This window comes from Neoarthrinium moseri (assembly GCF_022829205.1).
Source record: "Neoarthrinium moseri strain CBS 164.80 chromosome Unknown scaffold15_Wmoseri_CBS_16480, whole genome shotgun sequence".
NCBI classification, from domain to species: domain Eukaryota; kingdom Fungi; phylum Ascomycota; class Sordariomycetes; order Amphisphaeriales; family Apiosporaceae; genus Neoarthrinium; species Neoarthrinium moseri.
In genome coordinates this window covers 201,936-336,690 of record NW_026055129.1, presented here as the reverse complement: position 1 = coordinate 336,690, position 134,755 = coordinate 201,936, and the positions used below count along the sequence as shown (strand labels likewise).

Here is a 134,755-nt window from a genome sequence, read left to right as displayed (position 1 = left end):
ACGTCGAAACGATAGACGGCTTCTCAGAGGCTTTCCAGTCATACCCAGAACCGACCGGGGCTCCTCGGTCCCACCCATTGTGATGCAGTCCTTCTTCCCCGATCCAGGACCGAGGGTCGCCCCCCGACGAAGACCGCAGAATCAGCCAGCCACGATCATAAGACTCACTCCACTGGGTCAAACACATTACGGCTCGGTCCCTGTTAATAGGCCGCCACGTGCGGTGCAAAGAACGACAGCGCCAACTGGTGGGCAAACAGGCCCATTGCAGCAAGGCACTCCCGCAGCGTCGCAGTGGACAACAGTTGGAAGAGGTGGGAGAGGCGGAAGAGGCGGAAGAGGTGGCAGGGGTGGTAGAGGTGGCAGAGGTGGAAGAGGTGGAAGAGGTAGAGGTGGAAATCGTCCCACAGCCAGGAAGGCCATCGTCTTCACTCCTGACTCTATCGAGTCTGAAGATGCGGATATATATGGTGGCGTTGACAGAGGTTCCGACAATCTTTGGGAAACCAACCACGCAGGTATCGAGTCAGAAGATTGTTTTGGGGAAAGAAGCCCTCCAAGGACACTGAAGCGTAAAGCTGAGGTGGAAGGCGAGGTCCAAGGAGGTGGAGCGCCCGCTGGGAAGCGTAGAGTCATATTGGCTCCCAAGGATCCTCGGAAGTGAAGTAGGCTCTTGAAACATGGTACATGGTTGTTCTCTTCCTGTGTGCGGCGATTAACAGAGAACCATCCATCAAGGCCAAGTCTTGTGATTGTAGTGTAGAAGGTACGAACATGTGTTAAAATTGTTTTTTGTGTGTTGTTTGCTTGACCTAGTGAGACCGGTCAGCGGTGTCCTCAAGAAACGGAGAAGTATGAGGACGATCATCGGTATCCAAATAACTACGCCCTCTAGTGAACTGCTCGGCACGATCATGTGGTATGTCCTGGTGATAGACGATCGTATGATCTCTGAAGGGAGGCCGAAAGCCAAGCTTATCATTTTCGAGTTGGTGTGGCTTGAAGTCAAGAATCGCCAGATGGATGAGTTGCCGAGGCGCGGAAACACTTTCGTGCGAGTGACCGGCAAGGATCGCGTATCGTCCCATCGAACATAAGCATGGCGTTTTTCTAGAGACAATATTGAAGCGGGCTTCGCCTAATTTTGGATTTCAACCTTCGTCGCCAAGACTCTCGTCATCTGACAGTGCACTGGTGTCGGATTCTAAAAGGACAGCAGTATTCCACATCAGATACAGTACTACGGCCGAATGTTTATCATTCTGGGCCTGAGCTGAGGGGGATTCAAATGTCGTGGAAAGTTGAATTCCATCGTGCCAGAGCATGACTCATGACATCAAAACATTTTGCCGGTTACTGGGTGGAACAAACGTGAAGCGTGCAGGTAGTTCACGTTGTTTCCCACCGTGTCTGTGGTGTGTCAAGGGGTGCGCTTCAACTTTCTATCGATGCGAATTAAGACCTGCCCCCTCCCCTCGAGGGGCTTTCCGCTTTCCTTCGGGAAAAGCACACTAATATCCACGTCGCTGGTGTTACCTTGCATGAGGCGGTCGAAACGGGTAAGTTGTAGACCCTCTAAACCAAATTATTATTCCCGCTCAAGTCAACCAGCTTCGAATAGTAAGTGGATGCTTTCTCATCATAGATCGACACGCAGCGCATTCTTTTCCGACGTACTGTAGTGCAGGAGTAGGTGATAGCAATCGCAGACGTGCGCCTAATGAAAAGGTCAAAAGTCACGTTTTAGTTAGGGGTCAAGCAATCGGCCGCCTTTTAGGGCTGAAGGATGGGCGGCACCACGGTGCGACAATGAAACCCCCTCCCAAGTTCGCGGAATGCTGCTGATTTACAGGACTAAAACTGTAAAGCCAGCGAATGATGTGACCGAGAGCTTCGCTAATATCTTGAAATATGAGGATTGGCAATACTGGCCTAGGACGCTTCACTCCAAAGGTAATTGAACGATTAAAGGAAACCCCCCCTCCCCCCCCAAAGTATCGCTTGAAGGATTCAAAACTTTTGGTAATTTATGCGTTCACTGTATGTTACTAATCTTGGGGCCGTGGGAGCTCGGGCAGCTGAAGATCCCAATCGTCGCAGTACCCTGGCAAGATAGTAAAGTGCCTTGCATGAATGCATTGTAGGACTTGAGGAAACCACACAGCTTGCTTGGGCCCGTTGGGAAGCCAGACAGGCCGTATACAAGAACACTATCAGTGAGTGACCCAGCATCGCCCAAAAGTGATCACGATCAAGTCCAAGGAAGCAGGAAGCGTCATATGCTGTCCCGGCTATAGCGATTGACCACGACTGGTGTGCCCACATTTCATGATAACTATAGTAATCTGACCACTAAAGCTCTGTCTGAGAGCAGTGCCACCCGGAGCCTCAGCTGCTTTGCACATAGTGTACATGATGAGGCATGGTTCACCGTTCCGGCATTCTAGCAACCAGATGTGAGGAAGCAAACAAAGCTTCGCACACGGCCGGCAGAGGGAACCTAGCTCGGCTTTTCGTCCAATCATGTTAGCCTCGCTGGACAGATTTCGGGCTCAGCGAAGGAGATCCGGATGAGGAAGTGCCTGGACTGGGGCTAGTTGGGGCTTTGCTAGGGTGCTCTGGCGTTGCTTACGGCATGCGCACTGCAGCGTCACGGCACAGTCATCCGGTACAACCAGGTAGTTGTCCTATCTTCAAATTGCAGGTCAGCACGTTGCAGGAACATAGTGTCAGTATCCACAGCAACTTAGAGATGACTTGCGGAAGGATTCAGGCTGCATAATAGACAGGGACCTTTTCCATCGTGGCGCAGGCACTTGAAGATGTTGTAGAATGGGTAGTCAGATAGCGCGACCGCCGCCAGCTCCGATATCCGCCTACATTTCAAGCAGAAAAGATGTTGTCTGACGTCGAAATTGAAGTCCCAGACCTGTAAAATCTATCGTTCATACAGGCCTCGGTATACCACAGCCCACTTCAAATCACGCTACAGCATCGCTTAGCCCCCACTATTGGAACCCTCCGCAGCTTTCAATGAATGAAGTCATTCAGGCTACTCCTTACAAAGGGGCTCCTGATCTCATCGATCAATCAAGATGAGGACCGACATCCCGATCATAGTTCGCCCCTCGAAGTTGAGAAAAATTGACATAAGCATTCAGCTGAAGCACATGCCTGTCATTGGACCACCGTTAGCCAACGAGAAGCGTCGGTCAAGGAACCAGCCCAAGATGGCGACTCGCTTGAAAACTGATCGTCACCTCACTCTCCCAATGCGCGATGATAGTACTTCAGCCCGCAGTCGCAGCGTCAGTGATCGTAGCGACCGAAGTGATGACTCTTCAGACCACCCAGAAACCAGCGGTACCAGCACCCGTGAGCCCAGCAGTAGGCTTACACGAAGGCGTGCAAGTAAGCCCAAAGTGCGCACCGGTATGTTACTGTCCCAATCTGCCGCACAGCGGCGAACGACCGAGCGTCACTCTTATCAATGTAGGCTGCATATCATGCAAGAGAAGGCACGTCAAATGTGACGAGCGTAAACCAGGCTGCAAGAAGTGTGAGAACCTCGGTGCCATATGCGAAGGATACGCTCCGCCGAAGACAGCAAGGCAGATATCACGAGCGGAGCGGCCGCTTCTGCCACGCCCACAATTGGCATCCCTCGCCGTCCAGAGTGCAGACAGTCCTCTTCAGCCTCTAAGAAATCAACCACCACTTCTTATATCACCAGGTTGTGGCTTTGAATTGGCCGAGGATGACGCGTGGTACTTTTCTCTCTTCCGCAACCAGGTCGCTTATGATCTTTCCCAACAACACCAGCAGAACAACTTCTGGACGAGATCATGCCTGCGCGATGCAGTAACTATGAAGACAATTAGGCACTCAATCTTGAGCATAGGTGCCTATGCAAGAGCCTTGATGGATTTGAAAAACGACTGGCCGTTGCTCCAGGACGCAGATCGTCCCTGGTGGCCAGCCTCTGTCTTCAACCGCCATCGCGAAGCTGCGTTCAGTCATCATGATCAAGCACTGTCGTGCCTTCGCGAGGAGATCCAGACCCATGGAATTGACCACCGCAGCACCATGGCGGCAACCTTACTCTTCATTGTCTTCGAGAATATGACTGGTAATTATCATGCATCTGGAAACTTGGTGAGGTCTGGCATCAAGGTCCTGAACAACATGGGCCGCACTCAGTCAAGGAGTTTCGTTTGGCGAACCTACTGCGAGACCTTCGAAGCGCCCGATGAGATTGACGAAATGGCACATATGTTTTCCAGACATTCGATCGCTTCTGTGTTGATGCCCTTCCCACACGGGAAATCAGCGTATCACATGCTCCTCGACGACGATGACGCACTCTCCGACAATGAAGAGAATCTAATAACCGACTACTCTACGAGATCGACTGTACTGCACAGCCTCGAACATGCCCAAGCCGTCTGGGAGACTATCCTCCCAGCCTTGGGCCGCTTCTATGCGAAGGCACTTTGGAGGAACTTGAACCCAAATTATGAAGTCGACACCGATGCGATTGATGAACAAATAAGTTTTCTTGCTCGCTTGCAGGAATTTGGAGCAGGAATCGCTGTGTTAGACGCGGTTGGGCACGATGAGACCAAAGTGCGCCAGTTGAATTTTCTGGCAATGCATCACCTAGTTGCCACTGTTCTTGTCTCATGCTGCTTGGACCGCACCGAACTCTCGTATGACGATTTTACTCCTCAATTCCAGGAGGTGATCGCAAAGATTAGGCTCTACATCAGCCTGGAATCGCACACCAACAAGACCGGCTTCAGCAACGAGGTGGGAGTGTTACCACTCGTTACATTTATCGCAGCAAAGTGCCGTGTGCGTAGCATCAGACTGGAGGCTCTGGGAATTATGCGGAGTCTGCGTTCGCGTGAGGGCCCCTGGGATGGGATCAGCTTGGCAAACGCCATGGCTCATCTAATGCAGCTGGAAGGGCAGGGTGACTCCCAGGACGGGTCGGGATTAATGCCTCCACTGGAGGCAAGATATGTGTGGACCAACATGTTTTGGGATTTCGAAAACAGACGAATGTGCATGCAATATACGAAGGTGTGGTCGAATGGGTCTGGCGACTTAGAGAAGATAAACAGAGTAGTAAGTGGCTAACTGGCGGGGTTGATGCCTTATCTGTAGCACGAGGACGAGTAGAGCATTTACTTCAGGAATTCATAAGAGCTGGGACCTCTTGGAAGTTTGAGGCCTTAATGACAGCGGCTTGGCCGGGTAGCTTCCGTTCATGTAGAATACCTGCCATATATAGGCAAAGAAGACTGCGTTTGCGCCGCAAAACAGCTCGGAAGGCAGCAGCTTTAAAGTTCCTTCTATTGGTCATCGAGCATTTGCCCCTAGACCAGATAATGAAGTCGGAGCATAGCCCCCTTCGTCAGCCTCAGCTGGGGCAACATACGGGCAGGCGGCCGCCTTTGCCTCATTTCTCTGCGAATTGGTTAATGATAATGCGAACATCACATGCATGTCTCGCATAATCTATTTTTCGCCGACACAGCGTCTCGTATCTTAGAGTCCCTATGGCCAGGCTTAGCTTGCTCTGTCTTTTTAGCAGTAGACGAAGTATCAATGGACAGGGCGTGGTGGTATATTTCCTGAAAGCCACCGGAACTGACTGTCTCTTCCTGGCAATTGTAGACAGCCCCTTTAGGTTGACTGAATAACATTTTTCTTCTGATGAATACGGTATTTATCTATTTTTGGCATATCCATATTTACCAATTACATTACAGTTTCATTAGAGGGCGGCAGATACCATGTAAACCACCACGTCTTATTCACAACAGTGATCGTTTCTAACCTGGCTGCTTTTCAGAGCATGTATTGAGAGGCTGATACTTTTTTCTCGTATGCCTAACGCTTGGTTCGTTTGGAAGCTCCGTATCTCGGATTGAGCAGGAAGTACTGTGACACGACCATGCTGCATCTCCTATTCAAATAAGAATAAAGTGGTCTAAAGGCCATCACATTGAATCAGAAGCTGACTCTTACTTCGCTAGGAGTGATGATCATGATTTGATTCTCGAAGTTCTATGACTCGTTGAATCAGGAACGTTTTCATATATACTCTACTAAGAGACCAGAAATATCCCTCGTAGCCGATACATATTTGCCCCATTCATGCTCCACATTGCCATGTAGTGTTGAGCTCTATACGCTATGGAGGGAATGAGCAGCCCTGCTGCACTTCTAGCGTCAACGTGTGCACGATATCCGTGGGCCGTGAGCTTGTCGCCACCAAGATGTTATGCTTCCCACTCTCCACCCTCCAGCAGTAGCCGCCTTGTTCACTAGGGCGTTCGTCCCAGTATGCTGCAGCATCCGCGCTAAACTGCATTTCTATTGACCTTTCTTCGCCGGGACGAAGATGTACCTTGTCAAATGCCACCAACGACTTCGGAGGTCTCACAATGTCAGATCCGGTTGATGGAGGAGCCAAGTAAACCTGAATGGTTTCAGCGCCCTGCTTGGTTCCCGTGTTTCTAACTACGGCTGAAATGGTCACTGTGCTATTCTCTGGCCCTTCAATCTGTCCTTGCATGTTGACCTCTTCGATCTTAAATGTTGTGTAACTTAGACCAAAACCAAATGGGAAGCGTACCTCCTTCTCTGTTCCGTAATGGCGATCAAAGTGACGGTAGCCGACGGAAATGCCCTCAACATATTCGACTTGGCGGGAATCATATGAATCGAGCCCAAAATTTCCATAGCATGCTGTGTGCTCATACTTCTTTGGCCATGACATGGGGAGTTTTCCACTGGGTGTGGTGTCGCCAAGCAAAACATCAAGGATGGAATTGCCGCTCTCTTGGCCGGCATACCACCCCTGAAGCAAAGCGGCGACGTCATGAATCCACGGGACTTCGACAGGTACCCCACTAGTCAGGACAACAATGGTCTTAGGATTTGCTTGGGCAACACCCGAAACGAGTCGATCTTGAGAGCCGTCTGTGGGAAGCGACATCGTCTCGAGATCTTGCCCCTCAGTTTCCCACTGGGTGGTGTTGCCAACGAAGCAAATTGCTAGATCAGCCTCCTTTGCAAGCTTAATTGCCTCTTGGTACAGGTCTGCTTCCATTTCCTCTTGGTAGACTAGGCCCAGATGCGCAGATATCTGGCCTTCAAAGAGGGACAATTCCGAGTTGTTGACCTGGGATGGTATTGTCTCAATGACAACTTTGTACGGTCTATTCGGCAAGAATTCGTATTGGAAGCGGTGTTCCTCTTGAACGCCCAGGAAGAATCCCATACTATCCCGAGTCTCCTTTTCCTGATGATATATAAGCTTCCCATCAATAAAGAGCTTGGCCGGACCCATGCCGGAGAAACTGAGGTAATGTTTCCCGCATACTGATGGCGTAAAAGTAGTCGCGAAACGAGCTGATAGCGGTTTGACGACGTTGTTATTCATCATCGAAGTGAAGAAACCACGGGCATAGTGTTCAGTCCAGACCGGGTCACCCGAGAGATCTGGACTACTGTAGAAATCTGCAGTGAATCCAACATTTCCCGCACGGTTTTTGGATCCTTCAATAAGGTCTGGATATACCCTAAATATGTGAGTACCTGAACGCAATTAGTACTATTACCAATCGAAATGGACTAAGTGATAGTTATACCTTTTGAATATGTCAGCTCCACATCATCACCAAGTCTCTGTTGAAAGGCATCCCATGGTGACACCTTGTAATGACAATTCAGCGAAGCGCTGCCTCCGCCGTGAGCAGCGGCGTATTTGGCTAGAGGACCCAGTAAAGCCACCTTTTTGGCCTTTTGGGGGTCAAACGGAAGAATACCATCCCGGTTCTTCAACAGGACAATACCTTCGGCCCCGGCATCTCTAATAAGCTTCTGGTGTTCTGGCAGGTTTACTGACATTTCCGATGGAGTGTCCTGGCGGTCATCGAGCTTTCCGGTCCTCTTGAGTAGCATGAGCAGAGTGCTAGAACATCTATCAAGTTCTTCTAGCGATATATCGCCTGACTTGATAGCTTTACTGACTGTCTCGAATGTTCTGTGCTGAGGGGGGCCAGGCATTTCAAGACCAAGTCTTCGACTGTCAACAGCAATTCTCTACTCCAGATTGCGCGTAGCCAATTTAGAGGCAGGGGCAGACCTACCCAAACTTGACACTCTCTACACCATTTGTCACTGCACCCCAGTCACTCATCAAGAGCCCACCATATCCCCACTCGTTCCGGAGGATGTCTTGTAGGAAGGTAGGCTGAGCGTCCACATGCTTCCCGTTGACTTTTGGATAGCTTGACATGAAGCACCAAGGGTCAGAGTGCTTGAGTACGATCTCAAAAGCGCGGAGATATATTTCTCTTCTTTGAATCAGTGGCCAGTCGGCTGAATGTAGTGGATAAAACATACCGCAAGGCCCTATCAGATATAGTCTCATTAACTGAGAACCGGCGGGTATCTTGCTCGTTGGCAAGGAAATGCTTCACTGTGGCTGCGACTCTCTCGCCCTGCATGCCGTTCACATATTCTGCTGCTAGGATACCCGAGAGTAGAGGATCTTCTGAGAAAGCTTCGAAGTTGCGTCCTCCCAATGGCGATCGATGCGTACACACCGTGGGGCCAAGAACAGCGTAGGCTCCCTTTGTCTGTGCTTCTTGACCCAGTGCCTTGCCGATTTGCCTAGATAGGTTACGGTTAAAGGTTGCAGCGAGGGAGACACTTGCTGGGAAGCATGCTGCTGTCTTTCCATCAAAGAACTCTGCACCACGTGCACCATTTGGCCCGTCCGTCACCTGTATCCCGTTTAGTTTATGTCTGCACTTTGCGGGCAAATCTGTTGAACCTTCAGGGATGGGATGTTTAGACGCTCAATGGGAACAGTCTCCCATGTGCTTTTCCCCCCGAGTAAGCTAATTTTCTCTTCAAGGGTAAGACGTGATACCAAGTCTTGCACTTCAGCATCAAGCCCGACGTCCATATTGACCATTGTGAGATAAGCCAGCCAAACACGCTTCGCCGTCAAGCTTACAAATAGGCTATTATTGAAACGATTATATGCCCAACTACGGCTGTTTTAAGAGAGAAAAGGTGCTACAAAACATAACAGCAAGCACGGCCTCACATAAAGTACTATTGTATTAAAGTGACTACGGATGCATGTTTGACCACGACCTCGTGTCTCCGGATTCGGTCATTGCCTTCGGGACCTGCCCGGTAGCCTAAACAGCAAGCCTAAGGAACCCAGAGATGAAAGATGGAGAACTTGTGGGGTTGTGATCATTCCGCGTGACTTCGATTCAGCAAGCACGGAAGACATTCGAGTGCGTCGGGAAGTTGTCATCCGTCGGTCGACGAATCCGACCAGGGAACAAGTGCCAAAGATCCCCCAGAGATCTCCCACAGATATCCCAGAGATTTCCCGTGCACTTTTGGGCCCGCTTGGCATCAATTTTCGCGAATCAGGTGTCAATGAGGCGGATGGCGCTACGGCTTCGTCGCTGAACTATTACAAAAGTCTCACCTGGGCAGCCTGGGCGACAATTTTATGGGTTGCTGTTTACTTTCGAAGCGGATCTAAAGCAGTCCCGACAGGATGGAGATGACATTCTACTTATTTTATTGAAAGCACACGTGCGGCCATTGCGGGCGCACCAGTGGCAAGACTGTGCCAGATAGCCAGACAGTTGCCTTCAGGGGCGACACTTGCTGGGGCCGCTGCTGCTGGTCCATACAGCTTAAGCACACCATGCGAATACTCAAACTTGATCACGCAGAGTCCCGGATATGGGTTACCGGGCTGTTCGAATGCATGCCACTAACTTGCCTAAAGCGGGTGCTAAGTCTGGGGTTATAGTACTAGCGTCCATCCCCACCATGACTCCAGATTCATCTCCAGTCCCCACCCCCAGAGTGTTCCACGTTGTCGGAGTCGGGGTCTTGGAAGTTAGGCTTGCTCCGTATACTGTTGTGCAGCATGCCAATCAATTATTTAAGTGGCCCGCCTGCGCCGTTAGCAATTTTGGTGATCCTCTGTGATCTGCAGCTTCCAAGTCGTTCTTCCCCATCTTCACCAGTATAAGTAGCTCCTGCCATGACGGACATCAAAGAGGCAAGCAAGGTTGACGCGCATCATGAGGAGGGCGCACTCGAAGTATTAGAGGCTTCTTCGCGGGCTGCCCAGTTTGAGGCAGCGCAGCATTCATTGAACCGGGTTGACGCCATAAAGGCCAATATCAAACCGCTAGCATGGTGTAAGTCACATAATCTCCATATAGAGGTCAGGAAGCATTCGCAAGACGTTCGGGGGATTGCCCATTCGTATAACTGATATCAACCTCTATAGGCATGTATATGTTCTTTATCTGCATTACATGGGGTTTTGACGGCTTGGCCGGAGGTGTTGTGACCTCCATTGCAGAATTTCGGAAGGACTTTGGATTTCCATATGCTGGCGACTATGTAGTGGATGCCAATTGGCAGCTGGGCTGGCTGGGTGCAACATTGTTTGGTCTCATATTCGGTGGTTTGGCCACAGGTATCGCTGTCAATCGCTTCGGAAGGCAGCCATGCATTGCAACAGGTTTTATCCTCAGCATCGCTGGCACGTTTGTTCAAGTCTTCGCTGCCACACCAGCCCAATTCTTCGGAGGCAAACTGTTGACAGGTCTTCCACTGGGCTGTTTCACAACTGTCGCGCCAACCTACGCGTCGGAGATGGCACCTCTACCCATTCGAGGTGCAATTACTGCTGGTATGAACTTTGCCATTGTTCTGGGCCAGCTCATAGGCTATGGTGTAATGCGCGAGGCAAGTTTCTACCAAGGCAGTCTGACCTACAAAATCTTGTTTTCGACCCAGTGGGGCTTCGCTGCAGTTGGACTGCTTGTGCTGCCCTTCTTTCCCGAGTAAGTAAACCCGTCCCATCGATCTTGAGATACATGTTGTCTAACTAGAACGAGATCCCCGTATTGGCTTGTTGCCCACGGCCGACACGAAAAAGCGAGAGCCAACTTGGTCAAATTGCACGACGATTCTTACGATATTGATGGGAACATGGCAGAAATCCACGAGTCTCTTGCCAGGTTGAACCAGGAGAATGAGTCACAAGGGTCGATAGCAGAGTGTTTCAACCGAGACAATTGGAAGAGAACACTGGTTGCTACGAGCGTGTTCTTTATACAAAATGCATGCGGCAACAGTTGGGTCATAGGCTACATGAGCTACTTCATGCAGCTTGGTGGAATGAGCGCAGCCAAGTCTTTCGACACAACTGTTGGCCTCTGTGGGCTGATGGTGGTAGGGAACATGTGCGGTTGGGTTTTCGTTGAGAAATTCGGTCGGCGAGGTACAGCCCTTTGGGGAACCGTCACTCTCTGCATCGTTTTATTCCTCATCGGCATACTTGCTTCAGTTCCCACTGACAATGCAATATGGGGTCAAGTTGCTTGCATGGCGCTGTGGTCATTCGTCTATCAGGCTACCATCGGCTCAGCAGCTTGGCCAATCACAGCAGAGAACGCGACATCCCGTCTGAGGGCTCCGACCCAGAGTTTGGCCACAATGATGAACGGGCTGTCGTCCTGCATTTGGAGCTTTGCCCTCCCTTACGCCATAAATCCGGATCAAGGAAACCTTGGAGGAAAGATAGCATTTGTATTTGGCGCTGTTCTTATCTTTGCCTCCGTGTTTATCTTTTTCATGTACCCAGAAACTAAAGGGAGGACATACATTGAAATTGATCAGCTCTGGAGCCGAGGCATTTCTCCACGTCATTTCTCAAGGACAGAGCTTGTCACTGTTTCTAATGAGAATGTCAAAGAGATCTGAGAAGAGATAGGAAGAGGAAGAGTGAGGAATCGTTAAAGGTGATTTCCCCTCAACTCAGCATACAGGAGTTCAATATTGGTACTGGTACAATCAAACGGTTGAACCCTTAATGTGTCCATTAAAAAACCGCCTGACACCTTATCTAGTTATTGCAGTCCAACCCACTCCAGTCCACCGCTAGGCGGTTACCCCATCCTCCTGTGTTACTTGGGTAAACATGGCTGTCGACTCTTCTTTAAACGCGGGTTACCAGCGCGCTTTAAGCATTGCTATTGACCTTTTCTTAGACACAGTAGCTGGTACTTCATTGAATTTTTTTGGGTTCCCCAGCTTCAACTTGTCCGAAGTAGGTACGATGTTGTGTCAGTGAGGCCAAGCCGTCTTTGACGTGAGGAATAATTTATTAATGTGTGATGGCGTGGGTAGCGAAGCTAGTATGGCTGATTAAAAGAGCACGAGAAATTAGATTGTGCGTGCCCTGGCGTTATTTAATATTCAATTCGGTCTAGTAATATTTGTTTGAGCTCAAACAAAAGATCCAGAGATACCCTCGGGCATCGTTCCATTGCCCGATCGTTTCCTACATAAGTAGAAAAGTTGAGTACTAAGGGATTTGGGAAAGGAAAGCTTTTCTCATCACTGTTGCGGTCATTATGATTTGGTGAATCGAGGGCAAACCTTGTCCAAGGGTCAACGAGAATATCGTTGGAGCATGGCATGAGGGACTGCGTGGAAGGGGGTAGCACCCTTATTTCGGCTTGGAAAGCGATGAATTGACTCCAGAACTGCATTTATTCTTTTGTGCTTTATACCATCGACAAAGTCACCCATTATGCGTCATAAGTGGCGTCAAATGAGAATGCGGTATCACTTCCAGCAGAACTGGATCTGCTTTCAAGACTTTGGATCTGGCAGGGCCGAAATTTGCCCAACAGTACCTTCGTCACGTGGGGCGGAGATCGACCAAGTACATTGTGCTGCCTGTCGACCTGAACCTGACAAGCCCAAAGCCCAGCGTTGCCCTGTCCGGAAATGTAGACAAAACCGATAAGACGCTTTCATATCAGCTTTCCCAGCTTTTGGCAACCCCAGTGAAGCCCCCAGATTAGTAGCGATATTGAAAATACACTGGAAAAACAAGGGTCTCAATCGGCGCTTTCTGCTTGCGGCATGGGACACGCAATGCCTAATGCGACTGACTATACGATGGGCTATCCGAAAGCCAGTTACAAGGACGGTCATGACGTCTGGCAGAGTTGGCACTACGGACGAGTCTACGTCGGATAAGAGTGTAAAAGGGGTTTCATCTTGGTAGATAACCGAAGGATGGCGGGAAGGGATTCAATGATGTTTGTCCACTATAAAGCGGCACAGTCAGCATGTCAAGCATGCATCTGCATACACTGGCTGCTGGAGCAAGTAACAGTGTCATGTAAAAGATTATCCCAGCCACAAGATAGCTGTTTCTACTGATCGACAATTTGGTGTCTAACATTTTGGGGTGGTATGATTCATTGCAAATGAGGCATGGTGCAAACGCGCTTGACAGGCATGGCTTACAGGTACGCAGCTCGACCCAGGTTTTATACTCAAGGTATTTTTTCTTTGGGGACACAAATATATCAATACTCCCGGGATTTATGTATTCAGATATGAGCGCCTACCTCTCCTGCGCCCCAGCAAGCCGACGCGAGAGTCGCGCAAAGCCCCGCCACAGGGGGCGTATTATTGCAGTGCACGAGCCGATCGCGACGTCATCGTTACGGCCCCTAGATGCTTAATGACGAACATACCTCGCAGCCCCAAACATGTCGAAGTCTTGGACAGCCATTGTACACCATCATGCTTCATAACCGCTACTAACGATAGATTACCCAGCTGACACCTTGCGTCGTATCTGATATCCATCCTCGTATTGCTTGACTGAAATCATGGCTACATTCTCGAACACCAATACTGGCAGCAAGTCTGCAGAGCCTATCAAGGATAAGAATATCGATCGCGATGTTCCTCTCAAGGAGAAAATCGAGGCACTCAGCGAGTTCATTACATCGCGAAAGTTTGCTATGATGACAACTCGAGATACATCAAGTGGCCAGCTTGTTTCTCGGGCCATGGCACTGGCCGGAAAGGTAACCCCAACTTCTCTACCTGCGGTTGCTTCCCTTCTAACTCAGTAGCAGGAGTCCGGTGACATAGACCTAGTCTTCACCACCAATACCGAGTCCCACAAGACCGATGAGCTGAAAGCAGACCCACACGTCAATATTTCCTTCCTTGATGGGTCTGGACAGTGGGCTTCGTTCTGGGACGCATCAATTGAGACGGATCGCGAAATCGTCAAGAAGTACTACAGCTCGTCACTCAAGGCGTGGCTGGGCGACCTGGGCGATGGAAAGCATGACGGCTCAAAAAATGACCCCCGCATTGGGATCATTCAGGTCAAAACTCGTTCCGTCACTTACGCGCTGACGACCAAGTCTGCCATGGGGGTTGCGGCCGAGGTTGCCAAGGGTACTTTGACGGGAAACCCTCCCTCAATAAGCAAGCTCAGAGAGATCAGCGAGAGCGAAATAACGCAATGGAGATCCATCGCTACCTAACCTACTAGGAACAATGCTAAAGGGCGGCTTTTCAGTTATTTCATCCATCATTCATTGCTAGTTGTAAATTTAAATCGATTTGTCCTGAGGTAAATTCCTCAAAAGAAGAAAAGATAATTTACTAGTTTACCATAGTGTAGAGACGAGATGGGACGCTTACATGTCAAAGACAGGAAAATATCCAACCCTCGAGACATGCATCAAGATAGAAGGGTCAGATGAAAATGATAGCTAACATATCAGGACATATAGACAGAACTATCCTATGTTAGAACATTCTCCCACCAAAAATCCGCCAAATGTATTTATTCACACACTAGCCGAGTAAAATTTGTCGCACGAGGTCCTACAGATTGGCAAACAAAGCCGCTCCACCGAAGAGTGCAGCAGCTCCAACCGCTCCGGTTTTCATCGGCATACCAGGGTTACTAGTGCTGCTCGTAGCTGCACCACCGCCAGATGTAGCAGCTGGAACAGTCGTAGTAGGCGTAGAAATACCGCTTGTAAATGGAACCCCAGCAGTACCGCTTGAGGCACCGCTGAATGCTGGTGGAGCACTTGTAGCGGTTGCATCAGGGGTCTCAGTTGAGTTGGCAGGGTTGAGAACCCTACAAGTATTATGAGAACGGACTGGAAGGTGAAGAATCAGACAAGATATGCTTACTGGTTGATGACGTGAACAACTCCGTTGCTGACCAACAGATCTGGGATAGTCACACGAGCAGCATTGACGAATACCGCTCCATCTTCGACTGTGATGCGAAGCTCTTGGCCACTTGATGAAGTGACAGTTTGGTTCCGAAGATCGGTGCTATAGGCAACAGTGCCGTTGATGACGTGGTAGCCGAGAATCTTTGCGAGGTCGTCGGTCGACATGTTCGCAGCGAGGTTTCCAATGGCGTTGAAAGCATCATTGTTCGGAGCAAAGATAGTAACGTCTCGAAGATCTCCAAGCACTTTTTCCAAGTTTGCAGTTCGAATAGCACCGGCAGCAGCAGTGAGGTTCGACTTCGAAAGGGTATCAGTGACGTTCATGGGGATTGTAAGGACGCTATCGATAATGTGAATAGTACCCCCAGTGAAGTTCACGTTCTAAGAAGAGTCAGACGAGTCCAATACGTAAAGCCGGGCTACTAACAGGGGTAACCACAGTAGCGTTCTCCTTGTATGCGCTGAAGAAAACCACACTCCCATCCGAGGCTCTGGCTTCCACTCGTTGTCCCCCGGTGACATTGGCATATGACTCGTTCGTAAGATGCGTCGCTGCAAACACTGATGAGTTTCCGAAGCTATCGGCATAGAACGTGCCATTGATAACATGGTAGTTCAAGAGGGCAGTCAACGCTCCTGTGTCGCTGAGGGTTGCGGCGGCATCAGTGTTGTTCAGCAGCGCGCTCAATGCGTCGTTGTTAGGAGCTAGGAGTGTGACGTTTTTCAAATTGTTGAGCGCCGGGCCGAGGCCTGTACTCTGCAACAGACCTGATATGAATTAGTAAGATCCATATAGCCTTTGCTGGTGCAAACTTGATATACTATTCAGGGTGGACAAGCTCGAGTTCTGTCCATTCAGAGCATCAGTCAAACTCTGAGTAGACTGGGACGAGACAATGCCGGCCAATGCCAGAAAGAGACTGTGATAGAGATGCATGCTGATTCCGACTGTCGAATGCCAAACTTTTCTGCTATTGACAACCCTTATAGTGCATATACAAGCCAGGAAGCCACGAGCAATGGGCAGAAGTAGGATCTTAAGAACTCGCGGTCTGCACGCTTACTGCAGAGTGCCAAACTTATGCCGTATCACCGAGCTTCGTCACGAGCGTAAGACAACATAAAGTCATTGACGTCGATAGACAGGGCCAAGCACATCGGATTGCCCTGGCCGGACAAGGAAAGCCAATGAGGGATGACATTGCTGGCCACAACCAGCCTCTAGACACTCTAGAAAACCTGATGCAACATAGGCGAAAGTCAAATCGCGGAGCACTAAGTCGATCCCAAGTCCGTCCTATCCGTTGGCTCTGTCTCGTTAATCTTGCTAAATGTGGACAGTATTAATCAAGTTGGACTGCCTCAGATCAAAGCCAATTACTTCGACTCAGCTGTCAAGCTTGTGTCCTGTATCATGCTCAAGCATGCTGTCATATTTTCTCGCGGTCTTTCTGTCCTGGGCCCATTGCTACGCCCACCATTCTGCTCAATAAACCGATACCAGCGATGCAACTTACACGAAAGGATACTTTTGCGTAATGGGAATTAGGATCGAAAAATCGATGTCGTCAGGCAAGACAGGACAAGGGGCTTGGAGCGCCACGACCCCTAGCTTCCCCAACTTTAGCCAAGCCCAACGATTCCCCGCGATTGGAAAACCGGATGTGTTTGGGTTCTAATCGGGAAACAAGCTCGCATAGAAGCCCATTGCGGCTACAGACCGTGCCAGCAGCTCATGACTGTTTCTCATTGGACAGCAATAGACTCCAGATGCCGTGCTCGGAAGAGTCGGCCGGTGGTGGCTGCGCTTCAGGATTGGATTGTTTCGTAGCATCCAGGCTAGCGTTGTGGCTATGCCGGGGACTCGTCCCATTGGTAACTTGCAGTAGAGTTCCATGTTATGGCAACAAAAAAACTTGAGGACGGTTGATCTCGTCACGAGACTCCAGGGCTGACGTGGCCGTCGGAAGGGTTTATGGCTAGCTTCTTCCCCTCGAGTTGCGCAACAGCATTGTGTCCTCCCGCACGTGGCCCGTTAGGCGAGGTCACAGCAGAAATGCTATTTGAACCTGCCGATCACTGCCGTGGCAAATTGCGAATGTATATTGTAATCACATCGTTCATCGGCAGAAGCCTTTTCATCTTTTCGTAGAGATCGTGGAATACAGAGATGTCTCTTGGTTTGACAGGACAATGATTATCCTGCCTTCTTGCCGTTTGAGGTGTTGTTCGTAGTACGGAACAGTATTTGCTCCAGACTCGAGTCGCAACAAACCTAACTTAGATACTGATCCTTGCCGTGGAGGATATACGTAGACCTCTATGCGACGGGCTTCACTATGCTCAAATGTTTCAAAACGCTGAGGAGACGGAAACCTAGTTACTTTTATCACTCTACTTTGCGACATCATTGCTACCTCCCTTGATATTTTAATCTTGGATAATTTCAGCTGCTATATCATATAAAGCCATTCGATTAGCCCTGTTCTTAATGTTCTGGCATGATCGTCGTTTTGGCACACCGTTAGGAACACAGACATACGTGTGGATGAGTGCATACTCCACACAAGGCTTGGTATAAATCTTGAAATATCCGTGAATGGCGATTCGTGCGTTGTCATCATTCTTTCAATTATGAACACCCCTTTGCAAACGACGTTTTCCTTATGTACCACATTACAATCGTGCACCTAAATCAAATGCCATGTGTCTACTTTACCCTTTGCATCTTGTCAGAGCGCGCTTCAACTGGAAGGGAGGCAGCGGAACTCATTTTTCGAGATGTGAGGTCGGGGTTACACTATAGCCCTTTTACTCGTTACTAGAAGTGGGATAATATCTGTTACTTATGCTCCATAGCCTGAGCTTGAGGATTCCTGATGATTTGCGCGTTACGTGACCTGGACTTGCCATAAATACTGAAACTTCCGCTTTTCCAAATATGGAATGCAGGTTGGAAACGATACTGTAGTAGATGGTATTTCAAAGCTGTGTAAGATGTATAAACTTCGTAAGGGGTATCACATGCCCAACTCCTAACAAGATGCTGATAATATCAAATATAAATTTCGCCCTTCTCACCAAACTCATCGGACTCGCTGTCCTTGGCAAATATCCGCTCATCTCTCAAATCCATCCATGCCGATATCAGAAGAACGAAGGAAAACGTGAATATGAGGAGGCACAATACTTGTGAAGTAACGCCGGCCCGATTCTGGTGTAGCCAGCTGCTCCACGCCTGAGAGGCCGCGTCGAGGTCGATAGGAGCTCCCCAGTTCGCTGCCGTCCCGTTGGCCGGTCCCTTTTTCAAAACTTGTTGACATTGGTGCCAGATGATTTGGTTGACAGACACGAATAAGAAGCTGCCAAAGGAGAATAGGGTATTGAGGATGAGTATGGAGATCAGTATCCGTCGAAGCCATTTTTTTGTCTGAAGAAGTCAGTCTAGTGCCACTCGCACGACGACATCCGTGAACGCTTACTCTTGCCGAGGTCTTCCTCATGTAAAATAACACCACCTCAATGATTACTGAAATCACCAAGCTTGAAGCAGCCATCAATATCAATAGCTGCTCCGTCATTGAAAATTCACCGCTCCTTGCATTCGAATACGTCTTGATTCCTTCCGCTTGTGTGTGGTGCCTGACCGCCGCCATGTCGTCCCTTCGAGATAGCACACCTCCTGCCTAGAGATGTGCACAGTTGTTGTCACGGCTGCCCAGGGGTCACGTAGTATACTGTGCCTCGGTGAGTGACGTTGTGGTTTTGAGGGCGATGAGGGGCGCGGCGGATGTGTCCAGTTGTTGCAGTTCAAGTTGCGTGAGACGGGCATCAACCACGGAGGGCTGGAGGTGTTTATGAATCTTCCGCATGCGCCGTACCCATGCGCAGCATTGCTGAAGACTCAGCCCGAGATGATTGAGGATTGCCAAGACTTAGTCGAGCTGTACAAATTTAGTACGCAAGCGGCCCTTTGGATCCCTGTCACTGGCCCTGCACGGCCATTCAGTGCCAAATCTGGGGTAAGAACGAACTGCGCCAGTTTGAAGGATTTTAGGTGGGCTGACGGGAGCGAGGATTGACGAACAATGTGACGTGATTGTCTGATAATCCAATCATTAGTTCGAGGGACCTCTCCATCACTGAAGCGGAGTTCCGTGGTAAACGGAGTAAGGGCTCCTGTGGTTCTTGAATCCCCCGTAAAGCTTCATTCGAGGGTCCGGCCCACCAACCGAACCCCCAGGACATGACCCAGGTGGTCCAACACGAGACCAATTTAACCTACCGACAGCTCGCGACGTGCCAGTGGAATTGCACTACCTGCACTTCGGCTGGGACCGGCGATGGGTGCATGCAGCTGCGCATGCTTGGAATGTAAGCATACATTCTCGAATGCCTTGTGTTGTGTCACCTTCCGCCCCAACGCGCTGGATGTTCTCATGGCTTGGTTGGTGGTTTAGGGGCCCTCAAGGAGGGCTGTCTGTGGTGTGGTCGCTTCCAGGCAGACAAAAGTGCACCCGGGTGCTGGGCTTAGCCAGACTTGGCGGGCTGGCGAGGTTCATGCTGCGCCTCTGGCGAAGAGGGGCCAGCAGTGGATCACTGCATTGGTTCAACTGGCACGGCCCTGCACCAAAATAAAACCATACGAGAACTGCAGCATGGCATGGCACAGATTGGTTCAGACCTTGCCAGGCTTCGCACTCGGTGCTTGATCTTATTTGGGTGCACGAAGGAGTATGCACCTCCCGTATATTCCCGTCAGCTATTTACAACGTCTTCCAGTCGAATGACTTCTCCCATGCCGCCGCAACCTTGAGGCAATCCACATCATGATATTTGCGGCCGACGATTTGCAGGCCAGTTGGCAGCCTCACCGATGCATCTTCCACCGCAGGGACGAAGCCGACCGGAAGTGACAGGGCTGGGTGACCAGAATCTGGAAGGGTTTATATCAGCCAAAGGTTAACTTCTTGATAGGAGGTCGAACGTACTGTCAAATGGCGCTGTGTTGGAGATCATTCCTGGCGTGCGAGAAAGGAATTTCAATGGTGTCTCAGATTCCCCCAACGCTCCTGGATCTGGCAGCCGTGGTGGAGGAGATGGGAGAGTTGGCATAACGAGGACGTCACACTCCTCTAAAGCCTTGTCATAGGCATCCTGTTTTGAGGGTGAGTAACGCTGCTATTCTTCTCCATAGCTGGAGCTCAGAACTCTTACACTTATTGCCTTCATCAAGTTCATGCATTTCCCGTGTAGCTTTGCGCCGTATTTCTCCTGGACCCATAAGGATCCTAAGTAAAAGTTGCTGGCTCCGGGGCCAAGCTTGTCGAACTGGGCCTGCGTGAGTTGACTACCCACCAATTCAGCCCTGTCTGTGAAGTGAAGTTGCTTCCGTCCCTGGAGATCCCCAAGAATTCCTTGCCTTGTACCTGCGAGTTGCACCGCGCACATCCATACCGTCGGCGCCTCCTTATGGAGTGGTACGGACACTTCAGAGACGGTGGCACCAAGGCTGGCGAACTTTTCAATTGCCGACTTTACGGACCTCTCCACATTTGGGTCCATTCCTGCGATGTCGAATCCTTCTTTCAGGATCCCAATCTTCATCCCTTCTAACATCTTCGAGGTCTCTCTTGCGGCGACAATACCGACAGGTTCCACGAATTTGAGTCTCTCTCCCTCGAGGCCGAAGGGCGGTTGTCGGTCGTCCCAGCCATCTGGGCCTGCGATGGCTTCGAGGAGTAATGCACAATCTCGGACATTCTTGGTCATCGGGCCTACATGATCTAGGTGTGCATCCAAGCTGAGGATACCGGTATAAGGCACCTTTACGGCAAACAGAGGTCAGCACTTACAGTTGGCGACGTATACCTCTTGAGACAGCATAAAAAACAGACCAAGGTGGATAGCTGGAACTCTGGGGGTTACATACCAAGCCACAGGTAGGCTTGAGTCCTACGATGCCGCAAGATGATGCGGGAATCCGGATGCTCCCACCTTGGTCACAGCCAATGGCAAGATCAACGGAGCCGATTGCTACCAGGCGACCCGAGCCGCTGCTTGACCCACCGGCATTATAGCCATCAGCATATGGGTTATGGACCTGGCCGGTAATGGCCGTGGCTGACATCCCCTCGCAGCAGGAATTCTCGCAAGCTGGTCAAAGTTCAGTATGAAGATATAGTTCCAACACTCGTACTAACCTGCTTTCCCCAAGATGATACCTCCGGCATCCATGATCCTCGTAGCAACGGTTGCATCGATTTCCGGTACCCACTCAACCATATCCGTCCCATTGGTGCACGGTACACCAGCGAAAGCCATGTTGTCTTTCAGAGCTACTGTGCGACCTTGCAAGAGGTCATTTTTGGGGGTTGTGCATTTGGCTGTAACCTTTAGTTATGTCAACCTTTGTCTTATACAGGAATATCGATAGCAGACAGAATGAAGCTCACTTTTATCGCCCATCCACCTCCCTCAGTGTCCTTGGGCACGTGAATGTCCGTACGAGGGTATTTCTCCAGGTCTGGGCAAGGTATACCAGGCTTGTCGTCAGGTAGAGAAGCGATCGCTGCATCGAGGCCGCTGAGTAATTTACTGTAGTCTTCCAGCAGAGGAGGTGACAGCGAAAGGCCAGCCTGGGACAAGATAGGTTTCAAGTCCTCAGGCGCCACCCTAAGTGTCCCTGATCCCACTCGCAGCACTGACATAGTTATAACAATAGTTTCCTGGTTGAGGATTTCAAACCAGAGGAGCGGTTGTAGAATATCAGAGGTGGACCAGAGTCACTTGCTGCCTTGGACTACATCCACATCCTGCCCCGCATGGCTTGGCAGCTCCGACAGACTCATTCCTTATCAGGGCTTCATTATGCTAATTGGGTCCTGGATGCCCTATCATTGGGTCAGCTTCGCAGTGAGCTTACTCTGATCGTGATTCGTTGATCTTTAGACAGACCATGTCCCTCACCCCCGGCTCCTCCGACATGTATGGGTCCCTTCCGTGCCGTTCGGAGGTGACCGATCCCGAAACCGGGCTTCAATAGCGGGGAGACGCTGCCGCGATCGAAACTGCCTAAGTGTATCTTCAAATTGTCGATGAAAAAGAGTCAGGGGTATTTCGATAGGAGCCAGAGTACAGAGTACTTCAAGATTGAATATCTGCGACTTGTGGTAGATACAGTAAGCAGGAGATAGCTCAATATTTTCCAGCTTTGTTAAGAGTCAGCTTGCAGACTCTTGGGTACAGGAGTTCCAATAAGGTTTCATTTTTTGTTTTCTTTCTCTTGAAGAGAGCTATAGGCAGTGCAGTCGTGAATATATACAATGAAAGGATGAGGCTCGCGTCCCTTAACGTCTGCCATATGGCGAAAGAGGAGTTATGGTGAAACAACGCGGCATTCGAAGCAAGCACTTTCTAGCAGGTAAATACCTTTGGGCCGGGTACGGTGTATGTCTGAGCCTTGTAAGCATCGTAAGTGATCCCAGGGTCAGAGCCGGCGTAGGCTCCAGGGAAAGCCACAAGACCAGATGGATTAGTTGATCCGCCTCCCGTGACCTGCAATTGGTGGCATCCGGGGTAAAATTGGGCCCCAGGGTATGAGTAGGACGCGTGCAAGGCAATTATCTCGTGGCGAACGAGGTAGTAACCCGCCGAAATGCAGGACGGAATGGTGTAGGTGTAGCCGGCATTGCCTGACTTCATCAGGGATGTGTCACCCCAGGTGTCGCTCGTCCCAGTGCGGCCGCTCTCGGCGATCTTGAACCAGACCTTGTCCTTTCCGGGCATGTAGCCAGTGCAACCTATTACACTAGTGAGCTGGTCCCTCGTTCATTGCGCTGAGATCGTCTTACCAGAGCTTGGGCACTTGGCCATATAAGTGACAACAGGCCCAACATGGCTATCAGGCCAAAGGGTCCAGTGTAGAGTCACCTTAGAGCCTGCGGCGGCAGGAGCATGTAGAGCGGCCGGCGATGAACCAACAATACCCCCGTCAGTATAGCCACCGCATTGCAGATCATCGTAGGTCACGTCGGTCACCGGGCCGTTTCCTTGAATCGGTCGAGAGATTCTGCTAGGCTATGGTGACAATACATAAGTTTATATTCATCCAGTGAAATAGAGAACAATGCATACCGTAGGTGAAGTATAGGGGTCAGTGTATGGCTGATAGAACTGATAGAAATTCCCGCCGATAGTCGCGTTATCTACGTATCCATGACCTGCGACCAAGGCAGCGCTGCCAAGCCCGAGGAGAGTAATTGTCAGCTTCATATCGGCAAATTTCGGGCTCAAACACTTCAATGCTGAGTGATGATCAATAATAGCGCCAGCTTAGCAAGTAGGGAATATGAGCTACTCTGCTACACTGGGTGGATGGGAGGTATAACGAAGAAAACAGATCGACAGCACCACGCCACCTTTTCTTTTATATAGGATCTCTCTCGTCTCTCCATTGCTGGATTATCTTTGATTTGAATGCCTTACCCTCTTGCCGTCACTCATGCTCGTTAGATGTTAATTGCCCCAAGTTGTGATCACTGGGTTCATTCTCCCCCAGCTTTATTGGCCAGTTCCACTATCACAGGGGAAGACTATGGTCCTAGCTTGTTTACGTGGTGGAGAAATTGATAGTCTGCACCCCAGAACCATGTCTCACTCACAGGTCCAATCAGGGAGTTTCTCGTCCAATAAGTTGTCGTTACAAGTTAGGCGCACCACCATTTTCGGCAAACGGAAGGGAAGGCAAGGGTCATTTACCAAGCCAGAGCGCAAAATGTGCAAGGGTTTTCTGCTGTTTAACGGCCTTCACCATCCGCATTCGTGGTGGTTGGCGGAATTTTTAGCCCCTGCCAAACAAGAGATGGCCCCATATGCTTGGCGAATGACATCGCTTACTGTTAACTTGAGACGGACTAAACTAGTATTTGCTTCCCAGTTCAGTGGTTGAGATATATCAGTTCTCCGAGTTCCTCTATCATGTCCAAGGTTTGCTTTATACACACTGTCTCCGACATATCTCTGGTATCGTCTCCAAAGTCATTTGGTGGAATTTCAAATGACCATATCTCCAGCTCATGTCCAACTTTACCATCACTACTCTGGGTTCGCATCATGAGAGTTCTTCACGCCTTTGTTGACTCAGCCCGATACCCAGTAGCGACGTTGCAATACTCTAAAACACTCGTCGATATTGAACTTCGTCTGTCGCTCGTTTCGGTTATTACTTCATACTTCTCACTGATGAATGATCCACCCCAACTGCCCATTTGATATCGCCTGGATCGCAAGACCCATGATACTTTCTAGCCCACGTGGTAATTCTTATGTGGCTCCTACAATAAAGTCAATATAGAGGTGCAGTCCGAATTGTCATCATAGCCATTGAAGTGTTACGTCGCAAGCGAGCAGGAGACTGAAATGCCTGCTACCAAAGCAGGTGGCCATCTCAAGCGCTTGCCTCTCATAGCGTACAGGTCACTTTAAATACATGAGAGCGCCTCTGAGCGGCCATTTGTTCGATAGGTCTTGAATGACTTTCCACTGTTTATCAAAGTCTGGTATCATGGCTTATCGGCGTGTCCAACGCACGTTCGAATGAACGAGGTACTGGCGGTTGGTAGAGATCAACTAAATCTATTGATATGGCATGAAAGCAAGATATAATCACAAGTAAGTTTCACACGCGATTTGATAGTAATGACTACCTTAGATTGGCAGCTCGTCATAAGATTAAATCACTAATACCCGAATCAGTAATATCTCCAATCACTTAATAAGAAGGATAAACGGCAGCGCCATCAGAAGTATCCTGTGTGTAACAATGGCCAATACGCCACCTTTAAGGTAGTACTTCGACAAGCACGAACTGTGCAGCTATATGAATGAGAAAGAAAGATTGCGCTCTTTTCCATATAGGGTTAGTTATAGAGCGCTATAAGGCTTGACGATTGGGATTCCGTCACTTCAGTAATTGCGCGACGACTGCTTCAGCCATTCGGATACCTCTATATAGTCACGCTTGTTTGGGGAAATTACCAGTCCCAAACAGGGAGGTTTTTAGTCGAACTCCATGCAGTTCCCCGAAGACCAATACAAAGTTTGTATTATGATGATTAAATGCTATTTGACAGGATAAGGACATCAGCCCACGCGACAGGTGAGCCTAGCACGGAGGAATTATTGCCACCTGTAGAACTTTGTCATATTTAACGATGCAAGTGCAGGGCATCTCCAGCAGGACTTGGACTAGGCTTGGGGCTAGTGCTTGGATATAGAAGATATCTCAGAGTTTGATGATAAGTTTAACGAGGGTTTCCATTTTTCCTGTTAAGATGGTCGCGAGCGTTCTGTTCGGAAAGACTAATACGATGCAGTATTGATTTTCAATGTTTGTAACAGAAAAGTACTTTGGCCACATCAGCTTCACATACGACGACGAGCCGCCCAGTCGACACCTAAACGACGCTGCTCAGCGAATACAAGGCAATATATCGCAACGCTAGGGTAGTGGGTGAGAATTGTCGATACCTTCCGGAAACTTGCATGTCGAAGTGAGCCTGCAAAGTCGAGTCCTGCCGACCATTTGTCTTTATAGGTAGGCTTAATCGCTTCTCGAGTTGTGACCAACTCCAGGAACTCCAAGTGTAGTCAGACAGGAGTTCTTCGGCAACCTCAAGATGTCAATTCTACATCTGCGGCACCCTCGGACTACTTCGAAACTCCTTGTCCTTGTATTATGAGACTACGTTGCGCAGTTATTATGGTGCGAGAGTTTTGTTTTAATGCTTTGTTCTACTTGAAGAGAAATTGACGGTAAGAGAGTAATACTATTGAGATCTTGGAATAGTATAGTTCTGATGCTCTCTCGCAGAGTCCAGAGTATGAAGGCAACTGGCAATTATGGGGAAACCCTCATGTATGGAATTAGTCAGAGTTTGTTCATTTCGTACTCTCTCATCTGCGTCGCTAAAATCACGAAACGGAAAGGTCAAGACCATATGTTCAGCTATTGGAACGACGTGCTGTTGCCTTTGCGCCTGAGACTATGAGTTACTCCTAGTAAGTTGCTCGTTAGTGTATACCGAATTATAGCGAACAAGACTACACACCAGGATGTCAGTATGCTCGCTAAGAATACCACACTCAGTAGATGTCGACATGCTCGCAATCTTCACTTATTCGGTAGGGACATAGAGTTCGCGCCTGTAACCTCGGCCGAGTAATTTCTGTACAACGTTACTTCTGTTTCTTATTCAGTCTGCATCAATCTCAAAACAGCGCGCTTTGCGCGGTAATAGGCGGGAAGCTGTCTGGTGATCAACGACAGGGGTGTGTCCTGCTTCGCCACAAAGCCACTAAGTCCCAGGTGAGACACATTCTTCACCGAGTGAGACACCACAGCAAAATCGCAAGGTACGAGATCCCTGGCTTCTTTCTCCCACGAGGCAGCCACGATCGCGATCCTTCGTGCGCCGAACCAGCCAGGGGAAATCAACGACGAGTCTTACTGGTCGTGGGTGGCTCCCACCTCTGAAAATCTTGGAGGAGGGGCCGTCGGCACTCCTGCGGCGCGGAAAATAGAGCATCCTTCTGCAAAGGCAGGCCAGCACGGCCAATCGCGTCAGTACCAGAAGCGAGGCAAGGAAGATGCAGTTCGTGTCTGTCCCCTCCCCTGCAAGACCTTAGGCAGATAGTGGTTGACTGGCTGGCTAGCACCTTAAGCCACCTCGTGGTGGGCTTGTTCGGGGGGTAGCAAGGGGCTGAAAAGGTGTTCAATTCATTTACCCGCCCTATAGCGTGTCGTTCCAGATGGTCCACGCCGCACCTTTGGACGAGGTCGGCGATTTTCAAATAATCAACGAGGTGCGTCGTGCTGTACAGCCTCTCCTACCAGACGTAGACGACTACAATTTCCTATGCATTTCAATGTTTCAAACTTGTACCAAGGATCTACTGTCTCCGCGGCCATCTTAAACTCACTTTTGCATGCTGATAGATTTCATCTTGCCTTTATCCAAACTGCCGTATACAGCATAAGGCAGGAATCTCTCCCTTTTCGGACAATATTTCACACTTGCCACATTGAATCCTGCTGGTTCCGATTGAGGACAGGACCGGCCGCTCATGACCCCACTAGCTTACAGGAGACCTGTGCCGCGTCACTGGAGCGAGCGGGAACGGCATGTTTCCTGCAGGAGCCCCCCTGCTCAAGCCCCATCACAGCCTATCCGACATGACCGGTCGAGGTTGCATAGGGCGAAAAGCTGGCTTGGCGATTGCTGATTGCAGTTGCGATCGCCATGGCCAAGCCTATAGCTTGGCACGGGTTACTACACGGGTCTGCACGGGCCTGTGCGAGTATGTGAAAGCTTGAACGCTTTCGCGACGCTTCTAGGTACCTCATCTCCCTAGAACTAGGACACTATCGAGGTTGCGCTCTGTCTTTCGAAATTGGCTTTGGCCGTATGAAAATCCTAGGCTCGGCAGCTGCGGAGCCAACAAGGCAGTATCGAACCCGGTGGCGTTGACTCTTACAGTCTCATCTCCGAGGTGTCTTTGCTGCGGGTGGCTGCCAGAAAGCCTCGTGCGAGCCGCTCGGGGCACAGTCAGGCACCAAACATGAGCCGAATGGCCTGGTCACTACTTATCGAGGCAACTATGGGAGTGCCGCGCGTCTGCTGAGGTTGCAATTTACTTCAAGGTGTGATGGAGCACCTCCGAGCTGGGACGCATCCGGTATATCGACTGTTGTGAGGTAGCCTCCCACGACTCGACGCCTGTGCCGCAATACTTGGCAAGTTGGTCAACATAGTCCCGTGACAATATCTGTATCTCAAGCCGTTGGGTTCTGGACCTGTCAGGTCATCTTTGTTAAGCAAGTTGCACAAGTTAGACCATCAATGACCATGGACGTCCTTGCTTTGCATTCTGGAGGTGTAGGGATGGTGTCTCATGAATCGTCTCATCAACCACCATGACGATACGATGTTTCTGAGCGGCTTCTTGACCATGTATGTTGTACTGTATGCTGTGTACAGTTAAGGTTCGATGTACTAAGAGCCCCTTAATCTAGCCCACGTGTCATGACAAATTGGGAATTGAAAGGCCTGCCAAGCGCGAGGTAGCGATGCTTCACGGGGAACGATTGCGTTTGGCCTGCCAATCAGCTTGCTAGCGAAGGGGGAACCAAGTGCTTACACCGTGTGATTCGGCCTAGACCCTGAGGATGAAAGCATGGGAACCAATAATGACCATACCAAATGCCTTGGCAGGACACAATTCGCCGTCCGGAGCCGGAGCCAGCACCATGTGAACATCTGCACTGTATTCTACAGTCATGCGAGAATGTGGCACGGATAGTCTTGATCAACGTACTCTCGTGGGTTTTCCGGCCGCGCTTCGAAGTGTTGGTTGTAATCGTTGAAGCCTTTATGGTGTCTCTACGACTATATACACTAGTCTACTGTACAGCATGCTCGTCCTGAGGGGGCTAAACCTATTATTCTGACGCCTCTAAGCATGACCGGGTATCGTTGCTCCATCGCTGTGATCGTGTCCATTTTGATCGTTACCAATGACTCCATCCTGCGCCGTGAATTCCAAAAGAGGTCTACCAAGGGTCCACCCTTAACAGAGTAAGCCAACCAAAAACCCAACGCCGATCGCTATGCATATTCCAATGATTTGTGTACTTCCATGCGGTCGGAAAAAAGAACCCGCATCATTTGACGTCTCTGTTGCTGCGGGTAACGCAGACGTTCCCCTCGGCAGGATTACTGTACTCGTTGCGTAAGGTTGCGCAAAGGTATACGATGCCGATCCCACTCCACTTGGCCCGATTGTCAACGTCTGCCCATCGATCACGGTGGTTATTGCAGTCGTTGCCCAAGTGCCGATGGCAAACGTTGTGCCATCAATAACCACTGCCGACCCCCCAATCTCCGTGATGGTAGCACCGCCTACGATTTCATAAGTCGTCGCTGTTGGGGCTGCTGTTGGACCGCCTAGAGTCACCCCGTGCACGGAAACGCCGGTGGGGCCAATGAGAATAGTGTCGCCATCTACAACCTTGGTGGTGACACCGGAGCCTGGGCCGTAGGTAAAGGTGGTGCCCTCCACTACAACTAACGAATTACCGATGGCAGTGAGTAGTTCCCCACCCAACACAGCTGCTTCTGTTACGCCGGCGGCCTTGATGATAGGAATGGTTGCGCTAGGGAAGGCGATGCCTCCGGGACCAAGCGTAATAACTTGGCCCTGAACCACCGCTGTTGAGGGCGTACTGCCCACCGTGAAGACTGTACCATCGATCGTTGCTACAGTGGCACCGTAGACAACCTGCAATCCCCCAATGGTGGTCGTTGTAGAGGTTGGTATGAAAATTGCTCCACTTGCCGGCCTCGTCACCGTTGCACCAGCACCAATAACTTGGCTTGGATCAATGACAAATGTATCGGTCCCGACAACGACTGTCGATGTCTTGCTTTGAGGGCTATCGGTGAAAGTTTCTCCATTGATGATGACTTGCGTCGTTTGGATGATGACGGTAACAGCCGTTGACGATGTAGGACTTTGTTTGACAGCTTCAGGTGTACTTGTTGTGACGGGCGGCGGCCTGGGTGACGAGAGTCGGCCATATTCTGGAATTCCTGTAGGGTTATCATCACCATCTGGTGTGTTATGGTCCTGAACCATGGTTGTCCCTCCACTACCGTAATTCGGAGGCTTTTCAGATGAAAACACGACGACAGGATTTTTGTCTGTCGTGTAGAAGGTGATCGTTGAAGGTGCTCCTCGTACTTTAGTCGAGGTCGCAGCAATGGTCGATGTCACTTCAGTCGCTGTGGGCGGTGGCCTGCGATTGCCATCTCCATCTCCGGTTGAGGGGTAAGTGTACTGTGAGCAAGTCTCGCCGGACCCACCACATACCGAGACAGACAGTCGACCGGTTGTCTGAGAGCATACGGGCGGTGTGGTAGGGGCTGGGAATGGGGCCGTGTAATCACTAGGAGGTCCGGTCCACGTAGTAGTCCAAGTGTGAATGGTAGACCATATCGTAGAAGCGCCGGGATTGGTTGCGACACAGCTTTGAGGGTTGTCTGTGGTTATGCCATCATCCCTGTTTTGTGTACTATCGTCTTGCGGCGTAACCACTGGTGACTGTGGCTTGTAGGTCACAATAGTAATGTTGTAGACAGGACTAACTGTAGAGTTTGGTACAAGGCTGCTTCCCGTGCCATTGACCGGATAAGGTATCGATGAAGTAGTCAACGGGTTCACAGCCGCGATTGTGCTGGTGAAAAGCGTTGGCGAAGATAACATTGATGATACCAGACTTGATGCAGAAACCTCTAGTTGCGATTCGGATATGAGGCTACTTTGCCATGTTGGGGAAGTAGTAGGACTGGATCCAGCTATTAGAGTTACAGGTGCACTTGGTCTTGGCAATGCTGTAATCGACCCGAGTCCCTCAAGAGTAAACAGTTGGTTTGTCGATGTGGATATTGTCGTAGCCACGCTACTCAATACAGAATTGGATTGCGGTATCGACAGCGATGTCGACGGTGAAACTGCCTCGGTTGGATTACTTGAGGTAGCAGTGGCCGGGATTGTCTGGTTATCCGATAGCATGCGACGTGCAAAACGACCCCAGTGAGGCTCTAGATGGACGTTAGTATTGCAGACTCAAGTACGGTGAAAATGCCTCCACTGACCTGCTGTAACTGGTTGCAGGCCATGAACCAAGAGGGCTACGACAAAAAGCAACGCGCGGTCCATGAGCAACATGGCCTCAACTTTTCGAGCCTATTTTGAAGGCCGAATCCTTGAAGTTAAGACCAGACCACACGCGCGAGAAGTGTCCGAGACGTTTTCAAGATGCCGCCAAGTATGCGAGCATTCGAGGATGGAGTCGCAGGTGTCTGGTCATAGGGCAGACATAGTGGCACGCGAGCTGGCAGTGGACGAGTGAAGAAAAGCCCAAGACTATGGCAGTCGTGAGGGAAACGAATGACAACCGCGGTATAGGCAATCTACGTAGGTCATTGTGGGTAGGATTAGGACGTGGAGGGGGATAAATGGCAGATGTCGCGAAGCGAATGGCTTCTAGCTTATCCCAAGCCCTCGTATCAACGGCATTTGCTTGCAATATCAGAGAGATTGGCACTTGTGTGGGTCGACTCATTTGAGATGCTGACCTGGCCCAGGGCCGGCCAGGGGAAACAGCCGGGGTGGACTGGGTTGTCTCGGTCCTCAGCAGGGTCATGACGGGGCCACTTGAGAACGGAGCGCAGCCACACACCCGCCGTCTGGTAGCTACCAGTAAGCTTATCACCCTAGTTAGTCTTGGAGCAACCGGGGGCTCTTCAGCGCAATGCATGGTGTGCATACTTGGGCTGAGATCGCAGATCAGCTCCAAGTTCCAGGCGGAGGGACACCGTCGAAGACTTTGGAGGCAGGGAGGGTTCCGCAAGTTGCGATGAGCACGACGCCGTAGGGTCTGTTCTCCGAAGAGGTCGGGGAGTCTGGTAGGTGTCATCGCTTGCAAATTAAGATGGAAAGTCCTTTGCATGAAAACGACGGCAAGCCGTTTTGGGTCAGCTCCGCGTATTTCGTGCATACGGCCATCTGACCAGAAGACAACCTGCTCCGTGTGGTATGGCACTTTAAGCGGCCAGACGGCTTGTCGGGACATCAGGGTCTCTTGAGGTACGCGGGTACTTTGGGGAGAGAAGACACGGAAGGTCGGTGCCGGATCTTCGCTCCAATCAGACGTTCAATTGGGGGCCAAGATAACTCAGCACGGGTGGTCTCTGGCTGCTGACACTGGTGACCCTAGCCCTCACTGACTCTGGTTCAAGCCAGCTTCATGGGCTCCAATAAGGCCATAGGAATTACCTGATGGAGATTTACAATAGAGGGGAAAACAGCGACAGATGACACGACACCAGAGTGAAAGGCATTCATCAGGATTCACCAGCAGTACGTTGAAGCGAGGTAACGAGGCACTCGTTCTCTCGGCCCGGTTAGCCTCGTGGTGGCGATATGCTTCAAGCCTTCGGGAAAACGCTAAAGGGCTTCTAGTAGGTCAAAAGCAAATCATAACACAGCGCTGGGCCCAGCCAGAACAGCAAAGAAGAATGATAGGATCAAATAGCCAATGCCGAACAGGTGGTTTCGAGGCGCATCCAGTGGCTGAAGCCTTCCGGAGAACCGCTGCTGGCTTGAGTCTGGTCTTCCTCAAGCCACTATGTTGATTAGTTATATTGTATCAAGACGCTGTGGTCCATCCTGGTTGCAAACACCTATGCCGTATGAGCTGACGAGCCTCCGAAAGGGAATTTCTCTCCATCGAGAGTGTCTTGGTTCACAACTTCGCCATACTGGGTATACATTAACGTCAAGGGTTCGCATAGCAACCATCGGGTTTGGAATCAAGGGTCATCAAATTACCCAGGCGGCCTACTTTCGCCTGGGGATTCTCCAAGATTTCTGCTCGCGATCCCAGTGCCATGGTTACAGTACCTAGGCTATCGCCTGTTCGAGCCTTAAAGTCCCCAAGATTCGCAGGGATCAGTGGCTTCAAAAGGCCATCCATTGGTCTTCAAGGCAGGGGTTTCTTCAAGAAATGCTAGTCGGAAAGCGCTAGAGAACGGGAATGGCGTACCCACACACCGGCACCGGTAGCGTGGACGTGTCCTCTTATGAATCCCAAGAAGACAATTACCGAAGCATGCCAAACAAACTATCGAAAGAGACGCGCACGCTTCTCTGCAAGCTGGCGGAGAACAGCAGATCACGCGAGGCGGCACACGCTCAGGACTATGCAATGGGGGGCCGGGAGAAAAACTTGCATTTGGACGTATCGAGGCCGAAGAGGCGAGCGAAAAAGCTTTACGGCCATAGCGTCTGGATACCCAAGTGCTGCCTTCCCAATGGATGAGTCTCGCCTATTTACACCTCAGCCTAGAACGGCTTTGGCGGACTCTACAGGTATGCCATGGGCATTTTGCACGTAACCCTGACTGGTGGACTGGTGCACTCGGTGCCTTGCTGGTTGTAGGGTCGGACAACGGCCGCATTGGACGGTAGCCTTACCAAATACCAAACCATGAGTACCTTAGCTATGCCGATCATGGAAGGTGACCAGGGCAACATACGCCGGCTGGACGCACCCCCGAGACTACATAGCATCCCCAGGTGCACAACAGCACCGCTGCTACTCGCCTTCTTGCTCACTTCCTTACATGACAGAAGACAGGGCGAGCCTCCACTTGTTCTTAGCTAGTTTGAAGACTTAAAAACACCATGCTGATCGTTGTCCAAACGCATAGCAATCGCAGCAAGCACCAGTCATGACGGCATGACGTTTGGTTTGACTGATAGCCCTGAACATGTAAGTCTCGCCGTGAACTAAAGTCTGGCTTGTCGGCTATTGAACATGCATCTTTGCGACTAGCATGTCGAAATGAATGCCGACACTCTTTACAAACAATCTTCTTCAAACACAGTATTATGCAAGCTCAGGCGGGTCCTTCCTCTGACTCGAGACACAGACATTCGTCAAAAGTCAATAGTCTCCGGCCGGATTTTGCAATTTGTACTATTGGGACGTCGTGAGTTAAACGGGACTGCAAAGTTAACCTCTTCAGTCGTGACATAGACAGGCTGCAGCCGAATCCAAGTGAGATAGGATTTTCATAGCAGATATCACCATCGATGTACTCTATACTCACTATAAACTACGGAAAGAGTGCTCCGTAGCAAGATTACCATACCATTACGAATACGTACCATTGGCAGCACTGCGACATACGTATGATGTTTAGAATACTTCTTTACTTTATCAAGCTCACGCCATTTCTTGAAAGGATGTATTTATGAAACGTGCGCTGAACTCCGCGGCGAAAGCATGAGACTGCCCAGCACGGCTGTGGTACTTGCGTCAGACCATCAGAATATGCCCTGCCCAGCACGAGAACACATCCCATCCGCCAGTACAACACTCGATTCATGCAGTGTCGTCCTTATCCCAAGGAAACGCAAAGTATCTTTGTATCCTTTTGCGGAGAAGCTATCATTCGACATGTCGGCAAAAAGGGAGTTACTCTCATTTAACCAGATGTACAATGTGTACAAGGAATTGCCGTGGGCGACAATCTTCAGCTTCTTGCTACCTACCGGCAAGGGTCCGCATTGATTGGCCCTGAAATTGAAGGTCAATGTCGAACCCATCCTCTGCGACCGTTGAAACGGGCGGACCAATCGGTCGCTTGCTTCAAGGCCCACAGGCTTCCAGCCGTCTTCAAGCATACAGACTTTGTGCGTATGGGTGTGTATGCTGACACGGCTTGCACGGAATGTCCATGCAAGAGACAATCAATCGACGAGTGGCCAGCAATCCACGCAGCAACGTTTTGAGGGGTTGTCGCGAGCCATCGGCTCATTCTGCTGCCCCCGACCACCGTTCCCTTGCCAGACCTTGCTTGCCCCATGGCGATGCCGCCCGCCCACGGGAAGCAGCCAGGTTGTCTGCAAAATCGGCTAGACTAGTACGCACCCGAGCTGATCTGAGCAGACAGTATCTGATTCTTTGGATCGGCAGTGCTCAGTTTTGCAAGGTTAACATGCCATGGTGGACGGCAATCTGAACCTTGGCCAGATACGACAGCGAGATGAGAGATGACAGGCCCCCTGAAGCTTCCTTCCTCAGAGCTCATTGATGACAGCATCAGAGCTGACAGTGTGATTGAGTCGGCCTCGCCAATGAACGTCCTGTTTCGCCTGGCCCTGACAACGCGCTCCACGCGCTCCACAGGCCGTATGTCCTGTTCTCAAAGCTCAATGGTGACATTCCGAGAGATTCCCAGCTGGAGGAACCCCAGTGCCGCAGATTTATGACAACAATGATGAGATCATAAGGGGAAGGCGTTCTCAGTTACAGCCAGAGTCTGTCGCCAGTCGACGAGATATGCCATCCTACATAAGTAACTAGTGTATGTAAGCGCCTCAATCGCGTGTCACGGAATAGAACGCTACAGATCCGCGAGGCCGGGTGTTCGTACCATAATAGAGGCTAGCTCTGCGTCGACTTTGCTTTTGCAGCTCACCGGCCGGGTGTCGGTTGGTGCTCTTCTTAGCAAAACGGGCTTGTCTGGCGGGCTCCAGTCAGATGGCTTCAGGGCCCGGCGATGCTAGAGATTTAGCGTGAGCCACGCAGCCATGGGGGCGTACCGTGGATCTTGCGATCCCTGATATTTTCCTCAACTGTCCCTTTAGCCACCGACGCCCCCTGTTCATCACGCGATGTGCTGGCTGGTGCTCATGCTGGTCGTCTGAAGTGCGGCACCGTCTGCCACTGGATAGGATCCCGGCCGGCTACCCTGGCCAGGAACCCACCTGCAGAATTTAGAGGGTGCCCTGTACTTTACTGCCGGAATTGCAGGCTGCCCGCCCGTCTGGGTTTCGTTATCGTTTCTCTCCCTCTCCATGCGCGCCAGTGACGGGAACTCAGAGACGACACGATTGGGAACGTTGAGCATCACGAGGGCCGATCTGGTGGATTTGCGACTGCGAATAGCCTCGTGCTACGCACCTTCTGGGCTTGATGGACTCTAGCATTTCAAACTCCCATTAGCCCCGAATGCGTTCCTCGGAAGCGCATCCGTAACCTCACGCGAGTGTGCGTACGGCCGCCACCGGGAGTCACCACGACTCGCGACAATGTTCCCGACACATTCCACGGCTCGCATACTAGGGGCCCTACTTTCTATATCTCGTTTGGTCCAAGCAGATGTTGAGGCGTTATGGCTGGAACCGTCCTTGAAATGGTACGGCGTTGACGGCAATTGGTCTTCCATGGGCCTATTTGTTGGCGAGCCAGCGCAACAAGTCGACGTCACGGTTAGCACCTGTCTGTCCGAGATCTGGGTAGTAGAGACTACAGGCTGCGGGTCAAGTAAGGGAACATCAACGCGGCTGAGCATGAATATGAACTAATTAGGGGGCTAGGTGTCCTCTGCGAAACCGCTCGTGGGGGCCTATTCGACAGAAGGGCATCCAACAGCTGGACATCCCTTGGCCCATGGCAACTTGGCCTGGATTACCTAGGACAGGGCGGCAACGGAGATTATGCAATGGAAACAGTCGTCGTCTACGACAGCGTATCCCGATGGCAAACGACTCTCCAAAAACAGGTTGTTGCCGGCATCAATGACACCGACTATTACACGGGGTTCTTCGGCTTAGGCATTACTCCAGGTCGTTTCGGAGACACAGTGGCGCCGAGTCCTATATCTGCCTTGGTCGAGCGCGATGGTACCATTCCGAGTCATAGTTATGGGTACACAGCCGGTGCGTATTATGGCGGCCCGTACGGAACACCATTGTCGTTGACACTTGGTGGCTACGATGAGAACCGGTTTGTCTCTCACGGTACAAATTTCAGCTTGAATCCGAGGACAAGATTGCCGGAGGTGCTTGTCAGAGGGGCCACTGCAACAATCGGCAGCATTGAGAAAGCCCCAACTGCGTGGACATCAACTTCGGTGCCACTGATGTCGTTCAACGAATCGGTTACAGCAATCATCGATAGCTCGACCCCGTATCTTTGGCTTCCAACTGTAGTGTGTGACCGGTTTGCGCAAGCGCTCAATCTAACGTGGAATGACACATTGGATCTCTACACATTCACCGACAACGCAGTATTCGAGAGCTTCTCAGACACAGACCTCTCCTTCACGTTCTCCCTTTCCAGCGCTGACAACCAGGACAATTTTGGCCGCCCCTTCGACGTGCCTGGAGTTGTGAACATCACAATTTCGGCCAACGCGTTTGCTCAAACTCTTCGTTACCCCTTTATGGATGTGTTCCAGTATGGCGATCGCGCGGTTCCTTATTTCCCGCTTCGAAGAACCGATTTTGGGAATCAGATGATTATAGGGAGATCATTCCTACAAGAAGCTTACTTGAAGGTGAACTATGAGGCTAGCACGTTCTCAGTTCACCAGGCACTGTTCCCCGACAATCCGGCACGCAATAAATCTATTGTAACAGTGAAGTCTTCGGAGAACAGTCCCTATCCAGGCCCGGCGACGGCCTCGGATAATTCGGAAGGACTGAGCAAGTCTGCAACTGTAGGGATTATCATTGGTGCATGCTTGATTGTATTATCAATATCCTTCACCGTCTGGTGGCTGCGACGAAGGAAGCGGAAGCAGAAGAAAGCGGTGAACACGGAGGTGGATATCAAGGACACAGACTCATCGGTCGAGCCCGAAACACCACGGACGCCGGTCGCCCGGATGTTCTCGCGGATTACAAGGAGGCTACCGGGAAGAAGGAGCCGGAGAGGTGTTGCGCACGAGATGTCTGGAGATAACACTCAACCGGTCGAAGTGGGAGGGGCCGAACGGTATGAGCTGGCGGTCCCACTGGAGCCGGTGGAGTTGGATGCGACTGATGCTCATTCGATCAACGGCACCACGGAACTGGGGACAGAGGAGACGCATGAAATTAGTTCCTATGAACTGGCACGCCGGAAAATGGAACGGCAGCTACAGGGACCAGTGCCGGAGTACACCCCCGGTCCATCCCCGCTAGAATCGCCGATTGAGGGAGCAGAAAAGAGCTTTCAGGACATCAGTCGTGTGCCGCACTATCGACCCTCGAATCGTTCGCTCCGTTCGGACAGCACAAGTCTATCCCCAGCATCTACTCCTACACACGACAATTACTCGTACTCAATACCCTCTCCAATGACACCTTATGGGGAGTGGCCTACAAGTCGGATGCCGGACTTTCCATCACCCGCTTTCAATCCGCCGAGTTCATTCTCTCGGTCGCTCTCCCATTCAGGCTCAACGTATAGCCCGCCGTCCCCGGGCACACTCGATCATCGGCCCCTGAGCCGGTCTGCATCCTCAAGCGGATCACCTCCCTCTACCAACGCCTCACTCATGCCACCGGTGCCCACATTTCAACGGGCACCAATTGACCCCTCCAAGGTGGTGTGCCTAGGTCCCTTGCCTAACAACATTCGCCCGCCGCATCCGACATCGATGCCACGCCTATTGAACCCGGCTGGCCACGCCTTCACTCTCCCGACGATTCCTTCAGCGGCGGAGTCGCGGCGGGAGTCGACAGCCGACACGCTCGGGAGCAACTTCACGGTAGACGAGGAAGCTCATATTCGAGATGAGATTGAGCGAAATGGGACTTTTGGAGAGCCAGTGGCGGAGGAGGAACCAGAACTCCACTCTGCCCGTTCATTCGGCACACTCGACGGGACCGATCTGGTGCATATACCGCAGCCGACGACTCCGATTACTGCAACACCGAACACGGGACGACTAGAGACAAGAGTCGATCTTGTCCACGTGCCGACACCGGTAGATCCTACTGTGGTCTCCAGCTCTGCCGCTCAGCGCCTCAATGGTTTCGACTTGGTCCATGTGCCGCAGCCAGCAGAGAAGCGGTATAGTTGGGAGCAGTGAGTCCGCGACAACGGACAACCTCTATTTACAAGCAGATCGGCGGATCCCCCTGTCTGCAAAGCTTGACGCACATCTTTTCTTTCTTATATATTTGAATCTGCATACAGTCTAAATAGCGACGGAGTTCACGGCTGGCTTTTCTTTTGGGTAATCGCGAAAATGAGGGAAATGATACTACCGCGGCCCAGTTCCCCGCTCACGAGTCGGAACTGATGGGATAATCTTGGTTAGGGCTATACCACATATACTAAAGGTGTTCTGGGAAAAGGAGTTCACCATCGAGGCAGATAAAGGCTGGTTTCATGCACCCGACCTCTGGTCTCCAAGCTTGATCAGCAGTAGTGTTCCCCAATGGGGTTGGGCAGATACTTCGCCAAACTAGTGAATAAGTTGTATATAACATGCAAAACATATATAGCGCAGCGCGAAATCCAGACAAAGATTGAAGACAAATGCCTGTACCCCCCTGTGACAGGATCGTGCCCAAGCGATCATAAACGTATGTTAAACGCCAGTAGGACAAGGCGTCGTCGTTTAAGGTCGCTATGGTTTAGTGTCTTCAGAGCGTCTTCTTACTGGGCAGATCATGTAGTAGGTAATGGAGTGGTGCCGTGGAAGCGATTTCACATGTCCATCTGCATCCCACTAAACGGCTCGGGATGCACGTCGGTAGTCTACGAATATTTGATGCGAGTCCCCGTCTCAATATTCAATATCGCCATGACTCAAGCAATTTTTCTATGCAACCTGGTATGCGTGGTATGAACTTAGAATCATTGCCAAGTAAGAAGGCCGTTCCCGCCCCCTCCAGTTCCTCGAGATCAGCCGCTTCCAAGAACAGCAAGCGCCGGCAAACAGACCGCTTCCGTCACTGCCGTATCTGAGTAGGTGATCAGGCGCTGCTCGCAGGTGACCAATACGAGCCTGTGCCAAAATCGGAAAAAAGAACCGAGTTCGATGCTGCAGAATTCCTGCACGATTGGATGGGTAGTAGGGTACGACCGCGTGGCTTGCAGGATGCCACCTATACCTCGGAAGGAGATGTTGCATCTGGGCATTCGGCCGAAACGAGGCCGGACATTTGAGTTGTGCAATACTGAGCGGCTGTGCATCGCGTACGTAACGTAAGACATCCGCAGTGCAGTCTATAATGACAAGAACAGACGAGGATCATAGGTTATGCAAAATGCCAGTCGCTACCGTAATCAAACTCGATAATTAAAACTAGGGTCTGTCAAAAACTTGTCTAAAGCGTTCCGAGAGCAGAAAGGAACCACTGCGCTGAATGAACACAGGGTACGAAGAGAATCAAACAACACAGGATATCTCGAAGTGAAACCATGAACAAGCACCACGCGACCGCACCAATGTTCAGAACGCTCTCTCTTTGCCCTTCCCCTTTCCGACCGGAGCCAGTGCCGGGAAGTCGTTACCACCGACACTGGCGCTGGCCTGGCTCAGTTTGCGACTCTCTTCCTCAGCAAGACTCAGTTCCAGTGCTAGCCGTAGATCATCGTCCATGTCGTGACCCTCTGCAGCTGCGCCAGACGAGCCAGCACGCTGAACTACAGGCGTTTGACTTGAAGACGGGGTTGATGGTGATCGTTTCCCTCGCTTCTCCTTATACATAACTGGGAACTCATAGCTCTCTGAGCTATGTTCGCGGGGAGATTGGCCGGCATCGTTGACGCCTTCAAGTAGAGAAAGCCGCAGAGCTTGTTGGATTTGGAGTTCGTAGTCGATCTCATCGTCCGGTGCGTGGGCAGCGGCACTAGTACTTGCCGCGGGCGGAGTTACGCCACTTACGCTGGGGTCAGGAGTGACAGTATCTAAGCTCCTGCCACTTGTCGATGTGGTGTCGAAGGCCGAGCCTGTATCGCTCGCGCTAGTCCGGCGCTGCTCATCCAGCAAGAAGGACTCTTGAGAGACCATCTCTGCGTAACGGAGAGCCTCCTCTTCGGTGAGGTCAGCGAGACCAACACCGAAGCGGGCACGAAGCCGTGTCTGCTCTCGTGCTTTATGTTCCTGCTCTAAGCGCAGCTCCTCCGTTTCTGCGGCAATGTATCCTTTGACACCGCCCCCAAACCGCCGTCCCTCAGAGCGGTTGTGTACATCAGAGTGTCTAAGACGGCGCTTCCTGCCTGCCGGTTGCCCTGTAGAACTATAGGCCCAGTACCGCACAAAAGCGCCAAAGCACACTATCCCTCTCAGGACGGTGGGATCAGGGTCCAAGTATAGGGCTCCGGCGGCAGCAAAATTGCTGCTTTGCAAGGCGGGATTTACATTGAGCATATGCCGAGGAACACGCCCAGTAGAACGTGCGTTGAGGGTGCGGATCGGGTCGGAGACAGATGCCAAAGGATCCCAGGCTTGCACAAGTCCGTCGCTCCCACCGTGCACCAGATACAGGGCAGAGATAGCCAAGGAGGATATCTCAGGCGATTCTGTCTGGATGATACGGACAGGTTGTAGGCCATCGGTCAGATGTCCTTCCCTCATATTCCACAGAAGCACAGACCCAAGGCTAGTCCCAACACCAAAGAACCTCGCACGACGGCCAGGGATATCCGAAGGAGCCTGTGCAGTCGGCGTCGCTGGTATATCCGATATGCTAGCAGCAGATGCCAAGGGGTCTTCAGAAGTGATCATTAGGCCGTACAGGGACATGTCGATGCTCGTGGCGGTAATCTTGGCATTCTTGTTTGGCAACAAGAGCTTGGTTTCACGCCAATCATCAAGGCCATGTGTAACGGGTAGCACAGGAGATTGAGTACCAGAAGATGTCAACACTTGCTTCAGAAGTGGCGATCCAGATGTAGTTGGGGATGCCGTTCTGACTGGGCCACCACCAAACAAGGATGGTGTAGGGTGAGGTTCGACAGGGGTCTCAGCGCCTTCTGTGGGACAGCCCTCCTGGTCGGCACGATCGGGAACAACTCGAGTAAAGCGGGTAACAGCCGATCTGTGGTCCTCCTCAAGTCCGCATTCAATAACGAAGATGCCTTCCCCGAAGCCGTGACCGTCGTCAGCGGCGAAGTCCACCTCAAGTCTCCGGCGCATATCCCAACCATTACACACTTTGCGGAAGTGATTAGGCTTATAACGCAGGAACTTCTCGATTTCCCGAGCTTCGGCGACCATCTGGTCCTTCTTCAAGTTCATTCCATTAGAAGGAGACCGTGGGGAGTAAGCACCCCGAAGAGCATTCCGCCCAGATTCGTCGGGACGCGCTTGGCGGCGAGTGGCATCGACCAACTGCCAATAAGTAGAGCGTCCGGCGTGCCAGGCACACTTGGTGGCGTCTTCGGCTTTGGACTTGGACGCGAGCGGTGTTGGCGGTTGTGTCAAGTAGTACACTTCACCCAATGCGTTCAGAGCAACTGCCCACACACGGCCAGCTACTTTTCGCTTCTGGCTATAGCCATCATCAACCACAATTGAGATGATGGGCACGCCGGGACTCAGCACCCAACGTGCCGTGATTGCCCCGTTGGCGTAATGTGATGCAGAGGATTCGGTCCCGAGTGAAAAGGCAGTGACAATGCCAAGCGTAGAACCAGTCAAGATGCCTACCATCGATTGCGTGACTGACGGGACAGCATTTGACTTGGCAATCCAGACAGAAGAGATGGCTTCAGAAAGCTCTGGGATCTTGGGGATATCTGGATGAGCGTCTACAATGCTCGGCTCTTGGCCCAGATACTTGCCTCGGAAGACACCAGTCGGACGGAAGAACACCCTGCCTCCCGGGAAACCTTCACCGCCGACAACTCCGAAAGGCTGGCTAACATCCATAACATTTGGCACGGCAGCGGGACCTTCTCCAACGCCGTATGGCAAGAGCTGAGGAACGACCTCATCAAGCTGAGCGAATGCAAACGGATCGTCGAGTCCCCATTTCTCCACTTTCCCGCTTGTGGGATCGCTAGCGCTGCATACATTCAAGTCTGCTGCGCCATGCACTACTCGAGGTGGCTTCTTGGAACTGGAGGCGAAGGTGGCATGGGCATTGGTGACCATCGAGGGCAACTTCGAGTTGTAGGTCAAGACCGCACTTAACTTCTTGCCAGATTGGCTGCTCCGAGCAGAAGATCCAATGCCGCCAGACGTTGAGCCAGGCTTGCCTCTTGCAAGACTCCTCAAGAGCTTGGTGCGTAGTAGATACTCGCTTCGCCAAGAGGCATGAACCGTGAGACGTGTAAAGTGGCGCACCTCTGATCGTATGAACTCAGAATCGTCCTGGTCCAAGAGAGGCTTTGGCTTGCCAGCCAGCAGCAGCGCATCTTGGCCCGGGAAGAAACGCTGGAACGCCATGCGCCACGCATGTGGAGTTGTCACGAGCGTATAGAATCTCCGCGAGACCAGAGCGACGGCAGAGTGCGAATCGGGATGCAGGTGAGATAGGATATGCGTCAAGATCTCTGCAGGAGGTCAGTCAGCTCGGTTGCGCTTCGAAACGGGAAGCAACTCCACATACCATTGGGGAAATCGGCAAGCTGCGGGCCATCATGCTGAGGGTTGGCGCGCCTGATGACCTTGAAGCCTAGAGCCTGTCGGGGCGTCGATGGGGTTAAGGCATTTTCGTACTCAGATATTCGGTGGCCCGGAGCTTGAAGGGTGTCCTCAAGGCTCAGTCTGCGCAACCTCTTCTCGAGCTGGCCAGCGTTGACACCGTCGGCAGACGCGCTTGCCCCGTCGCACCCAGCAGCGAGGAGCGAGGCAGGCTGTGGCGACGTGCTCCGAGAGCGTTGCTGCAGCTGGCCGGGGTTGGTGCCATCGTGTTGGAGCTCGTGAAAGCCATCTTGGTGGGACGTTTTCGGGGAGACTGGGCTGCTTGTTTCTTGAGCGCGTTTGGAAGACTCAGGAAACTCTAGTTGCATAAAGTACGGTGGCGGAAGCGTAGGGGAAGTTTGATTCGACTGTGCAATATCTAACGGCACAGTCGGAGAGTCGGTGAGTGAATCAGGGTTGCAAGAATTCGGGCGCGGTCGGGATTGTGGTGCGGTGTTGCTGAGCTTCCTGGGTCGGTTGCGATGTGAATCATAAGGGGAAAAAGGTTGAACGACGTTTCCTGCCCACGTCACGGTTCGATGGGACATGGGGGAAAGATTGCGATTGCGGCCCGTGCGAAAATGCCGCCCGAATCCACCCGCTTACATAAGTGGACCGCCCGTCTTATACGCCAGCAGCACAAGCTCCCTTGCCCATGATCTACTTCTCACGATCAGCGGATCTGCTGCAACGAGGTAGAAGAATAAGCAAGGGCCCAGGTGACCTGATACATGTGGAAAATTATTCAGTCACTGAAACGCCCCAATCATATGCTGATGCATATCACTCATCGTAGCCGAGTCTCCGGCTGGTGTCGCTGTCACGAGCAGGTCTGGCTGAAACGGGGAATATCCCGCCACAGCGCAAGTCTTGCTGTTCCACCGCCCGTCGGCTCTCATCCATATGAGACCTTCTAAGGAATCCCAGATAGTTACTATTGGTTTAGTTCCTTCAAATCTGGGGGTTCATATGCACGCAGCGGTATCGCAGATTCGAGTCAGAAACCTGTTGCGATATGAGTTCTATTCTGGGAGAATGCTTTCCGTCAAGTCGAGATAATGCGGCCTATCTTCTCGACCCATGGACATGCTTGTTCACGACTCGCTCCGCTCCCATGCAAGTGAACTCAAGCCGTACACTCCTTGCTCACAATCTCCTGTGCGATGATTTCAGCCGCCCACACAACACTCTCTTCAACCGAGGACAAGCGAGCCGGACGGATATGGACGCCGTGACTTGGATTAGCCACGCGATGGCAGTCATCTTGGGGACTTAGCAGGTAAGCATGGTAGCGTGTGTATCGGTCCCTATATGATCATCAGGGTCAGCCATACTAGTATTCCCAGGTTTGAGAGGTGGTAGTTCCCGATAGGAACCCCAGGAAAGGGATTTGAAGTGAAGTTAGTATACCGAGATGCTAGACTTCAAGATGAGAAGGGGTACGAGCAACAGTTCCGTGACTACACTACAGGCAAAGCACCAAGGGATCAAACGATCAAACCTACCAAGCGTGCTCAAAGTACCACTCATACCGCCAGTGGTGCTTGGGGAGCCGTCCGTGGGGATTTGCTGCTGAGCGTTCCCTGTACTCGGCCCTGGCAAAGCGACGCTGGTACGCTGTATCTCGGGGTACAGGGAGGAATAATGCCAGGTCCAGGGACTCTCTGAGCGCGTGTTGTGCCAGACGCTGCTGGGAGACAAAGTCCATGATGGCCTCCTCGTCGCCCGACGGGAGCTTGAGCAGGTCCTCCTGGGACGGTTGCGCCAGAATCACACTGCCCTCGACAATGGTGAGGCAGGAGCACAGGGTTGGGAGGCCGGTCGCGGAACTGAGTCTGAGTAACTGCCCGTCGTTGGTGTTGTGGGCCTTGCGGTAGTTGTATGCCCGGACCAAGGCGGCCTTGATCATGGTCGTTGCCACGTCAACGGCCTGTTGAACAGGGCTGTTGGGGAGACGGATGATGATCGAGGCGTCTCCACCTCCAGCTCGAGGATTGTTGACATCGTGAAGGAGTCCGGTGAAGTCGACTGCCTCTATACAGTCTCTATCGACGCCATCCTTGGACTGCGCGGTGGTCGCTCTGGTTGGGTAATGGATAGCGGGTATCAAGACCAAAGGCCACTTCTGCTCAGATGATTTAATGAAGTGAAAATCCTGGTTTACAACCCTCGGGCCAGTGGTCGATTTGTCCAGGAACTTGCTGTTGTTTACCTCCTTGGAAGCGACGGATATGGCGTTATGCAACGCCACACGTAGTAGGCAGGAGAGGGTTGACTTCCCACTCGATGATGGCCCTCCTATGCCAATCTTGAAGGTACGCAAGGGAACCTCATTCTCTGATGCAGTCGCCATCCTGTTCTACAGTATGCTTCATGGGTATAAGAACGTATATTGAGACTGGGATAGCAATACAATGGTGAGAAATTTTGACTTAAGATCAACTTTATATCAGCTTTGTAAAAGCGATATTTGTAGTATTGCTTCCAAGTTAAATCACCACTCCGGTGAATATTGAACCGCCGTTGGCAAGTGAAAATTGGCAAAGCCGCAAGTTTGACGATCGTGAATACATGACTTATATTATTCTGATTTATGCTATCTGGATTGTTCCATAGAATATTCACAATCACTACTATAAAATCGTGTGAATTATCAAGGGTGAATGAGAGTTGGAAACCTCCAAGCTCATTGATTGTTCTCGAGGTATCCACAGCGAATGTGAGATTGTGTGATTGGTAGACGGCACCCAGGTGAGTCTCCCGCTCCATGTTCCAACAGACACAATACGTATTTTTGGAGCAGCCCGAGGCGCAGTAGCGCCCGAGCGGCCCGTAGCTATTCAGTTCTTTCGGCATCGACCAATGGGACAGGACACTGGCCAGTGAAGCTCCTGCTCTGCGCAGTGAATATCTTGATGCGTAGACCGATGGAGTGAGTCTCACTTCTAGTACATATACCAATACAAGAGGTGCCAGGGTAATGGCAACTCACGGAATACAGAAAGACGCCAGCGGACGTACGTTATGGCTTGGGAGATTCGAAGCAAGTGGAGAGCCCCTGTGTCCATGGCTTCCTAGTGTGAGACGTGATCAACGCCCGAGTAGACGCCTGAAAAGCAACTGTAACAATAAGCCAAGTGATGTGACCATGGTAGGCAACTCGGTACTCAAGCCAATCTATCAGTCCATCACCGATGGAAACTACTCCACTTCAGTGAAACTCGTCATGAGATAGAGATCACATAGAGATCACAATGTACAAAGGAATTTGCGTGTATTGAGAAAACAAGACTGAATGGGTCCATATTTTGAACTTGCTGTTTTGCCTATCCGCGGCTACCATAGTATGTACATAAGACTCCAGATTCCCACCTATAACACCATCCATCAAAGCAAAGAACCAGGCTCGGCTTAAGCAGCCGAAGCAAGAGGCTCGGGCTGGACGCCAACACGCTCCTTGCTCAGGATGTCAAGCATGAACTGAGTCGGTCTGTTGTCCTTGTAGACCTTCTGGGTGGCCTTGAAGGCCATGACGTCCTCGATGTACTTGTCAAACAGGTACGAGCTGTCCATGGGGCCACCCTTGGCCTCAGGGTGGAACTGCGTCGAGAAGATGGGCCTGGTGGTGTGGCGCATACCCTCGTTGCTGCCATCGTTCAGGTTGACAAAGTACTCCTTCCAGTCCTTGGGGAGGGAGGCAGCATCCACGGCGTAACCGTGGTTCTGACTGGTGATGTGGCATTGGCCGGTAGTCAAGTCCAGAGCCGGGATGTTGTGGGCTCGGTTTCCGTACTTCATCTTGACAGTGCGGGCACCGATGGCAAGGGCGAGCAGCTGGTGGCCCAAGCAAATTCCCATGACTGGAACCTGGGAGGTCTCCATGAGGGTTCGGAGGTTGTAGACGGTCTCCTGACAGTGAGTGGGGTCACCAGGTCCGTTGGAGATGAAGATGCCATCATAGTTGTCGGCGACCTTCTGGATCTTGAAGTTGTAAGGGAAGACGGTGACGCTGGCGCCACGGCTGACCAAGCTTCGCAGGATGTTCTCCTTGACACCGCAGTCGATGAGGGCAACGTGGAATTTGGGGTTGTGGGCCTCGACCACAAAGGGGGCCTTGGTACTAACCCTCTTCACGAGGTTGATCTGGCCGGGGTCGATAAAGCTCTCATCCTCATCGGCGTCGTACTCGTCACCAATGGAGATCCTAGCCAAGGAAGAACCTTGCTCTCGGAGGTGGGTGACGATAGCTCGGGTGTCCACGCCGGAGATGGCGGGAATACCCTCTCGGGCACACCACTCGCCCAAGCTCTCAACGGCAGTCCAGTGGCTGTACTGCTTGGCTACGTCCGTGACGACGACACCGGCACACTGGATGTGGGGAGACTCGAAGTACTTCAGCAGGTTCCACTGGTCGCGCTGGTTCGAGGGGACACCGTAGTTGCCAATCAGCGGCTGGGTGAAGACGAGAATCTGGCCACGGTACGAGGGGTCGGTCATAGATTCGGGGTATCCCACAAGGGAAGTGGTGAAGACGGCTTCACCCGAGATGTTGGAGTTGGCTCCAAAAGCAGTTCCTCGGAAGATGGGGCCATCCTGGGCGGAGGGAGTAGGGTTAGCAAGCTGAGCGGATTCGAGGGCGACGAGATGTCTCGACTCACTCGGATGGTGAAGGTGGCCTCGGTGCCAGACACGGGAGCAGTGGCACGGGGATTGAAGCCAGTGGGCATCACTCTGCCCTTGCTTCCCTGGTTGGCCTTCTGGGCCAGCGAGGCGGTGGTCGAGATGTATCGGGTGAAGCCAGCAGGCTTCATAGCCCGGGGGGCAATTCGGGCGAACATGTTTGTTCTAAGTTCGGGAGGTAAAGTAAAAGCTTTGGGATTATTCAATTGACCTCTCCTTAAGCGGACAGAGACCGCCACAAGTGGTCTGGATAGCCATGTTAGTCTCAAGGCGGTGAGTCAGGGATATGGAGCAAAATGGCGGACCTGAGATATAATCCTGTGAGATAAGCCCGTTAGCGACGGTCGCGAGTAAGTCGAGGGTCGCGAAGACAGAGGATTCAACCAAAACAAACACGGCACTAGCCTGCCCCCCAAGAGACATGTTCTTGTGGAAGGGAGATGCCATATCTCATGGTGGGGCGTGACGTGGAATTCCCGTTCCCCGAGAGCGCTGAGCTCCCGGGCAGTCAAAAAAAAAGCAGCGTCATCAGGGTCAGGGTCCGAGTCCGGTTCCCAGAAGAGGAACGCGACAGGGGCAACACGAAACGGCGAATCCAACATCAATTGGCAACGTACCTGCGAAGTGAAGACTGATGGACGCCCGGTCATAAGGGCAACGTTCCGAGCAGAGTCGTCAAGAATCGGTGTGAAGATGGGAGTGGGAGAGGGAGAGAGAGTCAAGGGCAGAGCGGTCGGATGCAGGCTAGTTTAAAGATAGAGTCGGATCCTAGCTGACGGAACAGAGATAGGCTAGGAGAAAATTTGTGTGCAGCAATTGGGAGCTATCTGACTGGTCTGCCCAACCAGAGCCTGACCTGGGCTGGGCCCCACCGCCTGCCCACTGGACCGCTGTCATAATCTTTGGCCGCAGCAGGCCTGGCAGGCTGGCAAAAGCTGGGGGCCACGCTGCCTCTGGCCCTCTGCCCCTCGCCCAGCCGCCGAACCCGGACGGCGGAATGAACCCTGATTCCGCCCTTGGTTTAGGCCTGTCTCTCCGTCTCAGGAACCCGTTTTTCTTCGCTTGACATGGCAGCTTTACATAACCCCCATGACTATCATTCGAAGCTACTAGCGAACCGCCGGCCGTGTACAGCGGAGGATAGCCGCGGGGTTTTCCAATTTCGTGCACGTCTCTGCACTCCCGATATGAATTATAGTCGTAATGGCATTACATGACGGGCGCGCACCCAGGCGGCCACCCGAGCCCCGAAAGCATTTGTGACAGTACGATGCCGAGCTTGACAAAACCCAGACTGGGGGAACTGGAGCTACGTAATAGCTTACACGGGGCTCGAGACTTCCCCCGCGAAATCAACCCTCGTTGCACGTACCCAGAGCTTGACAGCCGCACACACACAAGGCTCTCGTACTATAGACTAGTTGTACCGCTTTAATCTCTGCAGATACACCATCGTCCAGCCGTGATCAGGATGTCGTCGCCCACGAGCCAGCCACGTCCTGCAGCCACACTCCAGGATTCAGGATGGGGCACAGGTGTCATGGATGCACGTCCGTCTCAGACTTGTTGAGACAAGAATACCCGACGAGGGCATTTCTTCTTCTAGTACTCTAGCGCGTACAAGACTTATATACAATTGATGCCCCCTACATCAGCCGCACACTCATATAGCACCAAGCTCCTTCAGCTTGGAAATTAGCCCATCGACGTCCTCGACCTTGCCACCTCCTTGTCTTGGCGCAGGCTCTGGATTGAGGATAATGATGTTAGCGAACTCGTGGTGATCGAGGAAGTCGGGAGGGGAAGTAAGAACATGTCTCAGTTCCCGCCTGAAAGGACGTACCTGTGACCTTGACCACCTTCAACCTCCTCTCGTTGGCCACGCCCAGGTCGCTGAGGCTCATCTTGACCAGGGGCTTCTTCTTGGCCTTCATGATGTTGGGCAGGCTGGCGTAGCGGGGCTCGTTGAGGCGCAGGTCCGTCGTGATGACCATGGGCAGCTTGGCCTTGACCGTCTCGGCGCCGCCGTCGACCTCCTTGGTGACCAGCACGGTGTCGCCCTCGAACTTGACGGCGCTGGCCTGGGTGGCCTGGGCCCAGCCCAGCAGGCCGGCGAGCGTCTGGCCGGTCTGGGCGGCGTCGTCGTCGATGCTCTGCTTGCCGAGGATGACCAGGTTGCTCTTCTCCTTGTCGACGGCGGCGCGCAGCATCTTGGCCACGGCCAGCGGCTCCAGCTCCTCGCCGTCCTTGACCTCGACGTGCACGCCGCGGTCCGCGCCCATGGCCATGGCCGTGCGCAGGACGTCCTGCGCCTTGGGCGGGCCGGCGCTGATGACGCAGATGTCCTCGACGGGGGCCGACTTCTTCTCGCGGATCCGCACCGACTCCTCGACCGAGAGCTCGTCGAACGGGTTCATGCTGTGCTTGACGCCGGCCGTCTCGACACCCGTCTGCGCCTTGTTGACGCGCGGCTTGACCTGCATGCGCACCAGAAGTTAGCCGGTCGGATCAACGTCTGATGGGGCTGCTCGCCCATGTCCTCAAAGAGCGGCGGTGGTCTGGGGGTCACCGTCCCAGGCCCAGGTGCAACAGATGGACGGGCGGGCTCGATTGGGCCTTACCGCGTAGTCAATGACCCGCTTGACGGGGACGAGAATCCGTAAAGCTGACATGGTGAAGAGTTGCTGGTATCGGGTGTCGAGATGGGACGGAGGTGAGATCTCACGGGCTCGAGTCCGGATCTCAATGACGCAGGGAAAAGCTCCCCCGGCCGGCCGACGGGCAGCTCAGCGATACCGGCTAGTGCCGGCTTCCCAACCTCGGGTCCAGCCTGCACGTGACGCCCCGCGCCGAAACCCCAGCCAGCCCGAGGTATACTCCAGACGTACTCCGGCCGTGGTCGTTGTGATAGACTTGCAAGTTGATTTCGCAAAGCCAGCCCAGCTAGGTATATTGCATAGTCTTCATTTACTAACTGCTCCCAACCCAAACGTACGCCTGGCGCAACACCAATTCTTTAAACCCCTGTAACACGCCAACCGCAACGACGCAAGATGTGATCTGTGCCAGCTCTGTGATACTCAATATATACGCTACCCAAGACTCCGTCTAGCAATGTCTTTGGCCGTTCCCACTTGCCTGACTGCCCGCCCGCTCTGCTCCATGCACCTGTACACCAAGACCCTTGGAGAAGTCCTTACCAGTCGTCCCACTCGTCGTCCTTCTTTCCTGCCGCTCCACCACCAGGCCCTTTGTTGGCGCCCATAGCAGACGTGCCGATTGAGCTGTACTTGGGGCCTGACCCGTGTCTCTGGTCCGCCACGCTGGAGAAGTCATCCCAGAAGGCTTTCTTGCTCTCGTCAATGTTGCCAGAGCGTTGTCTCTGTCCATCTGGGCCCTCCACAAAGCGGTTGAAGCCCTCCTGGGCGTTCTTGGCCCCTGACTGGGCCACCCGCCCAACGTTTCCTGCAGCGATTTTGGCTTGGGCAGCGAAGTCGGATTCCGAGATCTGCAGGTGAAGTATGAAGATTAGTCACCGCTCAGTGGCCAAAAAGCATGCCTCAAGAGTGAGCAACGTAAGAAAGAAAGAAAAATACAAACTCACCTGCTTAGCCGTTGGTTGTATGAAATCACTGTTGACCGTCTTCGCTGTCTTGCTAACCGTGCTGGCAAACCACCCGAAGCCCTTGGTCAGCGCAGCCATGGGGTCCTTCTGCACCTCGTCCCAGTTCGGGACGGCAGCCTGTCCCTCGTTGCCCGTAGGCGCAGGAGTGTTACCAAAGCCACCGTATTTGCCACCCTGGCTTGGTGGCAGGCCGTCCGGTCGTGAGGCGTTGTCGGCGCCCAACTTTGCAAAATACTTGTCATCGACCTTGACCTTACCGGCGGCGCCAGGTGGGTTCGGGCTCGCGGTGCGGCTCCCACTCGTCGCAACGCCCTGCATTGGCGTGCCGGTCCTGCTGATCTGCTTGGGCGGCGGCTTGCTCGCAGCAGCGGGCTGGGGTGTGCTCTTTCTCTCGCCGGGGACGTACTCGCGGCCCTCAACCTTGGCACTAAGCCTCTCCTTCCACTCTTCGCCAACCTGACCGCTGTACCGTTCGGCAATGGTGGCGTCGTCCCAGGAGAGCCCCATCATCTTGGTGTCGTCGTGGTTCTCGAAGAAGGAGCGCCAGCCGTCGTTGCCGCCGAGGCGCATGCGCTCGATCTCGGCCTGCTTGAAGGCGTCCATGGTGACGGAACGTACGAAGGAGATGTGGACGCCGAGGCCGCGGTGCACGCCGGCGCAGGAGAGGCAGATGAAGACGCCAAATTTGGGCGACGCCCATTGCGGGTTGGGGGCATTGCAGTCGCAGCAGTTGTTATTGTTGTTCGTTTTCTGGATTGCAAGGAGCTGGAGGAGGAGGAGGCAGATGATTAGCATGGACTGAATTCATGTTCTCCTGGGCAGGCCATAGACAATGCTCTAATGCTGGGAATATAGCACACGCACCTTGGATTTCGTCTCGGGGTCGACCTCCCACATGGCTTTGGAAGCCATCTTGCCTGGTGTCCTGTCGATGCGACACGAGAGTCGTCGTGGCCCCGTAGTGTGTGTCGTGAGATAGCCACTGGCCACGAGTCGAGTGGAGGGGCAGCTGGGCTTTGTGCCAAAGCCACAGGCTCTGTGTGTGCGTGTGTGTGTGTGTGTTCTTTGTGTGAACAGTCGTCCAGCAGGCGGAACCAACGGAGAGGAGTACGGTATCAGTCTGGGCTGGTCTCAAATATGCATCTATCGCTTTCACCAACCAGACATGTCAATACTAGACATAACTCCACACGTCTGGACCGCTATTGACCATATGGGGGGGTTTTCTTGGCCCGCGCACTTTTAGGGGCTTTGGAGGCTCTGGCTCCCTGTAGTCGCGACGGCCCCCTGGGCCCTTGGCAACTTGGGTCTGGTGCCCGTCCGGCGTCCACCTGTCCTGACAAGGGGCGGGCCACAGGTCAACGTTTCACTCGCCAACCCAGCCAATAATAAAATGGCGCCCTTGGATACATACTTGCGTCCACGACGGGCATCATCCAAGTCTCCAAATTTCCAATGCACAAAGAGTCCTGCTTCCTCATTTCCCTCGCAACGAATCTCCCGTGCAATTCCAGAAAACATGTCTGGTCCTTGACAATGGGAGTCCTGGACCACAATATAAGTACGGTTGTAACACACGTGCATCGTCAGATGCTGATATCAGTGTGCAGACGGCACATGTTGCTTTGCTCATCACATTCCGCGGGGCGAATAAATCAGTGTGGTACGGTCATTATAATTCATTAATAATGCCACTCATGAACTTTTCCTGTCCTCTCGAACTCCCCTGCCGTGTCCATGTAGTGTACATACGGAAGAAAACGCGAGAGACGGGGAGAATAGTAACACAAGTGTATGAGAAAGGTCGGTCCAAATTAAGATGTCTGCCAAAACTTGCAGCAACAATGGCGAATATCGATCTATGGAGTGGCATGTATGCTCTCCATCGATAACATCCGAAGCCATATGTCTGCTGCTCTCCATTTTGTGAATCTGCTTGCGAAATCCCCTAGCCGCACCTGTTCTCACCATCTCCCATCCCCCGGTCGACTGTTCCCCACGAACGGCATTTCGATAAGTCTTTGATAATGGGCCCTGGTGTTAGTTACGATAGTTGTCAGGCTGGCGGCTCTCTCGTCCTGCTGGGAAAAGTCTTGGTTTATCGGGTTGGGTCGATTTAGGCGGTGGCGGCAGCCGGGGCGGCGGCCTCCTCCTCCTTGGTCTCGGACTCGGCGGGGATGTTGGCCTCCTCGTCCGTCTTGTCGGGGCTGTCAATGGCGACCTTGACAGCGATCTCACGACCCTCAATCTCCTTGCCGTTCATCTCATCAACGGCCTTCTGCTGCAGCTCCTCCGAGGCCAGGGTAACGAAACCGAAACCGCGTCCTTTGCGGGGCTCGCCACGAGCCTGGAGCTTCTTGATCATGAATCGAGGGATGGGTCGAAGGGCGATCTTGGCCGAAGAAGGCTCGTAAGCGGCGAAGAGCTCCTTGAGCTGTGGTTAGAGGTTAGTATGGTGCCTGGTGTTTATGCTACCTGCCGTCCCCTGATTCACAGCATCTCAACGTACCTTCTCCTCGGTCAGGTCGTAAGGCAGGTTGGCAACCATGACCTTGTTCTTGGAGGGGATGCCATCAGCAGGCGGTCCGCGCTCACGCTTCTGGGCAGGGCGGGCCTTGCTCTTGTCGGCAGTCTTGGAGTTGTCAGTATTGATCTTGTTGGTGATGTCGCTCAGTGGTTGAACCTCTTCAGTAGCCGCGGCCTCGGGGGCAACAGCGGCATCAGCCTCCTCCGGAGCAGGGGCGTCTTCACTTCCTCCATCCTATCAGACGGTCAGCACCATGGTCGGCAACGTGTTGTAACAGGGAGGGGACATCAACGTACAGATCGGCCACCGCGGCCGGCGCGACCGCCTCGGCCACGACCGCGGCCACGACCACGGCCAGAGGCCTTGCGGCGCGTGCCCTCGGCACCCTCGCCGTTGGCAGCTCCCTCGACCTTCTCACCGGTGGCGGTGGGAGTTCGGGCAAGCTGAACCGAGACCTTACGCTCGAGAATCTCCTTGCCAGAGAGCTCAGCAATGGCGCGCTCAGCCTCAGTGGGTGTAGAGAGGTCGACGAAGGCGTAGCCGACGGGGCGGTCAGTTCGCGGGTTCTTGGGAATGGAGACGGACTCGCTGGAGAAGCGCGCACAGTCAGTATACCGGTTCGGGAACGAAGGTGACACTGTTGTGTTTTGATGATGATACCGTGCTGCGAGCGATCGCGGGGGCGGCCGGCAAGTGTACCATGGGCAGAGGGGATGGGAGAAACCTACACAAGGTAGCCGTTGAAGAATTCTTTCAACTCCCCCTCAGTTGTCGCATAGGCGAGGTTGCCGATGTACAGGCGGCGGCCCTCGGCGGCACTGGCGTGGACGGCGTCCTTGTTCTCGTCCTTGCCGGTGATAGAGGTATTGCTCAGAGCGTTGGTAACGTCGTTGACGGCATTGGAAGCAGCGTCAGCAACTTTCTCCACGGTGCTGGCCATTGTGTCTGTTGTCTGGATGGATGGATGTGGTGAGGTTGATGGGTGTGGATCTGGACGTTAGAAGGTGCGGTCACGGGTTCAGGATTGAACTCTGATCAATGGGGGAGTGAGAAGGGTGGCTACGTGCCCTAGATTCGTAGAGAGAAGCTTGAGAAGGGGTGGTCTTGCGGACACAAGATGCTTGAGATGTGTTGTGATTGAGAGGTGTGAAGAGAAGAAGGGGAGGAGGGAGAGAGGTCGGTGTCGGCCGTCAGGATGGAGATGCCACGAAAAATAATTATTTTCCGAGAAGGTGCTAGTGCGGATTGTTACGAAAACGGTGGGGGTGGGCGGTGGCAAGGGCGAACCGTACGTTTACCAGTAGCGGTAGCAGCAGCAGCAGCAGTAGATGTACCACCCCTTTTTATGTGAAATCCGCTGTCGGTACGTATGTAGCACCCTACGACGTGGATGAACAACACCAGTGTCCGTCTCAAGACGGAAAGGTGCAATAGAATCATTAGACATCCAATGAAATCGCAAGCAACCGGTTTGTTTTTTTGGGTTCACTACGCTCGACGTTGAATGTCCTCCCTCGGTCGCTATACTAACTAGTCGGGCAGGAACTAAGGGGAAACAGCAGGTGCTCACGTCTCCCCCCATTCTGTCTCACACCCCACCCCCTCTGTCTATTGGTCTCTAGGAAAGGGCTGTCCTTTGTCGCCAACTCTTTAAGGTCGCGAAACATGCCTGCACATCGATTCCTCGCCGCTTCCGTCCAAGAAAACGTTCCCACCCCTCTCAGGGCTGAACGGCAACCGGCGACTTGCCTGTGAGCAGACATGGAGTTACGGCCGGCGGGAGATCATGAGACATCCATGATGCCTGAACAATGCGATATTTCGTATCAAGCAGAGCCTTCTGTATGAGAAGAGTCCATGTGTTGCCGGGCACATGCTTGAAGGCTTGTATTGCGTACGAACACAATCCATGCAAGAGGCCGGCCGATGCTTCGCTTTCCCTTGTAAACCCTGCAGGTAGACTATAATAGCACCCAGCGCTCGCTTCTGGCTCGCTCTTTCAAGACTGCGTCAATGTCCAAGCTGTGCGCCGAGGTGACCAGCTTAGTTGGTGGGGTCACAGGAACGGGTGGCGATCATCGAGGTTCTCCTATAGCCCGCAGCTAACAATTAGACATGGCTGGATGTCTCTAATGGATAGGTGTCTGGCGTATGCGATACATGGCGTAAATAACAGGTGCTTTTCAACTAAGCGTCACAGCTCCAAGGCAAAACAGTCCACTTTCGAGGCTAGACTGGCTGGAAACACTTCCGTGAGTGGTGGACTGGTCCTCCCGGGCCGGGGGGCGGAGACTGGAGCGCAACCACGCCGGATGACACAAACGGTGTTGTCTCCTACCCAGCCTTAAATAATAAGCATCAACATGTCACACTGAGGCGTGGTTGTATGCGGCAGAACACCCAATGATGACTCAACGCATTCGGTGAGGCTAGCTGGGCCAGGGCCAACACGTTTGTAGGAGGGTATCGGCAGGTTGTGTAAATGCGACGACTCTGAGCTCGTCTGCATGAACCCATTAAATTGCTTTATTTCCAGGTGACCAGTCGGTGAGACCACGACCGCCCGAGCAGGCAGTAGAAATTTCTCTCCCTCATAGTCTTCATGGGGATAATCCACGAAAGCATTATGCAGTTGATGCCATTGCATCTTGTCACGTTAGATGTGCCGTGTCCAGCGTTGACGTCGCTTGCAAACGTTCTGGAAGGTCGAGAGAAGCACTAGAGAGCACGGGGGTGGCCCTAAAACCACCCTACGTCCTTTCTTGATGGGACCCTGCAAGGCATCTTGCTCCCCCTGCTAGCTGATTTGTGCACGCAAGGCGAGGCCCCCCTATTTCTCCATCCTTGCCTGCCTAGAAAAACCTGTCAACAGGAGGCAAAGTCGCAAACTTCGAGGATACTTCTGACCCAAGCAAACGGGTTTCGCCTCACAAGAGCTGAAGCAGCCGCAGAAACCAGAGGCCAATGATCCAACGAGGGCAGAGAAGCAACCAGCTTGGACATGACACAGTCGCGTTCCGTCATCGTTTCTTCTGGCCACGACTTGACGTCGCTAACCAGCCCACTTCGCTGCCGGCGCCATCCGTTGTTAAATCGATGGATCAGGGTCGTCGGGTGCAAGTGGGATGGATGATCCAACCCCATCCAGCCTTATGACACGATACCACACGAATGATAGTAGAAGTTGGCTTTGCAGCACCATGGCCTTTGAAAATCAGCCGCATTTTGTTGTGGTAATGTCACGGCCTCGATGGACTGTTTGTTATGAATGCATGTCGAATATTTGCTTGTGTAGCGCCGAACTGGTTCTCAGTCACATCCATCCATGGTTGACCATCGGTAACTGCGAGTATGGGGCGCTTGGGCGCCGCTGGCATAACTATGGGATGCTCTGGTAGTGGAATTGAGTCTCGACAGGATGGGGGCCATCCCCTGACACATGGCAGACAGAGCCTCAAAACTCTGTTCCGAACCTCTCTGGCTTTGCCTGGAACCCACCCACACCTAAGCCCAAAAACTCCAAGGTTCCTAGCTGGAACCGCCCCCCGCATCGGAGGCATCGGGCAGATCTTAGAGGCTGCGATTGCGGCTCTTAAAAAAAATGGGGGTGGCATTCGATGACTAGAATTTATCAAAACCTGGGTCCCCCATCTGCATGATGGCTATTAGTAGTAGAACAGCACGCAACAGGGACCTTGATAGCCAGCTGTCTACTGCCGTACTGCTGTGCCACTCAGGCCGCCATAGCCATCAAAATGGCAGAAGGAACCCCTGACAATGCGGGTGATGTTGAAGCAGTCAACAAGCGAAGAGTTCTCATCCTGTATGGGTCTGAGACGGGGAATAGTCTGGATTCGGCCGTGGATCTCGAAGACATCACCGAGCGCCTGCACTTCAAAACGGATGTCTTGCAGATGAATGATGTTGGCCTTGTAGGTATACCGGTTTTCCTTTGTCTCTGGAGTAATTTCTACCATGCTTCGACTGTGCATGCGTGTGCTGTGTGCGATTGGTCACAACCAGTACTTTCACAGCAACCCTGACCGATTATCTTGTTGGTGGCCTTGTTTAATCGGGAGAGCCGCGTTTTGATAAAGGTCTGAGGATACTACCGCCAAGTGCATTCACTGACCACTATTCTCAGAGGGCCTTGACCGAGTATCCCCTCGTCATCTTCGTCATCTCCACCACCGGCCAGGGCGAACTGCCCAAGAACGCGCGAATATTCTGGAAAAGACTGCTCTCCAGAAAGTTACGGCCGACGATATTCAACGGTGTCAAATTCACCACCTTTGGCCTCGGTGACAGCTCTTACTCCAAGTAAGTTGGTGTATCATGCCGAAAAACCGCGCCGACTGACGCTTGGCTGCAGGTACAACTGGGCTGCCAGAAAACTTCACAAACGCCTCGAGCAACTAGGCGCTGTTGAGTTCTATGCTCGTGGTGAAGCCGATGAGCGTCACGAAGACGGGTAAGTCGACCACTTTCGCAAATATATCTGCCTTGATACTGCGAGGTCGCGTGCCATGACGAGGACCTTACTGGCAACAAACGAGCGTCTCCAGAGGCATTACATCTGCAGGTCTGCCCATCATGTCCCCATCTGGCTCAAAGTGGCATCGCATCGAGTGTCTATGGGACGCGTGTCCTTAACAGACAAGCTGCAAACATGGCAGTAGCCACTCAGGTGCTTTCCGAGGGCAGTCGTCGCCCAGTTAACAGCCTGTGCCCAAGCATTCGCAACGCATACCTTGCTGACGAGACATCCACAGTATCGACGGAGCATTTCTGCCTTGGTCCATCAGTCTTCGCTCGCATCTTCTATCAGAATTCCCGCTTCCAGAAGGGCTTGAGCCGATTCCATCAGACATACAGCTGCCACCGAAAGTTCTTCTCGAGCTTGACTCGATCATGGAGAAGATGGGTGAAGATACCAAAGACAAGGGCGAGCCGATCCTCGACTCTAAAGCCGCATGGTTCAGCCATGTCGATGCTGTCGATGCTGCCGCCCATGAACAGATTCTGCGAGAAGACAGGCTAAGTCCCACCTCGCAGATCCCATTTGCGCGGCTCTCAGACAGGGCTGCAGCCTCCATTTTCCGAGGTATCGACTACCTGGATCGTCTCAACACGCTCAAAGATGATCCAGTGAAGTACTCGCTTGAGGAATCAAAGTCCTGTGTTACCCAGCTCCCGCCCGAAGATTTGTTGCCAATTCCTCATAGCTGGACGGCCACAGTTGAATCCAACGACCGCGTGACCCCCGAGAATCACTGGCAAGATGTTCGACGCATCAGGATGCGCGTTCACGAGAAATTTCCCGGCGCCGGGCAATCTCCTGAGTCGGGCTCTCACAAGGCGTCCAACGGCAAGCCCCTGCTTGGCGTGAGCCTCTACTACGACCCTGGCGATGCTATCAAGCTTTACCCTAAGAATTTCCCCGAGGACGTTCAGGCTTTGATAGACCGCATGGGGTGGAATGATGTGGCCGACGAGCGGTTCAGGCACTTCACTAAGAGGGATGACGGGATCGCCATCGAGCATGCTCCTCGGGACTGTCACCCCTTGCAGAACAGCACACTGCGGCAGCTCCTGACCAACAACTACGATATTACCGCCATACCAAAGCGCAGTTTCTTCAGCTACGTCAAGTTCTTCACAGATGATCCCATGCACAAGGAGAGACTCTCGGAGTTTGCGGACCCGCGGTTCACGGACGAATTCTACGACTACACGACACGTCCGAGACGCTCCATTTTAGAGATCCTGCAGGAGTTCTCGACCGTCAGGATTCCCTACCAATACGTGGCCAGCATATTTCCCATCATCCGGCCCCGGGAGTACAGCGTCGCCAGTTCGGCAGCGCTGCCCGACGATGGAGAAAACCCCAACGATGTGATGGTTGAGCTCTTGATCGCGGTGGTTAAATACAAGACGGTCCTTCGTAAGACCCGGCGAGGCCTCTGCTCCCGGTATATCGAGTCGTTGATGCCAGATTCCAAGATACGCATCGTCCACGTGGAGCACAGCGCGGGGCTGCAGGACAAGGAGTTGGTGCGCCGCCCGTTCCTCGGGATCGGTGCCGGAACTGGAGTGGCTCCTCTTCGTGCCTTCTTCTGGGACCGAAGCTTTACGGAGTCTCATGGTCCCCACGTGCTCATCTTCGGGGCGCGCAACCGAGAGGCCGACTTCTTCTTTAAGGACGAATGGGAGTCGTATGATGTCAAGGTCTTGACAGCCTTCTCGCGGGACCAGAGGGAGAAGGTCTACGTGCAGGACGTGATTCGGCGGGAGCACAGGCTAGTATGTGCTCTGATCCAGCAACACGCCATCATCTCGGTGTGCGGCAGCGCTGGGAAGATGCCGGTGGCCGTGCGTGAAGCGATCCTTGACGCCATGGTCATGGGCGGGCTGGTGAAGAACGAGCAAGAGGCAAGGAACTACATTGAATACAACAATGACTACTGGGAGGAAGTTTGGTAGTGGCAGGTTGAGGGAAGCTTGCTTGCGGCACGGAGACGTTGGTGCATGATAATAGCAAGTCAGGAAGCATTAACTAGAGCTTAGAGGCCATGTCATGCACTCGGGGCTGACGACACATTAGACGATAGACTTGAGCAGACGACCAGTTGAGCTGGCCTCGGAGGCGGTCTCAAGGATCTGACTGGTTACGATAATGATTTAGTTCTCTGGAGACGTGCGGCCGTAGCTAGATAACTACTCGTAATGTATAGCTTGGAGAGCAACGGTACACCGACGATGCGTGATAATATGGACAGTGCAGCTTGGCACAGGCATTTTAGAATATCCATATGGAATATCCATATGGATAGCTATGTAATGATGGCGATAGTCGCAGCCCTTTCATGAGTCGCAACCAGTTGAAGCGTGGACCGGTGCCAGCCCCTGGGCCTCGCAGTCGTAGCTTGCATCCCCCTTGTGCGGGCTAGATCATGGACGATTGAGCGTCTAGACTGGCGACCCCCACAAACACAACCCTCTAATCTCTGCGGCGATGAGACGCGAATAGCATCACTTGTCTTGCTCGGTATTGATGGAACGGCATCGGTATCAATTGGCGAGGACTGGGTGGGTTGGAACGAGTGGATAAGAAAAAGAATGAAAAGGATTAGCAGTCTTCTCTGTGTCTCTCTTGTTTGCTTGGCAGTTCGTTCCCTCAGCGTGCAGCACAGAGAGAGTACAGAGGCTAGGTAGAGGCTAGGTAGAGCCCAGGTAGAGAGCCCAGGTAGAGCCTGGAGCCTTGTTGCAACAGCAGCAGCCCCGCAGCACAGCCGTAGCCCGTAGGCCTTAGCAGGAGGGACACACACCGACCGGGGCAGCCAGCGAGCGCAGCACACCACACCATTGGACACCACCACACACACACCCGTGGACACCTCTCGCTCCCTCCTCTCACCAAGTCGCATTGTCCCCATCTCGACCAAAATACGCTAGCGAATCAGGTCCTGCCCCTGCCTTCCCAACCCAACGTCATTTGCGATTTGCACCATCAGCTTTGCCCTCCGACAACATCCCTCACGACCTCGACCTCACGCGACACGGCCCCGCCCGGACGCCCCCCTCCAGACTACGCGGATCCAGATCCCACGAACATACATCTAGCTGCTCGTCCGCGGGAGACGACGACGCCGACCAACGACAGCGAGAGAGAGCGCGCGCTGAAATAAAGACCACCCATCACGGCCCTCCCCCCCCAGTCATGGACACCAACATGGAGGACGTCAGCCAACCCACCGAGCTGGCACCGCCCTTGCCCACCACCGAGCCCGCCACCATACCCACGCTCGACGGCTGGATCGAGAGCTTGATGGCCTGCAAGCAGCTGGCCGAGGCCGATGTTCAGAGGCTCTGCGAGAAGGTGTGTCTGTCCGCGCCGTGTTGATGTGATATCAGCTCAGCTGCCTCCTTGCCATCGCACCGCATCGCTTCTCGGTCGACGCTTTTCCAGCCCGCGCCTTTTTGCTAATCACTGTGTTCACCGACAGGCAAGAGAGGTGCTGCAGAACGAATCCAACGTACAGCCCGTGGTATGTGAAACCCCTGTCTACCACGCACGAGAGAAGAGCAGGCGACAGGCAATGCTGACCGCCCGCGCAGAAATGTCCCGTGACGGTCTGCGGTGATATCCACGGCCAGTTCCACGACCTGATGGAGTTGTTCAAGATCGGCGGCCCTAATCCCGACACCAACTACCTGTTCATGGGCGACTACGTCGACAGAGGATACTACTCGGTCGAGACCGTCACCCTGCTGGTCGCCCTCAAGATTCGATACCCCGAGCGCATCACCATCCTGCGCGGCAACCACGAGTCGCGTCAGATCACCCAGGTCTACGGCTTCTACGACGAGTGCCTGCGGAAATACGGCAACGCCAATGTCTGGAAGTTCTTCACCGACCTCTTCGACTACCTGCCCCTGACCGCCCTGATTGACAACCAGATCTTCTGTCTCCACGGTGGTTTGTCCCCCAGCATCGACACCCTGGATAACATCAGGGCCCTCGACCGTATCCAGGAGGTGCCCCACGAGGGTCCCATGTGCGACCTGCTCTGGTCCGATCCCGATGACCGCTGCGGCTGGGGGATCTCGCCCCGTGGAGCCGGCTACACCTTCGGCCAGGACATCTCCGAGGCTTTCAACCACAACAACGGCTTGACCCTGATCGCGAGAGCTCACCAACTGGTCATGGAGGGTTATAATTGGTCGCAAGACCGTAACGTGGTCACCATTTTCTCCGGTCAGTACTCCCCACTATGTTCCTGGGACACGCACCAGCGCAGCACATGCTCAGCGATGGATCCAAAGCCCGGAATGCTGACTTGGCGTACAGCTCCCAATTACTGCTACAGATGTGGTAACCAGGCCGCAATCATGGAGATTGATGAGCACCTGAAGTACACATTGTAAGTTGCTACCAAGCCACTGAGCCTGGTACAAGTAAACAAGCTGACCCATACCCCCTGCCAACAGCCTCCAGTTCGACCCTTGCCCACGTGCCGGCGAGCCTATGGTTTCTAGACGTAAGTTAACCTTGCCTGCGGCTTGTCCGTGCGGAAATGGGGACCTGTCCCGCCGCACGGGCTGCCCTCCTAGTTAGTGTCTTGTTCTCGCCATGCTAACACATTTACAGGTACGCCGGATTACTTCTTGTAGTCGCGTGCTACGAGCCTCTGCGAGGCTGAGCGCTTAGAACCCAGAGATATAGGGGTTGGTTTTTATGATGACGACAGGTTTCCCCCCAGATATACAGACACGGAAGGGGAGAAAGCGGCCGCGCGTGTTGCGTACTGTAAGATTACCCCCCGGCGAAACTCTACTGCGGTATGCTTTCGGTTCGCACGGCGTGTAGGGAATCCGTTGGGTCTCCCCCGACGCTCAGACGTCTATCGTCGGTGGCCGCGAGGAGGCAAACACCCACGGACGAGAAGGAGTACTCACTACTCACATTGCGCTCTTCTTCTCGTTGCTCAAGTCGCGGTACCCCCTACCTCCTTCAAGTCGCCCGTCGCATCCTCGTAGAGCAAGCAGCCACAGCAGCACAAGCTGGCAAGCCGGAGAAAACTAGAGATAATGATAGATTCCCCAGATGATGAGCTGTGTCACCCTTTGCTATCGTCTCTGCCTTGTTGTTGAGGTGATCGTCTCTGTGATTGTTCGATCTCAATATTCTGCTTTGCAACCAGTCTCGTCGGTGGCACTAGCAATTGATGTTCCGATGATCTTCACGCTGCGCCCATGATATACCTTATACGCCCTGCTTATTGGTACATTTGTATATTTGTAAAACAAGAGGACCAGCGTAGTATATACCGTCATCATGATGGCTCAATATAGAAAGATATGAAGAAGAAAAGCCCACATTCGCCTAGGACGCCGCTCATCATAAGCCACATCACATCCCATCCCATCATTCACCCTGCCCACCTACACATTACTCCAAACCCACCGAGGGCAACTGCGCCCCTCCGGCTTCCCCTGACCTTACACACCAAACACCAAACTGCCCTCCCGGCACCTCACCACGACCTCACGAGTGGCTCCCCCTGCGGCCCCGGCTGCCCTCGGACCGTCGCCCTGGGGGCGGCCCGAGGCTCTCGCGCGCCGTGCGGAACGTGAAGGTGCGGCCGTCGGCGCTGAACCTGCCCGCGGCGCTGCCGCTCCTCCGGCGGTCGCCGTGGCTGAGGCGGCGGGGGCTGGCGACGCCGACACCCGCGGCGCGGCGCATCTCGACCTCGTCGCTGCCCTGGTCGGGGCCGCGGACGTGGGACTCGTCGTCGCTGTCGCTCGCGTTGGAGCTGAGCGGCGTGTGCTCGCGGTGGGCGTTGGCCTCGTTGCCGTCGGCCGCCGGCCCCGCCTGCGTATTGCTGCTGCTGCCGCCGCCGCCGCCCTCGAGCTCGGCCACGTTGCGTGGCGCCAGCCGCAGGCCCTCGCACCCCCACGTCCGGAGCGTCGCGCTGCCCCGGCTGCTGCGGCTGTACCCGCGGGCCCTCTCGCCCGACGCGTCTGTGTAGGCGCCGGCGAGGGTCACGCTGCCGGTGCCGGAGCTGCCAGGCCCGGCCATGTTGGCGCGGCCCATCTTGTCCAGCATGTCGGCCAGCACGATGCCGCCACGCTCCGAGCCCATCTGGCTCTCAAGGTCAATGTCCGTGGTGGCAGCGCTCTCGCCACCGTACTCGGTGCGCGAGCCGGCCGAGCCGCTGAAATGCGACGCCGGGCTATACGCATCGCCGCCGGCGAGGTCGGGGTACCGCAGGCCGCGGGTGAATAGCGAGGGTGGGTGTGGTATATCCGGGTTTTGATCACCACTGACAAAGGTGCCTTGACTGTCGTTGGGAAGTTGGCCCCGAGTTCCCTTGCCTTTGCCCTTGTGTGCGCCGCTGCTGTAGTGCTTTGTGGTCCCATCCTTCTTGAGATCCCAAGCCGAGTCTGCGTAGGGATGTCTCTCCTTTGTGATAGAAGACCTCGCTGCTCCCTCTCCAGTGCCTTGCTTCTTTCTCTTGGATCTGGACTTCCGGATAGAGGAAGACGACGACGATTCCTTCTCGGACAAGGTGGCCATGTACGACCCGGGGCCCTTGGCACCGTTGGGCACGAAGAAGCGGCGGTGGACACCGGCAATGATATACAAGTAGCTGACGATCAGGTCCACTCCGAAATTGAAAACATAGTATGGCGCGCGGGTATGATACCACGCCGGATTATTCATGGGCCGCGGGGAGAAGTTTGTGCCGACGCGAAAGCCGGCGCCAGCAGTGAGCAGCATAGAAGCAACAACAAGAAGAACGAGCTTGGTCCTCCAAGGACCCTCGCCAAACTTCTCGACCTGGAACTTGCTGGAGATCGTGGCTGCTAACAGGGTGACGGGAATGGGCAGGAAAGCCAGTACCGCCAGATATGTCCCAGCGAACAGCTGGACCTTGCGATCTGCGTCCCGTGTCGGCCCATCTAATGTGTAAAAGGATTGGACCGTCACAGCGATCACCATGATGAGACACCCAATCACACAACCGATCAGGAAACGGAAGATGACGCGGGCCGGTGTTGACCAACCGAAATGTGGGTGGTACGCTCGGAGGATACGCTGGGCGAAGAACAAGTTCACGATGAAAACGATAACGGTGCCGGCCTGCGTCAGGATGTTGGCGGCCATCGCCATGCGGACGTTGGTCGCATTTGAGGCCCAGATGAGGCGGAGGACCAGCGCCGCTGCTCGGATCATGCTGAAGGCGAACATCATGGCGGAGAAGACGAACAAATGCCCGCGCCTCTTTGTGGTCTGAAAGATGTACATGTGCGCTGCTGCCGAAATAAGGAACAGGGCCAACAGGACAGCGCTTACGGGGTCGTCGATGGGCACGGTGGGCACACCGCCGACCAGGGCGGTCGTGGGCGCGTAAGGCGGTCCTCCATGTGCCTCCGATGAGACATTTGGTGATAACTGCGGAGGATCAGTGACTACTACTACAAGCATTGCATGGATAAGGTGGGGGTAGTATAGTCGAAGCTCGAGTGGTGTCCGATGTCAGTGAGGTAGAGGGGGTATATACCAACTGTGGTGACTCTGGTGCGGGCTCGCTGCTATTAGCACCTGGTGACGATATTGTCGTCCAATTCGACATGGTGTAGACTTTTCTTCCTGTGTTGTTTGAAACAACAACAGCCGAGTATCTCGAGCAGGAGATGTCCGGAGTACCCCAGGTGCAAAGGGTAGTGCGAGCAGTTACCACTTGTAGACGCTCTCAATGCTCTGACCTTTCGGGGAGTTTAGGGGCTGACTGCAACTCGCAGATCAGATCGTCAAAGATATCCCCATTGACCTCTCTGTGTATGATGTCAACGGATCGAAAAGAGAGAAGGAGACCAAGAGTCGCATTGGGACGATTCACCGGGACAGCGCATTAATAAGATACGGACAGTGACAGAAGGTTCCCCAAAGCTTACGTTGAATCCTACCTGTGGCCCGATGGGATGAACCTGAAAGCCTTGACGTTTAGAAATGTACACAAACCTTGTCGAAGCTGCGGTCTGCAATTATAACGCCGCAGTAAATCGGCCCCGAGGCCCGTAAGAGTGTCTGCAGTGATGGCAAGTCGGCTCCTGTCTTGGAACGACCACCGATGTGAGCCAGTGTGTGGGGCAAGGGTCACGTCGTGTTGTTTCGAACTATCGGACATCGTATAGCTCTGACCTCCGGTAAGGCAGGACTGAGTTCTAAGAGGCGCCCCCCAGCTGGTAAATGCTAGGCTTTGTTAAGTTCGCACCGTCTTCGGGTGGCCGCGCGCAATTAAGATCCAGATTTAGCCACCGACGCTAGACATGATCTCAGAGATGCTGTCGGTGATGATTGAATATTTGCACTCTGTAAGCAGATCTTTGGTCCACGGCGGCGCTCACAACCTGATCATTATAGATGAGTAGCACTCTGTGGGGTTTCGGTTTCCGCACAAATTGCAGACTTGGCAACATAGGCCAGCTGGCTTGGCTGATTTGACGGCGAGTTTGCTTGCACGCTCCCGACTTTGTGGCGGAGGATATAGAGTTCGGGGGCGTTGCAGGAGCGCCGCAATGAGCTACTGCTGAGTGGCAGCAAGCAAGATGCCTGCGATGTACATTCGACGGATGCAGCCATCGGTGTTCTAAACAAAAGCTTGTATAACATTTGTCTCTCACGGGAAGATCTGCCCTGGCTCTAGAGCAGACTAGTGGTGACAAATACCCAGCGCAAAGAGGACATCGAGGGGCACTCCGAGCGACTGCGTCACAAGGCTGAGTGCGAGTGCTTGCTCCTATAGTGATTCCACCCTGTGCCGTACTCAAGAGAGTTGATACTTTTGATCACGGCGGGTAATCATGATTCATCCGTGGAATTGCCTTAATTGACCTGAGAGATGACCTTCTCAGGTAATCGTCCGGTTGTTGTGGCCGGCATCTTATCATCGTTACGGTTGAGCTTCCTGTCCGATCTTTGGGGGCAGGCATTCATCATCTGTATCATGCTCTGCATAATCTTACCAGATACGGGAGATACTCAGGACCGAGGTGTTGAGAATAGGACGCCACATGATGTAATCACCTGTTGCACCCTCAGTCGCTTTGACGCTGCAGTTTGCATGCCATCTGCGTGGTTATCAACATGATTGCGAAGCACTCAGACGGACTGCATCCCCTCTCTGGCATCATGGTTGTTGGCAGGCGATCAACCATGCACATGGCTTGATGCAGCATCCTCCGCTTTGCAGAGTGCATTGTATGCCGAGGCTATCGTGCTGCACGAACAGACGTTGTTTTCTGTCGCTTACTGTCACGCAGATGACGTGCCAGAGTCGCCGTGACTGCAAGAGATTGAGCTCGACGAGTCTGGTTCCCCCTCCCCCGCGAAAGCAGCTGCTGGGATTGGGGTGGGGTGGAGGGAAACAAAAGCGTAGACAAGACACTCGCGATATCAGAAACGCGGTGTACGCCCGAAGCAAATCTCGGCCCTTCGACCCGGAATAATCCACACTGGAGTGGGCGGGGGTTGGTTCGTGTCAGCGAAACCCGTATTCGAGGGGTCGGAGAGCATGTCTATGGGGCTATCAATGGCGAGCACAGCACTGGAGGCATAGCAGGTTTTCGTGATTTCGGTTGAGGTTGTGTATCGGCGCGACACTCTCGGTGCCGTAAACCGGGATTGGTATATTGTATTGCTTGTTCAGAGGAAGATGGCACAGCGGCTCCGGAAAGGTCACGAAATGATGCTTGCAGTGCTGTACCATTTCGAATTGGGTGCGAATGACGCCGGGAAACATCACGATATGAAAATGAACATGGGATGGAAGATGGACTGCAACGACCAAAGAGCAAACTGAGTAGAGGTTGAAGTGACGATGTTACCCAAGCTCCGCCAGGTTCCGCCGCATGGGGAGCTCGTGCAGATTCGATTGGATCAACCACGTTGCACCAATCAGATCGAATCCCTGCCAGAAGCTCTGCGTCATCCGCCTCAATTGGCCCCTTGGAGCCCCCAGAGCCTTGGGAGCTCTACCACAGTAGCAGCTCTCCCCCTATCGACAGGGTCGACCTGCGGGCCTGCTCAGGCTGCTTTTGGAGAGGGCCCGCCCGGCCCGCCAAGCAAAAAGCGAAAAGAGAAAGGCGAAAAGCTCTGGCTCTGGCTCCAGCCTCCCGGGGCGCCAGTGGACGACGAAACACGTTGGACCCAGCGGTCACACCTCCCGTCACCTCCCATCACCTCCCATCACCTCACCTCCCCAGACCCGGCCCACAGCCCAGCCCAGCCCAGCCCAGCCTAGCACCAGTTGCCAGCCAGCTTCCAAGGTTGCCAGCACAGCTCTCCAGCTTCCACACCAAGTCGGAAAAGCATCTGCCTGGAACACACACCACACACCACACACCATACACGATACACGCAAGCCCTGCGCCTCGTCATCGCGAACCCCATTCTTGATATAACCTACCGAGATACCAATTGCTTCTCGCCCTCGCAAGCAGCACTCAAACTCCCCAACAGCCACCTAACCACCTACCTTCAAGATGGAACTCTCAGACTCATTGTAAGCAACGCACCAGGGTCTCCTCGCCCTTCTCTCTTTTCCGCGCGCAGAGCAAATCTCGTGCCTAGCAATCCGAGATGCAGTAGGCTAACGTCGCGAAAATCGCAGTCGCCTCGTCAACCTGGCGGTCGGCGTCATCATGGTCCTCGGCGGCATATCGCAGTTCTTCACCGATAACGCCAACGGATTGTACGTGCACACTCCCCCAACTCCTCCTCCTCCGTCCCCAGAGCTTCGCAATCAGACGGTCTGCAACGCATTGGGTCATTCCTATGCGCCGCTCGCTCACTCGCTGGCTGGCGGGCTGGCCGGGACGAAGGAGAATATACGGAGCATATACCCCAGGAGACGGACGAGAAACTAACGCGCGCAACCCGCCGAACAGCCAATCCTTCATCGTCGGTGTCTACGTCATCCTCTTCGGCGCCGCCATCGGCCTGCTCGAGTTCCAGATCCCGCCCCAGGTCTCGCGCTACGCCTCGTTCCTGTTCTCCTTCATCGGCCGTGGCATCTGTACGTATATCAGTTCATCCCTCCCGCTCTCGGTCTATAAAACCACAGTGTAGCTAATTCCCTCCCCCCGTGCAGTCTACATCTTCATCGGCTCCATCCTGCTGAACAACAACGCCCTGCGCATCATCGCCGGCTCCATCGTCGGCATCGTCGGTGTTGCCTACGCCGTGCTCGAGTTCATCCCCTCGATCGAGCCCCCTGCCAACATGCGCGAGGCCGATGCCGGCTGGGGTGCTGGGCAGGTCTAGAGCTCAATCGCGCCCTAATCTCGGTTGAGAACCTTCGCGAGTGTGTGAGCTCGCGAGGGGGGATAAGGAGGCAGGGGCCCATTCTGCGCCTTCACTGAGCGTACAGATGTCCAGGAGGGGCGGCTTGCTGCTCTGGGGGCCTCGACTGGCAGTGCGACTCTCCAATCCTAGTACCTTGGTTGGTTGCAATGACCTGCGTTTCCGGGATGGGCGGTGGCAGGAGGGGTGGGAGCATCGACACGCGCAGGGAGGGACGCGGAAAGATACGGGTGATGCGGACGAAACCTCTGTATATCAGCTTTTGGGACGAGCGTTTCCTTGTACGCCTGGTGAGGGCTTCTGTGTGTAAGCTGGTGTCACATTAGAAACGGGTGGTATCTGTGTTGCAAATAGAAACCGAAATTTCATCACGAAACGAAATTGTACGAGCACGTATTGCAAATCGTGGACGCGATGTGGCACAAATGATCAGCTATGCTGGAGTTGAAAGTAGCAATCTGCCTTGCGACGCTCTAGAGGATCTACTTCGTCGCTTCCCAGCTCCAACCCCGCTGCTGTCGATCCGGCGCAGACGATCGGGGACATGCTGTCCCATATCCGGCGTCCTCAGTACACACTATTACCATCACAGAACCTCCTTGGTCCGCCTAGATATATTGTGACCATGTAGAAATAAGCGCAATCATCAAGTCCGTTGGTCTTGTGAACCCGTAGACTCCTTTCCCCGACCCGACCCAACCCAACCGTAACCCCTTTGCCGTGAGTAGTAGGAAGTTCAAACATATATATGCGTACACGCACATGCCTTGCCTCGCCCAGTGTCAGGGGGGTAAAAGCGAAAACCCGGCTCGTCGTAAAGTCATGTGCTGCTTCCCTCCTTTAAACAAAAACGCCGCCTTTTCTGTAAGCATAGGCCCTTTTTTTTCTCTCTTTCGCCAGTTGTTGATTGCGCAGATCCCCAGTCCAATTTTGAAACTCGACCCCATCATTTTGGTATAGCCATTATATGTCAAAATTCAATTTCCGGGTTATGCCACGCTTTTTGTGGGCGCATACGCTCATTGGCCTAGTCTTCGAGGGCGGCGAGCTCCCTTTCCTTGGCCGCCAGCATCTCACGCATCCTCTCCGCTTCCAGCTGCAGCGCGGCCCGTCTCTCAGCCTTGATTTTCTCGCTCTCCAGCAACCCCGGGCCGCCCATCGTGGTGCTCGATGCCACCGAGTGTGCGCCAGGACTGGGCGCTGAATACAACGTCGTCGCTGGTGATCGCAAGAGACGTAGGGACTCAGCTGCGTCCTCCATGGGGTTCGATATCGGGCTGTGCCCCGGTCCGGTAGGGGGGTTTAAAATCGACTTGATGGACGAAAGACGTTTCGAGCTGTCGTGACCCGGTTCACCCTGGGTTGCCTCCGAGTCGGTGGCAGAGAAAGAGCGTTTTCTTGATGGAGATAGAAACGAAGCAGGGGATAACGAGGACTGGCGGTCGTTCATGATGGATATCGACGTCAAGGGAGCCAAACGATTGTCATCTGTCAAGGAGTCGCGGTTGTCGATGGAGTGCGGAGTATGCAACGCATGATATGGCGTCAAGTCGGAAGACGATAAAGGCGTTGAGCCTTTGTTCTGGCGGACCGGCTCGGGTAACAACGCCATGGAGTAGTCGTTCCGACGACGAAAGCCCAGGTTCACCGACCCGTCGGCATTCAGTGTGCCTCGCTCATCAGATTCCGAATACTGGCTCGCCTGCTCCACGGATTCAAGGGGTGTAGCATCGTCCTGGCCGCCTTGCGCCACCGGAATGACACGTTTCCTCCTCTTGATAACAGCTTTCTTCATAGTCACTGGGCGGTGAACCCCATGGAGTTTGTAATAGAGACCTAGGTCAATTAGCATTGCATCAAGACAGTAGGGACTTCCGTAGACTTACCACAAGCATTGCAAATGGTGTGGCCGCTCTCGTCGCGGCGCCATAAGGGGGTCACTGTCGTGCCACAGTTCTGGCAGGCAATGACCACGGTTGTGTTCTGGTCTTGAGCCTCCTGAGCAGCAACGTCAATTGGTTGAGGCCCATTTTCAGAGCTGTTTCCGTGATTGGACGCCTCCTGGCTCTGAAGGTTGGTGAGATGCGCACTCTTGGCGACGCGGTTATTGAAGGCCGGGCAACCACTGCACCCCTCAGCACCCCCTGTCCCGTTACACCGGCCACCACCAGGACAGGACCCGGTCGGCGTCTGATCCGCTGCTACATAGGTAGCGCCATTCGCTTGACCGCAAGAATTAGGTGAGGTCTGCTCTGGCGACTTGCGGGCTGTTGACACAACGGTCGGCGGGCGTTTCAAGTTAGTTGGGCGCTGCGAATTCCGTGCCTTTAGATAGAGACCGCAGGCGTTGCAAATAGTGGCTCCTTGTGGTGACCTTCTCCAAAGTGGTGTTCTGGTCGTACCGCAGTTACTATCGTCAAAGTTAGCCGAGGATTATAGCGAGAAGTAAATAAACCATGGTCTTACCTGCACACCTGGCCGCTGTGGCCAGTAGCCGAAGCCGTACTTGATCTTGCCATACTGCTGCGTCCGTCTTGAGCAGTACTGCTCGGAGAGGGTGTTGGGCTTGGAGAAGTAGCCATGTTGCGGTCATGTACGGATGAGGTGGTGAAGCTCTCTGAGCCTGGACTCCGGGAGCCCGCCGAGGAAGCATAGGCGACATCTTTGGAGGCCGACAGCTGAGAGTCTCCCCTAGATGCCACCGGGCGAGTTGGCAGGGCGGTCCGCATTGAAGTTGGTTCTTCTCTCGGTAGTTTCGCATGCGAATGGCGAGCAATTTCCATCATGGCTGTGGCGTGTGTTGCGTTCCTGGAGAATAGTCGTAATCCTAGAGGGCCGCAACGGGGTTGGGACGTTAAATTGCGGTCGATGGTCGGTCGTCCTAGCCTGACTGATTCATGTAGTCGATATCGGGCCTGGATATTGCGAGTGGCTAGGCAATGACTACCGATAACCCGCGACTAGGCAGGACGTGCCCCCGTAATCCCTAAACGGAGGATTGGGGAGATATTCGAGGACAGCGTATTGCTGTATGTACAAGAGCGGTGCGCAGAGGGGATGTCAGAGCGGGACCAAGAGGGTATAGATCGAATTGGTAATGGGAAAGCCGGGAGTGATCGTGGTCGTGGCGCAAGGGAGGGATAGTCAATGTACAACTGGCCGTATGGACGGCAAGGACTCGCAGGTCTGGGCAGCGAATCCTCAGTTCGGAACTGATGCCGGCGTTGGAGCAGGTCGGACGTCGGAGATCTGGCAGCAGCGTGTCCGAAGTAGATCTAGGCGAGACAGCGGGAGGCGATTGGCTCCCACGGTGAGCTACTCTTTTGCTCGCGACAGAAGGAGGAGGATGACGATGGAGGTGGTGGAATCCGCACAACGGGACGACTTGTGTGCTGGGCAAGGCTATGTTGGCTTGGCTTGGATACGGCGATCACCGTAGATTACTCTAAACTGGTTGCCTTATGGCACATCAGAATGGCGGTGGTGGTGCTGGGGTCGTCAAGTCGCACGGTGAGGTCAGGTCAAACTCCGCCACCCGCTGTGCCGTATTATCAAGCAGGTACTGTATATCACTTGGGCTTGAGACAACCAAGGTCAGCCAGCAGCCAGCTCGGGAGAGGACGGGTTTGGATCACACGACTATCTTTCGGTGGTCTGGCCAGCGAGTGCATAGCCTTTATGAGATGGGAAACCCAAAGCACCGCGAAGCCGGAGTAGTTTCACCTGCCCTGCCCACAGAAACGCCCCTGGGCGGCCAGAGACTGGCAGACTGCCTAGAAATCCCAAGCTGAGCGCGCGCATGATTCCAGATCCCATCGAAGGGGAACAAGACCCCTGCGGTTCTGTCGGTCGTTGTTGACCGCGCCCGCCCGCGGCGGCCTCCCGGCCAATCAGGACCGACTTATTAGAAATTTTGCCTTCATTTCTCTTCCAGCCGAGTCTCCGAATCCGCAATGCCAGCGAGCCTAAGCCCCGAAGAGCCCAGCGCCGACCCCATCTCACCCATGTCAAAGCACGCCGTCACTGATAAATCTTGTGGGGTGGGACGCATGCAGCGCTAGGGAGTAACTGGGGGTCTTCCCACCGCCTTTAGCTCCAAGACTGGCCTTGGAGCAGACTAAATCTTTGTCACGATGAATGATGTCCGTATTACGTGATGCTCGTGAGTCGCTAGAGTCTACTGGGTACTCAGGCATCTGCTTTTTTTGCACCGTCATCTCTGCCGAGTTGGCGCCAGAATGTGTTTGGTTTTTCACAGGGTGTCTTGGTAGCGTGTAGTCGCGGAAATTGGAAGGGGTTATGGTGTTTCCCGTTGATCTGAATCTCAGGCTAAAAGCTGTGTATGCTGGATGGCCTTTATCTTGGGAGTCCAAATTCGTGCAATGAGAATCCACCCCCCAACCCTCTGGAATGATTGTTGGACGAGACTCGTAGTGGGGTTCTCAAGTCTGGCCCCATCATGAGCCTCAATTGCCTCGGCCAGGGTCGCCAGGACGAAGAAGAGTCGGTTTCGCGGCGCATACCTGTTCGGAACAAAGAAAAGCAACGCCAGTCCTCAATGTGACGGTCTTGATGAGACTCAGAATAACAGAGACCTGGGCTCGGGTCGTCGCCGGCCGTGAGGGTTGCAGGATCGCCGCCAGTTTGTGACACCACTCCTTTCGGCACCGGCCAGACCGCCAAGCTTTTTTATCTAGCCCATCAGCTGCACGTTCCTGGTCGAGATAAGATTTGATCCGCTGGGAGCTTGGGAATCAAAAAATTGGGGCCACCCGGATCTGGATGTCATGATCCGAATGGAGGAGATAACAACTGCATGCGACAACGGCGGATGCGACTTCCGGTACAGTTTGCTGTGGCTGGCTGGGCTTGGCACACGACGTGTCTTCCATGGATGGAGTTACAGTTGCAGGGCTTTGACCACGTTTTGTAACTACAGTGTAAACACCACAGTTCTGCTCCCGGTCCTCGCTCGGTCCGGCGACGTACACAGTAGTAGACTAACGAGACCGAGACCGACACACGCCAATTTTGAAATTGCCCGTACCGCTGTGGAAAGCTCTTCCCATTATTATAACCGACCGGATCTTGCTCAAGGAGACACACAGCCTTTCTAGAGTACACCCACGTTTTGGCCGATCGGCTCCGAGGTCGATGTCGGCGTCAGTCACTCCAGTACTCTAAAGCCGAGGTCGGGATAGAAGACGCCACGAGATCTTTTACAGATATCGTTTCGGTAGTGCCACAACATGCAATAGCAAAGGGTCAGAGATCAGGCCACCTTGTTTATCAAAAATGCGATGCGGCATGTATTCTGCCTCAGTCAATCCAGCCAATAAGATGATACTGTCGCCTAAGGGAATACCAGTCCTGGATGCAATGCTGTCTTTATTCATATATACCTCAGAGCGGCGAAGGAAGGAGACAGGGTCTGTCCTTCAGAGTAATCAAGCGAATCATAGAGCATTTCCTTGCCGCGAACAACCTAGCAAAATGTACCGAAGCCATACTGCAATCCCTTGTGCAAAAGCAGCATCCTTGCAAACTCCTTGACTCCTTGCGACATCCTGGCTCTCCCAGTCGCGATATGGAAGAAACTTGCCCTCTATTATAATATAATACCACAGGCGTTAGGCATCAGGGTCGCTGGCCACTTCTTCCGGCACCGCTTCTAGGCCCATCTCAGTGGCCGTGAGAATGAGCTTGTCTCGAGCCCAGCAGATGACAAGCATTATCATGATGGTATACCACTGTCGTTGATTGTCGGTCTCCATGTTGAAATACTCTTGGAAGAACGCGCGCTGGCACGGCTTGCAAGGGTCGATATGTACCAGGTACAGGTTGTGCTCTACTATGGCAAAGCCATACAAGATAGGCGCTTCGGGGACATTGTCAATGGTTCCCTCCTCTTTCTGCTTGACATATGGTTCCATCCGGGATCTCCATCGGGCTGCAAACTCATCCATACGACGCCTGATTTGGCGTTTCGCGTCCTTTTTACTGTCCTTCTCAGTCACCTCGAAGACGATGATGTTCGACGGCAGCGCCTTGCCGTACTGGGTGAGTTTGCCATCGGCCCATGCCCATTTGATAGCATCTGTCAAACACGGCTTGATCTTCTTGGCGTAGCTGTTGCCCGACATGGCATGTCTGGCGCGCTCTTCTGCCTGACCGCGCGGAACACTACGGTGCGGAGCGGGGGCGCTCAGTTCATCGGTGCTATCTTCTTCGTCCTCCCTGTTCGGCACCCCTGTGGCATCATGCTCGCTCACCTTTATGTCTCGCACTCGAGACGGGAGCTCAGCTAATTTGATGAACACTTTGGATCCTGTTGCAATATCAGCTCGATTATCCAAAGATACAGTACCTATCAACCGGACCTACCCCGAAATTCTTGCCCAGGAGTGCGCTCATAGATGCGCGGTACGGTACTTGCCTCTCTGGTCCTACGGTACCAGAAAGAGTCTGCCAGTGGATAGTTTCTGAAAGCACCCTTCCAGGTGTCGGTAATGTAGGCGTACTTCCCCGGATTGTTCAGCATGTGATAGATGTACTGCAACTCTCTTCGCCAATCTAGCATCGGGTTCTGCAGGTTGCCATCTCCGTAATCCGAGGAGTCAGAAGAATCAGACCAATCAGCTCCTGGGCCAGTAGATTCATAGAAAGCGCGTTTCTTGGGGTTAAACCCATCACCGGGTCGAGGTCCATCTGAAGATGAGCAGCTATGCCAGGAGCCTCGGCGTTGGTTTACTTGGGGCAGTTGTGATGGGGAGTTTGAAGAGGCAACCCCTTGGTAATACTGCGCCGACCTGGATGCTGCACCGCCGTTGAGATCATTCTCCACAGGCTTGGTGATGGCATCAGCGCCATTGGCATTCCTCGCCGGGTCAGGGCCAGAAAACGGTGTAGGAGGAAGTTGCGGTTGAGAAGTCTTAATCGGTGTTGATGAGTTATCTGGGTCTGAGTGGCGCGGCTTCTTTCTCGGCCTGGGCGAGTTGTCGGTGTCGGCGGATAACTCAAAATCCTTTTCTCCCTTTAGCCAGGAACAAAATCAAACAGCCCAAGCTGGTTGCTTAAACCGGAGCATTGCTTACATATCTCACCCGGCTGCCTCTCCCCTTGACCTTCTGCCTGAGGGCGGGCTTGGGGGGTAGCTCGCCAAAGTCAGCAGCGACTTGAGGGTCGAAGAACTGTGCGCCATCTCCGAGCAGATAATTCATCGCGCCCGATTTTTTGCCTCCGTGAAAGAACGTCGTCGTTTCCGTTCGACCAATTCTCTGGGTGACACAGACCACAGATGTCGGTGATGAACGAAGTATGACAGCGTTGACGTTGGGATGAGAGAGAAAGGTGATGTGGGGGGCTGGAGGCTGGCGTTCTATTGAGAGAAAGAACGACCTCGGGAACGGCTGGCGGAAACGGTCGAGGTTGATGTGATCGAGGAACAATTGTGGTTTCTAGGGAGTCAACCCTCTTTGACAGCTTGGGGTGCTGAACAACGAAGGTGTAATTTCCGGAATTGCAATTGTATGGCGTAAGAAGTCCAATGTGAGGTTTGCGGAAGGGTGAGATGGCGCGTGGGTCGATTATCCAGATCATGCCGTGGCCGCATGCGGGCGATTCAATCCTCCCTCTTTCATTGTTCTCCGCACCAGCATTGTACTCGGCCAGCACTGCTTCGGCTCTGTCCAGACTTGAGGTTCGCAGCAATGAGTCATGTCAAACGATGTCGGCTCCGTTTCCGTCAGACGCTCGGGGTCAACAACGACAGGTGGGTGGGAGTGCAACGAAGAGTTACCTATTACTAGATCTGTCGACGTGTTAAGATTTTGGGTACGGTATAGTTTGTCCCAGTAACGAACCAAGGGCGGCCATATCTAGCTACCTACGTTAGGTAGCTTAGTTTTAAGTATATCATATGCCCAGTGCTCAGCATGTGCCACTAAGGACCGTAACACAACACTACATAAGTAACCAACGGAAACTCGTCGAGTCGGCGACACATTGAGATGGCTATCATGTCTACTGAGTACAAGTCCGCATTGCATTTACCACGGTATGATCTGCGCAGTGAATTTGGCAGGGGGCCTGTTACATCTGGTCTGGAGCCTGCAAGCTAAAAGTTGGCCTCTGGGATCTGGGCGCGAGGCCATTCCAAGTCGGGCTAGCACTCCCGCTACACTGCCAGAAATGATGGAATTTTAAAAGTCGCGACGCGCGCCCAGCAATGCCGCTGTCAAAGCTGTCACTTACACCAGACCCAACTAAAAGCAACAACTGCGTCCATGCTCTCTCCGTACGGACCCTTGGATTCCAAGCACACTCTGTGAGCAGGCCCATCATCGTGCTTTGTCTATCACCTCTAGGCATTTTTGTCAGTCGAAAGATCTTGGAGGGATCATCAACTCGACTCTTGGCCCGTAGAGTTTTCTGTTGATGCAGCTCAGAGAACCTACGTCACTTTGACTACCGACTCCCCTCCCGCACCTTCGTCTGGAGAGATGCGCCAACGTCCCTAGTCCATCGCAACCAACCATGGCGACCGACTACAGTAAGATGAAGGTGACGGAGTTGAAGGCGGAGCTGAAGCGCCTGGGTCTGCCACAGGCCGGACTGAAGGCCGAGCTGATAGCTCGCCTGGAGGAAGCTTTTGCAGCCGACCCTGGACCCACCCCTACATCTGTTGCAGACGCCGAAAGTGCGGCTGCCCTAGATGACTCCGGCACCCACAGCCAGGAGAAGGAGGATGAGGAGCCAGCGGAAGCAGCAGAAGCGGTGGAAGGACCAGCAGAAGCTGAAGCCCTGCCGCAAAGTGATGCACCGGTCGTAGATGCGCCACCCCAAGGGGAGCTTTCACCGAAGGACGAAACACCGACACCAGCACAAGCACTGGCACCCACGATGGGCAACCCGGAGCCATCGATCGCCACCACTGACTTTGCTGCCCCCGAAGTCCAACAGCCTCAGACCTCCGTCCCGCCGTCGTCGTCCAGTGCCACGCCCTTGCGACCAGCCGAGATCGCGAACGATAGACAGACGCGCAAACGACGTTCTGCAACGCCCACGCCAACGCTCGACGATATTGCACGCAAAAGGGCTAGATTGGATAGTGAAGAACGCTTAGCCGGCGCTCCATCGTCTGAGACCCAAGACAAAGAAAAGACGGCGCAATTTATGCTGGAGCAGGGACATGTCGAATCCACAGATGTTGAAATGACCAATGCGCAAGCAGAGCTTTCGCCTGGGTCGCATGACAAGGCCGGCGCTGGTGCTCTGGACTCGGATGCTGCAAAGGACGAACCTCCTCAAACAGGCCCGGAACCGGGCCAAATGGGCCAACCAGACGTCGACGTGCGAGAAGACGACAAACGACGATTGTTGCTGGGTGACGACACTTCTATGGCGGACCGTCTCTCACCTGAGAATTTTACAAACGATAATCCAGAACGTGACGTGGAACCTTCCATTCACCCGGCCACGGCTGCCCTGTACATAAAAAATTTCATGAGACCATTGCGACCGCAAGCAGTTCAGGAATATCTGCTGGAGCTTGCCACACCTGCGGGGGCCAAGATTGACGACGAGACTGTTGTCGATTTTTATTTAGACCGAATCAGGACTCACGCCTTCGCTGTCTTCAACTCCGTTTCGGCCGCCTCGCGCGTGCGGACTGCTCTGCACAACCGCGTCTGGCCCGACGAAACCACCAGAAAGGCTCTCTGGGTTGACTTTATTCCACCAAACCGCTTCATCGACTGGGTTGAAATGGAGCAGTCTTCGAGCAACGGTCGAGGCGCGGCGACCCGGTACGAGGTCATCTATGATCGAGACCGCGACGGCAATGTCACAGTCAATCTCGACGAAAGTGACGCTGCACCTCCTGCCGTCAGAAACACGAACCAACGACCTGAGTTCAGCACCACCGTCCCCACCGGACCGTCGCGTGGCATCGAAGGCGCGCCCACCGGTCCTCGAGGCTTTCAAGGCGCAGGCCGACCTGCGGTCCACCCTACCCGCCAGGAGAGAGTTGGCGATTACTTGGCCACTCGCGCACACCCACCTGTCAACTACCAACCAGTGCCAAATGAACTCGTTGACAGACGTCTCGACTGCATCAGATCAGCAAAGTCCAAGACCTACGACCCCGCTAGGGACACCGAGAGGGAGAGATATAATCGGTACTTCTTTGAGAATTGCGACTCGCTAGTCGATCGTGGCAAGGAGATTTTCCTCGATATTCGACCTCCGAACCGCGATCGGGAGCGACGGGGCCAAGGTCGGGAGGATAGAAGACGGGGTGGCCGTGGCCGCAATGCTCGCCGGGGCATGCCCATGCCTCACGGTGTACCCAGGGGCGGTGACCGTTATCGAGGATCGGCGTCTGGCTACGACGACAGATCTCGCTATGGTGATGAGAGAGGTGGAGATCGGTATCGGGCTGATAGATATGATGATCGCTATTAAGGTCCACTGAGGCAACCGTGAGGGATCTCTTGCGGACTGGAACACCTTCATGTATGTTGTCCAAAAAAGGCCAAGGCAGATAAAGGTTCATGAGGAGCTCTGCTTGGATCTAGAGTACAATATCGCAAAAAGAACGTCGATTGAGGGCTCGATCCCAGCATCCATGACCACCTCGTATCAGATCAGAATCATGCTCTTGGGAAGACAACTCATCAACCAATGTGTCATGAGGGCGGTTGATTCGCACCACACCCCGGCATTCCCATATCAAGCTGTTTTGACAGCTCACTACAAAGCTCACACACTATGAGACGATATTTCAGACGGTTCGGAATAAGATCCACAGAAATGCTTTGTGTCAAAACGTAGTTGGTGATCTTGATCCTGAAGCTCCACGATGAACTCAATAATCCTCCATGTGCCAAACTTCCGATGAGTGTTTCCAGTGTCATGACGACACCCGTCGAGGGCCTGCTCCCCATATCGGACGCTCGTGTCTCGGCCCAAGCCTGCCGCCGTGGCCTTGTCGGGTTCTAGCATCTGCTTCAGCAGGAACTGGTCTTGGCAATAAGTCACGCGGCTGTTTCGATACATCTGATGCCTATCATCCTAGTCAATCTTGCATTTGGGGATGACTCCGGTGAGTCACCCACTTTGACATAAAGCCCCTTCCCCAGTCTCTTCCACCGTCTTACCAAATGGAAAACCTTTACCTCCTATACTCAGATAGGTGATTTGAAAAAGCCAGACACTAGCATGGCCGACTACAAAATAATGCGAGGCCGTCGTGCAACCCAGCCTCAGGCTACGTCTGTGCAACGCGAACTGAAGGCGTGGGCTATAATTCTGTCAACACCAGCGCTGCTTGAGCCCATTTTTGCCGAGACAGATCCACAAACTCTTTTGGTCTCCATCCAGCGTGTTTGTACACTCTGGCGAGACGTCGTCAGGGCCTCTGTCTACTTACAAGAACGGATCCTTCTGGTACTCTATTGTGTGCCAATATTAGAGATATTGGCCGAAGCGGGATCGCATAGGGTTTGCCTTGATACCAAAGCATTTGCAAGGTCCATAGTACCGACGGATAGGGTTCTGCATCTTGAGGAAAAGACATCCAACTTGGAGCCACGACCACTCAAGGGTCGCGAATTTCAGGGGTCCTAAAGACGTCACAGAGGAGCTGGACCTCACGGCTGCAGAGAATTCTGAGAAGTTTCAAGCTTACTCTTAATAATACGACCTAGTTTTAAATGTTTAGATTATGGCCGAAAGGCGATGAACTGACAGTCTAGTAGTCGGGTGTACCACGCTGGGCACGAAGCGAGACAAGTCATAGCAGCCATAAGAGCAGACAGCCGCCAACGAAGGACGAACAAACAGCCAACCAAATCACAGTCTTGGCAGAGTAAACCCAAGGCTTCAGTATGGTCTCTAGCTATGTATCGCGCTGGGACGTACATATCAAGCGGGAAACTCACCCCATGGGTAAGGTGATCAATCGGCACTTCTTTCTTTCGAGTTGTACCCATCCCCATCAATGCAGCCAGAGTTAGGGTGTGCGAGGGGATTTCCAGTTCTGTAACTCGTACATAGTTCTCAATACAGTCGGCTTTGCCCACCTTAGCCGCAATTGAGCTTCTCATTCACCACTCATGTTAGATCACCGCCCTATCCTTGAATGAATGAGTATATCAGTGACGAATCTATGTCCGTGATTAATTTAAAACTATATTGCCACCTCTAGGTACTTCTGCCACTGGCCATCAGCGCAGGAAAAGTATCTGGACCATGTTCTATAATTAGCAGCTTCCCCTCGTTGGCTAGTGTCACCAGTGTACTGTTGCACAGCATTCCTTGACCAACTGCTACGTATTGTGACCAGCTTAAGACATGGTAGTTGATGTGGCCTTTCCAACCAAGCACCAAATTTTATTTCCCTAGCATGTTTGAGCACATAAATCTTTTCTAAAAAAAAAAAAAAAAACCAAGCTTCTTCAAAGCATCTTCGCGCCGCGGCGATAATGAGCCTCAATTCAGCAGCATCCCCAAAGCCGAAATTCTGGAGGGGGCGACTTGCGTACCTGAAAGTCGCCGGCGTAAACGTTACGACTATCCTAACCTGGCCAGGATAACGCATAGCGCCAGCCAGCAGTCGGATTGCCTTTTCTTGCAAAATCTACCAATAGAGATACGACAGTTGGTGTACGAGCAACTCTAGCTTGATGCCGGTGTAACACAACATGTCTATATTGTGAATGGAAAATATGCACACCAACGTTGCCTTACCAGTCATTGCGCAACTGATGAGCGGCAATCAGAGCTCGAGCGTCTATGGCTATAAGACTGGAACGTCAGGGGTATTCAGACCGAGAACAGCGTCTGGTCAAGAAGATTACTGTCCTCGTGGTGCAATCACTGGCGGTTTGAAGAAGCTGCCACTTCTTCTACGCAGCTGTGCCCAGGTTGGGTGCCCACCTGCAGTCCATTCCTACCCATGCTCTTGACATGCAAGAAGACGTTGGTTCCCCTCCCGCCCGTAGCACGCTTCTTTCAATAACTCATGAACGCGTCAACAGCTATCTCGAGTGTAGAGTGTCGATATGCGAGAACATAACCTTTGCACTCTGTAGCATACCAATATCGTACGATTTCCTAATAGCACGGCGCATTCCTTTAGTCGACGCGATACGTCAGCTACGCATTTCATGTGTGCTACCAACAAAATCGTATCCCGTCATGGAAGATATAGCGGACAGTCTGCATGAAATATGGCACAAACCAGAATGCGATCTATGGGTGTCACTCTTAGAAAGGATTGGGACCATGAGGTCATTGCTGACAAGCTATATTTGGATCGACTGTTTTGACCCTAGGTGTTTCCTGCTGCTTCTACGAGCGCCTATCTACTTTTTAGTGCCGCTCAATGTACGGCATAGAGTGATTTTCCACCTACTGACCTCTGATGATCACTTGCTCGACCAGCTACGGGGAAAAGGAGTCCAAGTCCTGGGGCGCCACAAGCCCGAATTTCATGGCGATCTTATGGGTAGAGATCAGGTTACTAGGGGATCCTGCTATCCGTATTTTATAGGAAGGCTGATAGCTCAACGGAGGCCGCGACAGTACTTCAGATGCTTGTATTAGCCGTGCTCAGCTAGACGATGCAACATCTCCAAAGCAAGCACAAGGATGGACCTCTGATCTGAATTTGCTTCGGCCGCAAAAGTGAAAATAAATTCTAAGCAAGCGATTAACCATCTCTGCCCCAGAGTCTTAGCCACCGGTGATAGTCCCAGAAAAGCATCTCGAATCACCTAGCCCGAAACCAATGATTTCTTGCAGTCGTTTATGAAGATTTATGCGAACGCTGTGAAGTCAAAGGACACTGATAGTGCCATACCGCACCACTATTAATATATCTACCAGATCCCACACTTTCTCCGTGGATGGCCAAAAATACCATGCTAGCAGTTCACAACCTGGCGTGTTTTAAATACGAAAAAGGTTTGTGATCTTTTTGCAGGTCTCGTTAAAAGAACAACGGAGGGCAGGATGAGCCAGAAGCAACTTCAAGGAGCAATGAGACGTACTTACTCACAAGATCAGTGAGTGAGATGGCAGGTAACACTGACATTTTTCCACTCAAAGCAGTATGACCTTGCCTTTTCATTCATATCGTGCCCCTGCTACATGATTACCTGTGTAGCCATATCAAACCGAGCGATGGAATCTAGTACACCCCGTGAGCATTCCAGAAAATTTGTAACTAATAGCGGAAGCAGACCGTTTTAAAACCTACCAGAGTTGTCTGCTCCCATCGCTCGGGCGCAGTTGATTTAAAAGTAACATCTCTCAGGCCGTATATTACCCGATTTGCTGGTAAGGGTTGTGTGTGTAAGCTGTGCCAGATTAGCATAGCAAACCATACACACTTTAATGGCCTTCGTCCTTCCCTTCGAAAATATTTCCAGACCCATCTCGATGTCTGTAGCAACTTACCTCATGAAGAATAAGTCGCTCGAGGGAGTCGAACTGGTCTACCTTCGAGGAGGGCTGATAGTCTCCACCGGTGAGTTATTTGTCAACAATCAACGGCCCGCTCTCTCGAAGGCCATGGTAATCATTTCTTCAGCCAATGGATTCGCAGCGTTGTTGACACGTTCTCGAGAAATCCTCTTGTACTTTCTTTCCTTTAAGCCCTTAACATATCCCGCGTTAAGTATAACTGTGTCGGGGATTGTTTTACAGATTAGGTTTCGCACGAGTTCTTAAGTTTTAAATGTCAGAGTCCATGCTTCTATTGCCGGGTCCTTATCCATTGTTTGATGAGCACCCTTCATGAGAAGAATAGCCCTTTTACGAAAAGTGTCGTATAATATGTTCTTTGTACTCGTGATAACCCAGTGTTCGGCATGCAGTATATCTCCTCGGAATTTAATATAGATTAGCACAAATTAATAGAAATAGCTGTAGAGGCATTAATTTGTAAGAGTCAGTATTAAATCGTCAGGCAGTAGAAACTATCAGGGAGGGTCCTCGTCGTTACTAGACTTATTCTTGCTAACCCAACTATTCTCTACGTGAATGGATAGAAGTAGCTGTGACGGCGCTTGCGCCTCGCCAGTGGCGCTGCCGCGCCACACCGTTGCGGCACCCCTAGTGCGCTGTCCGTTACAAAAACCCTTACCGCGATTGTAGTAAAATAGTGGAGCAAAATGGGTTTTGGCCTGGAGTCGAAATCGCCCCTCCACTGAGCCACGACCGTAGAACATGCCCCTCTACTCCGTATCTATCCATGAAAATTTCTGGTAGGCCGCAAGCATAACGCGATGGGCTTCGAGAGATGGGTGTATGAGTTGCAGGCCGCCAGGCCTGTAGCCTGTAAGTCTTGGCGCCCCGGTCTCTAGTTTACGCCCGACCGCTCACAATTTTTGCAGACATCATCGATGTGTGGCATCTCTACAGGACGTCCATTCTGCTAACCACTTTTGGCATCCTGGTCTCGGCGTACATCTACCTGCTCTTAACTACAGACCGAGAATACTCGGTCGCTCTGCGGAATACGTATGGTGATGGCAGTGAGAAGAGCAGGGAAGCCTCATCGCCTCAGACTGTCACTGAAAAGTCTTCTGTCCCGTTGTTGAAGCAGCCCTCAACCACCACCAACGGGCCTCGGCGCATCAAGGGCGAGCTTCGCAGACCCGACGTCAAGAAGTCAGAAGACCTGCCCCAGGGACCGCGACGGGTCCAGCCACTCATCTTTTTCTCCTCGCTGACTGGGAGTACGGAGAGGACTGTAAAGGGGTTCACCGAGTCGTTGGGTGCGCTATTGAAGCAGAAGCCTGAGGGAGAACATGTTATCCTCGAACCAAAAATTCTGGATCTCACGGAGGTCGACTATGATGAGTACTTCATCAGCCCACCGAAACCGGCTGAGCCTTCCGGTCCCGAGGCTTACATATACCTGCTCATCGTACCAAGCTACAACATTGACACGATTAATGACAATTTCTTGGAGCACCTCAGGGAGACGCACAATGACTTCAGGATTGACACAGCGCCTCTGTCCGGCCTTCTGGGCTATTCGGTATTTGGTCTAGGAGACAGGGAAGGATGGCCGTCCGAAGAGGAGGGCTTCTGTTTCCAGGCCAAGGAGGTCGACAAGTGGATGGCCAAGCTTACTGGTCGCAAAAGAGCATATCCTCTGGGTATGGGGGATCCAAAGCGGGATATGAAAGAAAGATTGGACGAGTGGACGGAGGGAGTCAAGGATATGATCAGCCTTCTTGCCGAGACGGGAAGCCTTGGAGAGGGTGTGCCCGGAAGCGGAGACGCAGTCGAAAGTGATGACGAGTCCGTATCTGGCGACGATGGCGAAGTTGTCTTCGAGGATGAGACTGTCGAACTCAAGCGGTCAAAGAAGAACCAGTCCGGGAACCTGGAAGATGTCGAAGACTTGGGAAAGATTATGAAATCTTCAGGGGGTGGCCAAAACGGAACAGCGCCGATCGCAGTAGACTTTACGACATACAGCAAACCCACCAAGAAATCCCAGGCTCAGACTGTCAAGGAGATGGTCCCACAGAACTCTCCGACGTACAACTCTCTCACTAAGCAAGGATATACCATCGTTGGGTCGCATTCAGGGGTCAAGATTTGCCGCTGGACCAAGTCTGCGCTACGTGGCCGCGGGTCATGCTACAAGTTCTCTTTCTACGGAATAGCCTCGCACCAGTGTATGGAGACCACGCCGTCGCTCTCGTGCAGCAACAAGTGTGTCTTCTGTTGGCGACACGGCACCAACCCCGTCGGCACCACGTGGCGCTGGGTGGTGGACCCGCCAGAGCTCATCTTCGACGGCGTGAAAGCCGGCCACTACAAGAAGATCAAGATGCTCCGCGGCGTCCCCGGCGTGCGCGCCGAGCGTTTCGCGGAGGCCATGCGCATCCGCCACTGCGCCCTGAGTCTCGTCGGCGAGCCCATCTTCTACCCGCACATCAACGAGTTCCTGGGCATGCTGCACGCCGAGCGCATCTCGTCCTTCCTCGTCTGCAACGCGCAGCACCCGGACCAGCTCGCGGCGCTCAAGGCCGTGACGCAGCTCTACGTGTCCATCGACGCCAGCAACAAGGAGTCGCTGCGCAAGATCGACCGGCCGCTGCACCGCGACTTCTGGGAGCGGTTCCAGCGCTGCCTCGACATCCTGCGCGAGAAGCGCTTCAAGCAGCGCACCGTCTTCCGGCTGACGCTGGTCAAGGGCTTCAACGTCGACGACGAGGTCGAGGGCTACGCGGACCTGGTCGAGCGCGGGCTGCCGTGCTTCGTCGAGATCAAGGGCGTCACGTACTGCGGCACGTCGAGCTCGGCCGGCGCCGGGCTCAGCATGGCCAACGTGCCCTTCTACGCCGAGGTGCAGGAGTTTGTCGAGACGCTCAGCCGCCGCCTCAACGAGCGCGGCCTCGGGTACGGCATCGCCGCTGAGCACGCCCACAGCTGCTGCGTGCTCATCGCGAGCGAGCGCTTTAACAAGAACGGCAAGTGGCACACCAAGATCGACTACCAGCGCTTCTTCGAGCTGCTGGAGGAGAGAGGCGCGGACGGCGACTGGACGCCCGAGGAGTACATGGGCGAGGAGACGCCCGAGTGGGCCACCTGGGGCAACGGCGGCTTTGATCCCAGGGACCAGCGGGTTGACAGAAAGGGGCGACCCATCGAGGCTTGACCAGGGGCAGGTAGTGACGGGGGCAAAAGCGTCAATGGCCAGACAGGGTTCGCCTATGGCTCACTTTGTACATAAGACTGCAAATCAGAATCTGAAAAAAGTTTGTCGTTGGTCATTTATCTATATGCCTTGGCTGCCGGGTTGCCGACCGTCTACGGGTCGTGGTGTGAAATGTACAAGATGAATCCCTCCCCCACAAGCCCCCTTTTCTAATGATTCCCAGCCGGACAGACACAGCGGTTGACCCGGCTTGGCAATATATCTTACATAGCTACTAATAGTGCACGAGTGACGGCCCGCGGTACTCTGGGCCCTGTCATGCCACCTCCCCAAGCACCAAACAAGGCCCTACGCGTTTCTGCTCAAAAAAATGTGTGTGGAGGTGGGATGGGCGGGAAAGTCGGTGGCGGTTTTCTCCTTCTCTGGTTATACAAAAAGGTCTCCAAGGGAGATGCTCGAACGGTTGGTGCTAGGGCACTCTCTAGTCGAGACCGGGGTGAGGAGGCATGCCACCGAGACCATCGATGTCAAGGGCCTTGTCGTAGGCAATCATCTCGGCAAGGACGTCGAGCACACGCTGTTATAAAAGGTTTCATGTCAGCCATCCTGTCCTTCTCAACGAGCAACTGACGCCAGACATCCAAGTCCAGCAGTTCCTCAGCGAAGATGGGGGGAAAACAAACGTACCTTGTCGACGGTCTTGTCGTAGATCTGGATCAGGTCGCCAGGGGTCGGGTAGACCTTGAGGGCCTTGTAGAAGGCGAGGGCGGCGTCGGTGGTCTTGGCGGGGTCCTTGGCCAGGTCCTCGCCGATCTGGACGTGCTCCATGAAGTAGCCCTCGCGCTCGTTGACGCCCGAGGGGAAGCCCTCGTCCTGGGCGGCGTCGACGGCGGCGTGGATGTCCTGGCGGCGCGAGGCCCCGGCGGCGTTGGCCTCCTCCTTCTCGGCGCGCGCCTGTCGCCGGGCCTGCCGCCGCAGCTCCCGCCGGAACTCGGAGTTGCGCCGCCGCTGCACGTCGAAGTAGACGGCGTAGCCTGTCGCGAGGGGAAGCGTGTCAGAAAAAGGTTGCGGGTCTTGGGTTGCCCGCCAGTCGTCCGGCTCGAAAGGGATGCGGCAGCTCGCAGGACGATGGGGGCAGACTGCTCCTCCGTGGGTGGACTTGAGGAGACAAGACCCAAGCGCATTCGCGGGCGCGGGCGCGCAGGAGAGGAGGACAGACAGGGCTGAAGGGAAGCAACCAAACACGGCGGCGGTGCTGTTCAGGGTCGTGATGTGATGCAGGGTGACGTACCTAGTAAACCGGTCGCTACCGCAGCTACGGATATCGTCGCTACCGTCGAAGTCTGGACCATCTTGAGCTACCTTAACGGGGGTTGGAGGAGAGGCAAAGATTCGGCTGGTGTTTCTCAGGTTGGCTGGATAGGGTCGGGGGATCGATGCAGCTCGACGATGTGCCGGAGACGGGAGACGGGAGACGGGGCTGGATGGCGAGGTGGCGTCTTGGTTGTTGTTTGGCCGTCAGAGGTGGTGAGGTAGAGAAGCTTCTACTTTTCTCTCGCAGGACCGGCCGTTGCGCTGCTTTGCTCTGCTCTGCTCTGCTCTGCGGCCAATGGAGCCACGCCCGTAATTTTTTTCCAGTTAGGCCCGGTCCAGCAGCGCCTGGCGTCATATGGATCCCCTGCCCGGCCCTGCCCGGGGGGGAGCATTGGCTGTACATCTATCTCTGGGGCCCGCTGCCCAGGGCTGAATCGCTGACAACTAATTCCGCTGCCGACCTCCCTGGCGACCTGTCGAGAGTGAGCGAGCTGGAGCCTGGCTGCTGCAAATGCACAGGGCGACGGGTGCCGTACCGAGTACTTCAACATGTACGGGAACACTGCGCAAGTCTGAAGTAGCGCTACAAGCCATGCACCCCATGCTCAACACCTGTCCCGCCATCGTGGACACTCGACGGACAAGCTGTAACGTCCTAGCACCGAGCACTGCACATTGCCCAATTGTCGACGCTTCCTCGCTGGCATCACTTCACCATCGCCTTGGTCGTCCACGGCGGTTGGCTTTGTGACGGTGATGCGTAGACGCACGCTGGCCCTGCTCTCTTTTACCGATTCTGCAATACATCACATCCCATCCACATCCACATCCACATTCACGCCCAGTGACCTGGCCCGTTCCTATCAACGTTCCTCCTCTCTCTATCGTCAACCCGACGCCTGAGTATCGTGCAGCGCGAGCCAAACTCTCACCACCGCTTCTGCCACCAGCTACACTGTCCCCAGCTCACCATGTCGGACGATAGGAAGGGGATCTCTCTCCGATCCGGTGGGAAGAGGAAAGGAGGGCGTCCAACCATCAGCGCCCCAAAGCAGATCTCGGGCCCAATCCCCAATGATGGAGTAGACATCCCCCGTAGCACGGGAGGGCGGCCAGGCCCTGCCGGTCCAGGCGCACCTCAACCAAGACCAAGACCACCGCCCTCGGGCGGCAAGACCAGTGATATGGTCATGCGCCGCTACTCCACCCGCTTCAACAACCTGCCCCAGAACTTCGATGCCACCGCGCCCCCTGTCCCGTCCGTACCGAGAATCGATCCTGCCAGATACGCCCAGCCCGGCGAGAGGCGTCCTCCGCCATCAAGGGGAGAGGGCGCTCCCGTGTCTAGGTCCAGGGCCGGAGGGCCGCCAGCAATTGATGTCAAGGCCTTGAGGGACGCCACTCTGGCACCCGACCAGTATGTCGCCGGTATACTCAGCGAGGCCACCGAGGACGAGATCCGCGACTACGAGGACAGCTTGCGGAAGCTCAAGAGCCGCGCGGCCAACGATCTGCAGCAGAACGTCTACCAGAATCGCACCCAGTTCATCAAGATCAGCAAGGAGGCCGAGAAGCTCAAGGGCGAAATGCGCTCCTTGCGGAACCTCATCATGGATCTCAAGTCGAACACGACGGCGCTGAGGTCCGCCTCGGCAAATCAGACCTCGCCCATGAACGGAGACTTTGGCACGGGCCTGAGCAAGAAAGACCGGCGGAGCTCGGTTGCGGACCGGACTGCCCTGTGGAACTCGCAGATGCAGGCGCTCTACAAGAACGTCGAAGGGTCCCAGAAGTTTCTGCCCAACTCTCTGGGCCGACACGTGGTTCAGGATGCCGGCTTCTGGATTGAGTTGGACAACGCGACCTACAAGTCTCGCAGATCAATGCAGATCTTTCTGCTCAACGATCACCTGCTCGTCGCCTCCCGTAAGAAGAGGAAGGCGGACCAGCCCAACGACAATCGTGCTCCTGTCACCAAGTTGGTGGCCGATCGCTGTTGGCCGCTGCTCGAGATCGACATTGTAGACATGGCCAGCTCGAACGAGTCATCCAGCAGCCGGAATAAGCTCGCGGACGCCATCATGGTCCGCGGCATGGGCCAGGAATCCTTCATCTACAGGACCGAGAAGCCCGAGGACACTCAGAAGTCGGCTTTGATGTTGAACATCAGAAAGGCTGTCGAGGAGCTGAGAAAGGGGCTGCAGTCGGAGATGGAAGCCAACAACAAGGCCAAGGAGACGATCAACTATTTTGCCTCCAGGGACCCCGGCCTGCTTGAAAAGACGGAATTGCTGCAAACCCTCTCTGACATCAAGGACATGTTGATCGAGGTTGACGGGAAGCAACAAAACTTGCGATGGGTTGAGGGCCAGATGGACGAGCTAGACATTGACGTTGCACTTCAGCAGTTTGAGACGGCGGTTGCCAAAGTTGAGAAGCTGAGAGAGCTCGCACGCAGTCTCAAGAACAACGCCATCGCCCAGGACTTTATCAACTTCAAAGTTCAAGAACGTTCTACCAAACTAGCAGGACTTATCACCAGGAACCTCATAGACAACCATGCCGGGTCGCAAAAGACAAGACGCAATGTGAGCTGGCTGACCAGACTGGGGTTCGAGGACCGCGCACGGGAGGCGTACCTCGACGCTAGAGGCGAGCTTGTCAAGAAGAGGTCAAGGTTAGTTGGCTCCTGTCACCTATGTCACTTTTCGCACGCTCTTAAGCTAACTGCCCATCAGGCAATGCATCTTCCAAGGCGATCTCCACCTGTACATTTGGCAACTCTCCTTTGTCTACTTCAGCATCATCCGCAACACCGTCGCCTGCTTTCAGAGCTGCTTCCCGCAGGCCATGATGAGCGCCTGTGTCAAGTGGGCCAAAGAGGAGGTTGAGGGCTTCAACGTCATCCTGGCCAGGCAGCTCAGCAGCGTTGAGAAGGACAGCGAGGTCTGGTCCAAGTGTATGGACCGCGCCAAGGTCCATGCCCAGATGCTGTCCGAGGTCCAGCTCGATTTCAGGGACCTCATCGGCAAGGAGGTCTTGGCGGACCAGCACGTGAATGGGGAGAACAAGCCCGTGGGGCTTGGTGTGTCGGCAGCATGAGGCACGGCGTATACGTAGCTAACGATGAGATGAGATGGGATGCAGACGCGTAATTCAGACATGACTTGTATTCACTGTTTGCTCTTCATCCTCAGTCCGGAATCGTCGCTGACTTCTTTGTCGTCTTCCTCCTCCTCCTCCTCCTCCTCCTCCTCATCGCCCTCCTCATCGTCCAGATTGTCGTGACAGGTGCAACCCCCTTTTCCCAGCCCAAACGCCTCATCCCACGCGGCGGCCACCTCGGGGTCGCCCACTCCACCGCCGTACCAGAACCGGGCCCAGGGCCGCCGTGTTGCGAAGCCGTGCGGTCCGCCCATCCACGCATCCCGTCCCTTGCCGGCGCCGCCAGCCGCGTACGGCGACGGCCCCGCCGCCTCGGCCGCCGCCCGTCGCATGTTCTCGCCGACCAGCCGCCGCGAGTGCACCTGCGCCGTGTGCAGCACGTCGGCCATGTGCGCCGTCACGGGGCGGCGCGTGCTCCCGGTCGAGTCCTCCGGGTACCGGTCGGCGCGCGGGTCCGACACCTGCAGGAGCTGCGCCGTGCTGGGTCGTCTTGTCGGCTGCGGGCGCTTCTCGACGCCTGTCCAGACGGGCTTGATGCAGCGGAAGACTCCGAGCTTCGGGCTGGACTTTGGACGGTGGGTACGAGCGTGGGCTGGAGCGGCAGCTCCCTCGGAGGCCTTGAGGACGGGGGGCTTTGTGCTGCTGCTCGCGGCCGGGGTGGCGGTCGTGCTTGTCTTTGTGGCCATGGCGGCTATGGCATGTGGCTCCTTGTCCTGCGCGTGTAGTGTGTTCTTTGTGCGGTGACAAGGAAATGGCCCTGTAGGATTGCTGTGACGGCGATGCTGGTGATCAGGGAGATGAAAGGGGTCTGTTGCGGAATGCAATCGAGGGTGTGACATCGCAACTGTATCTCAGGCGCCCCTCGTAGATGGATGAAATCGACAGGAATGATACCACAATACTGCCTTGGGATGATGCTAGACGTCAGGCACTCATCATGAATGTGCAGCAAGTCCGAGACAAGATGCAGTGTCAAGCTACGGGTCTGCCTGGCTTGACGGTGAGCGTTTGCGGGATGCCGTCGACTAATCCTTGATTTTTATGGACTGGATAGCGATGAAATTCCGTTCGCCACATTGCATTTGTTTGCTCGCTCTGCTCACTTGAGTTGTCGCCGGCAACTGAGCAGTATTTCTCATTACGGTTGTCCGGGCTGCTATCGTCGCTGGATGTTTTGGCAGCGGGGCTATTACAATCATACTAGGACACACTTCTAACTGTTCGAAAGTAATATATCTTCAGAGCTATTGGTAATAATCTTCGTGGGTTTGTCGCCGGTCGACGTATGAGCTGCTTACTCTGTCCAGTGGCTGTACCGGATCAAGATCCTCGACCACTACATACTATTCATGGCATTCTATACGACCATCAAATACTAGATTGTGTAAAAAATATATGGAAACCCCTTCCATAGCAGCCTTGAGCGTTCCTCCAGGACATTCAGCCATCCGTAGTCAGACGTGACCTAGCCAGCTACCATACACTGGCCCCAATCATTTCCCCTGCAACATAACTTACTTCTGTCAATACATTTGCGTAGTGATCGGTTGTACCATGCAACTTGCATCCCTTTTTCATGTGATTTTGTCTGGGGCCTGGTGGACAAGACCATCTAAGCTCATCAGAAACCCTGTAGCACTCGACGTTTGGTCGATAATAGCGCCAAAAGTAACTGCTTGATGCCATAACAGCCCCAGTAGCAGTCAAATAGTAGATATGATAGACTTCTGCTACAGTGCTCTGTTACGTCACCCTAAACAGATGAGTGGCCAGCGCAAGTTGCGCGCGGCTGGACGGTTAGCAGTTCCACACGTGGCTTGAAAGTAGTGAGATATAACAGATAGTGTGAATTGCGCGAGCCTTCACAAGGTATATCCAATCTTTAATGAGAAATTAGAGCAAGTATTGCCGTCTCCTTGCGCTGGCGTACTTGATATGTCCGCAATTCCTATAGCTCAATCCACACATGACATGAATGGTTTCCATATCTTCCTTTGGTACTTCCGATACATTAGAATTACATAAAGGGCTCAATACACTTGACCAGCTATCTCAGAGGTTGGCTGAGAAGTCGGCTTGGAAGGATGTAGTTAGACGGGGGGGTATACAACGAGCGCACGGGCCAAGCGGGACAAGTCGTCAATTGCCTGCCATATTCCCAGTCTCCCACAAATCACCATCGCTCAGTTTTCAAAACTATTGCTGCTCCCACCCAGGCTCTGCCGTGCTGAGCAGCGACATTGCGCACCTGCGCGAGGGAGCGTTGCACTGACGACGAGTGTTGCGTTCCGAGCATTCTTGTTGTGAATAAGCTTCACTTGCTATTAATAGTCATATTGTCATTGCTAAGCGTCAAGTTCGTCTAAATCCACCAAAACGCCGAGCCATCCTCCTCCGACCATGTCCATTGTCAGAGTTAAGCCCTACGCCATGTGCGAAAGCCTAGCGCCCGAGCGCGGACCTAGGGGATGATGGTGATGCCAGTAACGAAGTTTACAAATGTGCGGAACGCTACCCTCACGCTGCCTGCCATGCGAAACCAAAGAAAGAGGACCAATCCAGTACGGCGAGTTGGGTGTACCGTGACGCGTGTCAAGCGACAGGCCCTACCAAGTGGCGCGCCTCGCCATTCCGAACTCCCAGCGCGTGTCCGACGATAAAACAAGGTATACAAGGTGTTGTCGGTCCGCGACGAGGCAAATACGACGGAACGAGCGATTCATCGAGCGACCAATAAGCTACGCGGCCAGGGAGCGGTCTAGACGAGCTCGAAACCATCGTCCTCGATAATCGCCGGTTCCTCGGAAGCCGAGTGCAGACCCTGGCTGCGGAGATTCCGACGGGCCTTCTTACCCGTGAGGGCATCTCCGTTGTAGTCTAGGATCTCGTACTCCTTCTCGACGAGCTTCTCCGTCTCCTTGGGGTTGGTCTTGACGAAGACCTCCAGAGACAAGGGCTTGGAGGGGCTTTCGGTTTGGTCGAAGCTGTACAGGACATGGTCTACCACACTGAGCCTTCGCCTTGTGTTTGGTGTTGGAAGCAGGTCAATGAGGGACCGCGAGATAGCGGGATCGTTTAGCTCTTCCATGGCATCCACCTTGGCCCGCGAGTGACTCGGCTTTAGGTCATATGGGAGCTTGGCTTTGACGATATTGTGCGATCGGACATGGGGGCTTTTAAGACGATGTTAGTCACTGGGCCTCCCGTGAAGCAAGTGCTTCATTACTCACTTGTCAAAAGCGCGCTGGGGCCGGACTTTGGCGCGCTGAGCATCACTTCCGGTGATGATCATGTCGTCAAGACTGTTGATTTTGCAGCCAGCCGAAGGGCGAGTGCCGCGACTCCACTTGGTATAGCGTTCCTTCTCCCTCTTGGGGTCCTGAGCAGCGCCTCGCATGTCTCGGGTAACCTCGAAGGTAGCCATTCTGCAGTGTTGCTGGATGGTGAGTATATGGATGGAGGCAGATGTGATTTAGGTGGTGTTTGGTCAACAAAAGGATACGCAAGCTGCCGTATCTCAGGTACGCTTATATCCTAGTTGCTCTTTGTGGTAGATTGGATACACCTGGAGGACGTGGCCAACAGGGTGTCTTGTGCCGGAAACCGAATGTAGCGCGACGATGCGAGACGATTCGAGATCAAAGGCCCGCCGGGGAGATTTCGACGACTAAATGAATAGTTGACGAGGGGTGAGATGATATTTAGGAGAGAGGTTATTGCAGAAAACGGAGCTGTTCCTTTCTAGAAGAGAGAAGGTGGTGATTGCAAAGCGATCGAGTCACACGGCGGCCAAGGCCCGACTATGAGGTAGGTTGGCTGGGTGCTGTTTGCAAGGATGTGGAGGGTGCTTTGTCTCTCTTGCCGTCCAAGCAGGAGAAAGAGTAAGCAGGTGCCCGTACGTCAGGTGCAGTCCGTCAGATGGGATTTGGCTTTGTTATCGAAAAGCGAGAGTTGGTGCGCGCGCAACAAAGGAGGTCAGTCCGATCTGCTGGTTAGACCGGGGTGACTCAGAATGATGGTCGACTATGCGGACGGGCGGCCAAGTACAAGGACGGCCTTTATCGATAACGATGATGCAACGGTGCTAGCCGATGGTGCGTATAACAGAATGCACCTGTTTGTCTGTAGGTATGTACGCAAAAGAGACAGAGAAGAAAGACAAGCGACACAAGAAGGCGAGGGCAGCTGCTTGTGCCTATAGTTCAGATCACGATGTTTGGCTTTGTTGTTCTTGATTGTTTGATCACCCAGGAGAGAGAGGAAAGGGGGGAGAGGCCAGGCGCGTGGTGATATGGGGGACCTCGGTGGTCCTTATCATCGTGTCGGGCTAACTATCTACAGTACAGCATGTACCAAGTTACAGTCGACAGTTACCGTTGGCCGTTGGTTCTGTTACGGGCGTTGCGCTTGGTGGTGGGTGGCTCCGGATAGTGTGGGAGGATGGCCATGGCGATAAGCTCGTGGCGTGTGGGCTGGCAGTGCGGATGATGCATCATCACACAGGCCGTGTGACTAGTGACGTGCTGCTTCCATGATCCGTCTCCTGCCAACCAGCCTTCCTGGCATCTCCCCCATGCCTCCCTCCTTGGCCTCCGACAGCCTGCCCCAGGGCTCTGGAACTGCATCAGGGTATCCGCACTCCCCCGTCAGATGAATGACACGGAGAATGGAAGCATATTGGCGGCAGCAAAGCCCCGGCCGAGCGGCTAGAGCGGACTAATACGCCAGACAGACATTGGTCACTCTCGATCTTGGACCCCGTGGCCTTGAGTTCGACCACACATGGGCCCTGTGCCTACGTCTACCGAGTACATCGTTACTTGCCGATGACCTCAGGCAGGATCATGATGGAATCAGGCGCTTTGGCTCGTCCCAGCCAGCCAAGGCTCGAAGCTGTTGGGAGAGCTCTCAAACACGCCCGCCGGAGCCGGGGGAGGCCAGTACTTGGACACCAGCCAGGCCCGTGGCGCCGTTGCCATGCTTCTATTTGCCCGTTTGTTTGAGTTATACTGTTACGCATGGAGACCTGCCTAGGATGATCGACCCGTAGACTGGAAACGCGTCAGGTACGAAACCGTGGCTAGTAGATAACACCTGCCGGCCGACCCAGGATCCCCACACTATCGGTCCCCTGAATGCAATGCCGAACCCCCATTCTGTCGCTACTGGATGTACTGTACTGTACTGTACTGTACTGTACTGTACACAGTAGGTGATTCGTGATGGCGTTACAACAAGACGTTGCCAGTCTGTCGGAAAGCACCGGGTGAGGTGAGAGTCGAGGAGATTGCTCGATCGCAGGCACGTTGGCTGATTGCTGGGCATTGGGGAGCCCGTCTCGCCCGGCCAAGCCAAGCAGTCGGCTGCAGGTGCTCTCTCTCGCCTCACCCCCTGGCCCCTCTCCCACCCTCCATCACGATATCACCTCCCCCAGAGGCTGCGATAAGGCACAGCGTATCAGAGACTCCATGTGCTTGCGCCTCTGGGGAATGCGAGAGCGGGATGCACGATTTAGGGTGGTCACTCGCATCTCCTAGGTCCCCCGTCTTCCCCCGAGGCAACTCGTAGCCCATTCGGATATCCGAATTGAGACAAAACTGCAGCTGTGACTCTGCCCGCCAGAAGGGGGCAATGGCCAGCTAGGCACCCTGCAGGATGCCTCAGGATTGATTGCCTCGGGATGCTCAGCCTAGCGAGCGCGTCTCGCCGTATCTACTGAAATACAACTTACCTCACTCATCACCTAAGGTAGTTGCCATTTCACTTCTGAAGGGCCTATGCGCACCGTGTGCTATGGTACTAGACCATCGGGCCCCGTGGCTGGCCTAGCGATAGATCCCAATCTGACCAACGCCAAAGGTAATCTCGACTGACTAAGGCCCATGACGAAGACGGGTCGCGAGAGCTGGGCTGAGCGCCCCCCCCGTGTGTTCCTGCTTGTAAGTTACAGTAGCGGGGTTGCTATTGATAGCAGCGGGCAGCGCAGCGATAAGCTCCAAGCCTTGATTTTGGGTCCTCGGTGCTTTCGACCAGGCCGGCTGGCCGGCTGTGCTGGGGTGCCACGGCAAGAAGCACTGCAGATCCCCTTGCAGCTGAAAGCCTGTCAGATTCACATGGGATGGGAAAGCCTGCAAGGCCTGCCCTGGCTGGCGCTTGCTTGCCTTGTCCACTGATGCCCGTAGCAGGACTGGGACGAAAACAAGGCCGGCCAGCAGTCTGAGACGGCCACCTCATCACTCACCATACTAGTCCTGAGGTGCATTTCACGACCGATGACTTCATTCACGCTGCCAGCTGGTGTCGGGTTTCTTATGGCCATCTTGCTTCCTGAAACCTGCCGGCCGCAATTGGCTTACGAGTCGGAACAGAGGTCGTCTGACGCTCTAGGCGCGGAGTCCCCACTGCTAATCATTGACACAATTGGAGTGATTATGCTGACCAGCTGTGGCTTGACAGGATCCAAAACAACGAGCACATGGCCTAGAAATGACGGAAGTCTTTCCTGAACCGGTTTTCCATTCCATCCGGCGCCTAACTTAGGCAAGCCAGGTTGTATCTCGGCTTCAGTGCTCACTATACCCTTTGAACCACCAAGCTTAGTACAGCACCCAAAGTTACGTTACGTCATCGTCACTATACCCATGCAACTGATCCGGACAAGACAGCACTGCTGGAGATATACCTATTTTGTGTAGCTGCTTTGCTTCCTGACCATCAACTCTTTACGAGATCTCAGATCAGGTCTTATGGAATTTGCCAGTCTTACTGCTTAAAGTAGGCATGGGCGAAAAAGAATCCATACAGCTCTGAGACTCGTCTGGCCATCGTTTCATGAGATATCGATTAAGCATCAATGGCAATTCTTCATCTCGTAAGCTCCCAGGATCAATATACAAGTTGACCTACACAACTGTGAAAGCAAGCCCAACCTAGTTTTCTGACGTGATAGTCGTTTGAGAAATTTCCCTACAGCTGAACACGATATGGAGCGATGGTTGATAATCCAACTGATAATAAATCAAGTTCTCAAAGCATCCCACAAAACCCATACCCCTAACGTAACTGATGTTGCATTGGACGGTCTAGGACCCAGTCCCGGATCAAATCTTGGCCGCACCCCTCGGCTTTGCATCAGCTTTCTTCAAGCACGCTTCTGCCGCCCAGTCGCTCAAGTACAGCGGCATCTCCGTCTCCAGCAGCATGAACGTCAGCCCGTCCGTCTGCACCTTGGTAGGTGTCGTAGATGCGTTGCTCGCGGCCTGGAAGTCCTCCTCGGTCGCGCCGTGCGTGGTCATGCTCCCGTGCAGGCCGGCGACGAAGGGCTTGAACTGCTGGCCTCCGTTGAGCGGGTGCTTGGGGTGCTGTGCGGTGACTATGGGCGCATAGAACTCGTTCATGGTGTTGCGGTGGAAGTAGGGCAGCCACAACGTCTTCTCCGCGACCATATATCGCGGAGGGATGATGGCAAAGTCCACGACGTTGACCCCGGGCTCCCGGTACGAAGGGGCCGAGAGCGCCGTGTACAGGCTCGGGTCGTGCTCGTCAAAGAGGATGTTTCCCATCGGGCAAAAGCGGCCGAGGTCGAACTTGTAGGGGTAGTTCGTCCCGTGCCATGCCGCCACGTCGAAGACCGTGTGGTCCTGCTTTGCCTCCCAAAGGCGGCCGACCTGACGAGAAACCACGGTGTAAGTCGCATCATGAGCGATGGCCACATCGCCCTTCAGCACGCCGTCGAAATGTGCCGTCGGGATCTGGAAGTCTCGGACGTTGGCAAGGCCCGTGGACCCCACGGGGCCGAGTTCAGGAAGGCGGAAGTGGCCTTGGAAGAGCTCACAGATGTAGCCGCGCGCCGGGCCCGCGGGCAGAGTCACGCGGTAACGGATCCCACGGGGAATCACACATATTTCATTCTGGCGGACTAGGAGCTTTCCCAGCTCCGTCTGGATGTCGAGCGCCCCGGACTGGGGGATGATGAGCGCATCGCCGTCGAGGGAAGAGAAGACCGTGTTTGGTGGCATGGACTTCGCAACGGAGAAGACCCATATAGCCAGGCCGGTCTTGGCCGCCGGGTCTCCGTTCTGCGCGAGCAGCTTCTGGGAGATCCAGTCCGCATCCGGATCGGTCGGAACCGCCGGCCACATATAGGAGTTGGGCGAGATGTTGCTGGGTTTCTTGGGTATACCCTCGCCCTTGTAAGGGACGAACTCATCGTGCTTGAGCGACGAGGTCACACGATACATGAAAGTTTGTAGGCTGTGGTCCCGCGGAGCAGTGAAGGAAGTCCCGCTTATCCGCTCTGTCCTCAGGCCAAAGGGCGGCTTCTGCGGAGTGTTGTTCACGAGAGGGTTCGCGCCCGGCAGGGCCTCTGACCTGGGTATCACGATCAGTATAGTGCCTGCTAGGCAACTGTTACTCTGCGCAGACCTACTGATGGTAACTCCCAAATCCCTCCAGATACTTATATGTATCTTTGACAACGAAGTCGGTTACTGGAGCCATCTTTGCCTGTATTTAGTAATACGGTGCTGAGTATGCTTTCAACATCAAGTCAATGAGCACGGGGCCTTTTTCGATATGTTCTTTTCAGTGTTTGATGCTCATACAAATGTTCTCTGACACCGTTTCCCCTCATTCGCCCTTTGTCCTAACTCGAGGTGCCGAAGGTATCGCGCATGGACGTGTTGAGGATTTGGACAGTAGTACGTCAAGTGAGCGCCCATCCCCGCAACTACCCCAACTCACATCTCGAATCACACCCGAAGATGAACGCCTAGGTTGAGGTGTTCCTCGGCATCTCCAAGGCCGCTAAATCGTTCATCAGGTTTCCCCACGTTAGCAAAGCGGAGAGTTTCTGAACTCATGTACTACACCAGGGCCGCCTGCTTCATCTAGTAGAATTATAGTTAGCTCTTCAAGCACCCCCTGGACTAAGTGAAACTTATCTTCAGAGTATACCCAAGAGATCGACCAATTCAGAAATCTCACAGAATGGCATCACCGGTCACACAAATCCATTACTTGACGATAGACACAAGCAAGGACTTGACGGACACGGACTCGGAGGCCGGAAAGGCTTGGAACCGAGCCCTCGACTTATTGGAGCATTTCTCGGGCTTCCGGCGTTTATACTGGGGCCGCTCTCCCGAAGACGAGACCAAGGTGCAGTTACACGTCGGTACGCTGAGCCTTTCGTTTTCCGTACGGTTGATTCTACAGAAGTGTCGCAGTGCTTGTCTATCCCCCTTCACTCCTATTCAGCAGGTCCAGTGCAGCTGATGAGGAACCTCTACTAGTAAGAGACACCCGCGCCCAGCACCAGGCCTTCCTCTCGTCCCCGGAGCACACGGCTTTCCAAGCCATCCTCCAGACCCTCGTATCTTCGTCCTCACCCTCGCCGCCGCTGGTACGCCACGCGCAGCTGCGGGACTTCACGCCGGGGTCCCAGGCGCTCGGCCGCGGGGCCCCCGTGTCGGGGACGGCAGTGTACGTGTCGACGGACGCGGCTTGGCACGAGGGCGCGTGGCCGCTGTGGACGCACATCGTGCCGGGGGTGGACGGGTGCCTGGGGTGCTCGGGCGGGCCGTTGGAGGAGGTCGTTGACGGCCACGGGAGCTGCTACCTCGTCTACGTCGGCTGGGAGACGGTGGCCAAGCATGACGCCTACCACCACACTCGCCACTTTGCACGCCACGGCATCATCCTGCGCAAAGGGAACAAGGGGTGGCGCGAGTACGGGCACGTCCGGTTCGAAGGGGCGAGGGAGGGCGGTGTCAAGGGCAAGTTATAAGTAAGGGATATTTGAGGATTCTGGTGCGAAAAGGGCGAAGGACTAGGTTCGGCTGATATACAGTATACTGATTATGGAGAGCAATTGGGACATTGAAACAGTGCCCGGTGTTTAGGGACTGTGCCTCAAGATTGACTACAAATTATGTTCAAGTGACTACTACTAACTTCCATACTCCTTATAATACCGGAAGGGCTAAATGAGCCCAATAGAAGCTGCAAGTCTCGAGGAGAGAAAAGAAAACCCACCTCAGTAGGAAGGGGAAGTCACGATCTCACCCTCTTCTTCACATCTTTTTTCGCAGCTGCTGTCTGGGTGAGGCTTGTTCGGTCCACTGCCGCTTGAGACGGTGCCAGGATGACTACCACCACCAGGCTGTACGGGCCTGCCACTAGACGATGTTGATGCGATGTTCGAAGGCATTTTTCTCTGCATGATCTCCAAGTATCCACAGAAATCTTTAACTTTGAAGATTGTTTCACAGTGAGACTAGCCTACCCGGGCCGGCCATTGTGCCTTTATACATTTAGAGTTTTTCATGTCTCACTGACCAAGGGGAGGCTTGCATAGCCGAACGTGGAAAAGAATCATAGGAATGGTCCTCTTCTAACCTATAATTCACAGACGCATCTCACTCAGCTAACTCGTGACACAGTAGTTACAAATGCAAAACTTACAGTTGCAACTGATAAGTCTAGTTCAATCTACATATTGCTAGGTTTGGCGTGATCTTCAATCATTCAGTCATTCACTTCAAACTATGCATGGAACTAAGGAATTTGGTTTTAAGGTTGGGATCCAAGTATCTTCATATTACAATTAGTCTATATCAAGAGCCTTCACACCCCTGTAACCGCCACCACACGAAAGCGACCGCTACTTTTCTGTCCTATAATGCAAGCCTGAGATGCCCAATGCCGATTCTAGGAAATATCCCCCATGGAGTTTGACAAGCGGAGGAAATTTACAGGAAGAGAGCACCGACGACGGCGGCACCAGCGAGGGCCAGACCCTTCTCGACGCGGCCGGCACCGGCAGTGACGGGAGTCGAGGGGGTGGTGGCAGGGTAGGTGGAGCTGGGCTTGCTGGGGGCGGTGTAGCTGCCAGTGCCGACAGGGTAGGTGGTCGAGGCGCCGGTGCCAACGGGGTACGAGGGCACGCCGGCGGTCTTGGAGGTGGCCAGGGTGGTGGTAGGGTAGACGGGGGGGACGGGGACCGAGGGGTAGCTGCTCGGGGGAGGAGCGGGCTTGCCGGAGGAGACGGGGCACACGGTGGTGGTGACGTAGACCTCGGTGGTGGTGTAGGTCTCCTTGCCGGGCTCGGTGCAGGTGGTGTAGACGGTGGTGGCCGAGTAGGTGGAGGTGGTGTACTCAGTGGTGCTGGCGCTGCTGGCAGGGTAGCTGGGAGCGCTGACGGGGTAGGTGGCCGAGGTGGAGGCCGACTTGGACGAGACCGGGTAGGTCTGGACCGAGCTCAAGGTGGTCGCCGGGTAGCTGGAGGCCGGGGTGGGGCTGGAGACCGGGTAGGTCTGAGCAGTGGTCGAGGCCTTGGAGGTGGTGGTGTCCTGGTGAGGGTAGGTCTCAACCGGGTAGCTGGGAGGGCTGACGACCGGGTAGCCACCGACGGGGTAGGTGGCAGAGGCCAGGCCGCTGAGGGCGAGGATACCGAAGGCGAAGGTCTGCATCTTGATATATTAAGATTGTATTATTAAGAGGTTAAGCGAATGTAAGTGATGCTGAAGAGTAACGAGTGACTTCGGGATCACGAGCTTTGAGAAAAGCACTAGTTGGAAAAGAACTTGGGGTGAGTTGGAAGAACTTCAAGCGAGCCTGATGGACACGAGGGCTGCGTCCCTTTTGTATTGTGCGGCTACCTACTTACACACCACCACACACTGGACGAACCCATCCGTTCGGCGGCAGCCCCATACCAATCTGCACCGCGGAACTGACAGTTTAGGCCCAGGGGGGGGGGGGGGGGGGGGGGGGAAGGGCATGAGTGGGGAAGAATATGCGAGGTCTGCACCAGTGTGCACCTGGGTCTCCAGGTCTCGAGGAGAAAACAAAGTGAGGCACCGGCGCTGGCTCGTTACATCGCGTAAAGACTCATTAATGATCAACATTCGCACTGCCCTTTCTCATTCGGCGGCCGTATAGCGCGAACCCAGCTGCAGATGCGATGTGGTCCCGAGGCAGGGGTTTCTGCACCAGTGGGCCCCAGCGGGCCCCGGTCCTTACAGAATCTTATGTGGGTGGGCAAATTAGACAGAGACACAATACGAGACGTGGACCAATCCGAGGGCGCCGCTCCCCGGCGATTTAAGCTTATGTCAGGGGCACCGGGCAGGGGGGTGGTAGCGCCCAAGCCGTCGCCTGGCCCAAGCACGCTGCGTGCTTCGCGACTGCTGAGATTCAACGCTCGTGGGTTGGTGGGCGCATTGCCGACCTTCGCGAGCGCCTCTGCGCTGGGGTTCGGCCGCCCCATGATTGGCCAGGCCCGTCTAGGGTGCCGGGGTTGTGGGCGTGCTATACGGGCGTCGCCTACCACAGTAGTAAAGGGGGACAAGGGGGACAAGGGGGACAACGGGGGGGGAAGCCCTCTGGATCCTGCGGCCAGCCTGCCACAACCCCGAACTCCGTCTTCTGGAAAATCCTTTCCCCTACCTTGGCTGCCACTCTCATTTAACCTGTGTATTTAAAGCTCGCGTAGGAGAAAAAAGGACGCCCGCCTGCAGGGGCAGGCAGGCAGGGCGCCCTGCATGGTGTGACTGTGCCTGACTGGACGTGATGGCCGTCGAAAGGAGCCGCGGTGGAGATTGAAGATAACCTCAGCGATCCTGCCGAACGACCCGTGGCTGGGCGCCCACGGCTGGCCCACCACCAACCACACCGCGCTGCCGGCAGGTCCCAGGAAAAGCTGGGGCGAGGCGAAGCAGATCAGACGAGATGGGGAAACTCGTGCCTGAAAAAACAACGCATCGTGCGCATCGCCCGATCGTACCTGGCATGCCAATAAGCCGGCATACGCCCTAATCATCGTTGGTGCAGGTCATGACTAGCAGTTGACTAGGAAATTGGATTTCACATTTTCGTGGCGGCGGAACCTTTCATCATCAATGTCATCACAATGCGGCTTTCTTACGCCATCTAGTTAAGTGGTGGATCTTGGTAAACAGACCCTCTTCCAAGCTTTCCAGCCAACCCACTTTGCCAAACGCCCAATTCATCACAACACAGCTGGTATCCATCCGATTCGGTCCCAAACAGAGTACAGTATTATCAAAGCTCGCATTAAATCTTGTAAACCAGGTCGCCGTCCGTATACCTAAGATCTCGCAATTAGTGGGTGGTCACGACGAGGGGCGGCAGCCCGGAAGGAGGAGCAACTTACATAATCTGGTTCGCCGTATCCATCTTCTTGAGAGCCTTGACTGCTTCGTCGTGGCTGAAGGCTCCGCCGTTTCTGTTGCCAACGCGGCCGTTGACAGCCTCAATGACGGCGTTGACATCCGCAGAATCGTCCTCGAACAGGCCAGTGTTAAGGAGTTGTCCGAGGGCTGTCCGGAACGTCGTCAGACGCTCAGCCGTGATCGGCGCGTCAATGTTCAGACCCGCAGCGCCGGAAGCTAGCTCGGCATCTTCCTGCGTTTCCTCTTGTGATTGTAGCTGCGACGCTGGTAACGAAGAGGCAAACGATGTGGCCTGCGACTGTGCTGGGCCAGCTGTGCTAGATCTGCTAGGGACATTGCGGTTACGGCGAGGTGTGGCGTCATATAGATCATCGTCGTCGTGCTCCGCTGCAGCGGGCGAACTTGGGCCATTTGTGCCACTGGCTGCAGCAGCGGCGGCATCAGTACGATTGCTACTGGCCTGGCCTCGGGCAGCCGCACGAGCGGAGCGAGCCGCGCTGGTACGGTTGGTAGAAGCTCTGTGAGTACCGTCGTCGTCATCGTCATCCTCGCTTTCCTCGCTCGAAGAATCAGACTCAACGGCCTTTGTCCGCCTTCGCTTCCTCTTGGACTCGTCCTCGACAAGCTCCTTGAACAAAGCAAAGCGCAGAATGGCTTCCGCCGCGGTCGTGTCCCGCTCCTCAACCCGATTCGAGAGACGGGCCTTGGCGTGCGCCGTAGCCAGACGAATGATGGTTTCCAGGGTACGGACGGTCAGGGGCGATGTTCTTCGCTGGTTTCCCTCCATCTCGTCGTTTCGCAGACCAACGTAGATATCGGCGATCCTGTCCGACGACTCTTGCGTCAGAACCGGCTTGACACGGTTCTTGGCATACTGGATATACTTCTTCATGAAAGGGATGCTGAGGACCTCGTGGCGCTTGTTCGCACCACGGCCCGTTGTGAGAGTGACACCAGAGTGCAGCATGGCATCGTACTTCTCGTAGACTTCGGTGGGCCTTTGTGTATCATTCTGACTCTGCAGCGAGACACCGAGCGCCTGAGAAGCATTCTCACGGACTGGAGCACCCTCATCAGTGCCGGGTTGCCGGTAGCGATGCATGCGAAGTACGTGCTCCGAGACCTGCCGGTCTCTCGTATCCTCGATGTCGTCCGTGACAACAAAGAGAAGATCGAAACGGGACAGCAAAGAGTCGGGAAGTGCGATGTTCTTGTGGGGGTCTTTATGTGTGTCGTACTGGCCAAAGATGGGGTTCGCAGCCGCAATAACACTGCAACGAGCGTTGAGGGAGGTATGGATACCCGCCTTGGCAATAGTGACGGTCTGCTGCTCCATGACTTCGTGAATCGCGACTCGGTCAATGTCTGACATCTTGTCGAACTCGTCGATACACACCACGCCGCGATCAGCCATGACCATGGCACCGGCCTCCAGCCTCCTCTCGCCGGTCTCCTTGTCTGATGTGACGGCCGCCGTCAGACCGACGCCGGAAGAACCGCGTCCGGTTGTGGCAATGGCCAGTGGTGCCGTGTTCAGCACGAAACGAAGGAGTTGGGATTTGGCTGTTGAGGGATCACCAACCATGAGAATGTTGATATCTCCTCTCAAGTGTGTACCGTTTTCCAAGTTCTTCTCCATGCCACCTAGGAGCATGAGAAGGATGGCCTTCTTGATATAGTCATGACCGAAGATACTCGGGGCTAGAGACTGGGACAGCAGCTCGAACAGGTTCTTCTTCTTTGCAATCTTGTTGATATTTCGAATGTCTGTGTCGGTGATGGTTGCCGCGGCTACACCACCGCCGGCTTTGGACGAGAGAAGAACCACGTTGTTGGCCAGCACAACCGTCTTGAAAAGAGCACTGTTGTGGTTCGTGTTGCGGTTACCGAGGGTTCTGAAGATACCGACCATTTGTATTCTGTCACCAGGCTTGACCTTGTCGACGAGATCGTCGTCTAGAATGACATCGACACCGCGGGGCAGCTGGCCAGCGGGAGCTCGCTCGGGCATCTCCTGGATGGAGACGGTCTGGTGGTCCCTGTAGGTACAGAAACCGTACTCAGTAATGATGGGGTTCCCCTCGTCGTCGGTTTGGGGATAGACGCTGGAGGTGGTGACACCATTGGTCATGGTCTGGTCGCGGTACTCGCGGAAGTGAAATATGTTCTTTGTCTCGTTGTAGTGCACACTCTTGACGACCTTGGGCCTGATCAGGGAGCATCTGGTGACGATGCCCTCGATGGAGACCATGTGGTTGAGGTGGTGCGAGCCCAGGGTGCGCGGGTTGCAGGCGTTGAGGCCGAAGCTGCCGGCCCAGGCGCAGTAGTACAGGACATCTGGGTCGGTCTGGTCCTTGCGTGCGGCAGGCTCGGTCTTGACAATCTCCTTCAGGGCGTGGTTGAAGGCCAGCGTGTAGTCGAAGGGCTCGAACAGCAGGCCTTCTGCCAGCTCCGGGTTGTGGTCGCGCACATGGTCGATGTTGACCACTAACCTCCTCTGGTTCTTCTGCAGCATCAATATGATGTCGGGGCGGTAGCTTCGTGCATGCTGATCATCTGTTCAGGAGCGGCGGCGGCGTTGTCAGCGCCATGTTGTCTCGCCGCGGGCGGTAAAGGGGTGTGCCGGCGGTTCGGGTTCTGACTTACGAGGATCCAGGAACTCTTCGGCCAAGCGAATGCGCTCCTTGGCGGCTTCGTCTCGAAGCATAAACGTGTCCATGGTGTGCGAAATGCCGTCGCTTCGATTCTGGCAGAGATGGGGGGCAGAACGAACGGTGGACGAGGGAGAAGAGGGCGTGCTGGTGTTGAGGGCATGAATTTGGCGGCTAGTTGGTGGGGTTTGGTTTGGCTGCGAATTGCGTTGCGACGAGGCAAGTGCGACGCGAAATTGCCAGGGGGGAAACGCGTCGACCGCGTTAAGTGGTTCTTGGCAGGCGCGAAATGACCGATCGGTACCCAGAGCCCTGTCGCCGGGCCTGCTATTCGGACACCAGGATCACTTCGCACCTATAAAGCGGCGTGGCCCGGCATCGAGATGTCTCTGTCCCATTTCCATGGAATCCAGTACATAATAGAGGAGCCCGAGAGTATCAGGGACCTCGGGAGTGTCCTAGGTACACAGTAAGTTGGTCGTTTGAAGGCCACCACGATGCATGCGCATGCCTGAACAGAAGCAACGTGCTGCAAATCCATTGCTGTTCTTTTTCTTGCAACCTCACCGACGTCGATATGCAACGAGGGCAGACAAAGCACTTCCTTCATGCATACGGTGGATTTGTTTCTCTAATTACGTTACGATCCGTGCCGTCTCATCGCGCGGCGTGCCACGCAGAGTTGCGGCGTTCTTCTTCTGTACTACGCTATACAATGCAACGAACTCTAATCTCAAGTTGAGCCAACCCTCGTTGCGCGAGCCATGCGTTCCAGTACCGGGCCCGCCTTTCCATGGCTTTAACGTGGGCGCCATGTCTTACTTTTTACATCCCGACTCTAGGGCCGCCTTTCTAGGCGGCAGCGGCCTTTTCTGCTTCCTTCTCCGCCCCTTCCTTCTTGTCCTCCGCCGTTGCCTCGGCGGGCTCAGCGACGCCGTCTTTCTGCTCCTCGGCCGGCGACGGCTCCTCGAGCGCCAGCTCATTCCTGAGATCTGGGAGGAACCGATCGATGCGCTTCCACGTCTCAACCCACAATTTCTCCTGGCTCGGGTCTTTGCTGGGTGGCACGAGGTATCCACTGCTCGACATGAACAGCAGGACGTTCTTGAGGTTCTCGGGAACGGCCTCCTCCTATACCAACTGTTAGCCCTGACCACTGAGTCGCTCGACAGACCACTGTAGACTTACCAAGCTATCACCTTGACCACTGTTCATGAGACGGTCCATGATGTCGATAATCTTCAGCCAAAGATCCAGCATCCCGTCCCATTTGGAAAGGAGAACCAGGTATTGTAGGAAGACCTTGCACAGCAGCGACGCCGCCTGCACCCGTGTCTCACTCATGCCGTCTCTGTCCGACGAGTACACCTCTGGCTTGAGCAGCTTCAGAATGAGGGGGAACATGACCTCGCCGAAGATGGCAGTCCATTCCTCATGGCCGCTGCTCGTAAGATCTGGCGAGAGCAGACATCTCTGCAATGACGAGAACGCGAGATGACGAATCTCCCTACATGGGTTGGTGCACTGTGTGCTGAGGGCTTGGAAAACAGGCAACCAGTATGCCGACCACGCTAGTAATCAAAATGTCAGTAAATTTGACTTCGGAAGAGGATCTCTGGGAGCTCATACCTTCGCTGCTTTCCAAGTGTGACTGCTTCATGAGATGAGGTATGCGGGCAGTCATGTTGTGTATGAGGTTGATCGCCTTGACGCCACGAGATACCACCGCATTTTCACTACACGCTGTCAGATGCGATCCTTCAGCCGAAACTAGCCTTGCATACCTTGGTGTTTCCTTCTTTGGACGAGCACTGCGAGGCCGCCTGCTTCCTTGTTCGCCTTTCTGTTCTGCCACGGCACCAACCTTGGCGGCCGAGGCAAAGTCATTCAGTAGAGATATCGCAGCCTCATAATTGTCTGCGATGATTGCAGACGGTGTGCCCGACACGCCGCCCTCGAGTATGTCGAATACAACGCCCGATGACCCCGAGTGACCAGCGAGCGTGCGCAGCAACACCCAGAAGTCGGGGGAAGTCATGATCTCGCTTCGTAGAGGACCTGGCTGGCTAATGCACAGCTTCAGACCTTGTAAGACTAGCTGCGCAGTCTTTGCCAGCATATCCTTGGGGAAACTGGATATTGTGTGAAGGAGTACTGGGGCTCGGACAAAGTCATGTTCCTGTCCGGAGAGCGATTAGCACGAGTAAATCAAATAAAGGTTTTCGTCATAAAACATACATAGCTGGCCTTCAGGATGCTGAACTGGTAGAATGCCACTCTCGACACCAGTATCGAATGATGCCGACTGGCGTCACGCAGAATGGCCTGGAGGGCATCTGAGACTTGCTTGCCGAGCCTTTCCACAGTTTCCGCATCTCTCAAAGCGAGGACTGTGCAAAACTCCAGGATGTAGACAACCGCAGGATCGTATGTTGTCTGCTTGCGTGCTTGCTTTGCACTACCTGGGGAGGACGGTAGGCTTTCTGATTTGACGGTGATAACGGGTACCGAGGAGCTGTCGTCCTCTGGGAGTTCGGCCAAGAGTGCTTCCAAGAGGGGTTCCAATGCTTGACTGGGGAGATTCCTGCAATAACGACTATTAGCCACCGACATAACTGCAGGGATCAGCGCCAACTTACGAGATGTTCGCAAATACATCGCCCATGTGGCAGGCGTTTACGCAATCAACAGTGCTAAGGGTACCCTCCAGCTCTTCAGCCGATGGCTCAGGAGGATCATCAGCCGCATAGCTGGAGATGTATGATGACAAGGCGGAGAAAAGCCCAGTATCCGCAGACTTGGCTGCCCGATCAATGACTTGAGACGGCGTCTGCAGGGGTATCGTAGGTATGGGGAGCCGGTCAGGGTCATTGGAAAAGAAGGAGGGAATTAGAGAGTTAGTGAAGAGGTTGAGCCAGATGCGGACAATCTGGAAAGAGTTGGTTAGCATGGCGAGAACATAAACGAAGCAGACAAAATCAGACTTACGTATTGCCAGCCGTCGTCGATGACAGCCTCGCTTCCAGTAACCACACGGAACAAGACTAGGGTGGCAAGCTGGGCCTTGAAGTCTCTGCCGAGCTTAACGGCAAGCTCACTGACCATGACGCTCGCACCGTCATCTGACACCTTCATCTCCGTGTTCAATGCAGTGTTCGTGGTGGTATCGGTTGCTAATGTCGTCATGCAACTCAGGCAGTAGATGATGCGATCAAGCGCTTCTGTAATGCCATACTTGGAAGCAATCCGTGCGCATTGATCGAAGCCAGTTACGACACGAGCAAAAACAGCATCGTCTGTGGCAGACATGAATACATAAGACAACGTAGAGACGATAGGTTTCCAAGTTGAAGCAAACATATCAGCATCGTATATGTTCGTATCGCAGATGATCAACGGTCCAGCGGACTCGGTCTTCAGCAGCAGTTCTCTCCAGGCGTAGTCAAACGCATGCTTATTGTCATGCTCATCGGGGAGGATAATCTCGTTCGATTTGATGGTATCGTAAATCGCGGAAAGGTACTCAAGTTCGAAGTCCTTGCCGCCATTCTGACCTCGGAGGTTTCGGGCAAAGTCGGTCAGACTCATTCGCTTCTGGCCCTTGAAGTTTGGGTTGTGCTGATCTGTATTCAGCAGGATGATGGCGTAAGTGAGGATAAACACGGCATCCTCGTCCGCGGAACCGGGAGGAACGTCGCTGGAGATATACTTCTTGGAGAAGGTCGTTACTATTCTCTCAATGAGAGCTGATTCGCCAGGGAGACGGAAACTCTCCAGGAACAAGCGAAGAGCTTCGTCGACACGCTTTCCGTCGAACTCAAACAGCTCTGTGAACTCCTCGAGTAATCTCTCGTTGCCCTTTTTGGAAAGGTATTCGCCCAATTTTGACTTTGACAGTCTGGTGGTGCCCTTCAAAAACCTGGCTACCGATACTGGGTTGCTGATGTCATCTATGATTCCTTCCGCTTGCAAGAAGACAAGACCCTTCTCGGGTTTCTCGTTGAACCTGGTTGTACCCTTGACAATGGTCTTCTTTCGCTGCCTTTGCTCACGAAGAGACATCCTATCGGGGTATCCCTCTGTCGTAGGCGTCTCATCGAGTCTCTCCGCAATAGATTGGACATATCCCAGAAGGGCGTCAAGGCAGAGGGGCGGAACGCTCGTGGTGCTCCAGGTAGCTGAGTCCGGCAGGGCACTCCTTGACAGTAGTCCGATCATATCCTCGCACATGTCCATACGGTCAGTATCGCAATCGTAGTTTACGAAAAGCTCCACCATGAAGCTTGGAATTCGCGCCAATGCCCCGACACTCTCAACCATGGCTTGCCGGGCATCTGGTTTCCGAGTGCCGCCCTCCATACCTAGCTTCTGCCGATCCTTAACCGGCACAGGTGTCGACCTGCCGCTACTTGATTGCGAAGGTGGCGGCTTTACGAGCTTCGGAGCTTGGGGTATGCCTTCGTACAGGGACGGATCGATACCAGCCTCGCGTGGAATCTCAACCGGAGGATGTAGGCATGCCACGAGGTACGATAGGAAAAGCTCTTGCTGAAGCTTTAGAACGCCACGGCAGGTTTCGAGAAGTGTGCCGGCAACAATCAAAGCCTCTTGGAGGATGGCCATGTTGTCTGATCTTACGAGTTGGAAGAGATACCGACACAACTTGTCTTCAGCAACGAAGGCCAAGGCTGGGTGTCTCGCAATAGAAGGACCCGCCACTTCCAGGGCTACGTGAATGATTCGTAGTGCCATGACACGCATGTTGTCTCCCTGGGTCTTGTCATGAGGATCCAGCAGATCGACAAGAACGCGGAAAAGCTCCTTCATCGATGGCAGGGAGTACGGCTTGATGTCAAGCTCCAAAGGGTCCTCCTCGGGTGTGTCCGCGGCCGCGTTGCTGGCCTCTGCCGAACTCGAAGATTCTCGGGGTTCTTTTGGCTCCTCTGACTCCTTGGCTTCCGTCGTTCCCTTTGGCTCCTCGACTTCCGGGGCTTCCTGGGCCTCCTCCGCAGGCGGGTTGACAGGGGCATCAGACGATGCAATCACGTCATTTCCGTTCGTTGAAGGGACCATCTTGACAGCATCCATGTCACCGTTTGTCTGCTTGTCCAGGGCGTCGAAATCATCGCCGGCCTCGACCTCTAGGTGCTTCAGGTGCTCGAAGATGATCTGGCACATCCGCACCATGGACGCCTCAGCCGTTCGTCTCAGAAGCTCAGACAACCTTGACTGGCAGCACATGGTCAGGCCGGTCTCCATCATCTCACAGACGCTCTCATCGCTGAGGAGTGCTCCACCGGGGCTGGACAGCATATCCTCCATCAAGTTCAAAATCATAAGCAAGACGACCTCATCCTGCGCGGAGTCGCTGGCCTCGAAGCGGCAGTGGGTGATGGCGGTCGAGAGTGACTGCATAGCGAGGGCGAAACGAGGCGACTCGGGGCTGATGAAGCCGTAGGACAAGAACTTGCGGATCGCCTTGAGGGCGAGAATGGTGATGGGTGCCGATGTGGCAGAGGCCTGAATGACCTGGAGGAAAGGGTGCAGCAGGGCGGGCGCATCGAAGGCGTGGATATCTGTGGTATGGGAGGTCAGCAAATACTACTACACCTGGAGAAGGTGGGCCGCAAGACCGCAGGCGTGCTTCCTCACCTTTGCAGTCGGATAGCTCATGTCGCAGGCGCCCAAAGCCAGCCATCAGGGGATTATCCTGCATGCTCTTGCCCTTCTTGCCGCGCAGCCCCCAGCGGTTGGCCACGCCAATGTCTTGCGCGCCATCCACGCTGATGTTCGCATTCGAGCTTCTGCTACCAGGTCGAAGCATGGGACTCGGGGGCCCAAGCTGCACCGGGTTCGGGTTGCCGCCGAGGATCGAGGAGACGGAGGACTGGGCCCAGCGGGCGTGCTTGCGCATGACCGAGGTGACGGATATGCACTCGTTTATGACCAAGGAGACGGGGTTGACTGCGACGGCGACGGGCCGGCTGCGGAACTGCGCGCCGGGCGCCTGGTCGGTTCGGACGGGCATGGTTGCTGTCGAGGTTCGGCGGCCAGAGGTGTGTGAGTTCAGCGGCTCGGCCATGGGCTGTCGTTCTGGGACGTCATCGCTCTGCGCATCTCGACTCATCCTCGCTTCCGCGGCAGCACACGTCGAGCTTCGAGGACCGTGAGCTTGGCGGGTGTAAGTGTCGGGCTTTCGCGTGAGGTGTAGGTGCAATTGATCCGTTGGAAATGGGCACAGGATCCAAAGTAAAAGGACAGGAGCTCACACTAGGCTCCCACTCCCACTATTCGCCTTGAGGTTTGCTTTGAACAGCTGTTCGAAGCGACTGCAGACGGTCGCTGGTTTCCCTACACGTGATGGGCGAGCCGCTGCGAGTATTCGATTACCCAAGATAACTTGGGTCGGCGATTGGTGTTTTTCCGAAGATGCCACCTTGACTGACTTGAGGTCATAGGTTAGGAAACAGGGGAGCAGGGGAGGTACCTAACCCAGATAGGTACCTAGATAGACTGGCCCACTGACCCACTGGGCCCCCTTACTATAGGTAGTACTTACAGTAAGTTACCACCTTGCACCCCGTCCACTGTAAGATTGATCTGCAGCTCCCGACCCCCTGGGCCTTTCAGCTGAGCGTACGTGTCCTGGTTAGCGCCCGTTACGCAGCCAGAAATGTGAAAGGTCGCTAATAATAAGATTTCCAGCCGCGCTCCAATTCTTTTACGGAGACATCCGGTAGACCATCACATGCATCAATCATTTGTCGATGAGCGACCTTCATCCGGTGCAAATTGTAATAATGTCATGGAGGCATCCCATCCATCTACGTCTAGCACGGGAAGCTGCTGGCGGTCACCTATTGGAGTTGGTTTTATGAACACAGTTTTACTGTCACACCGTTAATCCGACCCGACGTACTGTGGCAAGTCTATACCGATCCGTACTTATACAACACCAAAGGGTCAGGTACCCTGATTGATTGCTTTGTCTGTAATGGTTCATGCACCGTCGTCGTGCAATACCTGTGATCCGATGACACCAAATGACGCCAACTCCGCCAGCCTGTCCTTTGAAACACTGTTATACACTCGAGCCCTAGCCAAAACAGGCGTCCCGTCAAGCTTGCGCTCCTGTCTTCAGCCTAGCCCGGCAGGCTGTGTCGAGATTCACAGCCTGATGGTTCAAGACGCACGCCGCGCTTCTCTGCTCTAATGCTGAGGTCTAGATTGCTATATTTTGGGTTGATAGGGTGGAGAGCCCCAACGACTGCGCTCACGCGTCCGCCATCTTCCCTTTGTTCTTGCTCTCCGCGGACTTGGCCTTCACCTTTTCCGCAGAGTCCTTGCTATTGTCATTCGACATCTTCGAGCCTTCGGATCCTGTGCTCTTCTTGCCCTCTTGCGTCTCGAGATCTTTCATCTGTTCCTTGTCCTTCTCCCACTGCTCGCTGGTGCTGCCGAACGCGTCCTTGGCCTTCTTCTCGCGTTCCTCCTTCTCCTTCTCCTCCTTTTCTTTCTGCTTCCGTTCTTCCTCCATTTCCTAATTTTGAAAAGGTCAGCGATCCACATGACGATGTGCCTCGGTACCAGACGACTTACCTCCATGTGCTTGATGTCGTCCACGCTGGGCTCATACAAATGCCAAATAGTGTAGTGAGGCAACCCAACGACCGAGTATTGCATACGTTTTGCCATCTACGCGATCTAGTCAGTTGGGTTCTTCAATGTGTGAATAAAAGGGCCACAAACCTTTCCGAAGCCCTCGGTTTCGGCGTGCTTTTCGAAACTGAATGCTGGGAAATGGACGCCAGAGCGGAAGACTCGAGCCTTTGCGAGAATGCTGACACCACCTACTCCGTCGATGTCCATTTCCATGTCTGGGTCGCCATATGGATCGCGCAAGTAGGCAAGATGCGGGCGCCACGTAGCGTACTCAGCGTAGCCCTCCACAATCACGGCGTCCTCGTCAAGGGTATCAGCCAAAGCAAGTGCCGTCTCTGACTCTTGCCAGGAATTCAGATCATAGGGCTGTTCGCCTCCTAGCCAGTCGGGCAGCGGTCGCCACACATCTGGTGACTGATTAGCACCGGGGACAATGAGATCCGGACACGATCCCGGATGGTCATGGATGGATGAGTGGAGCTTACTTGGGACTATAACATCCTTGTTATGGCGCATGAGATCCTCCAGAATGGTGAATGGGGCGGTTTCGACATCGACATCTCGCCAGTACACCCAAGAGTGATAGGGGCGCAGGGCAGCACTGAGCAACCAGTTCCGGGCTTGCGCCATCAGCTTTCTCCGGCTAGCCTGAGCAGCGAAGCCGTGGCGACTCTCGACGTCTTGGTTGACCTTCTGGCCAAAGTCCTTCTCGATGATCTGAATTTCGCCGTACGGCTGCTTCGGATCCTCATCGGCCTGCAAATCTTCGAGTCTCTCGACCAGAACGTCAAGGGTCCGGTCCTTGGAGTCGGACACGAGAAAGGCGAGATCGATGAGATGGTGCGGGTAGGTAAAGTTGCGCAGGTGAGAAAACATCATGTTGAGATGAGGCTCGGCGTCTCGCAGCGGAACGCACAGCAGAATGCGCTCCTCCCTCTCCCACCCACGCGCTGTGCCTTGCACGTTTGTCAAGTCGTAGTACCGCACAGTATCCAACAGGACGTCGGCATTGTCGCTGAACAGCCCGAGGGAGAACACCGAGAGTAGCGGCCCACTCCCTGGCCATACGAATAACCCGAAGAGGGCGGCCACGGCAGCTACTATGCCAAGTCGTGTTAGCAGTTTCCGTCTCCGACGTGTCGCTGGCGTTGCGGCTCGAGGCTGGAATCTGCACAGTGAGACAAGACAAAAAGTCAGCTTGGGATCTCAACCGAGAGGGCTTTGGCGCGTCGAAAGCGAAGAGGCACCGGAGGGCACGGGCACTGACCTGTGGGGAGAGATGTCGAAGGTGTTGTCGCGAGGGTAGCCATTCGCATAGGCCCCAGAATGATGTCTTGGCATCATCTTGGAGCCGCCGGACGAGGCATACGACGGCAACATTCGACAAGCGCCAGCACGGGGCCGGCAGTTGGGAGCGCGGGAAGGGCCAAAGGCAGAGTCGAGGGTCGGTTGCGCGTCGACAGCAGGACCCTGAGTGTGAATTGAAGACAGAGAGCGGAGCACCAGTGAATCGCAGTCACGGCGTCGTAGGGGGGCAAGGAGGCGGCCGGGGCCTAGGGAGTCATGGACGGCGGCGAGCGTGCTGGAGATGGCGGCCGGGAATTGGGAATGATACAATGCAGCGCAAGGGCGTGCGCCTGCATGCGATGGCGGGACGTCGTCGCTGCACTGTCTCGCACACTCGGTGCCGTCGTCGTCGTCGTTGTCGTCGTCGTCGTACAGGGACGGAAAACACAAGGTGTCGTCTTCGATTAGGGTCAGAGAGGATCGATCAGCCTTCCAGATGAGGAACCTATCGCAATTTGGCGAGGATGGAGCGCCAAGCCAAGTTTGCCCAAGCTGACCCAGGCACTAAAATATACCTACCACAGGGTACGAGGCCGCGCTAACCAGGCCAGGGTGGTGCTTATTTAGGTGGTCACTGGTGGACGGGCGGGCGGGCGAGCTGAGTCAACGCCCCCCTGGCCCGCTGTTGGCTGTGCAGATTCAAGACGGAAGAAGAAAAAAAAAAAGTAGGGGTTCCTTCAGCGGCCTAACCCCCTAGTTCGTCTGCAGTGCCGCTGCGTTCCCGGTGCTGCGGCCTGCCAACGCTCTGCTGTGGCCAACTCTAAAACCGCTGGTCGATTTCAGGGCCAGGCTAACGCACGTGCCGTCTCGGTTTCGGAAGCACTGCGAGACAAGGATTTGGTGAGAGTAGACTCAAGTTACCCTTTTGTGTTAGTTTCATGACGCACGCTGATGACAGAAGCAACGTTCTCGAACAACTCCTGGCTTGGAGCAGAAACTTCTGCCATCTGATAATGCCATTTTTGTCTTTTTAAGGTTTGCCCGTTTGGACATTTGACGTACACACCGACCAGTTTTGTCTTGATTTACTCCCCGCCTCATCCGACGCTTATCATAAGCGCAAAGACCCAAAAAGCATAGACGTAGCACTACCTCCTGACTACCTACATAGTGATAGCTGGTCAGCGAGAGCCGTTTCCATGCGATCAGCAACGATAACCGAGTAGTTACCAAGTATGGACGGCAGGGGCGTGTCTACTGAACAAAGCCACAGGTGAGAGCGGGCGGGACCGCCTGTGCCTTGTTACGACAGCGATAACAGACTGTCACAGCAGATTAGTTATGCCTCGACCGACCGAGATAGCAACTATTCATATTCCAAGGTGCTCTAAATTCTAACATGCTATGAATGCCGGGACCCCAACTCCATGTAATGCATTCAACAAAGCAGCGCTTCTCCATGCAAAACGACATCTCGATTCTGTCTCGTCAAACGCTTGACGACGGGGCTCGTGTCTTGCTAAGACCTGCCACCCTCCGCCTCTCATTCTCCTCCTTGAGATGCATGGCGTCTCGTTCTTGTATAGTTGGCCGATTCCGAGACCAGCCGCCCAGTGCCAGTATGACGGCAATACAAGAGACAATTGCGCACACACGCATATCATCGTCGAATGCGCTTGCGTAGACATGCCTGATGGCATCTAGCTGAGCCTCGTCGAGCGCGCCAGCCGAGGATTCGAAGGCTTGAAGGATTCTAGGGTCCATGCCGGCCAGTTGTGATCTGACGCTGGCTCCTAGGATAGCGGAAGACGCTGCGATTCCTAAGCTGCCGCCTAGAATTCTGGTCTGGCTGAGGAACCCTTGAGCCGCAGCTTTCACTCCTAATCAGTAAGGCACTTGGTTGTGGACGAATGGAGTTCCACACTCTACTTACAATGGTCCCGTAGCGATGACTGAATATTACCCGCTATCGTCGTCCCCGCGGCCGAGAGCCCGAACCCAAGGCCGATAAATACAATGAAGCCGAGGGCTTTGGCCTCAAGGTCAACTGAGTCGGACAGAGTTGACAGCAGACCGCAGCCTAGAGCTACGAAGCAACTCGCCATCACCATGGTTTCGCAGGTCCTATCCTTCTTGCCATTGATGAAACCAGAGAGGACGGAGCCAAAGGCGCTTGCTCCGAGCATGGGTAGCAGGTAGATGCCGGCGAGAAGCGGGCTCTTTCCATTCACCACTTGAAGTCTAAGTGGAAATGCGTAGAGCAACAGAATAAAGGGGAAACCGAGGAAGAGCGTGTTCAGAACCGCCGCGCCGTAAAAACGGTTCCGCATCAGGCTCATGGGAAGCGCTGGTGCTATCTTGTTTGCCCAACGCTTGTCAACAAGCACCTCCCACGCTATTAGAGCTCCCCAACACGCCAGGCCGGTCAGGAGCGGCGCCAGGAATGATGCCCGATCCCATGATGCGCTGCTGCTAGCGGTTTGAAAGGGGTAGACGACAAGAACAGCTGCGGCAATGAGCAGTACAGAGCCTGGGTAGTCCAGTTCCCTCCACCTTCTTGGCTCGGTATCTGGCAAATACTCTGCTTTCGGCCAAGCCAGGTAAAACAAAGCCATCGACACGAAACCGACAGGCCCACTGAATACATGTCAGTGTGTATGCACCAAATTGGCATATGAGACTTACTTGATCCAGAAAACCCATCGCCAAGTTGTATATTCAGTCAAGATACCACCCAGGACGGGTCCAAGTACGCCGCCAACGGCGATGACAATTCCTACAAGACTCGCCAGAAACTGCTTCATCCTGGCTGGTGTTATCTCAATAAAGATGATCATGGTCAACGAGTACAATCCTAGGTCGTCTTAGATCGTCATTTGCGGTTTCTTTCTCCGGTTACTCACCAGAACCTCCAATACCCTGGAATGCCCGGCAGGCAATTAATTGGTCCATAGCCTGGGCGAATCCACATCCCATAGAGAAGGCGAAGAAAACCACATATGCGAGCATAAAGGCATTCCGCCGGCCAATGACATCGGATAAGCGAGCAAAGAAAACGGAAAACCCCAGGTAGCACAATGTATACGCGAGCGCCACCCAGTTTACTGTGTCCAATTCATGGAACTCGGTTCCAATCGAAAACAAACTTGTTGCTACGATCGAAGAGTCCATCATCGATAAGAGTAGGCCAAGGCAGAGTCTAATTTGCGCTTGTAAGCAATACGAGGAACAATGCGATCGAATGAGTGCATACCCAAGAGCAAGCGCCCAGAACCGTGGAGCTGGTAACTCCTGTCTAGGATCCTGGTCTGTGTCTCCATCTGAAGTCGTTGGGTCGACGGGAGCCTCCCTCACAACCTTGGGCTCTTCATCATCGGTAGATAGCATTGCTGCTTCCTGGCGTCGCTAAGACCCGTGCAATATTCTGAACGTCAGTCAAGGCACACGTACAAATGGGATTCTACGCCTATCAGCGGTTGCTTCGGTGTCTCACGGTTGTATTACCAACAACCGTCTCACAATTACGCATGCACGCTCAGTTATATATGTCGCCATAGAATGATTTGAGGACCAACAGTTCGTTGAGTCTAACGAGACAGCCTTCCGAATGCGAAACTCAAGTACGGCAATCGGGGTAATATTGTGAGTCGAACCCTCTCTTTGAAATCCTTCGAGACAATTTTCGAAACAGCAGCAAAGACACAAATTCTGGTCAATAAAGACCAACAGGTTAGTTCCGGCCCCCACGAGGAGCGCCTCTCGTTTGTCCTTACCACTATGGGAGCGACTAAAACTCGCACTCGCTTACCATAGTCCTCTTTTCTCACAATAGCTTCGGGTTGACCCCACACCGCCCTCACATTTATCATTTAAGCGGCCGTAACCACTTGGGGTCTGTCAGCCCAGCGCAGCCAACCCGCAAGGATGTCTCCTGTCTGTCCACAAGAACAAAGCCATCAAACTGACTCGGCCGTACTCGCAGAATCTTGTTGCCGATGTGATGCCAAACTGCGGCGTGGACAACTTTTTTACGTACGAGTACGATTTCCTAATCCGGTACCCTCAGCCGCGCTGTGGCTAGTCGACCCTGTATGTAAGTCACGGCCGATTGCCTTGTCTCTTTTGACATTTGTATGCTAAGTATGTAAGCCCACCATGTCAGCCGGAGGGCTGCTGACCACCTTGAACCGCCGATAAATCGCACCGCCCGTCAATCTTGGGCTCTGCGGATGCGGATGCGGGCTCCCTCCGGATAGGAAGTCGATTTGCATCAGCATCACTTTCCCGGCATTCGAGGTACCACCGGTGAAGCACCATGACTTCAGCCTTCAGATGGAACCGCGAAAGATTGGTCTGAAAATCGCGGTTGCGCCATTTGCACTGAGCAGCAACACGGAAAACCAACAATTCATCATGCGAACTGTCGTGCTCTGTAAAGTTCCGGACTGATTCCTTGCTCAGTGGAGCTTCGACAGGGCACAGGAAAACAGCACCGTCGTGCCGTAAGACGACATCTTGCAAAATATCCTTTGATGCACTGTTTCAACACTTAGCTTGCATTATGCTGCATTTCTACAGGCAGGTTCTACGGTTGTGGTGTGGTCCTAATCAGGAAACTAGAAAACTCACGTAGGAAACCCTCGTACAATGAAGCGTGTTTGCCCATCACAGCGCAGCGGGCGGGCTGCATGTCGAAGCACGGTGAGGGCCATCTCGACAAGGTGATTGTCAAAGCCATTCCTGTGATATGGGTTGAGCTATTTCCTTTCCAATGAGTGAATGTTGCCTGGCTATTTGTCATGGGCAAGGGACATGGCGGCGCTGGCAGCGAATCAATTACGCTTTCATCCTCCTCCACTCTCCCGACCATTTGGATCAGTCTTCACACCGTTGAAAGCGAGTCGGACCGCAGCAGAAGCATGTAAGAAAACCATGGTGTCGTGCGCAGTACCTACGAACAGTCGACGGTTGCAGGCCAACTCCGACAAGATCCAGATGCATTTTGACAACCTCGGCACTACTTCCTGGCGATCTCTGCATGTACTACACGACATGCACCATTTGAAGGCATCTGCTTTCTGTCAACCTGGTATCACCACCTAGTATAACAACGGCATCGTACGAGATTGGCGGCCTCGCTCCAGCCTCATCAAGAATAAAAGGCCGCCCAGCAAAATTAGCCTAAATAAAGCTTACAGGGGCTCTAAGCGCCCATTCTATCCATCTTTTCAACTGCTTCATGACGACTGACGCAAGGCTTTGGAGCTTGCAGGTTTGAAGAAATTTGGGGGCCAAAGTAGCCAATGAAAGGTACGTCACGAATGAACTCCTGCTACTTCATGCAGCATCGCAGGTCGGCCACTCCGAAAGCCTTCTCACCTCAAAATGATGACGACAAAGTTCCTTCGTGCATGTTGTGGAATTTGCAAAGCTTGCAGTGCTGAAATGGGTGCTATACCATCGGGTATAGAAATAAGGTTTGAATGTTAGCATAGGGCTGTACCGGTCCCCGTGGGAAATCCTTCGGGTCGGGATCAGATCCGCGCCTCTTTTCAACTGGCGCACCGGCTTTCTGCAACGTTGGATCTGTGGCTAAGGGGCCTTATCATTGTGGGACGCGTCAACGTCTGTCCATGCTCACCGCAACTAACAGCCACGACCGGGGTGTGCTGCTTCGACTTTTTCTAGAATCCTTCCATGCTTGCGGCCTCCGCCTGCCTGGTTCCCAGGGTTCTGCCGGACGCAAGCACATGGCGGCAGGGGAGCGAAGGCGCTGTCAAATGAGCCATCAGCGAATATGCCAACCCCTAGCCTTTGCCGCCGAAGGTGGCATCATAAAGGGTATTTTGGGGTCTGAAACCCCGGCGTTCTCTCGGTTCCAAGGTGCGTCGTATGCAGGTCAAGATTATAAGACGTGGGATATCAACGGGGGCCCAGGGTATCAATTCCCCTGCATGGCAAGCACCTTCTCTACGACCCGGCGAACGATGGGCCTCGGCAGCATGGCTTCAGAATGTTTCCCATCTGAGATGTACAGGGATGGCATGCTACCAAGATAACGCGTTTCATATGGGTACTCGGTGATACTCTGTAGTTGAGCAATATCGGTCTCTTGGCTATCTGGGGAACGGCAGAGTATATCACAGCCTGGTCTCAAGAGATGGCAGTATATGTAGGTCCGCAAAACCGTCCTATTGAGGAGCAGAGGCTCAGCATCACCTCTTCTGCTTCTTTCCTTCATTCAATTGACGTATTTCATTGGAAGCATTGCTGGTAACTTGTTGTCTCTTTGCTTCAGAATTTCTGTTCAACTATCAGATTTATGAGTACGAATTTATTACACTTTCTCGTCCATCTATATGCTGCATTCATTCTTCAAAATCAAAAGCACAAGAAAATACCGTTACGGGCGTTTCCCATGTCTTATCTAACTTGAAAACACATCGTTCAAGGATTGATACCTATACCGGCATCCGCTCGACCCTCCACCTTGTCACTTAGACAAACCCTGAAGAATTTTTCCGCCACAATCGAAACTCACGCTCACACTCAACGGATATTGTCGAAGTACAGTCGTGGCGTTGTTGAAGCGCAGTGCCATGGCTTTCTCAACCTCTGGATCCAAGTGGTCACCACTGGATGACTATCAGTCTGAGTCAGCTTTTTGCACTACCCTCCTATGCGCCTATATGCCTTGCTGACCTACCAAAGGTACCAAGTTAAAGCTTGGGTGCCCTTTGCCGGCCCCAGCCAGAACAACATCGAGGGACAGACCTCAGATGTCTCAGCTGTTCCCGAGCTGAGCTTGACGGAACCCGAATTCGACGTTTCGGAGCATCATTATGTTGGTGATGTAGCTTCCTGCAGCCACCCCTATGGAAGACTCCATTGCCCCTCGCATAATACCCACGATATCAGTGCCTGTCATTCTGAGCTTGGAGCTTATTCTACGGCCGACTTCAGCCATGGCAACTCTCACTTGGCAGGCCGTGCAAACGATTACCACCGCTCTGCATCCCTTCCCCCGTCACTCGAACGCTACGTACAAGACCCTCAGCACCACGAGAAAATATCCACGGGGCATGGCATCAAGTGTGTGAAGAAGTCCAAGAGATACCACAAGAGCAAGGCGCGCAAGAACATCGCAACCAAGGATATGAAGGTCGTGGATAGACGCGACGAGTACCAACAGCAATCCAGCGCCGACGGCCGAAGCGGGCGCTCGAGACACGGCAGCTAATACACGTATCACCAATCGTTAGCGCTAATTTCGCGCAAATTATCGCGCCTGCGCTGGGCCGTGGGCGTAATGTGTAATCGTCAATGGAGGATGGGGGAAGCAGGGTGCTATCTTCTGTGGCGTGCCATGGAGTATAGGACAATAGGGGATACCGGGGCGATTAGGTCCGTGGCTGGGCAGGTCTCTATTGCCCGCGAGAGCGAGCAGCGCTCGCGTCTATCAACACACAGAATCAGGCATGACTTGTAATGCCTGCGTTATCAATTGACGTTCATGTTGCCTCAAATTGCCCACGCGAAATTCAGTTGATGGCCTCTCCGAGTGATAAACCACCGTTTGAGGTTGTACAGTGGCCGAAGCAAATATATCAACCGTTATGAAAAGTGGAAGTAGAGCTTGCAGATTCTTGTTAAGCGACAACAGGTACGCACGTGAATAGAGTTGGCCATCACCAGCGATGACAACACTTTTGCAGTCAGAGAGGTATTATTCAAGTAAGCATATTAGTAAGCCCAATCATCAGGGATATTGAGGTTTTGTATCTAGAACACAGCACGTGGCCTAAGTGGTCCGAGTTCTTGTCAACAGAACATAATGGTTTGCTGGGAATATGCGCTGCTGTTTCATCATCTTCGTGTGCGACAGAAGCATAGAAATACTAGTCAATGCCATGTTTCTACTATCTATTCAGGTACATAATTTGCCATGGCAGAAGCGCTTTGTAGTCTTCCTAGCCGCTGCTGTTCCTGGAGAACTACCTGCCATGGTTACCAAGAGACCCAGCTGTCGCGGTGGTTTGGTGTGCGAACTAGCTTGGACAGCTTTGGCCATGACTTAGGTTTCAGAGATTTGCTTTCAAGATGTCTCGAAGTTCTCCAGACAATTGGCAAAGAGATTCCCTAGCCTCAGGCACATAATGAGCCTTTTCGTCGCCTTGGGATGTACTTGAAAGGGTGCTTGTTGAGCAGACACAAGTCATACAGCCTCGATAGGCTCTCAGTCGGAATGCAAGAGAATACACAGCGGAGAATAGATGGGCTCTTTGATATCAAGATCCAAAGAGCGCGCTTGGGCGCCGAAGGTTTGCTAAATGCTCGTTGCTCAGTGCCTCTTTGTATTGATGACGAAAGCAGAACAATAAAGAAGCGCAAGGATGAATGTTCCGGGGCTCCTTCACCAACCAGCAGGTTGTGTAACTGCTGAGATTGCCGTAACTCCATGCTTCTAGAGCCCAAGGCTCTGATTCATGCAACTGAATCAGAGTCTGCAACAATCCGCATTGAGTCAATCTAGTCACCTAGCCACCAGGGGATGAGCCACACCCATAGTCATCATTCGGCAGGACCTGTTCCTGGAACAGATACCGTTTCCTTTCCGTATGGCCTTCAAGATAAAGTACTAGATATGGATCTCATATGGAACGGATACCGGCGGCAGCCCAATAAGGGGACGATGGAGATCTTCCGACAGATGCGGCCGCGGTTGCTTCCGCTGGCGCAGCGCATGTACGGGGACAAGAATGTCATTGGTATCCGCTTTGGCCGGCACAAAGGGACAGCGTACATCCTGATCTACTTGCTGAAGGAGCCTGAGGGCGCCGAGGGCCACGCCTCGGATGAGTTCATGGCGCTCAATGCTAACTTCTACGAGGTCCTCAAGGATGGTACGGCTGGCGAGGCCGAGGTCATTGCCGCACTACCGCCACGGATGGTAGAGAGGGATGGGCTGACAGGACTTGGCCTGGTTGATTTATTCGAGATTCAAGTCAACCATCCCATCAGTGGGAGGACGTTAGTCGGGCCGCTTGAAAAGCAGAAGCGCTTTATGGGGCTGTAGCTGCACAGAATTGGGATGCCGTGTGCGTGGAGTGAGTGTTGCTCCTACATTCATAAGCCTGTAATGTTTTATTGAACGCCCGTTCTGCAGAAGTTTTCCATAGATCAAAGGGTTCTAAATCGAGCGGGCTTGTTCATGTATATATGGAAGCAATGGTGCCAGTCTCGTTACAATGCGATAGTCCCCACGGGTCAAGCAGTTGCACACATACCGCTACAACGATATCCGATGGAATTAATGAAGACAGTAATGAAGACGCACTCAAGCTTTCTATGCCATCAGAATTCTAGTCAACTCGTTGCAGGAGGTGTCTGGTTGCCTTACCGCTTAGGTGGCTATACTTAGTGTAGTCATGACGAGAGCATTGGTTGCTGCCAGCCAAGCGGAGGCTAGTTGGAGTCACCCTTTCCGACACATAGCGAAGCTCGACCCCGGCGTAGCTCAATGTGGCCCAACCTTACCGGGCCGACGTTGACAACGACATATACCGCCGGTCCGCTCCGACTGTGCACCTCGGGCCCGTGTGGGGTACAGATTACCTGGCAGGATTCGGGGTTTGCCACGCAACCTGCACTCTTGAGATGACACCTTCCTTCTCCGAACAATCCTGTCATATTATCTGGAATATTGAAGTCTCTGTTGAGTTACTCCGTAATCAAGAAGTAAGCGCTAGACGAACTTCACAGTGGTTATACCTTAGTGCTCACTGCGGCTGTTGTTCGGTGTAGTATGTTACGCTATCGTATTTCCCGGTCTCTCCAAAGCAGCTGCTTATCTGTTTATTCTTCAAGAAGCATTTCCCACTCGAGCTCTTCTCTTATTGACGGCGAGGACGTGACCACCCTCCTGGGCTAGAGTATCGGACAAGATGCGGATCATCATCGTAGGCGCAGGTCTTGGCGGACTGAGCGCTGCCATCTGCTTCGCTAGGAAGGGTCATGATGTCGAGGTCCTGGAACAGCGCGACAGCATTTCGCCTGCGGGGAGCGGGATAAATATACGACCACCCGCATCCAAGATAATGCATACGTGGGGCCTCAGGCCGGATCTCGAGCGCATCAGCGTGGATACGGCGGGCAACTGCTTCCGCAGCCTGCAAACCGGCGCGGTGGCTACCAAGACTGTCGCAACTGATGTAGCAGACGATCCAGATTGGGGGACGATGCGAAGTGTGGTGATCAAGGTACTCGAACGCAGAGCCGCCGAGGCAGGGGCCACGCTCACCTTCAACTCGACTGTGGTCACAGCAGAGGACGAGGAGGCTGGCCCAGTCCTCATCTTGGAGAACGGCTCGAGAATGCAAGCAGATCTCGTGCTGGCCTCGGATGGGATACGCTCCGGTATAAGAGCGCAGATTTTGAGGGACATACAAGATCCAGTCGAACCTTTATTGAGCGATATCACATTGTACGGAGTTCAGCTGGGCAAAAATGAAATGGACGGCGTCAAAGAGTTTGAGCAACTTATAGGGTCACCTTACCTCAACGTATACATGGGAAACGAATCGTTCGTCGTGAGCAGATATACACCCAATTTGGAGACTCATGGATGTCTTTTCGGGATCAAGGGCCAAACGGATCAGAAAGCACTCTGGGATGAGAAAGGGGATATCGACTACATTCGCCGATTTTTCCGCGGATCCTGCCCAGAAATGCGCAAGGTCTTGAGGTTGTGCACGACGTGTGACAGGTGGAGGCTAGCTGAACTGCCCGATTTGCCGCGATGGACCAGCAGGAACGGAAGGATCGTGCTTCTCGGAGACTCTGCAGTATGTTATGTACCGAAATGACTTACGTGACAGCCCACTTATTCATTTCTAGCACGCAATGCATCCAAACGCTGCTCAAGGGTTCTCCCAAATTGTCGAGGATATCGGAGTTCTAGAGTTTCTCATCTCCCAAGATGCCCATGCATCTATAAATATGAGGACCATAACGGGTGACTGGGAACGCATCAGAAAGCCTAGAGTCGAGCGTATCAAGAAATGGGCGAGGACAAACAGCGACATCTTCATCGGCCAGCCCGTGACTGGGACCAAGCAGGCCGACAATTGGCACATCAAATCGCTGAAAAATACGAAGCCAGATATGAATGCACACTTCAATAGCTCAGCCTTCCTGAAATGGGCGCAGTGCTATGATGCTATTGGCGAGGTAAGCTAAAGACCACTTATATTGACCGAGGCATTGCAAGTAACGTGCAGATAGGCAAAGCGATACCTCCTCAATCGGAAGCCAAGACTATAGACCTCGAACGACGATCAAGCCAGATAAGCCATCACCATTATGGGCAACATTCAATTTCCTGGTTTTGATACTGCATTTGGCAAAGCCGAATATGAAATGATGTTCTCGATGGACTGAAGGAAGCGTGACATAATCATAACTGACAACTGGATTGGTAATCCATGGTCTAGATGAATCCATCACCCTAGATCAGCATTGGCAACCTCGGCCTCAAGTGTAATGGTGTAGACGGTACATATCGTAACACTTAAGATCGCCACTATGATTGAGGAGTTGTATTTGGGTCTCGACAACCAGGACTTGAATCTAGGCCTCCCCGTGGCAGTGATTCCAAGACTTGCCACCGGGGCATTCATTCCTAGCATTAAGCCCATGGAGGGTCATGGAGACCCATGTCTCCTCCTTGAGCCTATCTCAGTATTGGGTACGATTGACAGGCGGTAACCCTTCAAGACGATCATGTCTGCTTACCTGAATATCAGCATGGCGGATTTTCAGGACTGCGTGTACCTGTCAAACGATCTCGATGATCATCGGCGTAGACGACAGTAAAGTAACTTGCCTTCAAGTATCTTCCTGCACTGCATCTATGGTACTGAACGTGTAAGCTCGATCTTATAAATAGAATCTCCACTTTCATCATATAGTATATAGCTGGGTCAGAATTCAAGGCCTATAGCCATGATGTGATTCACCACCACATTTCAAATGAGCTCGTCCCCGCAGCTTATTGAGGTTAGTATCGGGCGTATCGACCCACGGGTCTGTTTCTATCATTTTGTAGCGCACTCCATTTGGCATCTTAGCCAGACACACTTGGCCACACTGAAACAAAAACATCACATCATGACCTGGGCACGTCTAGATGTAAGTCCGAGCGGACCTCGTCATCGCCACCACACGAGGAAATTCCAGGCGAGCCATGTGGCCGGTACGGCATGCACCTGCACCTCAACGGCACAGGCGAAGCCAAGAGCCGTGTTGCGGTGGCGCCAGCCTCCCAAGATGCTTGGTAACCACATCGAGCCGTCTGCCGGATCCGGGGTTATTGGCTAAATTGCCCCAAGTACCGGACAGGGCAGCGCACAGAGGAGAGACAGAGAAACGGTCCAGAGTAGCGACAAACAATGCCGTGTCGTTGGTACCAAAGTCCGGCGGCCTCTGGATCCCACCTGAGACGCGGCCCGTTGCTGATTTTCATGGACACATAGTTGCCCACTGGAGGTCTGCGCGGCGTCTCTGCCGATGTGCCTTATGATGTAAGACGGTGAGGGTAGAGCTCGCGTAAAAGAGAGGACGCGCAAGCACAGAGGATAATAGAAAGGAAGAGGTCACATATAAGAGTCCGCCATCCGGATATATGCTAAGGGCCGTCGGGTCTAGGGCAACACCAGGGGGATATGTGGCGGGTAGCAGCGTCTGCGTTGTAGTATCATAGCCCTTGGAAGGGGGCTGTAATGGTTTTGTGGCCGGCGGTGAATAAAGAATGATGCCCTCTCTACGAGCCGAATACCAAGTTCGACAGGGCGTCGCATAGTCTACGGGTGATCGCAGTGTGACCATGCGCGAGCCCGTCTCGGGTACGGGCAGCAGCTGTCAGAGCTGTCTTGTATTCCCCGACACTGCGATGGCATCGCGTCCGACTGCCGCCTGTGCTTTGCGTGCCACGGCAGGACCGGTACTGCGAGCGAGGGGGGCCTGAAAATAGACGGACAACATATCAACTCTTTTTTTGGAGAGAGGGCAGATCCTCTTCTACCCCACATCCTGAATTGTGGTTCAATTTCCCCTCTCTTGCCTAACTAAATGGACTTTATCCCTCTTCTGACTGTCTCCAACCGGCCAAGACTCTCTAGGAGGTAGGTATAGCTAGTACTCCACCCCGGGGCCCCACCAGTATACCTAAGTGATCGCCAGTCTGCCTAAGCGGGCTTATCGTGCAGAATTCGCGAGGACCTCATGACCCCCAAAAGACTTTGGCCTTGGAAATCCTGTCAACTGTACACAACAGGTTCCAGAGCACTCACTGTTCCCCACCCATTCCCCGCACAGGCGGTCGATATGGGAAGGGGGGCAGGGGGCCAGGGGGCAGGGGTAAGGCGGCTCGTAGCGTCTACCTGCGTAACATCGTCGCACAGACCCTGGTAGAGTATAGCCAGGGCTGGGGTTGGGGTATTGGTACGCTCAGGTCGCGCGCGCCTTCGTCGCGGGCCGACAGCCCATATTGCGCCAGTCCGCATTGGCTGGACGCCGTGACGGTGCTGCCCAATCGCAACCCCCTCTGCAATGCCTTGGCCCCCAGCTCCCACGCCCGCAGGGATGGCTTATGCAAGACATTGACCCCTGGAAGGGACTCAGGGGAGTCAGCACTCAGGAGGAGGCTAACTTCGCCGGCGGAAAAATTATGCTTCCTTGAACACCCTCTCGTGCTCTCGCGAGACCTCGACACGCCAGCGAACCCTTCGTGATGTCCGCTTCACACCCTTACTTAGCAGGAGGACCAGTAGCAGGACCCTTGTGAGCCAGTGTGACCCCTTCTGTGTGCCTCGGGCGGCCGCTGGTGCCTTTGAGTGCCCTCAACAATGCTTAATCAAGTCGAGGGAGGCGAGGATCGCCAGCCACTTCCTGTCGGATTGACAGAAGTGCATGGATTTTGTCCTGCACCCCGGATTACACATCCGCACAGGGTCCCACCATCTCCGGACCTAAGGCAACTTGCAAGGAAAATCTTCAAAAGGCCTGCAGTAGCACGTGGGTTGTAGCCACCTCATCTGATTGATGCGCTTCTTCCGCGGTCGCAAGAAGTACTGTAGCAAGTTGCCAAGCTATGAATTGGTAGAGGCCTATGTACATCTGTCGAGACCAAGTCCCACCCCTTTTTTGTACACGTCATGCTCTCGTAAGTCCTCATTCGCTGCGTGTCCCACAGCGCGGTTGTATCGTCCCTTTTTCGCTCCCCTATCCGACCCAAGAGGTATCGCGACCCGAAAGTAACCTTTTAAAAATGACTGCAACCTTCCCCAGACTAACACCCGGCCAATGGGCCCAGTGGGTATCATTGAACGAAAGAGTAAGCCGCGCCGTTAATGCCGCCGGCTCCTTGGTGGGAGCCCATCAACCCATAGTCCACGTGCATCATGCCGTCGTGAACATTGCCGAACTGCGCATAGTCCATCTCATCAGATCCACCCCAGAGCATCCCGTCCAGGTCCCACAGACCCTGCTGATCTAAGACACCCATGAGCCCGAAACCCTCGGGCTCCAACCCAATCGGTGACATGTGCAATTCCGAACCGTCGGCCATGAGCATGCCATGGTCGGTCACCAGTCGCTGCAAGGGGCTGTGGGCGCGCATCGTCGGCTCAAGTTGCCGCGAGGCTTCGTACATTCGCCAGACTACCTCGCGGCTTCTCCGAGCGGCTAATGACCAGTCTTCCATGGCCTCGAGCAGTTCCAGTACAGTCTCCAGTTGCTTCTGCCAGTCCGGCACACGGGGGCTGTCCCATTGCCAGAAGATACTGACCAATGGAATCATCGCAGCTTGGTAAAGGAACCAGACTGCGTTCCAGCCAGACATCTGGTTGCGAGTCCACTCGCGGGAGATGTCCTCGATAGTAGCCTTTGCAAGGTCACGACAGGCTTCAATGGCTGCGATGTCGTGCTCGGCTGCATGCGAGGCTCCGCTGCTGGCCAGATTGAGTAGGACGGGGCGATGAAGTAACATTCGTAGATTCTGATACCTCCACTTCATGATGCAGCGCACAATGTAGAGAGGCTCGGCGCAGGGGTCGCTGGTCCGCAGTAACCAAGGTAGATTGCTGTACCAGTTGACCAGTTGGCCATCTAGGTTGACACGGTCCTCAGCCCGCAGCAGTGGTGAAATTGCAAGCATATCCTGAACGCCCGTGGCAATCTTGCAGAACTTGATGTTCTCGATGAGAGGAAGTATACCTGCATGCTGTGCCGAGTCGCGACCAGAGCTCAAGCCCGCTTCAGGGACGCGAATGTTGATAGCTGGGCCCCATCTGCCGAAAGATGGGCGCCCCATGGTTGTTGTGGCCCATGTATCAAGGCAGAAGAGACTCCACCAAGTTCGCCGCCGGGTCTCAGCTGCGGCAACTTCATTGTTACTGCCGCTTGCGCCAGAGACTAGGCTCTCTCGGTGAAGGCCGAGAGCGCTGGCCATCCTGATGGCTGCACCAAGAACGGCGTTGGCCATGTTCGGCCGGTTGATATAGTGCAGATAGTAGCCACCGATAAGAGCCAAAGCCTGGACAGTCTCAATGTGGCTACTGCCGAAAGAGTCCATTGGCAGGTGCTCCATTGCTCTGTTGTAATAGTTCAGGTGGTTGTAATCATCTGATTTCATTGCAACGATGCTTCCCATGGCGAACACCATATTCAAGATGGCAAGCCACGGGGCATCGCATCTCTGTCCCTCGAGGTAGTCCGCCCGGAAGGATGCTTCATCAAGCATTGGGATGAAGACGTGTGTCCGCTTGAAATATGCGTCAATCAACGTCTGGCCCTTCCAGGACCAGGGCACCCTTTGTGGTTCTTTGCAGTTTGTGCTCTTCTGCTTCATGATTGGCATGTTGTGTGCCATTTCGACACTATTGAGTGGTGGCGTCAAGGAGCTACGAAGACCGGGCTGGACTTTGAGCATTACCATCAATGCTGCTTTAATCGACGATGCTCCTAGGTAAGAGGCTTGCCGGTCGACTGAGAGTGACAGAGCATTGACGTCGTCCGCCTCGACCGGGATGGGGTCTCGTCCCCGACGCTCCTCGTCCCATTCTGTGTCCCTCGTGGGAACTTGCTCAAGGCTTGAAATGCCGTGCTCGATCGCTGATAGTGGTGGAGATTGCAGACCAGCCTCGATAGGCGAAGCATGAAGAGGAGGGGATGGCATTCCATTCGTGGGGTCGGCGCCTGGGCGATCTAGAAGGTTGAGAAGCTCTTGGCGAGATAGCGGTAACAATGCCTGGGCTTCATGGTTGGGATAAAGTCGTTTGAGGATCGACCGGCACTCTTCTAAAGACTGGGAGAGTGCCTCGAGTGTTTTCCTGGAGGGAATAACGCGTTGCCGGTGCTTGTCATAGAAGCAGCGTTTCGGTGCCCTACTTGACAAGCATTGACCACATGGCTGTTGTCCATCACAGCGACTGATGGATAAATCAATACCGCTGCCATAAAGTAGGGCTCTTGAACGGCTTACATCTTGCGGCGCTTGCACTCAGCACAAGCATGAGGTGTAGTAATGCGCTTGGCAGCGCTGGTTCCGCTTGCTTTAGAGCCCTCTATCGACTCTGTTGACTGCTTTCGGGGAGTAACCCCCTGAACTAGAAAGGATGAGAAGGGCCGTGAGAAGAAAAGTGCGCTTCGGTGACTTACATGTGTGGAACATTCCACCCTGCGTTGGAATAGGGATGGAAGGTGCCATGACTACTAAAGAGTCTTCACAAGGTTGAAGTCTGATATGTCTCAAGGTCACACAGTTCTGATAGGCGAGAGTATCGAGATCTGAGCGTGGTATGGATGAATGGGTTTGGCCGACAACCGAGAGGGCGGAAGGCCATAAAGATTTATATAGATATATTCACGTTGCAGCCGCGTATTGTGGGGTAGCGGAGAGTCTGGGGATGAAGGGTTGGCCAAGATGGAGTGGAGTAAGCTGTTCGAGATGCCCGCCCTAGCACCCTGGGTATCGTCAGGAACAGATGATCAATACCATAATCGTATATAGCCCAGCGCTATAGGCCACGGCAGGCCCTTGGGGTACGAACGGACCCTGATTGTTGGCAGTCCCAGAGGAAACCAATGTATGGGTGGCAGCACGCATGTGGGGATCAATGCCGCGTCTTGAAGGCGATCAAGATGCTACCCCCGGGAAGGTCTTAAGAAGCCTGGTTCAATATACTTGACGAAAGGGTGGATGCTGGCATCAAAGACATCTGCCATGATACCGCGCGAGGAACTGCTGATGCTCATCGGACGTCACTGGCGCGCAACAGCCGATTGGTACCACGCCAAGCGACGGGCCCGCCAGAGAGTTAAAACCAAGTGATGGGAGATGAGCTCGGTGATGGTGGTTTCATACAAAAGACGATGGCCATGCCGGGTAGGGCCAGCAGGGGGGAGGGGGGGGGGAAGACAAATCAGGATGTCCCATTAAATGGTACCTCAATCTGGAGGCGGCTGCTTGCGTGTGGTGGCCCAGACGCCCTCCAATGGCTAGAGCTTAGTAGAGACAGTCCAAAATTCGGACAAACTCGCTGTTGGGCTGAGACCAAGTCAATGAACGGTGAAGGAGAAGAACGGATGAAAGGCAAGGTTTGGTGCCTGGGTCGCCCCGATTCCCCAGAAGAGACTAGGCATGGGGGAATTTGCGGAGTACAGTACCGGCGCTAGAAGTCGAAGGGAAGTTCTGCATCTGCCAACTGCAACTGCTATTCGCTGCGTATGCCCCAGTTTTGCCAGGGGCACACGCTTGTTTTCCAAAGGACCACGGCCGTCCTTTACCAATGGCTGACTCATTTTCGGCTGGAGTATCTCCTCCAGTCGGTCTTCT

General features: G+C 53.7%; 39 protein-coding genes across 39 annotated transcripts in view; 15 read left to right on the top strand and 24 right to left on the bottom strand.

Annotated features, from left to right (window-relative positions):
- JN550_005129 (uncharacterized protein) overlaps window positions 1-664 on the top strand; it is a gene marked incomplete at both ends in the record, with an annotated part of 1,819 nt that extends 1,155 nt beyond the window's left edge. The window contains one exon of the mRNA XM_049316722.1: window positions 1-664. This exon is cut by the window's left edge and continues 331 nt beyond it. Coding sequence (XP_049172930.1) covers window positions 1-664 — 664 coding nt within the window.
- Window positions 665-3,095: 2,431 nt separating this feature from the next.
- JN550_005128 (uncharacterized protein) lies at window positions 3,096-5,142 on the top strand (the record flags this gene model as incomplete). The annotated part of the gene is made up of 2 exons (XM_049316721.1): window positions 3,096-3,432; window positions 3,548-5,142. The coding sequence occupies 2 exons, from the start codon at window positions 3,096-3,098 to the stop codon at window positions 5,140-5,142; spliced, it is 1,932 nt and encodes a 643-aa protein (XP_049172929.1).
- A 1,060-nt stretch (window positions 5,143-6,202) lies between these two features.
- Window positions 6,203-8,998, bottom strand: JN550_005127 (uncharacterized protein; the record flags this gene model as incomplete). Its single annotated transcript, XM_049316720.1, has 5 exons — window positions 6,203-7,611; window positions 7,665-8,095; window positions 8,166-8,372; window positions 8,422-8,804; window positions 8,954-8,998. The coding sequence occupies 5 exons, from the start codon at window positions 8,996-8,998 to the stop codon at window positions 6,203-6,205; spliced, it is 2,475 nt and encodes an 824-aa protein (XP_049172928.1).
- Window positions 8,999-10,102: 1,104 nt separating this feature from the next.
- JN550_005126 (uncharacterized protein) lies at window positions 10,103-11,838 on the top strand (the record flags this gene model as incomplete). Its single annotated transcript, XM_049316719.1, has 3 exons — window positions 10,103-10,262; window positions 10,355-10,916; window positions 10,971-11,838. 3 exons carry the CDS (start codon window positions 10,103-10,105, stop codon window positions 11,836-11,838), a joined length of 1,590 nt encoding a protein of 529 aa, XP_049172927.1.
- A 1,931-nt stretch (window positions 11,839-13,769) lies between these two features.
- JN550_005125 (uncharacterized protein) lies at window positions 13,770-14,441 on the top strand (the record flags this gene model as incomplete). The annotated part of the gene is made up of 2 exons (XM_049316718.1): window positions 13,770-13,970; window positions 14,022-14,441. The coding sequence occupies 2 exons, from the start codon at window positions 13,770-13,772 to the stop codon at window positions 14,439-14,441; spliced, it is 621 nt and encodes a 206-aa protein (XP_049172926.1).
- Window positions 14,442-14,787: 346 nt separating this feature from the next.
- On the bottom strand, window positions 14,788-16,089 carry JN550_005124 (uncharacterized protein; the record flags this gene model as incomplete). The annotated part of the gene is made up of 4 exons (XM_049316717.1): window positions 14,788-15,049; window positions 15,106-15,533; window positions 15,580-15,920; window positions 15,975-16,089. The coding sequence occupies 4 exons, from the start codon at window positions 16,087-16,089 to the stop codon at window positions 14,788-14,790; spliced, it is 1,146 nt and encodes a 381-aa protein (XP_049172925.1).
- Window positions 16,090-19,918: 3,829 nt separating this feature from the next.
- On the bottom strand, window positions 19,919-21,862 carry JN550_005123 (uncharacterized protein; the record flags this gene model as incomplete). The annotated part of the gene is made up of 6 exons (XM_049316715.1): window positions 19,919-20,088; window positions 20,144-20,309; window positions 20,370-20,978; window positions 21,085-21,308; window positions 21,356-21,545; window positions 21,608-21,862. The coding sequence occupies 6 exons, from the start codon at window positions 21,860-21,862 to the stop codon at window positions 19,919-19,921; spliced, it is 1,614 nt and encodes a 537-aa protein (XP_049172924.1).
- Window positions 21,863-22,568: 706 nt separating this feature from the next.
- On the bottom strand, window positions 22,569-23,426 carry JN550_005122 (uncharacterized protein; the record flags this gene model as incomplete). The annotated part of the gene is made up of 3 exons (XM_049316714.1): window positions 22,569-22,954; window positions 23,006-23,231; window positions 23,289-23,426. 3 exons carry the CDS (start codon window positions 23,424-23,426, stop codon window positions 22,569-22,571), a joined length of 750 nt encoding a protein of 249 aa, XP_049172923.1.
- A 5,355-nt stretch (window positions 23,427-28,781) lies between these two features.
- Window positions 28,782-30,941, bottom strand: JN550_005121 (uncharacterized protein; the record flags this gene model as incomplete). Its single annotated transcript, XM_049316713.1, has 2 exons — window positions 28,782-30,814; window positions 30,869-30,941. 2 exons carry the CDS (start codon window positions 30,939-30,941, stop codon window positions 28,782-28,784), a joined length of 2,106 nt encoding a protein of 701 aa, XP_049172922.1.
- A 4,935-nt stretch (window positions 30,942-35,876) lies between these two features.
- Window positions 35,877-38,647, top strand: JN550_005120 (uncharacterized protein; the record flags this gene model as incomplete). Its single annotated transcript, XM_049316712.1, has 2 exons — window positions 35,877-36,111; window positions 36,165-38,647. 2 exons carry the CDS (start codon window positions 35,877-35,879, stop codon window positions 38,645-38,647), a joined length of 2,718 nt encoding a protein of 905 aa, XP_049172921.1.
- Window positions 38,648-40,018: 1,371 nt separating this feature from the next.
- JN550_005119 (uncharacterized protein) lies at window positions 40,019-45,551 on the bottom strand (the record flags this gene model as incomplete). The annotated part of the gene is made up of 5 exons (XM_049316711.1): window positions 40,019-43,068; window positions 43,125-43,666; window positions 43,805-43,922; window positions 44,336-44,505; window positions 44,704-45,551. The coding sequence occupies 5 exons, from the start codon at window positions 45,549-45,551 to the stop codon at window positions 40,019-40,021; spliced, it is 4,728 nt and encodes a 1,575-aa protein (XP_049172920.1).
- Window positions 45,552-46,609: 1,058 nt separating this feature from the next.
- On the bottom strand, window positions 46,610-48,036 carry JN550_005118 (uncharacterized protein; the record flags this gene model as incomplete). Its single annotated transcript, XM_049316710.1, has 2 exons — window positions 46,610-47,791; window positions 47,857-48,036. The coding sequence occupies 2 exons, from the start codon at window positions 48,034-48,036 to the stop codon at window positions 46,610-46,612; spliced, it is 1,362 nt and encodes a 453-aa protein (XP_049172919.1).
- A 1,505-nt stretch (window positions 48,037-49,541) lies between these two features.
- Window positions 49,542-50,550, bottom strand: JN550_005117 (uncharacterized protein; the record flags this gene model as incomplete). Its single annotated transcript, XM_049316709.1, has 3 exons — window positions 49,542-49,624; window positions 49,722-50,355; window positions 50,500-50,550. 3 exons carry the CDS (start codon window positions 50,548-50,550, stop codon window positions 49,542-49,544), a joined length of 768 nt encoding a protein of 255 aa, XP_049172918.1.
- A 524-nt stretch (window positions 50,551-51,074) lies between these two features.
- Window positions 51,075-52,415, bottom strand: JN550_005116 (uncharacterized protein; the record flags this gene model as incomplete). The annotated part of the gene is made up of 3 exons (XM_049316708.1): window positions 51,075-51,386; window positions 51,483-52,301; window positions 52,368-52,415. The coding sequence occupies 3 exons, from the start codon at window positions 52,413-52,415 to the stop codon at window positions 51,075-51,077; spliced, it is 1,179 nt and encodes a 392-aa protein (XP_049172917.1).
- A 1,204-nt stretch (window positions 52,416-53,619) lies between these two features.
- Window positions 53,620-54,970, bottom strand: JN550_005115 (uncharacterized protein; the record flags this gene model as incomplete). The annotated part of the gene is made up of 4 exons (XM_049316707.1): window positions 53,620-53,937; window positions 54,013-54,264; window positions 54,327-54,618; window positions 54,759-54,970. The coding sequence occupies 4 exons, from the start codon at window positions 54,968-54,970 to the stop codon at window positions 53,620-53,622; spliced, it is 1,074 nt and encodes a 357-aa protein (XP_049172916.1).
- A 2,815-nt stretch (window positions 54,971-57,785) lies between these two features.
- On the top strand, window positions 57,786-60,513 carry JN550_005114 (uncharacterized protein; the record flags this gene model as incomplete). The annotated part of the gene is made up of 4 exons (XM_049316706.1): window positions 57,786-57,962; window positions 58,175-58,350; window positions 58,403-58,501; window positions 58,803-60,513. 4 exons carry the CDS (start codon window positions 57,786-57,788, stop codon window positions 60,511-60,513), a joined length of 2,163 nt encoding a protein of 720 aa, XP_049172915.1.
- Window positions 60,514-61,762: 1,249 nt separating this feature from the next.
- On the top strand, window positions 61,763-63,204 carry JN550_005113 (uncharacterized protein; the record flags this gene model as incomplete). The annotated part of the gene is made up of 6 exons (XM_049316704.1): window positions 61,763-61,909; window positions 62,037-62,078; window positions 62,149-62,788; window positions 62,882-62,954; window positions 63,022-63,071; window positions 63,182-63,204. The coding sequence occupies 6 exons, from the start codon at window positions 61,763-61,765 to the stop codon at window positions 63,202-63,204; spliced, it is 975 nt and encodes a 324-aa protein (XP_049172914.1).
- Window positions 63,205-64,078: 874 nt separating this feature from the next.
- JN550_005112 (uncharacterized protein) lies at window positions 64,079-66,022 on the bottom strand (the record flags this gene model as incomplete). The annotated part of the gene is made up of 1 exon (XM_049316703.1): window positions 64,079-66,022. The coding sequence occupies one exon, from the start codon at window positions 66,020-66,022 to the stop codon at window positions 64,079-64,081; it is 1,944 nt and encodes a 647-aa protein (XP_049172913.1).
- Window positions 66,023-69,081: 3,059 nt separating this feature from the next.
- Window positions 69,082-69,862, top strand: JN550_005111 (uncharacterized protein; the record flags this gene model as incomplete). Its single annotated transcript, XM_049316702.1, has 4 exons — window positions 69,082-69,101; window positions 69,210-69,290; window positions 69,487-69,614; window positions 69,690-69,862. The coding sequence occupies 4 exons, from the start codon at window positions 69,082-69,084 to the stop codon at window positions 69,860-69,862; spliced, it is 402 nt and encodes a 133-aa protein (XP_049172912.1).
- Window positions 69,863-70,928: 1,066 nt separating this feature from the next.
- JN550_005110 (uncharacterized protein) lies at window positions 70,929-72,687 on the bottom strand (the record flags this gene model as incomplete). Its single annotated transcript, XM_049316701.1, has 3 exons — window positions 70,929-71,737; window positions 71,788-72,311; window positions 72,368-72,687. The coding sequence occupies 3 exons, from the start codon at window positions 72,685-72,687 to the stop codon at window positions 70,929-70,931; spliced, it is 1,653 nt and encodes a 550-aa protein (XP_049172911.1).
- Window positions 72,688-75,531: 2,844 nt separating this feature from the next.
- Window positions 75,532-77,121, bottom strand: JN550_005109 (uncharacterized protein; the record flags this gene model as incomplete). The annotated part of the gene is made up of 3 exons (XM_049316700.1): window positions 75,532-76,229; window positions 76,286-76,934; window positions 76,996-77,121. The coding sequence occupies 3 exons, from the start codon at window positions 77,119-77,121 to the stop codon at window positions 75,532-75,534; spliced, it is 1,473 nt and encodes a 490-aa protein (XP_049172910.1).
- A 1,315-nt stretch (window positions 77,122-78,436) lies between these two features.
- On the top strand, window positions 78,437-80,365 carry JN550_005108 (uncharacterized protein; the record flags this gene model as incomplete). Its single annotated transcript, XM_049316699.1, has 1 exon — window positions 78,437-80,365. The coding sequence occupies one exon, from the start codon at window positions 78,437-78,439 to the stop codon at window positions 80,363-80,365; it is 1,929 nt and encodes a 642-aa protein (XP_049172909.1).
- Window positions 80,366-85,194: 4,829 nt separating this feature from the next.
- JN550_005107 (uncharacterized protein) lies at window positions 85,195-87,587 on the top strand (the record flags this gene model as incomplete). Its single annotated transcript, XM_049316698.1, has 2 exons — window positions 85,195-85,246; window positions 85,303-87,587. The coding sequence occupies 2 exons, from the start codon at window positions 85,195-85,197 to the stop codon at window positions 87,585-87,587; spliced, it is 2,337 nt and encodes a 778-aa protein (XP_049172908.1).
- A 481-nt stretch (window positions 87,588-88,068) lies between these two features.
- On the bottom strand, window positions 88,069-88,939 carry JN550_005106 (uncharacterized protein; the record flags this gene model as incomplete). The annotated part of the gene is made up of 3 exons (XM_049316697.1): window positions 88,069-88,164; window positions 88,275-88,621; window positions 88,879-88,939. 3 exons carry the CDS (start codon window positions 88,937-88,939, stop codon window positions 88,069-88,071), a joined length of 504 nt encoding a protein of 167 aa, XP_049172907.1.
- A 933-nt stretch (window positions 88,940-89,872) lies between these two features.
- Window positions 89,873-92,003, top strand: JN550_005105 (uncharacterized protein; the record flags this gene model as incomplete). The annotated part of the gene is made up of 2 exons (XM_049316696.1): window positions 89,873-91,578; window positions 91,640-92,003. The coding sequence occupies 2 exons, from the start codon at window positions 89,873-89,875 to the stop codon at window positions 92,001-92,003; spliced, it is 2,070 nt and encodes a 689-aa protein (XP_049172906.1).
- Window positions 92,004-92,074: 71 nt separating this feature from the next.
- JN550_005104 (uncharacterized protein) lies at window positions 92,075-92,752 on the bottom strand (the record flags this gene model as incomplete). The annotated part of the gene is made up of 1 exon (XM_049316695.1): window positions 92,075-92,752. The coding sequence occupies one exon, from the start codon at window positions 92,750-92,752 to the stop codon at window positions 92,075-92,077; it is 678 nt and encodes a 225-aa protein (XP_049172905.1).
- A 2,072-nt stretch (window positions 92,753-94,824) lies between these two features.
- JN550_005103 (uncharacterized protein) lies at window positions 94,825-95,490 on the bottom strand (the record flags this gene model as incomplete). Its single annotated transcript, XM_049316693.1, has 2 exons — window positions 94,825-95,239; window positions 95,297-95,490. The coding sequence occupies 2 exons, from the start codon at window positions 95,488-95,490 to the stop codon at window positions 94,825-94,827; spliced, it is 609 nt and encodes a 202-aa protein (XP_049172904.1).
- Window positions 95,491-99,166: 3,676 nt separating this feature from the next.
- Window positions 99,167-100,565, bottom strand: JN550_005102 (uncharacterized protein; the record flags this gene model as incomplete). Its single annotated transcript, XM_049316692.1, has 2 exons — window positions 99,167-100,436; window positions 100,495-100,565. The coding sequence occupies 2 exons, from the start codon at window positions 100,563-100,565 to the stop codon at window positions 99,167-99,169; spliced, it is 1,341 nt and encodes a 446-aa protein (XP_049172903.1).
- A 489-nt stretch (window positions 100,566-101,054) lies between these two features.
- On the top strand, window positions 101,055-101,853 carry JN550_005101 (uncharacterized protein; the record flags this gene model as incomplete). The annotated part of the gene is made up of 2 exons (XM_049316691.1): window positions 101,055-101,241; window positions 101,294-101,853. The coding sequence occupies 2 exons, from the start codon at window positions 101,055-101,057 to the stop codon at window positions 101,851-101,853; spliced, it is 747 nt and encodes a 248-aa protein (XP_049172902.1).
- Window positions 101,854-102,817: 964 nt separating this feature from the next.
- JN550_005100 (uncharacterized protein) lies at window positions 102,818-103,537 on the bottom strand (the record flags this gene model as incomplete). Its single annotated transcript, XM_049316690.1, has 1 exon — window positions 102,818-103,537. The coding sequence occupies one exon, from the start codon at window positions 103,535-103,537 to the stop codon at window positions 102,818-102,820; it is 720 nt and encodes a 239-aa protein (XP_049172901.1).
- Window positions 103,538-105,143: 1,606 nt separating this feature from the next.
- On the bottom strand, window positions 105,144-107,981 carry JN550_005099 (uncharacterized protein; the record flags this gene model as incomplete). Its single annotated transcript, XM_049316689.1, has 3 exons — window positions 105,144-105,177; window positions 105,244-107,818; window positions 107,909-107,981. 3 exons carry the CDS (start codon window positions 107,979-107,981, stop codon window positions 105,144-105,146), a joined length of 2,682 nt encoding a protein of 893 aa, XP_049172900.1.
- A 784-nt stretch (window positions 107,982-108,765) lies between these two features.
- On the bottom strand, window positions 108,766-114,040 carry JN550_005098 (uncharacterized protein; the record flags this gene model as incomplete). The annotated part of the gene is made up of 8 exons (XM_049316688.1): window positions 108,766-109,044; window positions 109,102-109,484; window positions 109,543-109,649; window positions 109,698-110,092; window positions 110,152-110,497; window positions 110,553-110,842; window positions 110,902-113,489; window positions 113,566-114,040. 8 exons carry the CDS (start codon window positions 114,038-114,040, stop codon window positions 108,766-108,768), a joined length of 4,863 nt encoding a protein of 1,620 aa, XP_049172899.1.
- Window positions 114,041-115,186: 1,146 nt separating this feature from the next.
- Window positions 115,187-116,885, bottom strand: JN550_005097 (uncharacterized protein; the record flags this gene model as incomplete). Its single annotated transcript, XM_049316687.1, has 5 exons — window positions 115,187-115,453; window positions 115,513-115,608; window positions 115,663-115,982; window positions 116,061-116,675; window positions 116,843-116,885. 5 exons carry the CDS (start codon window positions 116,883-116,885, stop codon window positions 115,187-115,189), a joined length of 1,341 nt encoding a protein of 446 aa, XP_049172898.1.
- A 1,465-nt stretch (window positions 116,886-118,350) lies between these two features.
- On the bottom strand, window positions 118,351-120,249 carry JN550_005096 (uncharacterized protein; the record flags this gene model as incomplete). The annotated part of the gene is made up of 5 exons (XM_049316686.1): window positions 118,351-118,733; window positions 118,796-119,499; window positions 119,548-119,716; window positions 119,766-120,061; window positions 120,116-120,249. 5 exons carry the CDS (start codon window positions 120,247-120,249, stop codon window positions 118,351-118,353), a joined length of 1,686 nt encoding a protein of 561 aa, XP_049172897.1.
- Window positions 120,250-121,020: 771 nt separating this feature from the next.
- On the bottom strand, window positions 121,021-121,863 carry JN550_005095 (uncharacterized protein; the record flags this gene model as incomplete). The annotated part of the gene is made up of 3 exons (XM_049316685.1): window positions 121,021-121,399; window positions 121,492-121,602; window positions 121,814-121,863. 3 exons carry the CDS (start codon window positions 121,861-121,863, stop codon window positions 121,021-121,023), a joined length of 540 nt encoding a protein of 179 aa, XP_049172896.1.
- A 1,598-nt stretch (window positions 121,864-123,461) lies between these two features.
- On the top strand, window positions 123,462-124,102 carry JN550_005094 (uncharacterized protein; the record flags this gene model as incomplete). Its single annotated transcript, XM_049316684.1, has 2 exons — window positions 123,462-123,517; window positions 123,574-124,102. 2 exons carry the CDS (start codon window positions 123,462-123,464, stop codon window positions 124,100-124,102), a joined length of 585 nt encoding a protein of 194 aa, XP_049172895.1.
- A 1,404-nt stretch (window positions 124,103-125,506) lies between these two features.
- Window positions 125,507-125,938, top strand: JN550_005093 (uncharacterized protein; the record flags this gene model as incomplete). The annotated part of the gene is made up of 1 exon (XM_049316682.1): window positions 125,507-125,938. The coding sequence occupies one exon, from the start codon at window positions 125,507-125,509 to the stop codon at window positions 125,936-125,938; it is 432 nt and encodes a 143-aa protein (XP_049172894.1).
- An 868-nt stretch (window positions 125,939-126,806) lies between these two features.
- Window positions 126,807-128,100, top strand: JN550_005092 (uncharacterized protein; the record flags this gene model as incomplete). The annotated part of the gene is made up of 2 exons (XM_049316681.1): window positions 126,807-127,706; window positions 127,759-128,100. 2 exons carry the CDS (start codon window positions 126,807-126,809, stop codon window positions 128,098-128,100), a joined length of 1,242 nt encoding a protein of 413 aa, XP_049172893.1.
- A 3,139-nt stretch (window positions 128,101-131,239) lies between these two features.
- JN550_005091 (uncharacterized protein) lies at window positions 131,240-133,627 on the bottom strand (the record flags this gene model as incomplete). Its single annotated transcript, XM_049316680.1, has 3 exons — window positions 131,240-133,304; window positions 133,403-133,526; window positions 133,579-133,627. The coding sequence occupies 3 exons, from the start codon at window positions 133,625-133,627 to the stop codon at window positions 131,240-131,242; spliced, it is 2,238 nt and encodes a 745-aa protein (XP_049172892.1).
- Window positions 133,628-134,755: the final 1,128 nt, after the last annotated feature.